Source organism: Theropithecus gelada, chromosome 8 (genome assembly GCF_003255815.1).
Source record: "Theropithecus gelada isolate Dixy chromosome 8, Tgel_1.0, whole genome shotgun sequence".
NCBI lineage: Eukaryota > Metazoa > Chordata > Mammalia > Primates > Cercopithecidae > Theropithecus > Theropithecus gelada.
Genome location: NC_037676.1, coordinates 58,361,069 through 58,505,247, shown reverse-complemented (window position 1 = coordinate 58,505,247; position 144,179 = coordinate 58,361,069). Strand labels below are relative to the sequence as shown.

The 144,179-nt window shown below is 39.2% G+C and overlaps 2 protein-coding genes across 16 annotated transcripts; one reads left to right on the top strand and one right to left on the bottom strand.

Annotated features, from left to right (window-relative positions):
- Nucleotides 1-54,909: 54,909 nt before the first annotated feature.
- Nucleotides 54,910-62,140, bottom strand: CHCHD7 (coiled-coil-helix-coiled-coil-helix domain containing 7). 11 transcript variants are annotated; one of them, XM_025395053.1, is made up of 6 exons: nt 61,941-61,983; nt 60,873-61,020; nt 58,804-58,873; nt 56,973-57,071; nt 56,754-56,828; nt 56,080-56,190 (listed from the first exon to the last, which is right to left on the bottom strand). In XM_025395053.1, the coding sequence occupies exons 2-5, from the start codon at nt 60,929-60,931 to the stop codon at nt 56,823-56,825; spliced, it is 234 nt and encodes a 77-aa protein (XP_025250838.1). In that variant the 5' UTR covers nt 60,932-61,020; nt 61,941-61,983; the 3' UTR covers nt 56,080-56,190; nt 56,754-56,822. The 11 variants fall into 11 exon arrangements, 10 of the variants coding, with proteins under 10 accessions (XP_025250835.1, XP_025250841.1, XP_025250832.1 ...); XM_025395052.1 differs by having other exon boundaries at nt 56,093-56,190; nt 56,998-57,115; XM_025395051.1 differs by having other exon boundaries at nt 56,109-56,190; nt 56,973-57,115.
- A 325-nt stretch (nt 62,141-62,465) lies between these two features.
- PLAG1 (PLAG1 zinc finger) lies at nt 62,466-111,796 on the top strand. Of its 5 annotated transcripts, none has more exons than XM_025394382.1 (5): nt 62,466-62,659; nt 93,288-93,392; nt 101,409-101,507; nt 104,313-104,462; nt 105,195-106,614. In XM_025394382.1, the coding sequence occupies exon 5, from the start codon at nt 105,199-105,201 to the stop codon at nt 106,453-106,455; it is 1,257 nt and encodes a 418-aa protein (XP_025250167.1). In that variant the 5' UTR covers nt 62,466-62,659; nt 93,288-93,392; nt 101,409-101,507; nt 104,313-104,462; nt 105,195-105,198; the 3' UTR covers nt 106,456-106,614. The 5 variants fall into 5 exon arrangements, with proteins under 5 accessions (XP_025250167.1, XP_025250166.1, XP_025250163.1 ...); XM_025394378.1 differs by having other exon boundaries at nt 62,480-62,659; nt 104,313-104,671; nt 105,195-111,796; XM_025394379.1 differs by lacking the exon at nt 93,288-93,392 and having other exon boundaries at nt 62,480-62,659; nt 104,313-104,671; nt 105,195-111,796.
- The last annotated feature ends 32,383 nt before the right edge of the window (nt 111,797-144,179 follow it).

The window sequence follows — 144,179 nt, the reverse complement described above, 5'->3', positions numbered from 1 at the left end:
TGCAATCCCTGCTTTTTTTTTTTTTTTCTTTTCTTTCCATTTGCTTGGTAAATATTCCTCCATCCCTTTATTTTGAGCCTATGTGTGTCTTTGCACATGAGATGGGTCTCCTGAATACAGCACACCAATGGGTCTTGATTCTTTATCCAATTTGCCAATCTGTGTCTTTTAATCAGGGCATTTAGCCCATTTAGATTTAAGGTTAATATTGTTATGTTTGAATTTGATCCTGTCATCGTGACACTAGCTGGTTATTTTGCACATTCATTGATGCAGTTTCTTCAGTGTCAATAGTCATTATATTTTGGTGTGTTTTTGCAGTGGCTGGTACCAGTTTTTCTTTCCATATTTAGTGCTTCCTTTAGGAGTTCTTGTAAGGTAGGCCTGGTGGTAACAAAATCCCTCAGCATTTGCTTGTCTGTAAAGGATTTTATTTCTCCTTCGTTTATGAAACTTAGTTTGGCTGGATATGAAATTCTGCATTGAAAATTCTTTTCTTTAAGAATGTTGAATACTTGTCCGCCTTCTCTTCTGGCTTGCAGGGTGTCTGCAGAGAGATCTGCTGTTAGTCTGATGGGCTTCCATTGTGGGTAACCTGACCTTTCTCTCTGGCTGCCCTTAACATTTTTTCCTCCATTTTAACCTTGGTGAACCTGATGATTATGTGTCTTGGGGTTTCTCTTCTCGAGGAGTATCTTTGTGTTCTCTGTATTTCCTGAATTTGAATGTTGGCCTGTCTTGCTAGGTTGAGGAAGTTCTCCTGGATAAAATCCTGATGTGTGTTTTCCAACTTGGTTCCATTCTCCCCATCACTTTCAAGGATCCCAATCAATTGTAGGTTTGGTCTTTTCACATAGTCCCATATTTCTTGGACGCTTTGTTCATTCCTTTTCATTCTCTTTTCTCTAGTCTTGTCTTCACACCTTATTTCAGTAAGCTGGTCTTCAAACTCTGATATCCTTTCTTCTTTTTGATCAATTCATCTGTTGATACTGTGTATGCTTCACGAAGTTCTTGTGCTGTGTTTTTCAGCTCCATCAGGTCATTTATGTTCTTCTCTAAACTGGTTATTCTAGTTAGCAGTTCCTGTAACCTATTGTCAAAGTTCTTAGCTTCCCCGCAGTGGGTTAGAACATGCTTCTTTAGCTCAGAGGAGTTTGTTATTACCTGCCTTCTGAAATCTACTTCTGTCAATTCGTCAAACTCATTCTCTGTACAGTTTTGTGCCCTTGCTGGAGAAGAGTTGCAATCATTTGAAGAAGAGGCATTTTGGTTTTAGGAATTTTCAGCCTTTTTGCACTAGTTTTTCCTCATCTTCCTGGATTTATCCACCTTTGATTTTTGAGGCTGATGACCTTTGGATGGGGTTTCTGTGTGGGGGTCCTTTGTGTTGATGTTAATATTATTGCTTTCTGTTTGTTAGTTTTTCTTGCAGCAGTCAGGCCCTTCTTCTGCAGTTTGCTGGAGGTCCACTCCAGACACTATTTGCCTAGGTATCACCAGCAGAGGCTACAGAACAGCAAAGATTGCTGCCTGCTCCTTCCTCAGGAAGCTTCATCCCAGAGGGGCACTGACCTGATGCCAGCCAGAGCTCTCCTCTGTGATGTGTCTGTCAACTCCTGTTGGGAGGTCTCTCCCAGTCAGGAGGCAGCGGGGTCAGGGACCCACTTGAAGAGGCAGTCTGTTCCTTAGCAGTGCTCAAGCACTGTGCTGGGAGAACCCTCCTTGTTAGGATCCACTGTTCTTTTCAAAGCAGGAAGGCAGGAATGTTTACTGCAACCACAGCTGCCCCTTCCCCAAGGCGCTCTGTCCCAGGGAGATGAGTTTTATCTATAAGCCCCTGACTGGGTCTGCTGCTTTCTTTCAGAGATGCCTTGCCTGGTGAGGAGGAATCTAGAGAGGCAGTCTGGCCACAGCCACTTTGACGCACTGTGTTGAGTTCCGCCCAGTCCGAACTTCGAGGCCTCCTTAGTGCTGTCAGGGGAAAACTGCCTACTCAAGCTTCAGTAATGGTGGATGACCCCCCCTCCGCCCCCCGCCCACCAAGCTAGGTTGTACCAGGTCAACTTCAGACTTCTGTGCTGGCAGTCAGAATTTCAAGCCAGTAGTTCTTAGTTTGGTCAGCTCCATGGGAGTGGGACCCACTCAGCAAGACCATTTGGCTCACTGGCTTCAGTCCCCTTTCCAGGGGAGTGAATGGCTCTGTCTTGCTGGGGTTCCAGGCACCACTGGAAACCCTTGCAGCTAGCTCGGTGTCTGCCTGAACAGTTGCCCAGTTTTATGCTTGAAACCAGGGCCCTGGTGGTGTAGGCACACGAGGGAATCTCCTGGTCTGTGGATTGCAAAAGTCACGGGAAAAGTATAGTATCTGGGCTGGATAGCACAGTCCCTCACAGCTTCCCTTGCCTGGGAATGGGAGACCCCCCACCAACCCCGCTCCTTGCACTTCCCGGGCAAGGTGATGCCTCAACCTGCTTTTGCTCACCCTCCGTGGGCTGCACCCCCTGCCTAACCAGTCCCAATGAGATGAACAGGGTACCTCAGTTGGAAATACAGAAATCACCTGCCTTCTTCATTGGTCTCGCTGGGAGCTACAGGCTGGAGCTGTTCCTATTCAACCATCTTGCCCAGCAATTCAAGAATGTATTAAGTGTGAGCTGGGTGCAATGGCGTGAGCCTGTAATCCTAGCTATTTGGGAGCCTGAGGTGGAAGGATCACACTTAAGCCCAGGAGTTTCAGTTCAGGCTCACAACATAACAAGACCCCATCTCAAACCAATAAAATCATATCATATATTAAATGTGAAAAGCAAGGAATACTATATTCACTTTTTTAAAGGTAACAATTTGGGATTTCTCAGGCATCTTTATTATAGTTAGAACAAGTTTCAGATTAAAAGACAACTCTTCTGGCCAGGTGTGGTGGCTCACGCCTGTAATCCCAGCACTTTGGGAGGCTTAGGTGGGCGGATCACGAGGTCAGGAGATCAAGACCATCCTGGCTAACACGGTGAAACCCCATCTCTATTTTATTGAGGATTTTTGCATCAATGTTCATCAGGGATATTGGTCTAAAATTCTCTTTTTTTGTTGTGTCTTTGCCAGGCTTTGGTATCAGGATGATGTTGGCCTCATAAAATGAGTTAGGGAGGATTCCCTCTTTTTCTATTGATTGGAATAGTTTCAGAAGGAATGGTACCAACTCCTCCTTGTACCTCTGGTAGAATTCAGCTGTGAATCCATCTGGTCCTGGACTTTTTTTGGTTGGTAGGCTATTAATTATTGCCTCAATTTCAGAGCCTGTTATTGGTCTATTCAGGGATTCAGCTTCTTCCTGGTTTAGTCTTGGGAGAGTGTAAGTGTCCAGGAAATTATCCATTTCATCTAGATTTTCTAGTTTATTTGCGTAGAGGTGTTTATAGTATTCTCTGATGGTAGTTTGTATTTCTATGGGGTCGGTGGTGATATCCCCTTTATCATTTTTTATTGCATGTATTTGATTCTTCTCTCTTTTCTTCTTTATTAATCTTGCTAGCGATCTATCAATTTTGTTGATCTTTTCAAAAAACCAACTCCTGGATTCATTGATTTTTTGGAAGGTTTTTTGTGTCTCTATCTCCTTCAGTTCTGCTCTGATCTTAGTTATTTCTTGCCTTCTGCTAGCTTTTGAATGTGTTTGCTCTTGCTTCTCTAGTTCTTTTAATTGTGATGTTAGAGTGTCAATTTTAGATCTTTCCAGCTTTCTCTTGTGGGCATTTAGTGCTATAAATTTCCCTCTACACACTGCTTTAAAGGTGTCCCAGAGATTCTGGTATGTTGTGTCTTTGTTCTCATTGGTTTCAAAGAACATCTTTATTTCTACCTTCATTTCTTTGTGTACCCAGTAGTCATTCAGGAGCAGGTTATTCAGTTTCCATGTAGTTGAGCGGTTTTGATTGAGTTTCTTAGTCCTGAGTTCTAGTTTGATTGCACTGTGGTCTGAGAGACAGTTTGCTATAAATTCTGTTCTTATACATTTGCTGAGGAGTGCTTTACTTCCAATAATGTGGTCAATTTTGGAATAAGTGTGATGTGGTGCTGAGAAGAATGTATATTCTGTTGATTTGGGGTGGAGAGTTCTATAGATGTCTATTAGGTCTGCTTGCTGCAGAGATGAGTTCAATTCCTGGATATCCTTGTTAACTTTCTGTCTCGTTGATCTGTCTAATGTTGACAGTGGGGTGTTGAGTCTCCCATTATTATTGTATGGGAGTCTAAGTCTCTTTGTAAGTCTCTAAGGACTTGCTTTATGAATCTGGGTGCTCCTGTATTGGGTGCATATATATTTAGGATAGTTAGCTCTTCCTGTTGAATTGATCCCTTTACCATTATGTAATGGCCTCAATAAAATACCGGCAAACCGGATCCAGCAGCACATCAAAAAGCGTATCCACCATGATCAAGTTGGCTTCATCCCTGGGATGCAAGGCTGGTTCAACATACGCAAATCAATAAACGTAATCCAGCATTTAAACAGAACCAAAGACAAAAACCACATGATTATCTCAATAGATGCAGAAAAGGCCTTCAACAAAATTCAACAGCCCTTCATGCTAAAATCTCTCAATAAATTCAGTATTGATGGAACGTATCTCAAAATCATAAGAACTATTTATGACAAACCCACAACCAATATCATACTGAATGGGAAAAAACTGGAAAAATTCCCTTTGAAAACTGGCACAAGACAGGGATGCCCTCTCTCACCACTCCTATTCAACATAGTGTTGGAAGTTCTGGCTAGGGCAATCAGGCAAGAGAAAGAAATCAAGGGTATTCAGTTAGGAAAAGAAGAAGTCAAATTGTCCCTGTTTGCAGATGACATGACTGTATATTTAGAAAACCCCATCGTCTCAGCCCAAAATCTCCTTAAGCTGATAAGCAACTTCAGCAAAGTCTCAGGATACAAAAATAATGTGCAAAAATCACAGGCATTCTTATACACCAGTAACAGACAATCAGAGAGCCAAATCATGAATGAACTTCCATTCACAATTGCTTCAAAGAGAATAAAATACCTAGGAATCCAACTTACAAGGGATGTAAAAGACCTTTTCAAGGAGAACTACAAACCACTGCTCAGTGAAATAAAAGAGGACATAAACAAATAGAAGAACATACCATGCTCATGGATAGGAAGAATCAATATCGTGAAAATGGCCATACTGCCCAAGGTAATTTATGGATTCAATGCCATCCCCGTCAAGCTACCAATGACTTTCTTCACAGAATTGGAAAAAACTGCTTTAAAGTTCATATGGAACCAAAAAAGAGCCCGCATCTCCAAGACAATCCTAAGTGAAAAGAACAAAGCTGGAGGCATCACGCTACCTGACTTCAAACTATACTACAAGGCTACAGTAACTAAAACAGCATGGTACTGGTACCAAAACAGAGATATAAACCAATGGAATAGAACAGAGTCCTCAGAAATAATACCACACATCTACAGCCATCTGATCTTTGATAAACCTGAGAAAAACAAGAAATGGGGAAAGGATTCCCTATTTAATAAATGGTGCTGGGAAAATTGGCTAGCCATAAGTAGAAAGCTGAAACTAGATCCTTTTCTTACTCCTTATACGAAAATTAATTCAAGATGGATTAGAGACTTAAATGTTAGACCTAATACCATAAAAACCCTAGAAGAAAACCCAGGTAATACCATTCAGGACATAGGCATGGGCAAGGACTTCATGTCTAAAACACCAAAAGCAATGGCAACAAAAGCCAAAATTGACAAATGGGATCTAATTAAACTAAAGAGCTTCTGCACAGCAAAAGAAACTACCACCAGAGTGAACAGGCAACCTACAGAATGGGAGAAAATTTTTGCAATCTACTCATCAGACAAAGGGCTAATATCCAGAACCTACAAAGAACTCAAACAAATTTACAAGAAAAAAACAAACAACCCCATTTAAAAAGTGGGCAAAGGATATGAACAGACATTTCTCAAAGAGGACATTCATACAGCCAACAGACACATGAAAAAAATGCTCATCATCACTGGCCATCAGAGAAATGCAATCAAAACCACAATGAGATACCATCTCACACCAGTTAGAATGGCAATCATTAAAAAGTCAGGAAACAACAGGTGCTGGAGAGGATGTGGAGAAATAGGAACACTTTTACACTGTTGGTGGGATTGTAAACTAGTTCAACCATTATGGAAAACAGTATGGCGATTCCTCAAGGATCTAGAACTAGAAGTACCATATGACCCAGCCATCCCATTACTGGGTATATACCCAAAGGATTATAAATCATGCTGCTATAAAGACACATGCACACGTATGTTTATAGCGGCACTATTCACAATAGCAAAGACTTGGAATCAACCCAAATGTCCATCAGTGAGAGGCTGGATTAAGAAAATGTGGCACATATACACCATGGAATACTATGCAGCCATAAAAAAGGATGAGTTTGTGTCCTTTGTAGGGACATGGATGCAGCTGGAAACCATCATTCTCAGCAAACTATCGCAAAAATGGAAAACCAAACACCGCATGTTCTCACTCATAGCTGGGAACTGAACAATGAGATCACTTGGACTCGGGAAGGGGAACATCACACACCGGGGCCTATCACGGGGAGGGGGGAGGGGGGAAGGATTGCATTGGGAGCTATACCTGATGTAAATGATGAGTTGATGGGTGCTGACGAGTTGATGGGTGCAGCACACCAACATGGCCCAAGTATACATATGTAACAAACCTGCACGTTATGCACCTGTACCCTAGAACTTAAAGTATAAAAAAAAAAAAAAGAAACCCCGTCTCTACTAAAAAGTACAAAAAAAAATTAGCTGAGCATGGTGGCCAGCACCTGTAGTCCCAGCTACCTGGGAGGCGGAGGCAGGAGAATGGTGTGAACCCAGAAGGCGGAGCTTGCAGTGAGCCGAGATTGTGCCACTGCACTCCAGCCTGGGAGACAGAATGAGACTCCATTAAAAAAAAAAAAAAAAAAGACAACTGTTCTCAATTGCGCCGTTGAAATGTTCTCCACTCTGAACTTCAGCGCTGTGAAGTTACTACTATTCTGCAAATATTCATTCCCTTTTTCTTCGAGGTTCGGGCAGAGTATAATTCCATGCTCCACTGACCTTGGACTTGGTTAGGTAAGGTGTCTTGCTTTTGCTTTGGACAGAGGAGTTTCAGTGTAACTTACGTAAGCAGATGTCTTAAGGGGCATGGCATTAGGCTGACTCACAGCCGAAAGCAAAGTCTCCTCCTGTAAGCAAAAAAATGAATACATAAACAAATGCTTATCTTTGTGATCCCTAGAGTTTGGGGTGGTTCCTTGTGCAACATTATTGGGCAATAGCTGGCAATTACAAATATTATTTACATTGTCTAAGTATGATTCTAGGTAAAGACCATTCACCTGAAAGTAGCTGAGCTGTCAAACCAGAAGATGTGGAACTCCACCTTGAAAAGACTTGGATGAGATTATTCACCTAGAGAATGACCTGTTTTGTAAGCCTGGAATTATATAGGTTACACTGAATCTTATGAAACTGAAGCCTCCATAGATTACTATTGACTTAGCTTGATTTTATCAATGTGCCATGTACATCACACCTGGGAACCCTAACAGATGCCTTTGCCCTTGTTCTGTATCTTATAGAGAATCTACAGTCACTTTCTAGCTCACACCACACAAATCCTATCTTCAAATGTCCCGCAGCCATATTCTGCCCTTAACCCAAATACCATGTCCAAGGTTTATCTGTAACTGACACTTGACACTAGTTGTGAAAGAATTAGGAAAGGAAGACAAATGCAAAATAAATAAAATCAGCCACAGGGAAATGAAGGGAGTTTCCAATCAATTATTTCCCAAATGGGAAAGATGACCTTGAGCAAATGTTGCTGCTCTCTATAGCAAGCACATGACAGTTGAGAGCAGGCTGAGGTAATTGGACAGTTACATATAATATATATGTATATTATATATGTTTACATATATCAACATATGTATATATCAGTGGTATATACTGTGGTACATGTATCAGTGGTATCAGTATATATATATACACACTGATATATACATAAGTATATTTAAAATACATATATAGATATGTATATATATCAGTATATATGTGTGTATATATGTATATGTATATATGTATATTTTATATATATGTATATATATCAATGCCCAGAATTACACTTAGCAACTGTGGTATAATAAATAATATTTGATCTTTGTTTGATCTTTGTTTCTGGGGACTCCTAGATAGCTTCAAGATGGGACTGGTTGCCCAAGGAACCAACCATGTGATTAGAGGGTTGGAACTTTCAGCCCTGCCTCCCAACCTCCTGGGAGAAAAGGAAGAGGCACTGGAGACTAAGTCAGTCATCAATAGTCAATGATTTAGTCAATCATGCCTACATAATAAAACCTCCATAAAAACCCCTCAACAGTAGGGTCCAGAGAGCATCTGAGTTGGTATACACATTGAGGTACAGAGAGGGTGGGGTACCCCAGTTCCATGGGGACAGAAGCTCCTATGCTAGAGACCCTTCTGGACCTTGCCCCATATACCTTGTTATCTGGCTGTTCACTTTATATATATCCTTTATAGCAAGCCCGTAAACATAAGACAAGTGCCTTCCTGAGTTCTGTGAGCCATTCCAGCAAATTATCACACCCGCGGAGTGGGTCGAGGGAGTTTCCAATTTATAGCTGATCAGTCAGAAGTACATATGGCCAAAAAATTGCAATTGGCATCTGAAGTGGGGGCAATCTTTTGGGACCAAGCCCTTTACTTTGTGTGATCTGATGCTAATTCTAGGCAGATAGTGTCAGGATTGAATTCAATCGTAGGATACCTCATTGGTGCCAGAAATGTAAAGAAGTGGACTTTGGAAAGACACTGCACATTTGGTGTCAGAAGGAGAGAAACATTTCATCTGGTGTCAGAAGTGGTGTAAGAAAAAAATCACTTAGCAACCATCCAAAATACATTCTGAGAGAGGTGTAGTCAAGGGGTACACAAGTCTGAAGCACATGTAGAGTGCCGCTGAAAACGGCAGACTGATGGGTTATATACAAACATAGTCAAGGAAACTTTCGTTTACCAGAGTCTAAAACATTTTTTGAGGGTGTCGTCTGTCTTTTGATGGTTCTTGTGCTCCTTCTTTAGCCTAGGCTTCTCCTCTACTGGGTGTGAAGTGTTTCTTCTGTAGCCTGCGTAAGTGCCCAGTGCTTGACTGCTCACCTGATTCAGCCGTCTCTTGATAGCTCCTTAACACATCGCTCTCTTGACTCAACTCCCACCTTTCTGGCAGCTCCTCCTATCTTCTGTGCCAGTTCCCTTCTTCCACTATAGGTTGCAGTTTTCTGTGTTCCATCTTCAACCCCCTCACTAAACACACTATTTCTGGGTGATCTCATGACCGCAATCATGATTTAATTGGTAACGAGCCCAAAATATATGTCTTTTATTTAACTCTACATCCACATATTTAATTGCCTTCTTAAACAGACTCACCTATTTCTCAGATACTTCAATCTCAACAAGTCCAAAACTGAACTCATTATTTTCCTCTGGTGTTGACCACCCCATCCTCCATCCCCTACCCTCTCGGTAATGCACACACGAAAAGGGAAGAAGCCATTAAGTTGCAAGTCATCACTGACTCCCCCTATCCTGCAACACCCCCATACCCCATATGAGAAGTCTCTTTTTAGAGATGGGGTCTTGCTGTATTGCCCAGGCTGGATTCAAACTGCTAGGCTTAAGTGATCTTCTCACCTCAGCCTCCCAAGTAGCTGGGATTACAGGCACATACCACTGCATCCAGCATCCAATCTAAGAAGTCTTGACTTAAGCTTTTTTTTTTGAGACAGAGTGTTGCTCTTTCGCCCAGGATGGAGTGCAGTGGTGTGATCTTAGCTCACTGCAATTTCCACCTCATAGGTTCAAATGATTATCTGGCCTCAGCCTCCCAAGTAGCTGGGATTACAGGTGTGCACCACCACACCTGGCTAATTTTTGTATTTTTAGTAGAGACCAGGTTTCACCATGTTGGCCAGGCTGGTCTCAAACTCCTGACCTCACGTAATCTGCTCGCCTTGGCCTCCCAAAGTGCTGAGATTACAGGTGTGAGCCACCATGCCCAGTAATTTAAGCTTTTAACTAGGAATGGGAAACAAGGTATTCTGTGACTCAAAGAGAGATGGAGCCATTAATGAAAACAGAAGAATCAGAAAAGAGAACTGCTTATATTAGAAGTGGTTTTTAGAAATACAAAGTTGAGGTGTTTACTATTATAACATCCATGCATGGTTACTTAACAATCAGTGGGAAATTTAAAATTAAATATATGAACTTGAGGGTTTTCTGGGTGGATGCAATCATTGAAATCATAGAAATTTTAAAATACAAAAAAGAACAAGGTTAGAGAACAGAACTTTGAAAAATGCCTAGATTTCTACACCGAGTAGAAGAAAGGAATTTAGTGAGAAAGTTTATTAAGAAACAGTTAGACCTAAAGGAAGGACTAAAGTAGTAAAATATATTGAAAGCAACAAAGGAAAGAGTTATAAGAATAAGGCAGAGGTCAACTTTCTCCATTATAAGAAAAATGTCAAGAAAAATTTGAATAAGATTCTACTTTCACCTATCAGATAAGTAGAGATAGAAACATTTTATATTATTCTGTGTTAATGAAAGTCTACGGGAAAAGGCACTCGTGCATTTTTAGTGGAGTGTAACTTGGTTCAATATCATTGGAGACAATTTGGCAGGAACAATTGTTATGATAATTTGTGATAGTCATTTGACCCAAAATTTCCTTAGAGAAAAAATTCAGCCCACAGACATATTTACATACTCAAACAATTATTGTAGAAGACAATTTATTGTAGGATTATTTATTATAAATAAAGGCAAGAAACAAGTAACCCTTAATAAGGGCAAGTTAAAGAAATTATAGTACATACATAAAATGAAACAATATGCATTTGTTAAAAAGAATGACTCGTGTCTGTATGCACTGATATGGACAATTCTCAAGACGTATTATTAATGAAAAAAACAGGTGCACACAGGATGCTGCCGCTTCTCCTACAAAAGGCTGTCTTGTGGAAGAGCGGGTGGGTGCAAATAGGCATGCTTTTATACACACAGACTACCTCTGGAAATCTTCACACGTGCACAAAATAGTAACAGAGGGATTTGGAGGACTGGAGAAAAAGACTTTCCTTTTTTACATTTGTATTATTTAATATTTTTAATATAAGCAAATTTTTTTAAAAATGAGAAACTTTGTTTTTTTTTTCTTGGCAAATTGGCTTCCCTGCCTTGGCCAACCAATTAACAACCACTAGAAGTGCTCAAAGTTTGTATTCAAAATATCTTTTCAAATGTGTAGGTAAACTGACCAAAAAGGAGGATTCCTAATCAGCCAAAAAGAGGAATTCAAAGAGGAAAACAGGGATTCAAAGAGATAAGTTGGCATTTTCTCTGAACATTTGTTGAACTCAAAGAACTAGAGTTTGGGTTTTCAAGTATAAAGTCTTTAGGGTCTTCCCAAGTTGGGGAGTCAAATAAGAGACACTCCTCTTAAAGACACATTCTCGGGATAAAGGTGACCTTCAAGTAACTCTTGCTCCTTCTTCCCACCCTTGACCCCATCAGAGAACAGAAAGGATATTTTCCTATTGTGAAGCTTGGTTTACGGAAAAGAAGGAAAAATTACAAACTAACCTTCACATGATTTTGTTGTCCAAATACATCCAGTATGAGAGAGCTTAAAATATATTAAGCCAAGAATTTAGCTGAAAATACTCAAAGTTTCAAGTGCTGAGAAGTCCACCATATAAGTCCCACTGACAAACCTGCAAGGAGCTGGACTTCACAATTAGAAATTATGAACACACGAGGGAACAAAACACTATGAATAAGATAAACAGAAGAAAGAGACCCACAAATACTTGTGATTTTTAGAATGTTCAGATACAAAATATAAAATAAGAATGGGTTGAAAATATTCTTGTAAGAAACAAGAAGAATTGTTCCTTACATGAATTGTTCCTAAAATATGATAATTTTTTACAACAAGCTTATTTATGAAATAAGTAAATATAACTTCTAGACATTTTACAACATAATAAAAATTAAAATATTAATAAATGAATTTATTAGAATCCAGATTTAATGACTTACAGAACAGAATTAGAGAAGTGTTTCCTAATGTAGCACAAGAAAAGCAAAAGAGAAATGAGGAGAATGGAGTTCAGATGTCACGTTCCAATAGAAATGTCCTGTGAGAATTTCAGCGGAACAAAAGGGAGAAAATGGAAGAAATATAATATTTGAGCAGATAATGACTGAGAATCTTTGAGAATTGATGAACTGGGTAAAGAACAACAGTCCTCCGATTCAGATTTGAATATTCTCAAGCACAATAAATAAAATAAATCCACACTTAGATATGTCATGGTAAATGTACTGAAAACCAATGACAAAAGTAATCTGCATCGTAACTTGAAAAAAGATACCTAAATAGAAATGACAATTAGGCTGGACAATTGAACTCTCAAAAGCAATAACTGAAGTTCAAAAGAGTGAAATAGGATCTTCAACATGAGAAAAATTAACAATATAAAACTATACAAAATATCTTTGTAGGAAATAAAAATTTCTTTTAGAAATATCTTTTCTAAAGTTCCCTTAGAAAAATCTTTTAGAAGATTTTTTAGAAATAAAATGAGCCAAAATGTCTTTTTATCTTAAGAATGCCCTTTAAACAAAATATCTTTTGGATATGAAAATTAAAAAACAAAACAAAACAAAACAGTTTCAGACAAATAGAAACTGAGAGTATTGCCACCAGCAAACCTGGTAAGTAAAATGGTCCCAGAAAGAATGATGAGCAAAGAAAGTCGTAAAATGTGAATAATAAATCTAAACAAACACTAGCTACATACAACAATAATGAATGTGTTGTTTTAAAGGGTTAAGATAAGATTGACACATCCAAAACCATCACAGATAGAGATGAGCAGAATTGAAGTGGTCTGAGGTTCTTGTACTGCTTGAGAGGAGATTTTAGATTTTAAAGAAGTAAGTAAATGTATATGCTAACATTGCTAGGGTTATTTAAATAAAGTAGAAATGCAGTATATAACTGATAAACAAAACTGAGAAATGATCTATCTTATTCTATCCTTCCAAAAGAAGGAACAGAAGTCACAGGAGAGAGAGTAAAAGAACCACAGAAAGGGCAGAACCAGGGCATCATGGGGAGATGCAGAGGTTGAGCCCTGGCTCTCCAGTATATCCAAATCCTCACAAGAGATTTAAAAAACCAGACAGAGTCTCCATAGCAAAGACAAGAACCCACAGATAACATTCCAACAAAATTAGGTGACAAATGAGAACCAACCAGCAAGACCTTCGTGGTATCCAGCTTCCACAGAGGGAGAGGAGGGAAGCAACAGAGGGCAGACAGATCAAGGGCTAGGGAACCCAAAACAGCCAACAAGTAGCACCGTAAAGTGTGTTGGGCCAATCTGAGAACAGCAGCAGAAATAGAAGGAGTCGACCCACTCCTACAGAAGGTGAGTACAGTGTATCCATGGTAGGAACTGACTGTGCTACCGCAGCCTAATCCCTAGCAAGTCCACCCACTCAGCCACCCAGGCTCCCGTTCAGGAGAGGGCCCAACAATGAGGAGACATTTCTAACAGAGGAATTAAAATTATACAGGAGAAAAACAGTAGAAAATAAGAGATGAAAAAGGTCCAGGTGAAAGAGATGAGAGGAAGAAAAAGTCAGGAAATCTCAGAAAGCAAGCCACTAATTTTTGAACACTCCAAAAAAAAAAAAAAAAAAAACCATGAAAAGGAGAGTTTGGGATTTAGAAGAGCTACCCTGAACATCACCACCTTCTAATATGCAAGAAATATACTTTCTCATAAAAAAAAAATACAGGAGAAAACTCTCAAAGTTAAATCTCATGCAAAGTGATTTTAAGGAAAAAAAAGGGAACAAAACAACACCTTTAAACAACACCTTTAACACAATAAATAGAAGCATGACAAGAGAATTCCCATAGAACAGGTCAAACCATAACTTTCTATTTTAAAATTACTCGAAAACAACCAGGCACGGTGGCTCATGCCTGTAATCCCAGCACTTTGGGAGGCTGAGGCAGGAAGATAACCTGAGGTCAAGAGTTTGAGACCAGCCTGACCAACATGGCGAAACCCTGCTCTACTAAAAATATAAAAATTAGCCGGGTGTGGTGGTGCATGCCTGTAATCCCAGCTACTCGGGAGGCTGAGGCAGGAGGATTGCTTGAAGCCGGGAGGCAGAGGTTGCAGTGAACCAAGATCATGCCACTGTACTCTAACCTGGGTGACAGTGTGAGACTCTTATCTCAAAAAAAAAAAGAAGAAGAAAATAATACAAGAAGGAACATGATCCAGAAACTAGAACAAGAAAAAGTCAGAAATAAGTTGATATAACTAAGGAAAGAATCCAATATAAAAGGAAAACTGATTTCAGAAGTGAAGATTAAGCTAGAAGTAACACAAGAGCACAGCAGGTAACACCTTAAAAGAAGTAGATAGTTAAAAAGGGGAAATGATAAAAATCAAAGCTAAATGAAAAATTTTACAGAAGTATTTGTAACAGCATATTCATCATAATCAAAAAGTGGAAACATCATAAATGTCTATCAACTGATGGATGGATAAATAAAAAATAGCATACCCAATGAAACATTATTCAGCAATAAAAATAAATAAGTGCATGGTCATGATATGAATGTATCTTGAAAACATACTAGGTGCAAGAAGCCAGTCACAAATGCCCACATATTGTATTATTCCACTTACATTAAATGGTCAGACTAGGCAAACTCACAGAGAGAAAAGTTACTGATTGCTGGGGACTAAGAGAGTTGGGGGGAAATGGGTATGATTACTTACGGGTATGGATACCTATGGTATGGGGCTATTAAAATGTTCTAAAATTGATTGTGGTGATGGTAGCACAACTCTGAATATAGTAAAAACCATTGACCTGTCTACTTTAAGTGGGTTAGTTATATTACGTAAAAGTTATATATCAATTTTAAAAGTAAATAAATGAAAAAAGAGATTTGAGAGAAATTGAGACTAATATTGAAGATAGGCGAAGAAGATTCAACATAGTACATGAAAGGAGATTGTGAAGAAAACCAGAACAAAGGAGCAGAATATTTAAACTAAAATTCTAGAAAACTTTCCTGAAATATAAATTAGATTTGAAAATGTATGTTGAAATAGCATGCCTGTACATACCTGATAATATTTACCCAGAAGACTTGACACCAATAATTATTCCAGAAAAAAATTGCTGGGCTTTCAGAAAACAAAAAAATATATTTGAATATCTAGACAAAAATATCAAGTAACTTACACAGGAACAAAAATGAATTATCTCTAGATTCTTCTACAGCAACATTTATGCAGGAAGTAATTATGTAACATATTCAAGATACTGAAGGAAAGAAAGTGTGAGCGAAGGATTTTTATATTGAGAAGAATATTAAGTATATAAAGCACAGATAAACATGTAATCAGCATTCTCAGGGAATACTGTTCCTAGGAATCTTCCTTGTGGAATCTACTAGAGCACAAGCTTCAGTCCAGGTGTGGTGGCTCACACCTGTAATCCCAGCACTTTGGGAGGCCGAGGCAGGTGGATCACTTGAAGTCAGGAGTTCAAGACCAGCCTGGCCAACATGGAGAAACCCTGTCTCTACTAAAAATACAAAACTTAGACAGTTGTGGCGGCATGCACCTGTAGTCCTAGCTACTCAGGAGGCTGAGGCACTGGAATCGCTTGAACCCAGGAGGCAGAGGCTGCAGTGAACTGAGATCGCACCACTGCACTCCAGCCTGGGCAATACAGCAAGACTCGGTCTTGAAAAAAAAAAAAAAGAAAAAGAAAAGAACACAAGCTTCAGACAAGCAAAAAAAAATGGTTATTAAAAACTGTGTAGTAAAGAATTTAGTCTTGCCCAAAAAGAGATCTGCTCCTTGCCCTCACATTCTAGGAAGTAATCTCTAGGCCGTTGGCTATCATGCCTGATGGTAGTATCTCTGTTTGCCTGGGGGGATGGGGTCACACTGGATTGTCTAGCAATAAGACTTAGAGGGTGGGTCAGCCCTAAACTTAGGGTAGGAGCTGGCCACTCTAGAAAGAACAACAATGTGATTTAAGGTAAGGGCTTTGAGTCATCTGATATCAGTTGAACTGGAGATCAATCACATGGGCAATCAATCAGTGATACCCTCGTGGTGGAGCGCTGGTAAGTTCTCTGAACACCAAGGTTGGGTGAGCCTTCCTGGCTGACAAAACCACATCTTGTCACACATCAATGCCAGAAAAGTAACACATCCTGACACCATGAAGAGAGACCAATGGGAGCTCCATTTTTTTTACTTCCACAGATTCCACCCCATGTGCTTCTTCTCTTGGGTGACTTTAATCTATATTATTTCCCTATAATAAATGGTAATTGTGAGTATAATAGCTTTAGTGAGTTTTATGGGCCCTTATACCAAATCATTGAACATGAGTGTGGTTTGGGAAACTCTTCCACACTTGCAGTTGGTATCAGAAGTGAGGGAGGTCTTGTGTGAACCAAGTACCCTCTAACAATCGTAGTTGGCCAAGCCCTTGCAAACAACAACATAAGGATTTGTCAGGCCAGGCACAGTGACTCACTCCTATAATCCTAGCACTTTGGGAGGCCGAGATGGGAGGATCAGTCGAGGCTAGGAGTTCGAGACCAGCATGGCCAACATTGTGAGACCCCGCCTCTACTAAAAATACAAAAATTAGCCAGGCATGGTGGCATGCGCCTGTGGTCCTAGCTACTTGGGAGGCTGAGATACAAGATGGTGCCACTGTACTCCAGCCTGGGTGACAGAGCGACACTCTGTCTCAAGAAAAAAAAAAGGATTGGTGGTAAGCATTAGAAGTATAATTACTATTAGAACTAAGATTAAGTAGGAGTTAAAAGGGAAAAAGTCTGGCTTGTAATGTCTGTTTTCTCAATTTACATATTGTATAATTATAAAAATAAGGGGAAATGGGAAGAGCATACACCAAAAATGTTCACTCTTGTCAGTAGGTATATTGAGACTGGTAATATTATTATTACTCTAAAACTTGTGTGTGTGACATGTGATTTGAAAAGAATGAGTAATTATCATTTCAATTCTATAATCTTCTGTGTCCCTTAGAACTGGGATTCTGAGTGTGAAGAAAGGACATGCAGATATAACAAAGAAGAAATTTCTAGAAATATTATCTAGTCCTATTTGAATGTGTGTGTGAGGCCTAGAAAAAGTAGCCCAATAGCAATGAATATCCCAGGTCCCCAGAATGTGGTCTTAAAATACCATTCACCTAGTTACTAAATGAAACAAGGGTTTCTTGGAGCTGATTGCAAGACTGGGATATGAAATACACAAGATGTGCTTGGAAAAGTTAATACCAGATAGCAGGGAAGCTATTTATTAAAGACTGCTAGAGTTGTGTCAAAGGACTTGGGAGACAACTTGAAGAGGCTCCCACTGGCCAGATTTTATCAATTAATAATTCATCAATAGTTTAAATCTATGAGTTCATGAAACATTGTTTTGAACAGATGTGTTATCCTCTGAAGAATGATATAGAAGAAATTATTATCTTGAAAACTAGTTTAGAAAGAGAAAGAATCAATAATTTCTCCTGCCTTTTCAATATGAACTATACCACTGGGAAACCACAGAGTAAATGGAGAAATTGCTAGGCTAATCCTTGTATTTACTTAGTGATGTATTCTCAAAATAGGTAAAGCTAATAAAGTTATAATTAACAGAGCTAAACAGAGCAATATACAAATTTATAATCATAATAGATTTTAACACACCCCATTCAATAATTAATTCCTTAAGGAAACAAAAATCAATGAGTAGTAATCAGTAGGCCTGAAGAAAAAATAAATAAGCTTAATCTACTGGTTGTTTCTAAAGCATTGCAACCAACAAGTGGTATATTAGTTATCTATTGCTGTGTAACAAATTATCCCCAAATTTAGCAGCTTAAAATAACAAACATTTCTTATCTCACAGTTTGTATGGGTCAAGAATCCAGAAGCAACTTAACTGGGTGAGTAATTTCATCTGAAGGCTCAACTGGGGAGGATCTGCTCATTCACAGGGTTGTTATATCTTTGGTAGGCCAGAGACTTCACTTCCTCACCATATGGGCCTCTCATAGCCTAGCAGCTTGCTTCCCCCAGACCAAGCAGTCTAAAAAAGGCAGGAAGTGGGTGAGAACAAGTGAGAGCATCCAAGATGGAAGCCACAGACTTTTTTTTTCTTTTCTTGGTAATAGCTTTAGTGATATATAATTCACATACCATTCCAGTCACCCATTTAAGTGTACCATTTAATGGTTTTTAGTATATTCACTATTCACAGAGTTGTGCAATAATTACCACAATCAATGTCAGAACATTTTCATTACCCCAGAAAGGTATCCCACACATACCCTTTCATTGCCATCCCGTTAGCCCCTCCCTCTTCCTCATTCCTAGACAATAACCAATCTACTTTCTGTCTCTGTAGATTTTCCTATTCTGGACATTTTCATATAAATGGAATCATACAATGCTCAGTCATTTGTGACTGGCTTCTTTCCCTTAGTATAATGTTTTTAAGGTTCATATATGTTGTAGTATGTATCAACACTTCATTTCATTTTAAGGCTACACAATATTCCACGTTTTGATTATCCATTCATCAACTGATGGACTTTCAGTTGTTTCCACTTTTTAGCTATTATGAATACTGCTGCTATGAACATTCAAGTACAAGCTTTTATGTGAACATATGTTATTTTTTCTCTATCCGGGTATGTAGATATAATAGAATTTCTGTGTTGAATTGTAACTCTATGTTTAATCATTTGAGGAAATGCCAGACTCTTTTTCAAAGCAGCTGTATCATTTTACATTTCCATCAACAATGTATTAGTGTTTCAATTTCTCCACATCCTAACCAACACTTATTATCTGACTTTTTTATTATAGCTACCTTAGTGGGTGTGAAGTGGTATTTCATTGTGGTTTTTATTTGCATTTTCATGATGGCTAATAATGTTGAACATGTTTTCACATGCCTATGGCCATTTGTGTAGTCTTCTTTGGAAAAATAGACATTTTTCAGATCCTTTACCATGTTTTAATTGGATTATTATTTTTCTTGTTATTATTGAATTATAAGAGATTTTTTTCAGAGCTAGTCCATAAAGAGGAAGAAGTTCTCTATATAGTCTAAATGGAAGTTCCTTATCAGATACATGATTTGCAAATACTTTCTCCCATTTTGTGAGTTGTTTTCTCACTTTATTAATAATGTCCTTTGAAATGCAAAAGCTTTTAAATTTTGGTGAAGTTTAATTAGTTTTTCTTTTGTTGTTTGTGTTTTATGTCATATATAAAAATACTTTGCCTACTCCAAGGACACAAAGATTTACCCCTATGTTTTCTTTTAAGGGTTTTATACTTTTAGCTCTTACATTTAAGTCTTTCATCCATTTTGAGTTAGTTTTTGTATTTGGTATGAGATAAAGGTCCAACTTCATTTTTTTGCATTTGGATATCCAGTTGTCACAACATTTATTGAAATGATTATTTCCCCCATTGTATGGTCTTAGCATCCTTGTCCAAAATTAATTGACCATAAGTATATGGGTTTATTTCTGGACTCCCAATTATTTCAGTAATAGATATGTCTATCCTTGTACTATTACCACATTGTCTTGATTAGCTTTTTAGTAGATTTTGGAATTGGAAATTGTGCATCTTCCAAATTTGTTCCACCTTTTAGGATTGTTTTGGCAATTCTGGATCCATTGCGTTTTCATATGGATTTTAGTATCAGCTTGTCAATTTCTACAAAGAATGCAAGTAAAGAGCCGGAATTAGTGGCGGACTACTGTAATCCTAGCTACTCGGGGGGTTAAGGTGAGAGGATCACTTGAGTCCAGGAGTTCAAGACTAGCCCAGGCAACATAGCAAGATCTCCGTCTCTACAAAAAAAAAAAAAAAAAAAAAAAAAAAAAAAAAAGCAAGTGGGTTTCTGACAGGCATTGCATTGAATCTATAGATCAAATTGAGATGTATTTCCATCTTAACTATATTACATTGTTAACATAAGATAGAGAAATTATAAGAAAATAAAGAAGTTTAATTCTTTTCTACAATATTTTGCAGCTTTCCTAGTACAAGTGTGGCACTCTTTTATTAACTCTGTTCCTAAGTATTTATTTTTATGTTACTGTAAATTTTTTCTTAAATTCATTTTTAGATTGTTCATTGCTAGTGTATAGAAATACAATTGATTTTTATATGCTCAGCTTCTATACCGCAACCTTGCTGAGCTCATTTATAAATTAGTTCTGATCGTTTTTTAGTGACTTTTATTCCATTTTCTTGCCTAATTGTCCATGATAGAACCTTTAGTACAATACTTAACAGAAGCAGTAAGAGTGTGCATCCTTGTCTTGTTCCTAATCTCAGAGGAAACCATCTATTCTTTTGCCATTAAGTACAATGTTAACAGTGAGATGTTTGTAGATGCCCTTTATCAGGTTAAGAAAATTTCCATCTTTTCTGAGTTTGTTGAGCATTTTATCATAAAATGTTGTAGGTTCATCTATGCCGCAAGGCAGCACTGTCCTTCACACAGTTCTTTGCGCTGTTGCTGCGGAGCCAAAGGAAGTTGGGGAGGCTGGGGTGCCACCACAGAAGCCTGGAGAGGCATCCCTTCAAACTGGAAGGAAAAGCTGCCAACAGCAGCCTGGCATGCTTCAGAAGGGATACAGGTGTCAAATATGGCTTGACGGGACTGGAGTCCACCAAGGTGGCCCTGGATATGGAGTGCTTCTGGGAGTGGGCAGTGGTGCTGACGGACACTGTGGTCTCCAGTGGCAGATGCTAGCGGGAGGTGGCAGTTCTGGTGCATGGGAGCCGGGACTCTGTGGTCCACATGCTACAGATTTCCAGGGTCCAATGGTGTCTGCCTTTGCTCTTTAGGATGGAGAGCTGCTGACCCATTCAGGTCTCAAGGCACCCGAGGACCTCTAGTATATCCATGACAGGAGTCCCTAATCATGCTCTTGGCCAGCCACCTTTTGAAAGGGTCGGAAGCCTTTTTACTTTGCCCCAAGCAACCTCTAGCTCCCACAATTCAGTGTCGGGTCCTCTGTGCAATATCCTAGTCATCTTCCTCTTTCCCGCCCTGTGAAATTAGGGATGCGGTCAGGCCCTCCTCCCCTCGTTTCCCAACTACTACAAACTTCCTAGGCTGTAATGAGTGTATCTTCCCTGACGTGCTTCCTTCGGTGCCTCTGCCCAGGCCTTTCTCAGAGCGTATTCAGTCCTGGGGTGTTATCCTCCAGCTTTGTTTGAATTTATTCATTACTGTGATATCTCTTCCTCCTTTTGTCCGCATGTAACTTGCTTGTTCTTGGAGCTCTACCAAATCTCTCCAGAGTAAATTCTTTCTACCTCTGGGTCAAGGAGTGGTGCACTCAATGCCTTGGCCCTTTCTCTACAGTACAGAGTCAGGGCTCTGGCTTCCTCCATGAGCACTTTATTGACTGTAGGTCAGGATGAAAACAGAGCCCCCCTTCCCCAGTACCTCAATGCCACAGACCCTCAGCCCACACAGCTTCAGCTATCCTCACCCCAAGTCCACCTACCTTACTCTATACCTCTGACAGACACCTAGCCGGTCTGTCATGATTATTATCCCAGCTGTAATCATGACCAAAGGGGAAGGGATACTTGGGGGATATCCAGGGGATTCGTGCTAGAAGCTGTTGATTCTTGAGAAGTTCTATCTTCATTTCTTCCACAGTTGGAACTTCCAGAGGAAGGAGGGAGGCCTGAGGTTTTGCACAATCCATTTTGGAGTCTGCTCAGGCTCAAACCTTCACTTCCCTTGGCAGCCGAATACCTAAAGCAGTATTTGGGGTTGAGAAAAAGCTGATGCAGTAAGTGAACATGTATGTGAAGTATGTATTATTGAGGCTCACTCTGGCTCTGTGATTCCATCTTATTCTACCTTATATGCTGAGACTGGATGCCCCTAGGGGAGAAAGAGAAAGACTGCATTTAGCAAAAATGATTTGTGTTGTTAAATTTTATTTGAGCATATGCACACACATAAAGCTGTCATATACTGTAATATTGTAACATGCTTTTCAGTATTCTATTGAAATGCTTATATGGGTTTTTTGTTTTTTATTCTATTGATAAGGGACATATACTTGCTGATGTTCATGTTTAAACAATCATGCATTTCTGGCATAAACTCCACTTGGTCATGGTGTGTAATTCTTTTTATATGTTTCTGTATTTAGTTTGCTAGTATTTTACTAAGTATTTTTGCATTTATATTCATAAGAGATATTGGTTTATAGTTTTCTTTTCTTACGGTATTTTTGGTTTGAGTATCAAGAAATATTGGTCCCATAAAATGAGTTGGGAAGTACTTTCTTCCCCTCTATTTTTTGGAAGAATATATGAATAATTCATATTAATTCTTCTTTAAGTGTTTATTAGAATCCACCAGTAAAGCTATCTGGGCCTGGGCTTTTTTTCATGGGAGTTCTTGACTACTAATTCAATTTTATTATTTTGTATAAGTCTATTCACTATTTCTTCTTGATTCAGTTTCAGTAGTTTGTGTCTTTCTAGGAATGTATTCATTTCAACTAAGCTGTCTACTTTATGGGCATGCAATTGTTTATAGCATTTCTTTATAAATCTTTCAATTTCTATAAAGTTGGTAGTAATGTCCCCTGTTTCCTCTCTAATTTTATTATTTGAGGCTTCTCTCTTTTTTTCCTGGTTAATTTAGCTAACAGTTTGTCAATTTTGTTGATAGTTTCAAAGATCCAATTTTTGGTCTCATTATTTGTCTCTGTTTTCCATTCTCTATTTTATCTCCTCTATAGGCTGGAGAGAGACCCGCTGAGCTGTGGTGGCAGATGCAGGGGGGGCAGGAGAGGTCATGCTTCAAATGCTACAGACTCTCACTGTTCTCAGCACGTTTTAGTGATTTTTACTGGATAAATGTTTCTTCAGTTGTAGTATACCCTTAGGATCATTTTTAGAGACTTTAGTTAGAGTTTTTCTTATAATTTCCATTCGTTTCACTGAGAAGTTGCTCTACAGAGCTCCTCACATTGTCTTGCCAGAAGCAGAAGTCCCTCAGTCTATTCATGACCTAATATTGAAATGATGTGCTGTTTTGCCATATTGCCATACTCATACTCATAGAAGTGAGTCGCTAAGTCCAGCTCACACTTAAGGGGAAGGGATTACACAAGGGTATGAACACAGGAGTTGGGGATTATTGGGACTTACCTTAGAGGCTGGGGAACATAGATTCATTTTGAGTATCATGAGACATTTCTGAAAATTTTCCACTAGACCATAAATTTAAGATTCAATGTATTTCAAAAGACTGGGTCTGATACAACTCATATTCTCAAACCCAAGGTAATTAAGTTAGGGATAATAACAAAAAGATGGCAAGGAAAACTTTGTTTGAAAATTACAAAACATATTTATAAATAATATGTTGGTCAAAGACAATTATAATAGGAATAGTAAACCACCTATACCTGAACATTAATGGAAATATAAAGATTGCAATCTATATATGTATCCAAAGAAAGTCCTGGATGGAAATGCATAGATATCTGTAATTATAATAGAAAAGAGAAGGTTAAATAAAAATTAATAAGATAATCTAACTTACCAAGTTAGATAATAATTTATAGAATAAACATAAAAACAGCAAAAGGGAGAAAATTATAAGGATAAGAGCAGAAATTCAAGAAATAGAAAACAAATAAAATTGAGAGGATAAAAAATATCAGGAGTTGGTTATTCAGAAAGTCTAATAAAAAGTGGAATGTAACTGCCAGATCCTGCAAAGACTTAAAAATTACTCAGAGAATATTTTGAGCAACCTTATGTCAATAAACTTGAAAACTTAGATGAGAGAGCCAAACGATTAGGAAAATATAACCTGCCAAACAGTACTTCAAGATGAAATAGAAACCTTAAATGTACCTATAACCCTTAAGGAAAATAAACTAGCTAAAAATTTTCCCATAAAGCAAACATTAGGCACACGTGGTTTTACAGGTGAGTTTGACTAATCATTTAAGAAATAGAAAAGAAGATTGCACAACTCATTTCTTGAGGTTAATATGACTTTCATAACAAAACTGACAAGTGCATTCTGAAAAAGGAAAATTATAGGCCATTATCACTGATTAGCATAGATGCAAAAATCCTAAATAAAATGATGGTAAACTGCAACTAGCAACACATTAAAAAAGAAGAAGAAGAAGAAGAAGAGGAAGAGGAAGAAGAAGAAGAAGAAGAAGGAGGAGGAGGAGGAGGAGGAGGAGGAGGAGGAGGAGGAGGAGAAGAAGAAGAAGAAGAAGAAGAAGAAGAAGAAGAAGAAGAAGAAGAAGAAGAAGAAGAAGAAGAAGAAGAATCAGAAGAATCAATCAAAACTAACTTAAAGTTTCTAGGAAAGCAAATTTAAAGGAATTATGGTTGTCTCAATATATGCAGAAAAAGTATTTAATTATAATAAAATATCAAAGAAACTCAGCAAACTATGGACAGAATGGTATCTTCTTCTTTTTTTTTTTTTTTTTTTTTAGATGAAGTCTTGCTCTGTCGAACAAGCTGGAGTTCAGTGGCCCTATCTCGGCTCACTGCAACCTCCACCTCCTGGGTTCAAGTGATTCTCCTGCCTCAGCCTCCTGAGTGCTGGGATTAGAGGCGTGCGCCACCACATCCGGCTAATTTTTTGAATTTTTCGTATTTTTAGTAGAGATGGGGTTTCACCGTGTTGGTCAGGCTGGTCTTGAACTCTTGACCTTGTAATCCACCCGCCTCAGCCTCCCAAAGTGCTGGGATTACAGATGTTAGTCACCACGCCTGGCCGAGAATGGTGTCTTCTTAATAATCTACTAGTTATGTTTCTGTTTCCTCCAAACAAGTTCAGAGCTCTTTAAAGGCAAAGACCATAACTCATGCATCTTTACATCCTTGGAGCTTAACAGAGCCTAGCATACAGTAGGTACTGACTGAATGATTGTTGATTTATTATTATTGTTATTCTGCCTTTACTTTTAATAGCAAAAACTGCAATTACTTTTGCACCAACCTAATGAATGAATGAATGAATGAAAAAGTGAAGGCTTGATCTTCTTGATAAAATAGTAGATGGGTCATCTGCCTAGAGTAAGAGATCTAGTAAGTCAGCATGTTGGAAAGAAGAGAATGTTTAGGAATGTGGCTGCAAGTCACCAAGGGATAGAAGAAAGAATCAAATTTTGCAAACACTAAAGTAAAATACTGTAGTTGAAATACTGATCTGCCCATGCAATTCGTTGTTTGTGCAAGGTACTGTAGGTGCTGTATAGGGCTGCAATTAATTAGCTAATTCCCAAAGAGAATTTAGTAACTGTTGTAATGGATTATCAGCCCTTTACACCTTAGTGTAAATAAAAGCTCTGAAGGTAGGGGAAGGGTGCCATCTACTGAGAATATTGGAGCATAACAGAGCAGTGAAAGCTGAAATTTCCCGTTTTTAAATTGTTTCTAGGAGTTGCCATATCTAGTTTCTTCCTCTGTCCACCACATATTTTATTAAGTATTTTTTCCAGATTATTTTAAAGCATTAATGTTTAAGAAAACTTTACATCTCTTCAATAAATATTTCATGCCCATTTGCAAATACATCACACTTCATTCATATCTTCCTTAAAAATTGTAAGGTGCTTTGTCTAAATATCTTTAATTAAAAATTTAAAAATAAAAACTAGTGAATAATACATCTCCAAAGTTCAGACTATTATTTATTAACAAACAAAACTACCACTTGTTTTGTTAATCAATTCAGGAAAAGTTTTGTTAATGAGAGGAAAACATTTTCACACAAAGTGAGGACAAGGTATGTTCACATTATTTAACGCAAAATGCAAACAAAGTGCAATTATTAACAAATGCAGAGGTGGAGGCTTTGGCATAAAGGCACGATCGGCACTGCCGTAGACACAGGAAAGCAGATGAAATCACCAGATCAGACAAATGAGTTGTCAGTCTGAACCGACAAATAAGAATGCCACTTAAAATACACTTTAGTTCCTAAGGGCACAGCATGGACAATACTCTCTTTAAGTGGCATGAGATATTTTCTCAAGATCCTTCCTTGTACACAGAGACTCAGTTATTATTCACCTAGGGGCTGAGCCAAACACACAGACTTTGGCTCCATGGCATTCAAGCTGAGCTCCCCTGAAAGTCCAAACTAGCAGAAATGACATTTATTGAGCACTTTCTGTATGCCAGACACTCAGCTTTCCACCTTATATATGGTGTATCATTTATTCAAGTAACCATATGAGGCAGGTTTTACACTGAATTTAATGACGAAGTAAGAGACTCAAAGAAACTGAAGAAACTTACCCAAGTTCTTACGTTTAGTGAATGGTTGAAATTCTGAGGCTAACCTCTTTGATTCTTAAACCTCTAATATTGTTTTGCACTTGTCCAGGCTGCTTAATAAGGAAAAAGTAGACAATCTAGCCAAGAAAAGTACAGTAGGCAACATCAAAGTAGACACTCTAATTCTTACATTGAGGAGATAGAGTTGAGTGAATCCCCATTAATTGGAACTCTTTGCAATATATACAAGGTAGTGTTTCTCAAAGAGTTTGCATTGAAATGCTAATCCCTCACAGTGCCCCATGAAAAAGGAATTCTGCATGTTCAGTTGGGTTTGAGAAATGCTGCATCTGGTATCCTCTCTTAAAGAGCCAAAATGGGGCTACTCTGGGCACACTGCCTGTGGGGTAGCTCTACTCCGTGAGGAGCGGGGGGAAAAAAAAAAAAAGCAGCCAAAATGTACATTCATGTGTTAAGAGGTCCGAGAGGTAAAGAACTCTGTCTAAATATGTTTATCCAAAGTTTCATGCAGAATTTTCCTGTGGCACATCTAACATCTCAGTGATCACCAGGTAGAAAAATGCTGCCCTGGCCAGAAAGGAGTCATTGATGGGTTGAAAGTAGGGGAGTGCCAAGGTTAGATTTCCGTATTTTTTTAAGAGACAGGGTCTTGCTCTGTCACCCAAGCTGGAGTGCAGAGGCACAACCATAGCTCACTGCAGCCTCAAATTCCCGGGCTCAAGCAATCCTCTCACCTCAGCCACTCAAGTAGCTGCCACCATAGGTGCTCACTATCATGCCCAGCCTAGATTTTCATGTTTGACACAGGATTCTGGCAGCTTGGGTTTGAGGATAGAAAAGATTGAATGTGAAGGGAAGCCAGAATCTGAAATAGGGATACTTAGGGGAATAGGGATGGAGAGAGAGGGACAAATGAAGAAATGCTTAAGAGATAGAATCAATAGCACTTGGAGGTGAATCAAACATAAGAGAGAAATAAATAAACTCACAAATTTCTAGATTGGGCAACTGAATAAATGTTGTAACATATGATATAGAGAGATAGACAAATTGGTTTAACTATTTTTTTTTTTAGATGGAGTCTTGCTCTGTTGCCCAGGCTGAAGTGAAGTGGCACAATCTCAGCTCACTGCAACCTCCGTCTCCCAGGTTCAAATGATTCTTCTGTCTCAGCCTCCCAAGTAGCTGGGATTACAGGCATGCACCACACATCTAGCTAATTTTTGTAATATTAGTAGAGACGGGGTTTCACCACTTTGGACATGCTGGTCTTGAACCCTTGACCTCATGATCTGCCCACCTTGGCCTCCCAAAGTGCTGGGATTACAGGCGTAAGCCACTGTACCTGGCCTAATTTAACATTTTAAACCCATTGTTTTCCAAATGTGCTTACCCTTTTTTTTTTTTTTTTTTTCCCCATGAGATATCCCATGGAACTCGTGTTCTATAGAACACACTTCTGGAAACACTGCTGTGGGAGGATCTTGCATCAGAAAGCCAACTGCACCATATCATCCAACTCCTACTGGGAAAATCCTAAGAAAAACTGTGTGGCGACAAAGGAATTTTGCTGTGAAAGGAACAATGTAAACATGATTTAAAGAGATATACACAGCCGTCCCTTAGTATTCATAAAGGATTGGTTCCAGAACTGCCCAAAGATACCAAAATATGCACATACTCAAGTCCCAAGGTGGGACTTAAGTACATAAAGTATCTATACGCAGATTTCAGATCCCACAAATACCGTATTTTCCATCCACAATGTTTGGTTGTGGATGTGGAACTCACTGATAAGGAGGGCCAACTTTATTTATTGAAAAAAATCCATATATAAGTAGGCCCTTGTGGTTAAAACCCATGTTGTTCAAGAGTCAACTGTACACCCAACTTGAAACAAAAACCTAACTTTTTTTTTTTTTTGAGAGAGTCTCACTCTGTTACTCAAACCGAAATGCAGTGGTGTGATCATAGTTCTCAAATCTTTTGCCAGCCTCTTGAGTAGCTGGGTCTGCAGGTGAGCACCACCACACCCAGCTAATGTTTTATTTTTATTTTTTAGAGATGAGGTCTCACTATGTTGCCCAGGCTGGTCTCAAACTTCTAGTCTCAAGCAATATTCCTACCTCAGCTTCCCAAAGTGCTGAGATTACAGGTGTGAGCCACCACACTCAACCCTAACTTCTTTGTTGTTGGTGGTGGTGCCACTATAAGATCTGGAGCAAAGGGTTGGCAAATAGTTCTCACACCAAATCCAGGCTGCGGACTGTTTTTGTAACCTTTTATTGGAACACAGCCATCCTTCTTTCTGTAGATATTGTCTGTGGTTGCCTTCATGCAACAATGACAGCGTTGAGTGGTTGAGGCAGAGACTGAATGGCCAGCAGAGCCCAAAACATTTACTATCTAGTCTTTTATAGAAAAAGTTTGCCAAACCCTGATCTAGTGAACTGTTAAGCACATAGTGGATTCTTGTAAAGAAATGAGCTGGCCGGATGCGGTGGCTCACAACTATAATCCCAGCACTTTGGGAGGCTGAGGTGGGCAGATCACCTGAGGTCAGGAGTTTGAGACCAACCTGGCCAACATGGTGAAACTCTTTCTCCACTAAAAATACAAATTTGCCAGGCATGGTGGCACATGCCTACAGTCCCAGCTACTTGGGAGGCTGAAGCAGGAGAATCGCTTGACCCCGGGAGGCAGAGGTTGCAGTGAGCTGGGATTGTGCCACTGCACTACAGCCTGGTCGACAGAGCGAGACTCCATCTGAAAAAAAAAAAAAAAAAAAGCTAATTGATACATTAAAATTCATAAATGTGAACACTAAAAACTTTGCAACCCAAGTTTCCTCAGGCTATATCAGCTGATGAGCACAAATGAATCCCAACAACAAGAAAAACCCAGTGTGTAAATCTCTGGTTCAGCCTCCCACTCCACTTGCCGAAATTAGGAACTCCATCCCTCCTAAACCCACTAAAGTTTCTAATTATGGCCCTTCTGCTGGCTACCACTTGGCCTCCTTCAGTTCTCCCCTCTATGACTCCTAGTGTTTCCTCCTGAATCTCTGGCTCCCACTCCCCAAAGTGGGCTAGTCCAGCTAGTACCAACACCACACCAGTGCTCATCAGCAAACACTTAGGTTTCTCAGAGCTTTCATGAGTTAGAAACGCATTCAGTGGCAAATAGCAGAAAATCATACTAAAGAGGCTTAAACAAAATAGGTGTTTGTTTATCCATTCAAAAAGAAGTCTAGACATAGGTGTCCAGGGCTGATTCTGAGAAGGAAGGAAAAAGAACGAAGGGCAAAGTGCTGAAGGAAGCATTCCAGCTAAAGTTGTCTTTTTCCAAAAACTTCACTGATAGCCCCATCTAATGGCTTCCACTTCTATCTCGTTGTCCAGACTAGCTCACCCAGCAACCTCTGTCTGTAAGAGCATCTGGAAAAGTGAGTGTGTGAGTTTTCCAGCCCCCAGTAGAGGATGGGAAAGGACATTGGAAATGACTTTTGGAGCAGCCAAACTCCAGTATGTGACACAGGGCCTTTACTGTGTTCTCCATAGTGCCCTCACCGTTGTTTGGCCAAGTGAAGACAGCGCCCCCAACTCTTGTTGGTGACCCACTTGGATATGGACCCCACCCAACCCTGTTGGCTGTGTTCAGTGGCTCACTGAGATGTGGAGGCTGTGGCCTCATGTGTGTCACAGCTTCAATTCAACCCAGAGCTAGCATGCTATGGCATACTTGGAGCAATGCCACCTTACCAGACCAGCTTTGCCATGATCTCTCTCCCATCTTATTCTGAAGCTGGTCATTGAAATAAAGTTTGTAGTTATGCCAGGCATCTTAAAGAAAATTACTTCCCATGCCCTCTCTAGCATTTTGTGTTAGTTCATCTTTGGGAGGTCTTCTATATCTCTCCAGACATGACTGCATCTGTAGAGGGCATGCAGCTTGGGATCCGACTCTGGAATCTTCGCAAATCTAAAAGGGGGAATGAAAGAAAGTGGAAGGAAATGGAGTTTCAGGAATGCCACTGCTCAGGGCTTAGGTGGGGCCACAGAAGGAATTATTGGTGGAATACCTACCACTTGCCACAAGCTTAAAGTCTACATTTTAATTATAAATGTGTTGTCTATTTAAGTCTTGGAAATACAGTGACTAGTACAACATTATATTCATAAGTTTCATAAGAATTTGTATTTGATTGGTTGGATAGTGGTTTGTTGGTTGACTATTACTTTTAGTTACATTATATGCTAAGAAATAAAATATGTAATTTTTATTGCGTATTCTAGAAATAGCCTCACTTTAAAATCAATCATACAGAGTTCTAAATTTTTCAAATCAGAGAAGTTGTACCCAACTCAAATGCATCATGAAAAGAATACTTACCCCTCTACTGAATATATTAAGTTGGTCATGTGTGAACATTAACTAGGAATATGGCTAACATTATTGCATAGTAACAATTAATTTTGGTACGGAACATCCAAATCTAATTCATGTGCATTCTCATTTGACTTTTACATTTACTAAGTCACTCCAATTTTTCTAGATTTGTCAGCCACCTCAGAAAAGTGACTGCCTTTATAGGCAGATTTTAAGGGGCACTGGTTGAGGGCCCCAGATATCCCAAAATATTTTTGCAACCTGCTCACTAAAGCTTGGCATAAGAGATAAATTTTCATTCCACAATTAGAAGTGAGACCAAACAAAATTTCCACGGGATCAACCATATATTATTCAGTGTCACACGGAGGTACAAAGGCAATGTGGTGATTAGGAATTCAAGCTCTGGACAGACCAGCCAGTGATCAACATTGGCTCAACTATTACTAACTACGTAAAATGGAAAAATAATTCTCTCCTCCCCCGTGTGTTTGTTTCCAGGATTGAAGAAAATAATATTTAGAAAGCACTCAGTGAGTCTGGCAGCTAGGAGGATTCAATAAATGTTAGTCATTTTCTTGTTTCACTTTTTGTTTTTTATTTTTGTTGTTGCTGTTGTTGTTTGATGGGGAAAGACAATACAAAAGGCACCAAGTTATCTGAAGGGAAGGCGATACATATTCCACAAAGGAGGAGAGAAAAGGACACCAAAAGAAGAGGGAAACTCCCGTGGCACATAATGAACAAACAATCCAAACTTTCCAGTTTTTCTCTTTGGTCCACAGGGGCCAGCCAAGAGCCCAGGGGCTAGAGACCAGGACTTACTGGGGGAGGCAATGCAGCAGTATACCACCAGATGGCAGCATGGAGCCACTGCTGTTTTCATCCTTCGGCAGCATTGCGGCTTCATCACGCTGAACTCCGCAAGGTTCCAAAGAACTGGTTCACAGCAATGGAAATAGCAAATGTCCCAGCCAAACTCCCCACCCCCTTGCACCATCTAAGCCCTGAACATTGGTGTTCCTGAAATACTATTTCCATCCACTTTCCCTCACTCAATCTTGTTGTTCTTGGGAATGTAAAATGACTAGAAAATCTGATTTACTGCAAATTCTCTTAAAAGAGAATCTTTTCACACCCAAAGGAAAGAATTGCAAGGCCCACTCTGCAGCAAGTATTTGGCCTGTTTCTTTCAAACCCACAGTGGCTCAGCTACAGCTAAAATGTTGTTAAAACAAAACAGCTCACATGCTTATAGACAAATCACATTTTGACATGATTAGTTCAAAAGCAAAGATGCCAGAGAGATCCAATGGCTTTTTTTGTAGAAAAGTCAAACATTAGTTTATCAACATCTTTGAAGAAAAATTTTCAGATACTGAGTAGCTTATAAATGGATTCATACAAATAAAGTATATTTCTTCCAAAAACCCAAAAGATTTTGTAAAATTTCAGCATGGATCTAAAGAAATGGGTCATTTTCCTTTATAGCTACCAATAGGAATGACTATAAAGTGATCCATCATAGATTAAAGTATATATTATCATTTACAACAGTGGTACAGAACACTAGAGTTTATTCCTTCTATCTAGCTGTAATTTTATAACCTTTAGCAAATCTCTCCCTATCCTTCCCTTCCCTCTACCTTTCCCAGCCTCTAGTATCCTCTGATCTACTTTTGAATATATTATTTTTTAATTTTTAACATTTTAAATTGATAAATAATAATTGTACATATTCTAGGGTACCTAATGATGTTTTGAGACATATATGGTGCTCAGATCAGGGGATTTTGCATATCCATCACCTCAAAGATTCATCATTTCTTTGTGTTAAGAACACTCAGTATCTTCTTTCTAGCTCTTGAAACTATATAACTAATACACTACTGTTTACAACAGTCATCCTACAGTGGTACAGAACACTAGAATGTATTCCTCCTATCTAGCTGTGATTTTATAACGTTTAACAAATCTCTCCCTATCCCTCCCTTCCCTCTACTCTTCCCAGCCTCTAGTATCCTCTGTTCTGCTTTTTACTTCTGTGGCATCAACAATTTTTTAGTTTCCACATATAAATGAGAACATGTGGTGTTCAACTTTCCATTCTTGGCTTATTTCACTTAACATAATGTTATCCAGGCTCATCTTTATTGCTGCAAAAGACAGGATTTCATTCTTTGTATGACTGAATAGTATTCCATGGCATATATATTCATATTTTCTTTATCCATTTATGTGTTGTTGGACACCTAGGTTGATTCCCTATCTTGGCTATTGTGAATAGTGCTGCAATAAACATAAAGGTGCAGATGTTTCTTCAATATACTGGTTTCCTTTCCTTTGGATAAGTTTCCAGTAGTGAGATGGCTGGATCATATGGTAGTCCCATTTGTAGTTTTTTGAGGGACCTTCATATTGTTCTTCATGGTGGCTGTACTGGTTTGCATTCCCACCAACAGTGGATAAGAGTTCCCTTTTCTTTGCATCCTTGCCAAAGTTTGTTATTTTTGGTCTTTTTGATAAGGAGAAGGTCAAAAGTGTACATAATATCCCCAAATGCTACAACTTACATTTGGCTCATAGATTTAGTCAACGGATGAGAAAAACATCCAAACAACTCCCTAGAAAATAAGCATATCCAGAATCTGAAAACAAGTTATCCCTGCTTATGTCAGGATTGACTTATACTTGACCTGCTTTTGTATTGTAATAACCTAGCCTGACATAGCAATTATGTGCACATCCCTTTTCTCTGGAGGTATGTGTAACTTACTGTGTAGTAAATATGAGCCCATATTAATTCAAATAGGTAATTTTAAAACACTGTTTAATAGTGACACTACTTTGAGCCAAAGAAAACAAAAGAATCTACCATTTAAAATGTGTAGTTTTACCTTAAAATTAGTACCACCAGTAATTAACTTTATCAGTGATATTAACACACCACATCATGTGCCTCTAGATACAGTGCACTGGGAAGGACACAACAGCATTTAGATAGTACTATGGTCAAAAAACTCCAGGTTAAATAACTCCAGGTTATTTAAACCTAGATCCAATGATGACAAAATCACAGATAAACCCAAATTAACATAAATTCTACAAATAAATGACCTGTATGCTACAAAATTGCCAAACACGAAAGCCCCCCCCCCCCAAAAAAAGAGAAAAGATGAGAAACTGATCCAGAATAAAAGAAATGAAAGAGACATGAAAACTAAATGTAAAATGTCATCCTGGACTGGCTCTTTCACCAGAAGAAAAAAAAAAAAAAGGCTATACATGACATTACTGAGACAGTTGGCAAAATTCTCCTAAAAACTATGTATTAGACAATACTGATGTATCAATATAAAACTTCCTGATTTTGATAATTGTACATAGTTACATAAGCGAAGTGTCCCTGTTCCTAGGAAATATACACTTCAAGTATTTAGGAGTAAAGGGCGATGTACTCTCAAGTGGTCCAGAAAAAATATAGAATTATATGTGTAGGAGGAGAGGAAAAAAAGAAAAAGAATGTGCAAATGTAGCAAAATGTTAACAACTGGTGGATCAGAGCAGAGCGTATTTGAAAGTCCTCTGCACTATTCTTGCAACCCCTCTATAAATTTAAAATTGTTTCAAAACAAAAAATAATCCATTTTAAAAAATCGTAGCAAGATCATCATTCCAGGCCAAAATCCTGTTATTACTTTATTAATAAAGCACCATTGTGCACCAAAAAAATGGAAATTTTTAAAAGAAAATAAAATCAGCCATAAACCTCCTCCCTGTTATCCAGGTAACACCTGTCTACAGGTTTTCTTCCCCTGTCTCTAAGTCACGTGTCTCTTGCACCCTCTGTTCCAAGCCTCCATCATCTCTTGACTGGAGACTGGGTTCCCCACTTTTTCTTGTGCCCTCCCCATCTGATCTCGGCAGATGTGCGCCCCTCGTGCTTGGCACTTGGTAGGGGCTCAACAAACATTTGCTGAATTAATTAGTAAATGAATCATAGTAAATGAATCATAGTAAAATGAATCATAGTAAAAACATTCTGTAATTTGCTTTTTTAGGTAAAGCAAATTGAAACGATGTTGTACACATTCACATTTTTTTAAATAATAGAAGGAGAGATTTGAGCTAAATGCATTCGAAAGTGCCTGCCTGAATATTTTAGCATTTGCAAAACATCCAAATGCTTAATCTCAGTTAAATTCCTTCTACTGTAGCTCATCCCTAGAGTAACGATGTGCCCCTGACTTTACCTTTATGCTCCCTTTTCCACACCATCTTTACCTGGCTGCCCACATTCTATTGTACACTGTGGTTCTCCACCTGGGCATTATAAATCCAGATGGCTATATCCAAATCTCTCAAATCAGATTAGATTGGGTTCTGCCTTCTGGTTGAACTAGAGCCTCCTGGGCCTCACTGAAATTGTGGGCCTCACTGAAATGGAAATCCGTAGGTATTTCCATAACCTGCAAGGGTTGGGCTCCTGATAGTAAGCATGACTCCATCACTAACCAGCTGTAGGCCTTTCTAAATTTTTAAATCTTTCCTGTTCTCAATTTTCAATAGAGTAAAAGGGAGGTGAGATTAAATAATATCTAAAATCACCTTTAGTTCTGAAACACTATGATTCTATTATTCTAACACCAGGAAAAAAGTAGAAATCAGGTAACAGAAAATCAGGAGTGGAAAATTTTTTAAACTCAACAGAATGTAAGTATGATGATCATGCTTTATTTTAGGGTTTAGATGCAGAGGACAAAAGAATAGGACTCCCTTCACACAAACTGGTGGAATAGAATTAAGGTAATTACAGACTGGTAGTTTCTGAAGACGATAAATGACTTAATAAAACAGTTGACCATGACTCCTAACAACTATAGTTGAATGACACATCCCCAAATGCTATAATTAAATTCCTCTGTAACCAAATTCTGGCACTGAGTAAGCTTTTCTTCCTTTATACTTTCAAAGGCTTGGGAAATTAATTCCAGTCAGTTTTTTAGATTACTATATCAATGGTTCTCAAAGCATGGTCTACAAATCTATTTGACAGATTAGAACAGAGATCAGAGCACTTCAGAGTGAGACAGGAAGAGTTGATGAACAAGTCCCACTTGAGAAAAGTAAGGGCCAGACTAGTTAAGTGGCTTGTCAAAGGTCACACGAAATGACACAACAGACTCACTTCCTGAATGTCTGATTGGGTATATCACCACCATGCATCTCATCCATAAAACACTTCTAACCAGTCATTCATGAGTTGGTATCTGGTGCTGTTATTGAAGTCATGGGTATATTTCACTTCTGACATTGATTCACACACTTCATCCTTGTTCACACTTCTGGAACTGCCTGTCAGCTTAGGTAGGTCTTGTACAATGAAACTCTTTGCCGTCCTGGAGTCATTGCAACACCCTGGAACGGGGGCCAAAATGGATATCTCCTGCCTCCCTGATGTGCGTCCTTCTCTAAACAGCCAGGTGAATACAATCTCAGACAACTCTTCAGGCACAACCATTCCAGTCAACTGTTTTTCAATGGTAGTAGGAGAACAAGGCTACGTATTCTTCTGGGGGCTTATATCTCCAGCAGAGTGCCTTCTGGAAATGTGGAGTTAGAAAGCCATTGCATCACAGCACCTTGTACATGTTTTGAATTCAAATTTATATGTTAAATTTAAAAGCCAGTTCTTTTCTATAGACACTTAGCATGTCTCTTCTCTAGATTTGCCCAGATAGATAAGGTGGAATTAAGGGGTACTCTCATGATGGAAGATAATTTTCTTCATTGTAACTATTGGCAAGAATAAAGATCACCTTTGCTATCTGACATGGTGATAGTAGTTTCTACTTTACCATGTGATGGAGAAGAATGAGCACATGATCGTGCCTGTGCCAGCCTTGCAGTGAGCCACCTTCAGCACCTGGCTAATCCCTTTACCCTGCCAAAGCTAGATGAGAGCTAAGCTTTTGCAGGTCCCCCCTGCTCTGTGTAGAGACTCCTCTCTTCATAGTCTTGGGATCCAGAGAGACAGCCGCAGAATCAGTCACAGAGACCCTTGCAATATTTTCTCACAAAAACAATATGAGGTTTTTAAAATCAGGTCCGAAGCATCCTTAGGACAAACAAGAAGGTGATTTTCTGAATTTTGTGCTCTCAGGCTTCCGCACCGTCAGTAAGCCTTTCATAATCATTGGGAAGTTTCCGTATATGTGGCTCCAGCCTTTCCAGGTCTCTCAAGTTCTTCTGTCATTCATAACAGTCCCATGAAACGAAAGTGATTCCTTGTCAATTCAAAAGTTTGAGCATTCCTGACGGGAAATTTGGATTTGGCAGGATATAATATCTAAGTCCCTTTTTCTAGAGAATTGAGACCTGTAACTTAATTTGTGAGATCATTCACAGGAGGGAAGTGATCAAATCATGGGGTTCCACTCCCCTTTTTTGGGAATTAGACTGTATGAATCTGTATCCCTGTTCATTGTTGTTGGTTTTATTCACATAAAGAAAATGTTGTTTTCTTCATCTTTCTGGTGGATGGAGAAGAAAAAGAATTTCCAAAACATGTAAAATTACCAATAGGCCCTCTTATAAGTGTGTTTCTGAAGTTCCTACTATCAACGTTTCCCTAAAAATTAATAGCCAATAATTCATATTAAATGTTCCCAAATTATTGAAAAGCATATCCTCTCTAGAGAAATGTATTTACAAAGAAGTCTTACAGATAAAGTTCTAAAGAACATATTCATAATCAAAAAACACCAAACACAAACTAGAACAGGACACTACTGCATGCAAACCACATGAAACAACAGGCAAGATAATAAGATCTGCAGAAATATTAGATACTGGCACCTTCATACATGGAATCACATATATATGTGTGATTAATAGATTTAAATTAAAGATCTACATGATGTTCTATGTACAACAGCAATCCCCAACCTTTTTGGCATCAGGAATTGGTTTCATGGAAGACAATTTTTCCATGGACCAGGGTAGGGGATGGTTTCAGGATGATCCAAGCACATTATATTTACTGTGAACTTTATTTATATTATTATTACATTGTAATATATAATGAAATAATTATACAACTCACCATTACATAGAATCAGTGGGAGCCCTGACCTTGTTTTCCTGCAACTAGACGGTCCCATCTGGGGATGATGGGAGACAGTGACAGATCATCAGCCATTAGATTTTTATAAGGAGCATGCAACCTAGATCCCTCGCATACACAGCACTCCTGTGAAAATCTAATGCCGCCTCTGATCTGACAGGAGGCGGAGCTCAGGCGGTAATGCGAGTGATGGAGAACAGCTGTAAATACAGATGAAGCTTCGCTCATTCGCCCTCTGCTCACCTCCTGCTGTGTGGCCCAGTTTCCAACAAGCCACGGACCGGTACCAGTTCATGGCACAGGAATTGAGGACCCCTGATCTACAGGACTGAACATATGAATAAAGAATGGGAGATTATGAAATAATCAAGAATATCAAGCAAAGAATCAAAGAAAACTTCTAGTAGTTAAAATGCGGAATAATTATAAGTAATAATTAAATGGACAACTTAAAAAGCAGATTAGCCACAGATGAAGAAAGAAGCAAATTGGAAGGTAGAGTTGAAGAAATACCAAAACTGCATCTGTTGAAGAAATGCCAAGACTGTATCTGAGAGACATAAGGAATAGGGAAATATGAGAGGTTAAAACACTTGAGAATAGAGAACTTTCTACATTTCTAGAAGTGAAATAAAGACTGAATGAGGAATAGACAATATGTTAAAGGATAACAATGAAGTTGGATTTTTAAAAATTAATGTAAGATATAAATTTTCAAATTCAAGAAGCTTAAAGAAATACATACCTAGACAAATCAACAAGAAATTAAAAACACAAAATACAAAAAAAAAAAAAAGAGAGCCTAAATATATCCCAAGAAATAATACAGGCTACCTATAAAGGAATAACAGCTAGACAGACAGATTTCTCCTAAACAAGAAAAGCAAACTTCTGAAACTATTGTATAACAACTTCACAGTACCAAAATAATAACAAAAACAAAAAGACCCTCAACCTAGAATGATTTATCCAGAATAAGTGGCTTATAAAGAGGATGACCCCAAAAAACAATAATTTTATCTAGGTAAAAATGAAGATAATTTCTGAAAATTATATTATAACTAAAGAAAATTATAATTAAAATCTTTAGAAATATGAAAGATACAAGAAGAAATTTTCATGTTTAAGTACATTCATTTTGTTTTTAAAAAGTAGCTATTAATGTCTTATTAAAATATAGAGTTAACAAGATGAATTAAAAACTTAAACATAAGACCTAAAATTATAAAATCCTAGAAGAAAACCTAGGAAAAACTTTCTGGACATTAGCCCAAGCAAAGAAGGTATGATGAAGACCCCAAAAGCAAATGCAACAAAGACAAAAATAGAGAAATGGATGTAATTAAGGACTCTGCACGGCATAAGAAATAATCAACAGAGTAAACAGACGTCCTACAGAATGGGAGAAAATATTTGCAAGTTGGGTGCGATGGCTCATGTCTGAAATCCCAGAACTTTGGGAGGCCAAGACAGGTGGGTCGCTTGAGGTCAGGAGTTTGAGACCAACCTGGCCAACATGGTGAAACCCCATATCTACTAAAAATGCAAAAATTAGCTGGGCCTAGTGGCATGCGCCTGGAATCCCAGCTACTCTGGGGGCTGAGGCAGGAGAATCGCTTGAACTTGGGAGGAGGAGTTTGCAGTGAGCCAACATCGCACCACTGACCTCCAGCCTGGGTGACATAGTGAGACTCCATCTCAAAAAAAAAAAAAAAAAAGAAAAGAAAATATTTGCAAATCATGCCTGTGACAAAGGACTAATATCCAGACTGTACAAGGTACTTAAACAACTCAACAAGAAAAAAACAACTCCATTAAAAGCTAGGCAAAGGACATGAACAGACATTTCTCACGAGAAGAAATTCATGCAACCAACAATCATGTGAAAAACTGCTCAATATCATCACAGAAATGCAAATTAAAACCACAATGAAATACCATCTTACACCAGTCAGAATGACTATTATTAAAAAGTCAAAACACAACAGATGTTGGTGTGGATGCAGAGAAAAGGGAACACTTACACATTGTTGGTGGAAATATAAATTACTTCAACCTTTATGGAAAACAGTATGGAGATTTCTCAAATAACTAAAAATAGAACTACCATTCAACCCAGGAATCCCACTACCAGGTATCTACCCAAAGGAAAATAAATCACTGTACAAAAGACATCTGTACTCGTATGTTCATCACAGCACTATTCACAATAACAAAGTCATGGAACCAACCTTACTTAGTGTCTATCAAAGTTGGCTGGATAAAGAAAAATGGGGTATATACATATCATGGAATGCTATGCAGTCATAAAAAAGAATCAAATAATGTCCTTTGCAGCAACATGGATGGAGCTGGAGGCCGTTATCCTAAATGAAGTAACTCAGAAATAGCCAAATACTGTATGTTCTCACTTGTAAGTGGGGTCTAAACAATGGGCATGAAGATGGAAATAATAGACACTGGGGACTCCAAAAGTGGGGAGGATGGGAGGAAGTTGAGGGTTGAAAAATTACCTACTGGGTACAATGTTCCCTATTTGAGTAATGGGTACACTAGAAGCCATTTCTGCAATATACTTATGTAACAAACATACACACATACTCTCAAATCTAAATTTTTTTAAATAAAGTATAGAGTTAAGATACCATATAACAATCATTAAAATTGAATGGTGGATAAAGTATTCTAAATGGATCCCTATTTTCTAACTTACTAGCCATGTGAACTTGAGCAAGTCACTTCACCTCTTCAAGTCTCCTTCAGTTTATTTGTGAAAACAAGTTTGGTAATCAGTTTGATGACAAACAATTAATACATTTCAGCTCTTATTATAAATTCTGCTGGGAAGGTAATGTCACATTACATTTATGCTCGTGGGTTCTGGAATTATATTGCTTGAGTTCAAATCCTGGCTCCATCCCATACTACTTTTGTGACTATGGACAAATTATTTAACCTCAAGTCACAGGTTTTTCTCCTGTAATATGAGAATGAGAGTTGTCATGAAGAATAAATGAGAAGGAAAAGCAATGTATCCACAGAAAGTGCATGGCATGGTGCTTGGTGCATACTAAGCATTTTTAAAATATTGGTAATTGTTAGCCGGGCGTAGTGGCTCATGCCTGTAATCCCAGCACTTTGGGAGGCCGAGGCCGGTGGATCACTTCAGGCCAACATGGTGAAAAACTGACCAACATGGTGAAATCCCATCTCTACCAAAAATACAAAATTAGCCAGGTGTGGTGGTACGCACCTGTAATCCAAGCTACTTGGGAGGCTGAGGCAGGAGAATTGCTTGAACCTCGGGGGCGGAGGTTGCAGTGAGCTGAGATTGCACCATTGCACTCCAGCCTGAGCAACAAGAGCAAAACTCCATCTCAAAAAAAAAAAAGTATATGTGTGTGTGTGTGTATATATATATATGAAATTGTTATCATTAATATTAATGTAGTAGCAGCAGCAACAGTCGTGGTAGCAATATTGCTCTATTTGGGAGAAAACTTATAATTATAACTGTGGAATATCTTTGAAAAATGTTTTTGTCAGAAGTAATGTTCCCATTCCTGACTGGAGCTCATTATAAATACCCATCTTCTCTGAACAGGGCAAGGGCCTTTGAAAAACTGTTCTGAGTAAACTACAAGTGCTCAGCATCCAGGAACATTCTAGATGGGGAAACAATTTTTCCCCCTTGAGGTTCCATTTAATTCATTTAAAACCTTTCTTGTGCTATTTTAACTGACAATTGGCATAATTAAAAACAACAAACAACAATTCCTGCCAATATTTCTAACATAAAAATTTTAACTGGCCTAACATTATGAATGTTATTTTTTTTGAAGTGTACTTACTTTCCTTTTTTTTTTTTTTTTTTTTTTTTTTTGAGATGGAGTCTCACTCTCTCCCCCAGGCTGGAGTGCAGTGGCGTGATCTTAACTTACTGCAACCTCTGCCTCCCGGGTTCAACCGATTCGCCTGCCTCAGCCTCCCGAGTAGCTGGGACTACAGGCGCCCGCCAAAACACCCGGCTAACTTTTTTTCTTTTTTCTGAGACACAGTCTTGCTCTGTCGCCCAGACTGGAGTGCAGTGGTGCGATCTCAGCTCACTGCAACCTCTGCCTCCCGGGTTCAAGAAATTCTCTTGCCTCAGCCTCCCAAGTAGCTGATATTACAGGCGCCCGCCACCACACCCAGCTAATTTTTGTATTCTTAGTAGAGACAGGAGTTTCACAATGTTGGCCAGGCTGGTCTCAAACTCTTGACCTCATGATCTGCCTGCCTCGGCCTCCCAAAGTGCTGGGATTATAGGCATGACCCACCATGCCTGGTCATGAATTTACTTTTGAGAGGCTTTCTATTATATAATGGATGTGCACTGTATTTGAAGTTAAAACAAAACCAAACATGCATATTTAAATGATCCTTCATCTACTGTATTAGGAAGAATATTGTGGCCCTGGACTGATTAATATTTAATCTCAATTTTCCTCAACTGTGAAAACAGAGACTTTAGAATCTGGCTTGTTTTACAAAGTTGTTATTGGATATTAGCTGAGAAAAACTTGGATTAAGTTGTAATTGATGTCATTGTATAAATTTAAGTTATTCTTATTTCAGAATGTGAGCTCATTCACCCACACAGATGCTGATTCTTGAATTTTGTTTGTACTAACTGAAAAACAACTTATTTGGTTGGTTGACACATTTACCACTGGGGCCTGAATTCAGCTCCCTTTTAGGAGGGACAGTTTCAGAATATGCCATGAGGTGTCTGCGATGTAGATCCACACTCTCTGCAAGTAGGGGGCTGCGCCTCTGTAGCTGAGTCCTTTCACAGACTTCTGTAAGGAATTTCAACAGGCTTTTGCAGAGCTGTGCACGCTCCAAAATATACATTGACATGATAAACCACAATGGATTTAAGTGTTTAAAGTCAGAAATACACTTTTCAAAATAAGGACTTCAGTTAGCCGGTGGAGCAGTAATACCTGGATGCTGAATTGAATTTGTTTAGAATAAACCACAGAGTAAACTTTTTCATTTTAACGTTTTGCAATGAAGCAAGGAAAACCAAAGGGGAAAATACAATTCCATGAAACGCTTCCTTCTTTCTACAATATGAAACAATTGCAACTTGTGGCCGACTTATGAAGCCAAGCCAGAAACTCTGAAGTCTCCATAAAAATGTTTAGATTTGAATTAAAATTAAATATGCTTTCTATGCCTCTGGCTCTGTCTGCTTCTTTCTGTCTTTCACTTGTTTCTTACATATCCTGTAATCCGTTTCTGGTGCCCAGAAAATCTGCTGCAAAAGAATCCCCCAAGCTTGCAAAAAAATTGTGAAAACATTCAAGTGCCTATTTTTCACTTATTTATCCTGTATTTAACTGTCAGTGTTAAAAACCTTTCTCTTCATTTGTTTATGTATAGTTCCTATATCACTGTCTAGTTGTCTCCATTGTTTTAATTTGGGTGGAATATTGTGAAATATTTTGATGTACGCAGCGTCTTGTGTGGCTGGGCTACCCAGGGTGAACTCCAGTGTTCTATAGTGTGGAGGTGATTTTGTCTCATTCATTTCATTCATTCAGACGTCACTGCCCCCAGCATATCCTGAGAAGTGATATATTGTTGTTATTATTTTGTAAGCATTCAAGCCCCAACTTGGAGTGTTAGAGGCTAAAATCCCTGTTTAACTAGATAGGTGGTTCAGCGAACGCTTACTCCATATCGTGTCTTCCAGTCTGTGTGGTGTTCAGACGAAACGCTGAGCTCATCCTGGGGGTAGCCCTGGGAAGGTCTGAGAACTTGGCACAAGAGCCTTTGCTCCTCTGTTTCTCCTGAATTGGTTCTCTAGTCAAGAGGTGGGAACTGGAAAACAGTACTCGCACTGTGGCATCAATTTATAACAGAGTAGAGGTTGACAAATTCTCCCTGTGGCTTAGAGGGACCCTCCACATTTTGAAACATGGACTCACTGTGCTTGCCTCTGTCAGAATTAAAGGTCCACCACTAAACAATGTGTTTAGGATAGCATGGCCTCCAGCAACCAGGACAAAATAACGGAACATTTTCTAAAAGAGGGGAAAATGTTTCTTCCTTCTACCTAAGATTGCCCTGCCCCAATCTCACACTGGTATCTTATACCAGCCCCCTGATCACAGCTCTAGGCCTGACCCTGGGTACACAGTCCAATGTCCTGGAGAAGAAGTAAGAAATTGAGGCAATCGTCTAGGAGCTTGGCATTATCATAGCAAACAACTAACTGAATTTTCCACCTAGGCCCTTAGAATCCCCTATGCTAAGGGATTTTTCTTCAAAGATGTTTCGCATATGTTTTTTTAGCCTTGCAAGGATGCAACAGACAGCACAGCAGAAAAGGAGCTGTCTGACAAAGATGTTTGGCATTCTATGCATTCAAACTTGGAAGTATTTTTGAACTTCATGCACAGCCTTCATTTATTTTTTATACAACAATACACAAACTCACTCCCTGCTGTCTGTGGATTCAAAGTTCATTGCACTGTCTTTGTCCTGGCACCCCTAGAGTCCTTTGCTGCCTGAACCCTAGAAAGCTTTGACACTACAATTCACTGCTGCATTTTCATTACCTCGATAAACATTATTTCCAAGTTCCTTAAATGCCTACTCCTACTCTCATAGGGACACTCATATGATCTCTTTTATTTGCACATTCTAAAACCCAGGAGAGGTTCAGTAGAAAAACAGTCAGATAGGATAGCAAGAAGCTAAGTCACCCATTTGGGTGGTGGCCAGGAAGGAGCAAGCTTTGCTGCCCCTGCCCATTGTCATGTTCAGTACAGTCACACTCCCTCCTCCCCAGCATCCCTTTATTCCCCACCCCTAACCCTCTAGGCACACACCTCCAGCTCCTCTTATCTTGCCTTATGGATCCTTTTGTTCACAGCGTTTATAATTTCCTGATATTGTAATCTGGTTCATTTATCGCGCTTCTTGCAAATTGTCCTTCTCTCTCCACTATCATATAGGTTCCATGAGGGTAGGGATCTGGCCTATTTTGTTCAGTAATGAACTTCCAGTTCCAAAGACAGTGTAACACACGGCAAGTACTCAATATTTGTTGTACAAATGAACGAATGCTGAAAGATAGCTACGTCTCTAATGCTCAAGTCATTAAGCATACCCTGCTCATCTCTAAATCTTTTCTTTGCTTGCTTTCCTCATTTCTAGGTTCAAAGCCTTGGCAAAATTTCAAATTAAATTTTGTCCGTGTCATTCCTCTCTCTTTTTTTTTTTTTTTTTTTTTTGAGATAGAATCTCCCTTTGTCACCCAGGCTAGTGTGCGATGGCATGATCTTGGCTCCCTGCAACCTCTGCCTCCCAGGTTCAAGTGATTCTCCTGCCTCAGCCTCCTGAGTAGCTGGGATTACAGGTGCCCGCCACCATGCCCAGCTAATTTTTATATTTTTAGTAGAGACAGGGTTTCACTATGTTGGTCAGGCTGGGGTCTCGAACTCCTGACCTTGTGATCCACCTGCCTCGGCCTCCCAAAGTGCTGGTATTACAGGTGTGAGCCACTGTACCCGGTCTCTTCTCTCTTTTGTTACCTTCTTCCCACATTCCCCATTGCCCAGAACTTTTATTTAATCTAAACACATCCTTTCCTTGTCCCACCCTAGCCTATATTCTTCAAAGTGCCCAATGCATTCCCTCTCTTGGTTACTCACTTCTTCTAAGAAAATCCATCTCATCATTTATTGTATAGTTTAGAGAAGAACCTCAGAGCCATAAACATTTCAGGAGGAAAGTCTCTATTCCAATTAATTGTTATAATATGCTCTGGCTATCTTTGGAAATATGTTACTGTCTTCTTGAAGATTAATGACTTGCCAAATCATGCAATTTTATCGAGCTCGCCCTCTCCCTTAGAGATATCCAGATACTAAAACGACTATAATTAGTTTTGAAATCATTCAGCAATAATGAATTCTTACTCAAGACTAGGATGCAATTTTGAAAACATGAGGAGCTCAACAGCATGGCGATTAGGGAATATTGATCTATTATTTCAGCAGATAAAAACTAAACTAGAACCTCATTGTTTCAACAGAGATTTTATAAGAGTCTTTTGACTTTCCCTTCTCTTCAAAAGGTAACAAGAGAGAATAATAAAAGTAGCCAATATTTATTGGTGCTTCCTATGAACAAGTCACGATGCTAAGTTTTTTACAGACATTGTCTTAATCAATATCCACAGGTCACTCTTTGAGGTTGGCATTTTACAGTTACAGAACTTGAGACTTTTAAATCTAAGAATGTATCCAAAGCTCCCAGTTAAAAATAAGTAAGGAGAATTATAAATCCAGCGAGTGAAAGAGCAGAGACCATGCCTCTAATCACCAGTGACACACCTCCCATTGTATACCCTCTCTCCTTACTTTTTCGTATCTTCTCTTCCATCCCCATACAACAATTAAAAATAAATAAGCAAATAAGTCATGAGATTTAAGAAGGAGACATAGAAACTGACCCAAACACTAGTCTAACACCCTCGTACTAGGCATGGGAAGTCATAACGCTGAGAATGCTGGAAATGTACAGCCTCAGCTTAGCAGGACTGCAGGAATATTCACCAGTCTGAGTTTTCTGTTGCAGTGGTGGTCCTTTGGTTTTGTTTTCCAGAGAGGGAGACAAATGCAATCTATTAAAGTTATGAAAGACATTCTTCAAAAGTAGGAATTATATACAGAAGCTGTCAAGGGTTTGGAATTCTGTTCTACGAGATGACATATATGTATAAATGAAGTGAAAGAAACAGGGAGATGAGATGACACTCTGGTTGCCCAGGGTGTGTACCATAAACTCAAAACACCCCATGCCAGTCCACAACTCCCAAGTCTTTAAGGAGTCCATGTATGTGTCAGGAAACTCCAGTACAAGAAAATGACAACACCAGCCCACTTATCCAGGGGGGAGAAGCCCACTTTGCAGATGATCAAGGCTTTTTGCCTTATTCTTCCTTTAGACTTTATGACAAAGGGCATGTTGTCATCTCTCACCAATGTCATCTCTCACTGTTATCAGAGGATAGCAGTGGATGGGATGAGGATGCGATGAAGTTGACAGGATACACAGAATCAAACATTTTGAAAGACTTCTTAGAGTTCATGAGAAGGTTTAGTAGAGAATCAGTTATCCAATCAATGGTATTTGTTAATTTGTAATTTTCTTCTACAGTATAAACATCCTCATTCACTTTTACATCTTCTACAGAAGCATTTTTGTGTGTGTGTTTGTACCACTCAGTAAGTATGAAATGGTGAAATGAATAGTAATTTGAATAATAGTCAGAGTCAGGAGCTGCAAAGGAAATGAAGGACACTGAGCGAGTGGAGTTCACCACAGGAGAAACTGGGGAGTGGGGGCAACATAGAACCCCATTCAGTAGGCAGGTCACTTAAACTTTGTGAGTTTCCATCTTGCACCTACAAAGCAGGACAAATACTGACTTCATGGGGTTGTAGTGCATCTTAAAGGTGAGCATGTTTCTGACAACATCTTATAAACTGCAAAGGGCTGTGCAAATATGAAGTACCCCACTGGTCTCTGCTTCTGCATTTTCATGCAGGATGTGACAGATAAAACCTATGTGTACAATGTGGGATAAAATGATAGACACCAACATATAACCATGTACAGAGCCACCTAGAGCCGTACTTAGCGCTACAGCACAGGGAAGGTGGAAAGCGAGGAAGCTGCAGGTGAGGTTGAAGAGGTGCTTCAGGAGCAGGACTAGGAGAGGCAGAATTAGCACACAGATTTCAGTGGAAGTGAGAAAAGACTGGAGCAGTTCTTGAAGGAAATGAAGCACAGCTTTGGAAGGAAGAGAAAGGAAAGGACTTCTAGTTATGGTCAGTGGGACAATCTAGCCGACAGTCAGGTTTTCCTATATATGTTGTGCTCTAAATGTTGATGGATGCTATTAAGTTTCTTCTCAATGATTTGGTATATAGGTCCAATTCCTTTTATAATCTCCCCACCTCCCCCCAATAAAATGTTTTTGTATGCCTTGCTTATTGGAGACTCCAGATATATATTAAGGAACTAGGATCATGGTAGGATGTGAAGGAGAAGAAAATTATCAAGAGAGGACATTCTGGACCAAGTCGTATAATGAAACTAAAAGTAAAGGAGTGAAATAAAAGAACACACAATTTGATTTTTTGTAACTTTTCATAGGAGAGGTGGAGTTTTTTAAATTGTCATTTTGGATTTTTGGGGGGTGGGTGGGAGAGAGGTTTAAGAGGTGGCTGAGTAAGAAGGTTGTAGTAGTTGATATTATGGCTTTACCAGAGTCAACCAAGAATTAGCTGAGGCTTTTACTTATTACAAATGCATCCAGTATCTATGTAGATGCATTTCAAATATTAATAATGTCTACTTGCACAACACATGGGAAGCTTCTTTGGGTTTCACAACATCCTACGGATTATTTTTTAAATATATATTTCACAGAAGGAAAGGTGCTGAAGATGAAGCAATCTACTCAAGACCATCCAGGTGATAAGAGGCAAGGCCAGAACCCACACCCAGGTATTTGGACTCTGAATGCAACGTTCTTTCCACACCCTGCTGTGTTTTACTTGTGTGTGTGCAGCAGGATTTGTGGTTGAGATTCTAGCATGAGGATCTTCATGTGTATGGTAGATGATCATTTATTCTCAGGACCTACTGCAATCCACAGCCCCCATCCTGCACTCAGTGAACCATACTCTTCTTCTTGCTAGTGCCTCACGAGTCTCTATCATTTCCTCTCTTCCTGCTTAAACTTCCTCATATTATAACTGGCCCTGTTTCCCTCAACCCACCAATACTGAAGTACAAGGCTTTGCAATGAAACTGATTTTCCTTTAGTTTCTTACCAGGACTGGTGGGAGGAATCTGAGTCTATCTCAAGCCTATTCATTTGTGGTGACTAAACAATGACAAAAGAAGCACAAAAATAGAGTGTACAGTCACCTAAAGTTTTTGTAGGTGAAGTTTTTAAAATGTAATTTAAGAATTTTCCTGGAAAAAAAGCATGTGTTCTGAAACAGACTTTGCATTTCGTTGCACAATAGCACCATCCAGTTGTCAGAGGAAAAGCCCAGCCGCTCTGAAACCGCGGGCTCTGAACAGGGCAGGAGGCCTGGCTTCAGACCTCACCAACACCATACTTGACACTTGCAGGACTGTCACGTGCTAATGGACACAAGCAATGACAGACACCACTCATAATATGGAAGATTATCAGTGAAAATTGTTCTTGTGTTTATAACTGAAAAGCAAAACAAATCTGTCTCTTTGAGTCTCCTTTTTGGAATAAAGCAACTGATGCTTAAACTACATTTTATTTTTTTTATGTTTCCTTTGCAAAATAAAAACTGAAGGTGAAAAAATTAGAGTGCATTAGATGACTTGATTTGCCTAATTTTACCACGTTCAGTAACATACCCAGCTATCCAGAGTACACAAAGTGAATATCACAGTAGAGATGAGGGGGAATTAAGAGGAGGTGGGAAGAATTCTGACCAGGCATACGAGGAAGGCCTTAGAGAGATTACACATGAGCTGAGCCTGAACAGACTGGTGAAATTTTAACTAGAGCAGTCAAGAGATGGCCATTCAAGTTCAGAAAATAGGATACATTGGGAATGGTGAGTGTGCATGGAAGGAATGGACAGGTTGAGCATCCCAAATTTGAAAATCTGAAATCTAAAATGTGCTGAAATCCCAAATTTGACGCTCATAGAAAATGCTTATTAGAGCATGCCAATTTCGGATTTTCAGATTTGGGATGCTCAACTAAGTATAATGCAAATATTCCAAAATTTAAAAAATAAAAATCAGAATAAAAAGCTTTTCCAGTCCTAAGTATTTCAGATAAGGGATGCTCAGCCTATAGTTAGATATTTTTATGTGTCTCTCTCTCTAACTAAAATCTAAGGTCATTGAGGACATGGGCTGGGTCTTATGTGTCCAAAACCAAATCCCTTTTCAGCTTCCTCGAGCTGCTCCCCTCATAAATGTGCCAGCTCTCAGAGGATTTTGTAAACCAAGGGAAGAAATATGAACATGTGCCTGAGGTGGTGAGCAGGTCTTGGGAATTTTTTCCCAAGGAGAGGAATTATTTCATTTGTGTTTTAGAAAGATTTGCCTGGCCATAGTATAGAGAAGGAATGGTGGTGGGAGGTCGGGGTAAGATTCAATGGGAGAAAAGTTAAGACAGCTGCAGTGTGATTCAGAGTCACTGTAATAAACTGCCTGCCTCAATGCCTCTAGATTTTTCTAAACACAAATTAGATTTGATCCTCTCCATTTCAAAATCCTTCATAGCTTTCTCTTGCATACAGAATGAGGTCTAAAATACCAAGCACAGCATTCAAGGCCCTTCATAATCTACACCCATTTTACCTTTCTAGACTTTTTCTCTTGCTACCTCCCTTCACATACCCTGGCTCCCATAAGAACTTCTCCAACATGCTATGTTTATTGCCCCCTTTGTGTTTATTGAGGTTCCCCTCTTAAAAGTTTGCTCTTATTCCTATTACGGTGTTCGTTTCATTTTCCCTTACAGCAGAATGGAATTCTTTGAGGGCCAGGATGGTGTTATTCATCCATGCTCCTCCACAATGTTAGCCTAGCATTTTGCACATTATAGACACCTGGCAAATATCTGTTGAACAGAATTGAACGGTAACAGCAGAACTGGTACGTGGATTCACTGAGTATTTATTGAGCTCCAGAAATCATAAATTAAAAAATGGATCCACTTAATTACATTGAAATGTAAAACACTGTACAGAAATATCTTTACAAGCAAAAAATAAAGTTAAAAGACAAACTAGGGAAAACACATAGAAGACATATGACAAAAAGGTAATTTCTTTGATAGACCAAAGGTCCCCAAATCATTCACACCAACATGTTTTAAATGGGCAAGGGAAAACCAATAACCTGCAGTTCCATTTTTCACTGATTAGACTGGTAAGGATGAAAGAGTTTTCAAGTATCCAATGGGACTGAGGGTGTCAGGAAAGAAACACTCACAGGCTTTGTTTATGAGCGTATAAATTGGTGTGGTCCTTCTTGAAGGGCAATTGATTTGCAGTATCTACACATTTTTAAATGCAGAAAGCTTTAACCTAGAAATTCCACTCTTAGAAATTTTACAGATAAAAACATGCACAGACAAAGATCCCAGAACAAAGATGTTGCAACCTTGTTTGTAGCATACTCATCAACAGGAGATTGCTTCAATAATGGTATGCCATAAAACAGAAACTGAAGCCACTGAAAGAAATAAAGTAAATCTATAATCACATATAGAAAATTATTCCAACCTTAATATCACTTAATATCAAGTGAAAAAAGCAAGGTATCCTATATCTCATGTACTATGATGTTCTTATTATGTAATAGGTAAACTTTTAAATGCAGGGAAAATCTTGAAAATTCTTGACACTGGCTGCTTCTGGGACAGATTTATTGTACTGAAAATCCGAAATTGGCATGCTCTAATAAGCATTTTCTATGAGCATCAAATTTGGGATTTCAGCACATTTTAGATTTCAGATTTTCAAATTTGGGATGCTCAACCTGTCCATTCCTTCCATGCACACTCACCATTCCCAATGTATCCTATTTTCTGAACTTGAATGGCCATCTCTTGACTGCTCCAGTTAAAATTTCACCAGTCTGTTCAGGCTCAGCTCATGTGTAATCTCTCTAAGGCCTTCCTCGCATGCCTGGTCAGAATTCTTCTCACCTCCTCTTAATTCCCCCTCATCTCTACTGTGATATTCACTTTGTGTACTCTGGATAGCTGGGTATGTTACTGAACGTGGTAAAATTAGGCAAATCAAATCACCTAATGCACTCTAATTTTTTCACCTTCAGTTTTTATTTTGCAAAGAAAAAATAAAAAATAAAATGTAGTTTAAGCAGTAAAATGCCTTCTCCACATTTTGTTAGTTGATAATTGATATCAAAAGCTTGCCCGACGCCAAAATTTCTCATGGCGCCCACTGACACAATTTATCAAATTAATTAGCTTCACCTCTCCCAAAGCAGAATCTTGGAAAGGGAAATAAATACAATAGAGGCAAATTTAACAGTGGTGATAAGAAAAACTCCTGAGACTGCCACTAAAAAGTGGTGCCATGAGATCTTGAACAACCAGGTTATAAGAAGAGTATACTGAAGTTTTCAGGGTAGGTGTAAAGAGGCAAACTAGGAATTAGGGAATTACCAAAGACAAATTTTAAACTGAACAGTTTTGCCTGGACGGAGTCATTACATATATGTTAAGGATTTACTGATTAAAAATCCCCAATTAGTTTGTCATTGAAAGCACTTTATAAAAAACACACTTACAGAAACCAATCATCAAAGAGCTGTGCCATTACTACAAAGCTACAATAATCAAGACAGTGTGGTGCTGGCATAAGGACAGACCTATACAGATCAATGGAATAGAATTTCAGGCCAGAAATAAACTCTCACATGTACAGTCAACAAATTTGCAACAACGGTGCCAAGACAATTCAACAAAGAATAGTTCTTTGTCAATAAATGGTGCCGGGAACACTGAATAGCCATATGCAAAAGAATGAAGCCTAACTCCCATCTCATAATGTACAAAAATTAACTCGAAATATACAAAGACCTAAATGTAAGAGCTAAAACCATAACACTCTACGAAAAAAGGTGGAAATCTTTGTTACCTTGGATTAGGCAATGCTTTCTTACATATGATACCAAAAGCAACGAAAGAAAAAAATAAATTGGAGTTCATCAAAATCAAACACTTTTGTGCTTCAAAGTACACCATAAAGTGAAAATACAACCCACGGAATGGGAGAAAAAAATTGCAAACCATATATCTGATAAGGAATTTTTATCTGTTATATATAAAGAATTCTTAAAACTCAGTAATTAAGACAACCCAATTTAAAAATTTAAAAATGGGCAAAGGATCCAAATAAACATTTCTCCAAATAAGAGATACAAACTGCCAATATACACATTAAAATTTGGTTGACATCATTAGCCATCAAGGAAATGCAAATCAAAGCCATAAGGAGATATCAGTTCACACCCACTACGATGGCTGTAATCCAAAGCAGATAACAAGTGTTAATGAGGAAGTTGAGAAATTTGGAACTCTCATACACTGTTGATGGGATTGTAAAACAGTGCAGCGACTTTGAAAAACTGTTTGTGCCTCAAAAGGTTAAACAGTTACCACCTGACCCAGCAATTCAACTCCTAGGTATGTATCTTAAGGAGAAATTAATGTCCACATAAAAACTTGTACAAAATGTTCAAAAAACAGCATGACTCATAATAGGCAAGAAGTGGAAATCCAAATGCCCATCAGCTGATTCATGGATAAATAAAATGTGGTATAGCCATATAATGGAATGCTAAAGTACTGATACATGTAACAACATAAACGAACCTTGAAAACATGAGGTTGTCAAAGAGGCCAGTCATAAAAGACCACATATTATATGATTCCATTTATATAAATGTCCATAAATAGGCAATAAGATAAACAGAAAGTAGATTACCAGTTGCCTAAGTGTTGGAGGTTGGCTTTAGGAGAAAATGGGAGCCAGGCAGGCAGATACAACTCCAGCTACTCAGGAGGCTGAGAGAGGAGGAGGGCTTGAGGCCAGGAGCTGAAGGCTGCAGTGAGCTATGATGATGCCAATGCACTGAAGCCTGGGCAACAGAGTGAGACCTTGTCTCTAAAAAACAAAATGAGCCGTGCGCAGTGGCTCACGCCTATAATCCCAGCACTTTGGAAGGCTGAGGAAGGTGGATTACCTGAGGTCAGCAGTTCAAGACAGCCTGGCCAACATGGTGAAACCCCATCACTACTAAAAACACAAAAATTAGCCGGGCGTGGTGGCTCATGCCTGTAATCCCAGGTACTTGGGAGTCTGAGGCACGTGAATCACTTAAGCCTGGCAGGCAGAGGTTCCAGTGAGCCAAGATCACACCACTGCACTCCAGCCTGGGCAACAGAGCGGCACTCATCTCAAAAAAAAAAAAAAAGTTTCTTCCCCAATCTCCAGAACTATAGCTCCCTACAGAGTGCCACTGGTGACCAACTGGTTCTTCTTCTTCATTTTTGAGACAGTCTCACTGTTGCCCAGTGGGCTGGAGTGCAGTGGCACGATTGTGGCTCACTGCAAGCTCTGCCTCCCAGGTTCACACCATTCTCCTGCCTCAGCCTCCGGAGTAGCTGTGACTACAGGCACCCGCCACCAAGCCCAGCTAATTTTTTGTATTTTTAGTAGAGACGGGGTTTCACCACGTTAGCCAGGATGGTCTTGATCTTCTGACCTCGTGATCCACCTGCCTCAGCCTCCCAAAGTGCTGGGATTACAGGCGTGAGCCACCACGCCGAGCCGCCAACTGCAGTTCTTGAACCTACATCAACCTCAACCCAGAGGCCCAGCGGGCAGGAGGGCCTGGTGGGAAGGCGGGTATCCATGTCTTTACCTGAAGTGCTCAGCAATAAGGCAAAGGTACTGAAAAGACTCAACAAGAGTGGCATCAGGACAACTAGTTACAGGATGAATGTTGATATTGGTATGTAAATTCAAAGAAGTGACATTAAAATTCCAAGCCCTTTAACAAGTGTGCTTAAAAAAGTACTAAAATACTTCTTACACAGGTATGCATTCATTCTTTTCTGGTCCTGTTTTAATCCATCATTTTTATACCAGTCCATACAAATGAAAAGAATTTTGGAAATAATTCATTTTTTATTCAAATATAACTACATTTAACAATCAAGGTCATGTGGCTTAGAAACCCGAGCTTGGTTTTAGACTCAGACAGATGGTTCATTGTCAGCAGCCATTAAAACAATGTTCTTGAATTAGACCAGATGAAGAGAAGGGACAAAAGCATGTTTTCAAGTACATATTAAATTTCATTCAATAATAGTATGTCTTCATACAACTACCGTGAATTAAACAAATGATTCTAAAAGGCAGTGGGCATAAGGAGGGTTGCTTCACAATCTACCCCAGTCACCACACTGAATAAGTATTGTGTTTATATCATAATAAAGTGAGGTTCTAGTCTCATCACAGTGTTGAGTTCACCTGATGAACCCCGATCCCTTTCCCTACCCAACTCATCCTGCAAATAGAAATTCTACTTCTAAAGGAATCCATTTGTCTTTCTTCCCATTACTGTGGTTCAAAAACTGATACTACAGCTACCCAATATTTAAGGATTTTAATCACAGAATCCTGTAACTAAGCCTTTCTTTAAAGAAAGACAACCAGTTCTTTTTTATGCCATTTATTTAGAAAAACCCCTTTGTCCCTAGTGAATGTACTAACCTTATTTAAACAAAGATAAGTGAGGGAAGTAAGAACTGATTTGAGGAATGAGCCTGGGATCTGAGGCCCACCACACATTCCTTACCTTCAACTTACCTTTCCAGTCTTCTCCCACCACTGCTCCACCCACCTGAGATTTTAGGTGGAACAGGCTACAGGATACTCTCTGAATGTGGTTCCAGCTTCCCTTGCCTCACACTCTTGCTCATAACATTTCCTTTACTTGGAAACATTGCCTTCATCTCAGCCCCACTCAGTCTTTACTTGTTCACATCATACTCTTCTTTCAAAACTCAGTGGAAAAGTTCGATTTCTCATGTAGCCTTACCTAACTCCATGCCTCGAGAAAATCATGCAAACTCATGCCACAGCACAGCCAGCAGCAACATACCATCGGCATGGCACTGACAGCAAGCAAAAAGGACACGGGGTGACTTCACTGTCTCCACTTGAAGAACTTAAGATCTGTCTGGGTGAGGGGTGTACAGTCTTAAATATTACAGCGATCATTTATTAGAAATATTCATCTGCTTCTAAGTTATATAAATACTTTTAATGCAAACATTCAATAAGGCATCTTTCCCATTGCTCTCAAGATTTCATCTCTTTCTGCTGCCGTAGGCATACATGGCTTCACTCCGGTCCGTCTTCTCTGTATCATGATAGAATGCTGTGTACAGGCATTAAAATAAAAAAGAAGAAACCAAAATCAGTCATGTATTAAATGCTAATCATTTGCCAGTAATTTGCTATTGCTTCCTCAAACAGGAAATTCTAAAAACCAAGTTTAAAAAAAAAACCCAAAACCTAATTATAGGACTCCAGATAAACGTTTTTAAATTATTAACAATTAAATAGAAGTAGTCATTCCCACAGGAATACATTAACAGCAATTGGGATGGGAATATACAAAGTACAAAAGTATATACAGTCCATCAAGAAGAGCTACTGAATAATCGTGAAATAAAACCAACAGTGCGTTTAGCAAAGGGAAAGGAAATAGCTGGATCCAGTGGTTCAAGGAAACAGAAATTATATACAAATGTTTTCAGAAAAATGGAGCATTTTAACTACCATGGATGGCAGTGAGAAAGAAAAAGGCAGAAATGGAAGTCTAACATGATGTGTTATGACAAGGGAAGTGAAACATTCTGTTCATCTCCAGGAAAACTAAATTTATAACAAAGACATTGTTTTAGGGCTGCAGATACTTAAATGCCTAGGAAGACCCACCTATATTAAAACTGCATTCTTATAGCTTAGAGGATGAGGAGGCAGCTAACGAGAGCTCTCAAGGATCTTTCAGGGCTAAAGCAGCAGAGGATAAAGTTGAAAAGTTAAGTTTCCCTACAGCCATCAGTGGGAAAGGATTGTCGGTACTGACTAATTTTAGGCTTCAGTTTCAAGCCTAGGAGATGGGTTTTAACACAAAGTTAACCAATCTAGGCTTACCCAGAATTTCCGGCAGTTTTTATACTTCAAGAAGTAAGTGGAACACCTTTCCTTGTCATAGTTATTTTCATCCAGACATCTGGTGGAAGCATCAGATTCCTTACAGACATAAGAGAGGCATCATTTAAAAGGTAGAATAGGATCTAAAAGCAAACAGACAAAAAAATAAACAAGCTGCTTCCCTAGAAGCAAATAACGTGAAATAGTTCATTTGTGTTCATTTTGACGGGTAGACTCTAATAAAAACTGGACAATCTCGCCAACTATCCCAGTATGCACTCTGCTTAGGCTAACACCTTCCTTTTTATAATCTGGGCCTGTTTTCTGAATATGTGATCACAGGAATTTGAGCCAAATAACTGTGATTAATTAATCCAGTAACCATTTTAGTAAGAAACTGAGGCAAGGTGCAATGTGTTAAATGACTACTGCACAGCTAGAATCAGAATCCATCTCCTGACTCACAGTACATCTCTCCTGCTTTTCCAGATTTTCATTTTGGCTTGAATGTTTGATCATAACGTTGGTTTCAAGATTCCAAGTAAATCACTAATAACTGGTCTACATCAAGACAACCTAAATTAACACCATTTATCCCAATGCATTTTTGGCTACCATTTACTCCATTATACGAATACACTATTATATAAGCAATTTTAATAGATATTACTTCAAAACCAAAGTCAACAACACAGGCTATAAATTCAAAGGAAAGTAGGTGCCACATGGGGATTAAATTTAAGCTGTGTGAACTGGAAGTACATTGAATAACTTAAAAGTGAAAGGTATGATTCTGTGAAGTCATCTAAAGCAGGGGTCCCCAAACCCCGGGCCACAAAGTGGTACTGGTCTGTGGTCTGTTAGGAATCCCGCCAGACAGCAGGAGATGAGCAGTGGGCGAGTGAGCCTTACCACCTGAGCTCCCCTTCCTGTCACGTCAGTGGGAGCATTAGATTCTCACAGGAGCATGAACTCTATTGTGAACTGCACGTCTGTGAGGGATCTAGGTTGCAAGCTCCTTATGAGAATCTAACGCCTGTTGATGCCCACCCCCTTCCCGGTCTGTGGAAAAAATTGTCTTCCACAAAACCAGTCCTTGGTGCCCAAAAGGTTGGGGACCACAGATCTAAAGGAAAGCTTTAGCTATATGGGTAGATAGTTTGCAACACATATCTAAGAAACATGTTCTACCTAAACAGAAAAAAGCTGAATTTCTATGCCAAATATTTAATGAATGTATATATTTGGAAAATGCATATCACTAAAGAGTATAATTTTCATGGGACCAGTATGATAACTACATTATTCAAAGGCAGCAAAACCACAAGTAAGTATTGCAAATCATACCAAATAAATGCCAATAAAAGCCTACTCTTAAGACATTTTGTTTATGAGATACCTTTGTGAAAACCTTTAAGCTTTAAATAGGCTAATTCTATTATCAGCCCATTACTCTCAGCCAGGTTGTCAAGGACATGATGCTATTATTACTAGTGAAACAATAAATGTCAGTGACAGTTTAAAAATATCATACCTTCCAGTTTTCCATGTTTGGACTAAACATTCTCAGTGTTACATTTTCCTGTGTAGTTTTACAGTGACAACCAAATGCTTGCATATTATACAAATAAGGAAAACTAAAGAAAACATGAATGTTACAGAAATTATAAACATCTAAAAATGCTCTAGTTAAATAGGATATGCTGGCCAGCAATATTTTTTGTAGAGAAATAACTTTATTCAACAACTGCAGAAAACAAAGGCCCACAAAACTAAAAGCAGCCTGTTTTTCCAACTTAACACTCATGAAAATTAAAGCAAACCATCCTACCGACAAGCAAGGATTTATGTCAGGATCTCTCAGCCTCCCTGTTACCACGGGCATCCTGACAGTCTTCTTACTGAGGGTAGACACAAAAAAATAATTATGCAGATGACAGAAAATAAATCAATACATCTCAACAGCCCTAAAAGTACCTGAAATTTTGATTTTGGCATAATGATCACCTAGTGAGGAACTTCGTGTATTCTCTGTATTTTGTGAATAAAAACTTGAACGTGGCCGGGTGCGGTGGCTCATGCCTGTAATCCCAGCACTTTGGGAGGCTGAGGCGGGTGGATCACGAGGTCAGGAGATCGAGACCATCCTGGCTAACACGGTGAAACCCCGTCTCTACTAAACATACAAAAAATGAGCCAGGCATGGTGGTGGGCGCCTGTAGTCCCAGCTACTCGGGAGGCTGAGGCAGGAGAATGGTGTGAACCCAGGAGGGAGAGCTTGCAGTGAGCCGCAATCGCGCCACTGCACTCCAGCCTGGGTGAGAGCGAGACTCCATCTCAAAAAAAAAAAAAAAAAAAAAAACTTGAACGTGTTTTTCCTTTGTATGGCCATGCCTCAACACAAAGGCCATATATTGGACTGAAATGCATCTATGGCCTGGGTGTGGTGTCTCCTGCCTGTAATTCCTGCACTTTGGGAGGCTAGGGCTGGAGGGCTGCTTAAGCTCAGCAGTTCGAGATCAACCTAGGCGACACAGAGAAACCCCATTTCTACCAAAAATACAAAATTAGCCTGGTGGTGTGCCATGTGCCTGTGGTCCCAGCTACTTGGAAGGCTAAGGTGGAAGGATCACTATAGCCCACGAAGTCAAAGCTGCAGTCAACTGTGATTGCATCAGGGCACTCCAGCCTGGGTGACAGAGAGAGACTGTCTCAAAAAAACAAAAAAGAAAGATAGTTCAATTATAATTCAGTTGTGGTTTACTCTTATTCTTAAGCAACCAAATGCACTAATAAAACCTAAGAATACAGTATGCATTCCAACAATTACTCCCTTATTTTACAGCAATTAGCATACAAAATAAGAATGGAATTCAGCACAGTCCAACTTTAGCACAAACATTCATCAACTGAAGTACTAGAGTGCCTATTTTATGGCCAATAGTAGGGTAACCAACACACCAAAAAGCCAAGTTATTGCTTAGTTGACATTATGAAAAGTTATACTGTTTAAAAAACAAAAGAGTAGAAATTTTACTTCCAGTGGCATCTTCTTTTTAACTGATTACTTCCCTGGGTTGCAGGAAGTCAGGGAATGCTACTGTGCTTCTGTAATCTTCCAATTCAATTCCTAAAGAAACAGCTTTGCAAAAGTTGGGGAGGCCGAGTCGGGCGGATCACAAGATCAGGAGTTCAAGACCAGCCTGATCAACATGGTGAAACCCTGTCTCTACTAAAAATACAAAAATTAGCTGAGCTTGGTGGCACGTGCCTGTAATCCCAGCTACTCAGGAGGCCGAGGCAGGAGAATCGCTTGAACCTGGGAAGCAGAGGTTGCAGTGAATCGAGATCGTGCCACTGCACTCCAGCCCAAGCGACAGTGGGAGACTCCGTCTTAAAAAAAAAAAAAAAAAAAAAAGACTCACCCAGCCCGGTTCTACTATGGGAAAGACCAGGATGTCCAGGCCAAAGGAGACCAGGCTTTGCAAAAAAATCAATGGAAAAGGGTTTGGTTATTCTGATGTCCATTAAGTAATCACTGAATAATAATTTTATGATTTTCATTGAACAATACAAGAAAATATCCTGCAAACAGTAACATCTTGGCAAAAAAGAAATCGATGCTGTTCAATTATATCTACAAGCTTCTTCCTCTCCTGAAGATAATTTTTATTTCACGCTTGACTTCTTCCTGAGAGATGACAGTAAATAAATTCACAGCTTTCTTTTTTACATCTATCCTATGATGTGAGAACACAGAATTCTTCTTAGCTGTTCATACACTTTAGATTTAATCATCTCAACGAGGATCAGACAACTTTGCATTAAAGTTTCGTGCCTTACGTGAAAGTATCCTACTCTATATTTTATTGTCAGTCAGAAATTCTTTAAAAATAATACCTAGGTAACATGACATATAACCAGTTCGAGTTTGGTGCATGAGTTTCTTCACATTTCATTTCCTTTTCCTTCCGGATTCTAAACACAAGGCACTCTAAATTTGGATTTCCGAAAGTCCCCTCCTTTGCATGAGTTCCTCGTGTATTAACTGGAATTGAAGAGGAAATGTCAATTTACAGTGAGAAGCGGGGCTGAAGTGCCACATCGAGTGCTTGGCTGAAGGGGCCTTATCTATTACTTTTTGAATATACTAAACAAATGTTACAAGGCTCTACTACTTGCAGAGGATAGCCAGAAAGAAAAACCAAGCAAAGATTTGAAGGAGGGGCCACAAAACCATAGCACATTCGGATAATAACTCTAAAATCCACTCCAAAGGGCAAACTGCTTAATAAGGCAGTTCTTGATTTCCCATCCAGTGGTTCACGTCCCCCCTCTCTAAGTAGCTTTGAAAGGGCAGGGGGATGGGAACGTTTCTGAACACGTTCATGACCACACGCCCCGGGGTCGGAGCCCGGGCAGGGTCCGCGGTTCTGCTAAACCCGGAAGCTGCACACGCCGTGCCGTTAACCCACTGCCAGGTGCAGAGGGTAAGAAGTCAAGGGTGGCCCGCTGGAGGTGGGCGGGCAGGGCGAGGAGAAACATGGGGCGAACCCGAGGCCTCGCCGCCTTCCGCGGTGTAGCCCGCCAGCGTCTGATCCTGGACAGTGCGCACAGGTGAACACACCTTGCTGTGCCCTGAGACCGTGCCGAGAGAGGCAAGGGGCGAGGAAAACGCAGGGAACTGGGGGTGGGGCCGGCAACTGCGCTTCAGAGGCTACAGAGAAGGAGAGTGGAAGAAGAGCTGGGGCTGCCCGGACTAGGCAGGGGTCATCTTCCTCGCCCCCGGAGCGAACAGACCGCTGTGGCAGGAGGAAGAGCAACGGGAAGAGGTTCGCGCTGCGGCGAAACCTGGCGGCAGCGCCTCCGCGCCGCAGAAGTGGATTCGGGCCCCGCTGCGGCCCAAGGGCACCCCTCTCTTCCCGCTTTTCTGCGGCCGCCGGGGAGGTAGGGCGGGGGACCACTCACCTCGGGCCTCCGCTTCGCCAGCACCCAGGCCGTCTCCAGCTCCAAACACGTCAATGGCTCACGCAGCAGGACCTTAAGTAGTGCGCATCCGAACTTGCTGCCCCCGCTCCCCGGCGGCAGCCCGCCCAATCGGCGCGCGCCGCCGCCAGACTGACAGCCGCGCGGGGCCCTGGGCCGCAGGGGCAGGCGGGCCTCGCCCCGCCCCCGCCTGGCGAAAGGAGGGCCGAGGCGGGAGGAGTGGGCGGGGCGGGGCGCGCGACCCCGCCCCCTCTCCCCCGCCCCACCGCGCCTCCCAGCCGCGGCCCGTCTCTTAACACTTCGCCTTGACGGGCGGCGCCGCGGCCCAATGGGTGGGTCGGCTCCCGCCAGCGGCGGCGCCGAGTGGACGGCTCCCAGGCGGAGCGCGCGCGGGGGGCGGGCGCAGTGGCGGGCGGGGGTTGGGGGCGGTCCGATGGGAGGCGGGGGCGGCGGCCGAACAGGCAGGGGGAGGCGACGGTGGGCGCGACGTCGGCGGCGGCGGCGGCGGCGGCGGCGGCGGCAGCTGCAAGTTGGGCTGCAGGGGCAGCGCATACACTACAATGGCTGCTGGAAAGAGGCGTAAGGAAACAATTTCCAGGCCCGCCGCGTCCAGCCCGAAATATGAGAAAAAAATTATTAGAAATTCCGCGGGCGGTGTAGAGGCGGCGGACGGGCCGGAGGGAGGATGTTAAAGCCCCGCGGTGAGTTCTCCGGGGGTCCGGGGCGGCGGCGAGGCGTTTAGCGGGAGAAATATCAGGGTTATTTAAATTATGGGACTAGCCGAGGGGGCAGAGGAGCAGCGGCGGCGGCAGGAGGAGGAAAAGTTTGTGCTACTCTCAGCCCCTGCTCAGGACCCCAGAGAGAAAAATAATAATAAAAAATAAAATAAAATAATTACGCGGGGCTGCGAGGACTCCCGAAGTCGCTTCTGACAGGGCAGGGGGCGATGCGGCTGGGGACCCGAAGGTGAGGTCGGTGGGAAAAAAAAAAAACCCTTTATTCAGGGTCTGGAAAGTTTGAAAAGTTTTCCTCCTCCTCCTCCTCCTCCTCTCTGGTGCTGTGAATATTGTGACAGCGGCAGCGGCAGCAGCGAGAGCGGAAGACATTAGAGACCCGAAAAATAAGGGAAAAATTAATATAAATTCAGTTTTGAGAGTAAACTCTCCGCATTTTCCACCAAAACATCCCGGGGGAAGGTCGCTTCCCAAAGGGCCTGGCGGAAACCCGCAGTCGGCAATATTTGGGGGGCACTTTGAGTGACTTGGGGTAACTTTGCCCCTTTTTCAAAAGAGGTTTTTCTTTTCTGGAGAAATGAATTTGTTTTTGCCCTTTCCTCAGGTGGGCAAGCCGGGGTCGGGGTGCGGGGTCTGCAGGGAGGTGTGAGCCCGGGGTGTGTGGCTGCGAGGGGGGATAGGGGGAGGGGGTGCTAAATGAAAGCAGGAGATCGGCACAGAGCAGGGACAGCTTGTTGTCAGTATCATAAACAACCAAAATGGAGGGAGAACTCAGGCATATAACCAAATAAAAATTTTTAAAAAATCGCAAAAAATCCCTAAAAATCCGGGATGCTCCCCCTTTTCTCGCTAAAGGTAAAAGTATGTACCGCCTTTCCCCTGAAGTCCATTTTGACTTTGCAGGGACCAAGGAGTTAATATTTATTTATTTTTTAAAACTTTCGAAGGGCAAAAGCCTTTTATAACTCAACCGACAATGAGAAAACGTGAAAATCCGATGCAAGAGAAGCAGGGGGAGCGAGGGGGGAGGTGGTAGTGCAGAAACTGCTAAACTTATTGGTAATGTGGACTGATCTGAGATAAGATAAACACTATATTTGCTATTTTATAACTCTCTTTTAATGATCTTTGCGGGGTTTTTTTGGGTGGAAAAAAAAGTGATGCCATTTTCTTAATAGAGTTAATATGTGTGATTGGAAGAATAAACCTTTCCGGCTTTAGATTGCATTTTCGTCGCATTTATGCTTCAGGTTTTGTTAGTGGCTCCCTCCTTTCTTTAAACTGGGCTCTGCAAAGGAGGGATAGAGAGGTGATGGTGCTCAGAGAGGCTGGAGTGCAAGGCTGGAGTACCTTTTGGGGAGGGGTGTGGAGTTGCTTGGTTTCCCCCTTCCTGACACGTTTGCTTCACCTGTTCATCCTTCCTGAAGAATGTTAAGCTGAGGTTTTCTGGTTTTATGTATATAAAAGGATGATGTCTCTTGCATCACATTGATGTTAATGGGAAAGTGCTGCTGATGTTGGTTCCACGTGGGATATGGGACAGAGCAGGGCATTTTAAAGGGACAGCTTCTCTTTTCCTATGGTTTTCATCACCTACACAGAATCACTGTCTGAGGACCAAAAGCAGAGGTGCTAGGAGGGTGTGGTGATGGAAGATCCTTCCCTTTCTGTTACTCCAGTGCACCCACCCATAGGAGTGATGGAGGGACAGGAGGGATAAACAGCCTCAACTGAAGATGAATATGTGTATAGTTTGTATCCAAGCTGTTCTTTTGTGTAACAAGCCCTCCCAGGAACTTTTCATGTTACATTGCTTTGCTTTGGAAGCTGATTTTGGAAGGAATTGTGGAAAAATGGAAATAGTTTAAGGTGTGTGGTGTAATGGTATAGCATTATTGAACAGTTATGAATTCTGTGCAGTGAGATCAAAGAGCTGTGTATGCCCATAATGTGATTTTACAGCCATTTTGTAAAAGCTGTAAAATACCTAATATTCAATTTTGCTTAAGGTACATTGAGGACTTCTGGTTGAAAATTACAGAGTGGTGAAGATTCTTTTAATATTGTAAGCAGTAGGCATTTCTTTAGGGGGAAGGAAGGTACACACACCAACACCATGGAAAAGTTTACACATCCATATTTAAAGTCCATCCTATACATGGGCTGTAACTTTGCGCCTTTGAAATGAAAAGATTTAAAAAATCCTGAGCCCTATGAGTTTTCATCTTCTGCGTTGAATTTATTTGTGTTATTTAACAGAAAGTGTTTACTGACCATAAACTACTATCGGCTCTTAGGTTTTAGATTTCCACGATATTTTCCAAATTTAAAATATGTAAATTGTTAGCTGTACTATAATGGGGATTAAGGTTAATCTTCAGTAGAAATTACTTGTGTTCCATTTTCCACAGGTATATGGAGTTTCTGAAATAAATCCTTATTTCCTCTTGTTTTTATGATTTATAGACATGGATTAAAGTTAGAGCTGAATTTTTAGACTTCTTATATAGAATGTTTTTTCTTGCCATACTGTATAAACAAGTTATTATTTTTGTAGTCCATTATATGTTAACTTGTGTTTACAACTGAGTTCTTCCAACTTTCTGTAAATACCTCCATAACAACATCACATCGGTAACGTGTTTGAGTACATCATCTTGTGGTTTCTGATTTTGGAAGCAATTACAACTTTCTAAGAACTCATTAAAAAATTAATCTCATCACCCACAGTTAAATCAAAATTGATTGGAAAAGGATTAAGCTATCAATAGAGAAGGGAAACTCCTCCCTGCCCAATGATCTTCTGTCCGGAGGTTTCAGAATGCCATTAAGACTTACAAAGCCTTTTCAGTTTATCTTACGTTTTCTTTGTATTTTGGCTCAAGATAGTTACATCGACTATAAGTAGTCAGAATTATGCTGTGCATTTAAAGTAAATGAGACTTAGATCTTGAATAATTGCCACTTTGACAAACCAGATGCTAATATCAATAAATTCAATCTCTATAAAAAAATGAAGGAATTCAAGTTATATTAGATCATCGTATTATTCAGGTTGTTTGGACACTTTGTGATTGGTTTATTGTCAATCTAAATAAAAGTGCTAGTATTATGATTTTTTTTCTTCCTCTCATATAGGGTGGTGTAAAACTTTCTTCATGTTTGTATTTGATGCAACTAGCTACTTGTCTGATTTAGAAAATGCACTCAGAGTGCACAAATCTAAAATCTGTAATCGCTTAGAGAGTCTTATTTAGATGGGGCACAGCACAATGTTTAATTTGAAGTGATTGTACTGAGCTTTTGTGATGCCTTAGAAATACTACCTGTTGAACATCCTTTTCTGAAGCTACTGTTAAATTATACCAACATACAGAAATAATGTAATGATGTTGTGTACTCAAAATCTTTATTTCAGTTGGAATCGGAGAATTCTCATATATTGATAGTCTTATTTGAAATTTATATGCCTAATTTTGCTACTTGAAATCCTACAAAGAATTTAGCTGCTGTAGAAGATTTATAAGTGTGGGCTAATATTGACACATTCTGTATCTGTATATTATTACCAAAATATTTTAGTAAATAGTAAGTAGATATTTATAACAAAATAAATTAGTGAATTTGTTTTATCAGTATAGTTTTAAAATTTGAAGGGTACTATTTGTGTTTTAATAGCATGCACAGGTGGGGGTTATTCCTTCATTTTTAATGTAATCCTGATTGTCAGTATGTACATTTTGGTTTGATATTCTGCAAATTTTCCTTTCTAAGGATTAAATTTGTTGTTTCCTAAATTAAATGTAATGCTCCTGTCTTAAGTGAGATTTGAAAAGCCAGATGACTAAAATATATATCTATAGCTATCTTTGAAGTTTTGTTTCAGTAATCATTTGCCTCTTGAGCTGTGTAGTCCAAATAATTTTATCTAAGAATGTTTTAATATTTTTTCTTTAGAATCCTGTTCTTTGGAAAATTAAGATATATAAAAAATTACCAGTTACACCCATCCCCAAGGAAAAAAAAGTTTTACTGAAGAAATTTACTTACATTGCTTGGAATACATATTCTTTTTGGTGTGTTTGCAAGTGTATAAGAAATAAGTATTAATTTTTTCTCTTTATATTGATAACATCTTAGATTCTTTAATTATTTGAGTAAGGGAAGAGTTTCAAAAGGAGAAAACTGAATCTGTTCAACAAAATCCAAGGTAGTGAATATGATCAAGGTAAAAGGGCTATAAATCATCCCTTGAGCCATTTTTAAATGTCTTAAGAACCTGATAAACACCTTTTCTGAAACATTGAATACTTTGAAAGTATATAAGTCACTTCTGAAAAACAAAGGTAGACCTTTAGTTTTAGCAGGAATTAATATAGGTAGCATATTTAACCAATTAGTAAGTGTTTAGGTAGTCATGGAAAAGTATTTACAAATATGTAAAATATAAGTGCAGGGTAAATCAGGTTGATTAGCTGTAAAGTTAACCTGATTTTAGAATTCATGCATGGGAATTCTTTTATATTTTACCATAAGAATACTTTGGAGGTAACTAATTTTTGCTTTTTGTATTTATTTTATTGCCTAAATGTTTTGAAATGCTCAAACCTGAAATCCACTGTTACTACTTTTCATTTATATTAGGTTAACTTTTATATCTTATTTGCAAATTTCATTGTAAAATATCATTTGAAAAATTAAGATTTTTAGATTGTAAAATTTTATAAAAGTATTGAGCTATTAACATTTGAAGTTATAAGAAATGTATGTGTGTGATAGCCTAGTAGAAATTATTACAGGGACATAATTTGATTTTTACTTTTAAATTGATTAGTCTGCTGCCCAGAGGTTTGCATTATACTCACTGTTTATAGCTATCCCTGCCTCCTCTTTACAGGGTGGTATTGACAAGGATATGGTGGTGTGGAACTTCCAAGGGCACTTGGGTATTTTTGTTGTCTGATTTTGCATATGTATTGGTGTTTGTTGTTAAGAATTTTGCTCTTTAAAAAAAAAATGCTTATCAGAACAGTTAAAAATTTTATAAAACAGAAATATCTTATTTTTTTTAAAAGGTGGTGTGATACTGCATTAAAATTGTTAGTATTTAAAAGTCCCTGGATGTCCTGTAAACAGAGTTACTACAGGATCATGGTATTAAAACTAACCACAGTGTGTGTTGAGAATTTGAGATGACTACCTAAAAAATGTGTGTGCATGTGTAGAATGAATGAACTTATGCAGTATGTCTTAGCTTAATAGGACAAGAAATTTGCTTAAAATATTTCCTTGCATTTAAAAGTGGAATCTTCTTAATCTAAAAACATAGAAAACCTAGCAGTGTGAAGATGTTAGGAAGCAAAAATGTTTTTTTGGTGCCTTTTAAAAATAATAATTTTAAACAATGAAAGTATATAACAATAAGTATGGACTAAAATGTCCAAAATTCATGGTAAAGAATTTGGTAGATAAGAATTTCAGAGAAAAATAACAATTGTGGTAAATTAAAAATTCATCTTATGTGAATAAATAATAACCAACTACAAGGCAAAAGTTATAATTTTGCCTTAAAAATTAGATAATTGGGGAGATCTGCCAAGAATATTTTTAATACCAATTGTTGGTTTTATAATGACCTTTTTAAAATAGATCCCCAAAGCTTTCCTTCCTTATCTTCTTAGATTTGAATTAAACTAAATTAAATTCTAAGAATAATTTGTAGTGGTTATTCAGAATTTTTTTTAAATAAGAAAAATTACTTTCTCCTATTTTTATAAAAGATTTTAAAGATTATTTTAAATGTGTGTCTTCGTGAAGTGTCCTGAGAAAGTTAGAAATTATTTTTAAATCATTTTCTTCATTGTTCATCAGAAAGCTTAAAACTTTAAGTTAATGAAATAAATTTTAAAACCTCAGTCTAAGAATAGTTTGCTTCATGGACTTTTTTAGAGCAATTTAAATAATTTGTTACAGACTTAGTCACATTTAAAAAGCCTTTCACAAGATAATGATAACATTTCACCAACAAAGTTCTTAATTTCTGGTATGTTTTTAGGTCTATACTGCCGATTAAAGGAATTTTTTCTTTCCCATTTATTATTTAGCAATTACTTTTCTGAAAGAGAATCTAAACTTTTGATATTATCTTCTGGGATAGAAGTTGCCTTTAGTATTAGAAAATATTTTGAGAGTGGAGGGGGCATGTTTTCTTAAAAGGCAACAGAATCCTTTACAGATTGTGAAGGATGTGCCATTAGAGAGTCTTGAACTCTTCTGTTTTGAAAATGAGAGCCCTATTTTAGCCTTTCAGTCATTAAATATTTGAATTATTATTGCAGACCAATATTGGAATTGCACATATACATATTGATTATGATTTCCTATCTTTTTGTTTCTGAATGTGATAATATTCTCAGAATAAATACTACATGTAGAGGACTGCCGTATCAATTTTTTAAAAAGTGTATCTCTTTAACCAATGGTTAGACATTAGAGCCCTTTAACTTTAAAATACATTTTTGGAGACTTTTAAACTAGAAATCAATTAGCAAATGAGGAATTTAGCCCCTTTGGCTCAAAGGCAAAATTGGAAAGTGTCATAATCACTTTTATTCCTTTGAAGATACATTAGTAAATATTTATTGAATTCCTCTTGATCATGAGAATTTTAAGAAATTAAACCTGGAAACTTAAGATAGTTCAAGTGTATAGGTTCAAAATAGCACCGGTTGGATTTTAGTCTACCAGATTTTCTCAGTAACTTGATTTTTTCTTGTGTTGTCTTAATGCTGGAATTACATAGAGCTCACATCACTTTTCATCATACCCTAAAAGAGTTATAATGACTAGTTTTCATTTTTATCAACTTTGGGCAATGAAGGAAAAATGCTGTTTTATTATATATGAGCACTTTCCTTTTCTTAAGCTATTTTCTGTATTTCCTAAACATAATTTATTTAAGCACTGCATTCCATTGAAGAGAAATTTGCTCGATTATTCTATGTTATTATACATTTGCAACTTATAGAACAGTTGTCACTTTATATATTTGGATTCTTATGACCTTATAACCTATTATAAACTTAAAAACAAATATTAACATGACCAGCATATCCTATTATAAATAAGCTACACCTCAAACGTGAATTTGTTTTCCTTGCACCTTTAAAATTCTTTCTAAATAAATCTAAGAAAATGTTCTTCATGTGTTTTGCTAATTTGTCATAGACTGAGGTAATTTAATTGTATAAATTTCAATCTAGATTTTTCTCTTCTAATATTGGTAGCATTTTACTTGATATTTACTATTCAATTTCGTAGGATTTTAGCATTAAAATAGAAATAGATGTATAATAAAATAGGTTAATTACACCAAGAGTGGTGGAAGCAGCCCTACCAGTTATCTGGAAGATTTTTTAAATGTTTCAGGGAAGGAAAGTTTCTGTAATGATCAGGCACACCAAACAGGAGTTAGTGACATTTTATGTTTTTATCTTGCTTCATAAAACGTAAGCATTCTCAGGGCTACTGTCATGCAAACAAATAACTGATTTAACTGTGCTCTATGTTAAGCACATCTATCAGGTCTAGCTTTTAATGTAATTTGCTCAGTTTATTTTTAAGAAAAAGGTATCAGACATATTTTTCAGAAATAATTTGTCATATATTATGCTTTGAAAGATGCTGTATTAAAATATATTGTCATATTTGCTTACCCAAATCAAAATGAAAGTAAACTATCAAGTAATAGGCTTAATTAGACATAGAATGAAAGCTTTAAATATTTAACTGAATAACTTGACTTACTGCTGAAATACACATAATTTTAATTGAAATAGTTGTTTTTGTATCTAAATCTACTTTTTATGCCTAGAGGTTTGTAAGCAAAGTACAAAAAATACATATAAAATTCTGTAGAAGTTGCTGAGCAGCTAGCCTTTATCAGTTAATAAAAATATTTTTTTTTCAAATATATGGTCAAAATTACTTAAAGATCATGATATATTCAATTATTTTCATTATTTTTCAAAAAAAAGGAGTGACAAATAGGTCAGCACTTAGTTGAATGTCTATTGTATTTAAATTCTTAATTATCAAACATTTAATACTTTTAATAGTATTTCAATTTTTTAAGTACTGTTACAGATGTTTTTCTTACAAGCCCTTCTTTTGGGAAAGTATAAACAAGTGTCTGTACTTCCTATCTCACAATATTGCTGTTGAGAGATTGCTGATAGACAGTTATTTTAAAACTTTACTTCTATAACTGCTTTTATTTGATATGTTCTCAAGATCATGTTATTCTTAAATTCCTATCTGAGAGCACTTTTAATTATAGCCTGGGTTATCTTTTAAAATATATATCAGAGATACAGTTGCTCTACTTAAACATTGGATCTCATATGGTGCTTGAATTTAATTATTCTTAGTTCACCTTTTATCCGTCAGTGCAGAGAAAGGTAGAGAAAGCAGTTTGTTGTGGGAGAAATGCAATTGATCACATTCAGAGGCTGACTCATAATAGCTTTTGTACAATGCATGATACTCTTCCAGAATTAAAAGAAATTTCTTAATTAAAGCCAAAATATCCGTACATCTAAGTTTGTCCTAATCAGATTTCAGGCACACTTGTGTGCTTCCATTGGCCCTTCCAAGTGTTCTTGCTGTTTGCATGTGTTTGGTTCTCAGTGCTGCCACCCTGTGTATGGCAGTGCCTTACGTAGACTAGTTTTCTGTGCTTTTTAAAATCAAGCAATGACATCCAAAACCACTTCTGGAAAATGAGCATATGTATTAAAATTAATATAAAAGTCATTGTGGTATACTCTGGTTCTGTGTTTAATGCTGTACTAAAATCTAGATTTTTTTTTAAGTTGCACAGTTCAGAAGTGTGGTCTTCAACTGCTAAGTATAAAATTTAGAAAATTTTAAAGATAAGTAACTTTATATATTTCATCCATCATTTCACTGAAATAAAGTAGAATTAGATTAGTATTTTAAATCTAGCTTGAAATTGATCAAATAAGAAAGCAGAGGTTCTGATCCTTTAAAGATGAGATGTTAGAAGATTTTTTTATTTCAGCCAAGTTTTAGTTAAAAATTTTTCCTAGTAAAAACAAAACAAAGTGAGCACAAAACCTGTTTATGTTTAAAAGAAAAAGAAACTCGATTTGATTGGTTGAATTATTCCCTGAATCATTAGCAACATGACTTTTAAATTATAACTCCCAAAATATTTTGAGCATTAATGCTATGCTTCAGCCATAAAATACTTTGGCTACCTGTCAGTCTTTGCTTTTACCTATACTATCGCATTTAGTTTTCACAGCAATCTCATGAGATAGGAATTGCAAGGATAATGTGTATGCAAGAAGCAATAATAATTTCAGAAATTGGAATTCTGTTACTTTTTATAAGTAAATCTTTAGAATGGACAGACCTATAGCAGCTAATTATTATATGTTATTTGGGTAGTATAAACCTAAATTATGTCCATATTGAAGTTCATATATTTAAGAAAATGTACATTCTTACAAAAATGAAGATTTCAGGCATAGAGTTGATAGAGTAATTCAAGTTAAAAAGTGCTAAATGTCAGCTTTAAGCTGTACATAAGGAATTGGGGAAATTTATCAACTTATTAAGCTAAAGGAGATTTTTGTAAAGATATAAGCATAAACTTTGTCTCATAATAAGGATCTTAAATAGGTAGTTTTGTTAATTTTGACCTTAAATTTGTTGCAAAGCTGTCTGATTTCAGAATAATAAATAAACATTTTCCCCAAAATTTTTGAATGGTCTTAGTTCATTAAACAATGTAATTCTGCATGATGACAATTGAAAATACTGCTTAGCTTGGTTAATTTTAGATGTTAGGCTTCCAAGCTAGAAATGCCACTGATGATCTTCCCACCCAGGAGAGTTAAAAGAATTTAATACAGTATATGGTATTGTCCCAATTACTAAAGAATTTCAAGTTTCACATCTCCATTTTGTTATTCATGTAATCTCCATGGGTTTGGGGGATTTGGGGATTTCTCTCTTCCTTTGTGTCTCCCCTATAATAAACACATAAATATTCCTTAAATTTATTTTAAAATAAAAATGTAATTGATACAGGAAATGTGGCTAAATGTTGAATTGGGAGAGAAAGAAAAATTTTTTAAACTTCTCTGCTTTTATGTCTTTGGATGATGAGTTAATATATAAAGAGATCCCAGAGCATTGTATTTTAAAATGCTAAATGAACGGTAGAGACAGTAAAAACTATAGGTGCTCAAGGGAGGAAGAGATGGAACTTGAGATGGGCTTTGAAAAAGGCATGAGTTAGGAATCGGCAGAAAGAAGCAGGGCTGTTCAGGTGAGAGGAATGGGTTCAGCAGAGGTTAGGAGACAGAGAAGACCAGTCTGACTGGAGAGGATGGTTTGCAAGGGGACAGTTCAGGAGCGGCTAGAAAGGTGTGCTGAGATCTGATTGTGAAAAGCCTTTGTTACCAGCCTGAGGAACGTGCACTATGTGCTGTGGAAGGCATTGTAGCTTTTTGAGCAGAGGAGGATGAATTAGGAAAGATAAGTTGATCCAGAGTCCAGAATAAACTGACCCCACGGATGTAAGACTAGAGTTAGAGAAATGTGAACATATTCCGCATTGGAAGTGGGGCCCGCTGCATGCAGAAGTCTCAGGTCTTTACCACTAGGTCCATTCTGCTAGCAGTTAAGACTTCAGCTATTCTGTGAATGGCTCTACCATTTTTTTAGTTCCCCAGTCATGGAACCACCTTTTTCTGCATTCGGTTGGAACTTACATCATAGGTTTAATACTAGTGTTATAGAGATATTAATGAAGTGGACACAGAAGAAGTTAATACCACCTGGAGGAATTAGACTCACAGAGGAGCTGGCTGTAAAGCCGAGAATGGTGGGGGATGGCCAGGGGACCCGGGGAAGGATGCTTAGGCCCAGCATACGCAGCACGCACCCCATTCTCCTGTAGTTGAGTGTCAGGGTGTCAGGGGTGAGCAGAATGATGGTGGAGAAAGCTAGAAAGGGAGACTGGGGCCAGGAGGCATCAGGTCTTGAAGGCCACACAGAAGGGGTTCCATTCCAAGGGGTTTTATTCCATTGAGAGGGCACCCACTGAGGTTCAGAGCTGGGTCTTTCATGATGTAAACCCAGTCTTTTACCTGCGTTCCCATTCTCTCTCCTTTGCTCATTCCTCTCACCAGCGATTCTCAACATCTAATGTTCTCCTATAACCCTCTCACCAGATGTCTAGCTTAGCTCCCAGAGAAGACTGGGACTGGCAGTGCCCTCTTTACCTCTGGATTCCTCTGTAATGGTGCCCAGCCCTCCTGTAGGGGAGGATCGGGGGGTGGCAGAGATGTACTGCCTAGTGCCAGGAAGGGTTGGTCTAGTTGGGGAGGCTGGGCCCCAGGGCTGTATGCCGGGGCTTCTGGAGCCAGCGAGTTACTCCGGCCCCTCGTAGGGCCTTGTATTGTCACTCACCCCTCCCATCTTGGAATTTCCCATCTCTTCCTCTCCACTTGCAAAATAAGCTCAGATCTTCCTGAATCAAAAAAGTAAAATATACCTTTGGCTTCATCATCCCCCTTCCCTAAGTACCTTTCTCCTCATCAGGGCCAGACTTTCTGGAAGAGTGGTCCGTGTGCTGTCTGTTTCTTTCATCTCCCCTTACTCTTTAGCTATCCTGCCCCTTTATTTTGAGTCTGCCTTTGGAGGGAACATCCATCAACAGCCTCCCAGGTACCAAACCTGGTGGCATCATTTCCATTTTATCCCCACTTGGCCTTTCTGCGGGATTCCACATGTTTTGCAAACTCCTGCATCTGTGACTTTTCTGGCTTTGCTGTTCCTTCTCTGGCACCTCCTTTGCACTTTGGTTGGGTGGCACCATTTTTCCACCTGTCCCCCAACCACCAGCATTTTGGCATTCCCCAGGGTTTGCGGCATTCCCCAGTCCATTTCTCTCAGTGTACACTTTTCCTGAGCACCGGTTCCCACTCCTGTGGTACCTTTAGCTTGCAGCTTTGTGCTAATGAAGCCTCAGTCTCTACCTCTCTCTAGGGCCTCCATGTCGCTTTTCTGTTTACACTAACATCTCCACATCTATGTGCAAGACACCTTTCCTTTTATGTGTTAGTCATTCAGCAAAGTTTACAAAGTGCCTGCCACACAGGTCAAGTACCATGTTGGGTACTAAGCCAGGCCCCACCCTCATTGAGCAAAGGACACAGTAGTTAGCAGGGTTCCCTTGGGGTGCAGCAGGCAGCATGAAGGAAGGAAGAAGGAGTTCAAAGGTGAGGAGTCCTGGGGGCCGGGGAAGAGGGACTCTAAGAGACAGCGATCAGGGGACACCTCTTGATAAAAGGCCCTTTGTATAGAGGCCTGAATGATGAGAAGGGGTGGGCCAGGAGTGACCTGGAGGGATGCTCCAGACAGAGGCCCTGAGGTTGTATCGGAGGAGCCCTATGTGCTGGAGGCAGAGGGAGCGAGATAGGGGACTGGGCAGAGAGCCATCTTGCTGGACTGTCTTGTAACCTCTATGGGGACCACTGGCCTGGAGTGCAATAGAACTCTGGAGCAGAGCGGGGGTTGTCCTTTGCAGGGTGGCTGTCACCTCCAGCCTCATCCTCATCTGTGCTGCCCTCTGCACATGGCTATAGGAGGGTGCCCCGTCACCTCTTTCCTCCCCTGCCTCTTTGAGAGCCATGTTGCTGGGGCACCCACAGCCTGCCTGCCTCAGCTATGGTGATCCTTCTGTGCCTGCACAGCCAAGTCCTTCTCACCTGCCCTGGAACACCGCTCCATACCATGCGTGAGTATGCATCTTCCTCTCAGGACTGAGCTGTGGAAGGCAAGGACCGCGTGCTGTCCTCCACCCCGCTTTCTCTGTCTCAGAACCGGCGCGTGGTAAATTCCTGGAGAGGAGTGCTCTGTTTTCAGGGGCAGTCCAGAGGTTTGATTGTGGTGAAGGGAAGTTAGAGGAAGCCCTGAGCAGCAGTTAGAGGCTGTGTGATGCGGGTCGTCCATTCCAGAGGGTGTCCGGGATGACATTGAGTCCCGGGGAGAAGTCAGTAAGAGGAGGCCTGGGATCACTTCTTTGGAGTCACCCAGCCCCTTGTTAACTGTGAAGTGTGGAACAGCAAGGTTGGGGGAGAGGGGGTAGTTAAGCTTGTCTCTGCTGCTCCCTACCCACCCTGTTCCCTGCTCCTTCCATGTCTAAGCCCTGCCCAACAAGTACAGACAGACCCCCTGACCGCCACCAGGCCAGCCCTCACCTGCAGCAAGCCTTGTTACCATGGGGGTGGCAGAGACAACTACACATGCCTCAAAGACAGACAGACACAGACGCATGAGGCAAAAGGATGCACGCCCCTCAGAATACCCAGAGCAAGGGAGACCCACAATCCCAGAAAGAGAAACACACAGGGGCCTAAGCACAGTGGGCGTGGGAGGCTGTATCTGTCTGTGCAGGTATGTGTAAATTATGTTTATATTTCAGGAGAGAACCAGTGGGAGAAAGACAGGCACAGAGAAAGAAGAGAGACACACACCCAGTTCACACCCAGAGAGGGGAAAGAGATGCGCCAGCAACTCTGACTCTGTCTTTCCCTTGCTTGAGGGGAGACCTCAAAGCGCGGAAAGACACTGCATGCCCACCAGGACAGGCTGGGAAGAGACACTGAGGACAGCCGGACTGGGGGAGAGAGTGACACATCCAGAAGGTGGAGGTGGGAGAGACAGATTCCAGGATGGGCGGGAGAAAGAGGTACACTCACGCCAGGATATGAGCAGAGACACACACTCCCACGGTGGAGGGAGACACACAGCTCCAGACACGAGGACAGGACACCAGTCCCGCCAGGATTTGGGGAGAGAGGCACACATGCTCAGACGGGGTAGACACACACAAGCATGCAGAGCTGGCAGAGAGACACAGACACCTGCTCTGCAGCATGGAGAGAAAGACCCCCAGAGTTGGGGGAAGAGACAAATACACTCCAGAGTGGGAGGGCCCCAGAGATCCACAAACATACACAGCCCTGGAGGGGAGAGAGGAGCACACACACACACTAGGGAGGGAGAGGGTGCCTGTGCCCCACTTGGGAACACAAGACCACAGACAGAGCAACTCCAAAGGGAGGCGGCACATGTGTGCACACACATGCACACCCCCATGCATCTGGATGGGGTGAGGGGAGAGACACATGCATAGAGGAGGATGCACACATGTGTACGCATGCCAGGATGCAGGAGGGAGGCCCACACGCTTGCAGAGGAGTTAAGACAGGCCAGGTGAAAGATAGCGCACCAAGGGCAGTGAGAGGAGATACACGGGATCAAGAGATGTTTACACACTACTCATCCATGCCTGTGGTACTTGCACTATCCCCGAGACTCAGGGCGGGAAATGATCGCAGTGCCACCCACTTGTCCTCAAGCCCCACTGGGTGCGCCCATAGAGCCGGGTCTGTGCATGGCAGTCAGCGCTTGGCCCCTGAAAACATCTGAACTCTGCCTATCCTCCTCAGGTCACCCATATCCAGACAAAAGGTCACACCAAGGTCCTTTACCCTAATTAAAATGCTGGAAGTATGCAGCAGAGGCATCACACGCTCATATAGCCGGTTCTATCCTCCAAATGTGATGTACATGTGAATCACAACTATCTTGAGAGTACAACAGTAAAGTGAAGAACCTCTCGATTAAACCAATACAGTAAATGCTGGTGCATCACCAGATTCAACAGTTAGTGCCTCCACGGCCAGGCTTGTTTCTTCTATCCCCTACCCATGCCTGTCCCCATTCCCTCGAGCTTGTTTATTTTCCTGCAGGTGTGAAGTTATTTCATGTCATTTGTATATTTATGATCATGTATCTTTGGCTTCCCAGCATCTTCTGCTTGGGATTCTCTTTTCCCCTGCTCCCTAGACAGCACCTTTCTGGCCAACTCTGTGGTTCCATGGTACTTCTGTGCTCCCCAAATCCCCCTGTGGTGCCCGTGTTATGGCAGTGAGCATGCAGCTACCTTGCCTTGCAGTTAGGTATACACCCGCGGGACTAGGTCTGTCATCTTGATATCACTCCTTACCTGCACACAGCAAGCGCTTGGGAGGTTTTGTGAGACAAGTGCCCCGAGCTGTAACAGCTCAAAGGAGAGACTTGTGTTGCCCGTCTTGGGCCCTGTCTTCTCACCAACCCAGAGCTCCCTGGGCACTGGCCCTCTCTCGGCTTGCACTGTCTCCTGTTCTCCCACAAGAAGCCAGGCGCCTTGAGCTTCAGGACCTCCTGCCGCCTTAGAGTTGGGCTGAGGTGGCCTCAGGCAAGGGAACCTGCTTGGTGCTCTCTCCAGCCGCTGGCTATGAACTTGGAGCTTCCTCACATCTGTCTTGCCCCCTGCAGCCTTCACCAGCCCTGGATGCTGGCTTTCTGGGTCGTGGCTCCACCACCACCCTACCCCAGCCTCTCTGGCACCTGCCCTCTGCATGTTCTCCCCTGCTGGCCCAAGAAAGCTGGTTAGCTTCCGTGAAGAGTGCAGGTGGTGGACCAGCTGGCTCTGTAACAGACTCCGTGAACTGAGAAGTGACTCCCTTATCTGGAATAATAGTGCTGTCTGACTGAAGTGCTTGCCCTGTGCTGACTGTTCCGGGCACCTACACATAGTGATGCCTTTTATCCTAGTGATGGCTCCCTAACGTGGGTATTGTCCTGATTCCCACTTACGGAGGAAGAAAATGAGCAGAGAGAATTTAAGTCACTAAGTATTAAATGAGATAATACATGAAAAAAATTCTCAGCATAACACTCGGTTCCATTCAAGTGGTCAAACGGTTTTTGTTTGTTTGTTCTAAACAAACCTGTTCACTCTTTTTCATGAAATTTTGGCTAATAATGATGATAATAGTCTCTAATAGAACTAGAAATCTCTGATAGTCGTTAGGTAACTTTACCCCCCAAGTTCACGGAGAAAATTGAGTCTATCAGATGTGCACCCTCAGCAGCTTCTTCTCTCACCACCCACCTTATTCCCATTCTAACCCCTCCTTTTCTTGGCTACAGAGGAGCTCTGCTCTTCTGCCCAAGGCTCATCCACTCTTTCACTGTCCCATTAAATATGGGATCGTGTTTGGTCCCACTGACTTCTTCCCTTCAGCCAGTGGAGGTGTTCAAGACTCTCCAGATCAAAACGGTTCAGAGTCCTCACTTGTCTCTGCCATCTCCATTCTCTTTCTCCTACAGGCCTTCACATCTTTCTCAAACCACACACACCCAGCAGACTCCTGCCTCACCACTCCCCCGAAGCAACTTGGGCAAAGGTTTCATGATGGCCTCCTGCCGCATACGCATGCTGCACCCACATACACACGACACACACACACACACACACACACACACACACACCCAGTGCTGAGTCCAGCAGATGCTTTCCCGGTTGCTCCACCTGCCTGCTTCATGACCCAAGTCTCTCCCGCTATAGTGCACCCACTGCACCCATGAGCCACCATATTCTGCCACCTCAGCCTGACAGCGCCTTGATCTTGCTACGCTCATTTATTCTCCACCTTTATTAGTTAAAAAATAACTCGTCATCAGTGAAACCCCGTCTCTACTAAAATTACTAAAAAATTAGCCAGGTGTGGTGACACATGCCTGTAGTCCCAGCTACTGGGGAGGCTGAGGCAGGAGAATGGTGTGAACCCAGGGGGCGGTGCTTGCGGTGAGCGGAGATCGCGCCACTGCACTCCAGCCTGGGCAACAGAGTGAGACTCCGTCTCAGAAAAAAAAAAAAAAAAAACTAGTCATCATATGCTGAATAGTTGCTTGATAGCCTAATGGCAGTATTTCTTTTTCCGTTTTTTTTTTGTTTTTTTTTTGGTTTTTTTGAGACAGAGTTGTGCTCTCTCGCCCAGGCTGGAGTGCAGTGGCACGATCTCAGCTCACTGCAACCTCCGCATCCTGGGTTCAAGCGAGTCTCTTGCCTCAGCCTCCCGAGTAGCTGGGACTACAGGCGTGTGCCACCACACCCAGCACACTTTTTGTATTTTTTTAATAGAGGCAGGGTTTCGCCATGTTGGCCAGGCTGGTCTCAAACTACTAGCCTAAAGTGATCCAACAGCCTTAGCTTCTTAAAGTGCTGAGGTTACAGGAATATTTAATTTCTAAAAAATAGTTTACCTAATGAAGGCCAGGCACGGTGGCTATGCCTAAAATCCCAGCACTTTGGAAGGCCGAGGCGGGTGGATCACAGGGTCAGGAGATGGAGACCATCCTGGCTAACACGGTGAAATCCCATCTCTACTAAAAATACAAAAAATTACCCAGGCGTGGTGGCGGGCACCTGTAGTCCCAGCTACTCGGGATGCTGAGGCAGGAGAATGGCGTGAACCCGGGAGGCAGAGCTTGCAGTGAGCGGGGATGGCGCCACTGTACTCCAGCCTGGGTGACAGAGCAAAACTCCGTCTCATTAAAAAAAAAAAAAAAAAAAAAGAAAGGTCTGACTGTTAAACATTTGGTTACTGTGTTACTTGTACATCCATCTCAAATGCTTAAAAATAACCGTTTAGCCTCAGTAGAGTAGAATTAGCCTCAGTAGAGTAGAATTATCAGTTGATTGGTCTGTGGCCTTTGTAGCAGGGTCAAGGGTGTAAAAATGATGATGTGCATTCCTTAGTTTGGAGAAGATGTAAACATCATAAACTGTGTAAATCATTTCTGACTTTGTCATTGTCAACCAGCTTTTATTATGTACCCAGAGCTTGTGGTACATGTACGTGTAGGTTTACTGTGTAGGGTGAAGTGTAGTGCTGCCTTAGAGATTTTTTTAAAAACTTTTTATTGTAGAATATTTTAAAGATATATAGAAGTACAGAAAACAATAGAATGACTCCTCATACCCATCGCCAGTTTCAAGTTACCACACCTCAGCAGCCAGTCTTGTTTCCTTCGTCCCCTACCCATACCCGTTGCCTCTCCTGCAGACTCTTTTGATGCAGTTACTTCATATCATTTGTATATTTCTTGGTGTTTCCAAAAAGTATAGACTCTTTTTAAAGGTATAATTACAATACAATTATCACACACTAAAAGAACAATAATTCCTTAATATCTAGTGAGTTTTTTAAAATCTGCCTACCTATCTCCTGTTTTTAATGATTTCCATGATCCAAATCCAGTAAGGTCCATACCTACTATTAGCTGGTATATCTCTTTAAGTCTTTTTTGACCCACAGTTATTCTTTTTTTTTCTTCCTTAGAACGTATTTGTTAAAGAAATGGATGTTTTGTTTTGTCTTTTGTTTTTGTGTCTGTCTGTCTGCCCTGTAGTGTTTCCCCCAAGTCTGAGTTCTGCGGATTGCATCCCTCTTGTATTCTTTACACGCTCTGTAAGGTTCAGGTTCTGCTTTTTGCCTCCAAACACATTCTAGTCTCTTAAAAAGGAAAGTTGGAAAGATTGAATGTGGAAGAAATACATATTGAATTAAGTGCCATAAGCAATCATGATAACGTTGCTACCAATATAGTAAATATAGCTATTTATCATAGCTATAGTATTATGGTGTAGAATTAGCATTCCCATCGTTTTAAAAAATGCATTAAATACTAACAGATATTTCCTTCTGAAATGTTCTTTAAAACTGTGTAATACTTTAAAAAATGGAATTGGGATCTTTGTTTTGTATCTTACTTTTTAAAAACCTAATATTGTATAAAGATTGTTTCCCGCGTACTTATATTTACTTCTGTGTATTCCTCAAAAGCTAGACTGCTTGAGAATGAATGACCACAGTTTATTTAGCCTTCCCTAGTTGTTGGCGAGTAGGTAGTTTCCAGTCCAGTCTTTAAATAATGCAGTAATGAATGACCTCATGCATGAATCTTTATGGGTGTCTCAGGTTATTTCTTAAGTTAAATGCTTAGGTGTAAAATGAGTGGGCAAAAAGATAAGTGCCCATTTTTCATTGGCTTGGCAATTGCATAGCAAGTTTGACCTCCAGGGAAGACTTCCAGTTGCTGCCGCTGGTAGTACACAGGAGTGCCCATTTCCTTCACTTTCCCTACCATGGGCCACAGCCACTTAGAGCAACCTTCCCTCTCTCTACACTTGTTGATTTCTTTTGTTTTAATTTGTCCTTCGTGTTTTCTGTTCTTAGCAGTCACCTACCTGCCGTCATTGCATTTCCCTTTGATACCTGGGGCTGCTTATCTTCCCTGTACCAAAAAGCCCAGTTAACCCCAACTTGTTGTGGTTTTGCCTACAAGATTGGCACTGAGTGAGTACATGCCTCAATATGAAGTGCTTGATATGTGTAGATTTGTAGTATCTACTTTGGCTGTTCAGAACCTGTGTTCCTGTGTTCCTCCTTTCTAGGTTTTTTTTTTTTTTTTTTCCTGTGTTTTAGATCGTTGATGTTGCCAGATAAATGAAAGATCACCCTGTGTTAATACCATATGTTCTGTTAAGGTAGGGAGAAGAACACGTGCCAAACTCTGAATTATATTGGAATTTGTAAAGCAGATAATTTAAGAGAATAATTATTCACATTACCCAACAAGTTGCCTTTTTTAAAAAAAAAGGATTGAAATTGCCACCTCTTTTGGTGCCGTTAGTTATTACCTATCTGAGCAATGTCAGTTGAGAATCTAAAGTATTAGAACTCCAAAAGTCATCATCGAAGTGCTCTGAAATTACAGTGCATACTAAAAATACCTCACATTTGCATAATGCTTGTAAAGCTGCATCATTGTCTGGAACACCCCACCCCTGTGAATTTGAACCCTAAAGTGGCCCTTGCTGACCACAGGCTCGCGTCCTCTGCCTCTATATCCTTCCTTGCTCCTGCTGACTTTGTTTCTGCTACTACAGTTTATGCTACAGTTAAAGAAAGGTAAAAAATCATGTCTAATGTTACACAGGTAAATACATGAGAAAGTACATACTCAGGTCTTGGTATCATTCATTCCTTTATGATCAATGCCAGTAAAGTGTTTTAAAGCAAAAGAAAGCAAACAAGTCCAGCATTGTGAAAGGTGCCTATGGACAAATTTGGTATACACCTCCTTCTCGCTAGCTCAGGTCTCATGTGCTCTCTGCTGCCACCGCTGGCTCCTGCTAGTGCTCTAGAATGTTCTGCTTCTCCACTGCTCTCTACTTCACCTTCCTGCTCCCAGCCCTGGGAGAATCCTCTCCTCTTGCCTTTTCCAGATGACTCAGGACAGTGACATTACTGGGTGATCCAGAAGCAGCGTGTGTAAAGCAGGCCTGCAATGATGGCATGAGTCCAGGGCCTGTGGTCGTTTGGCCCTCCTCAGTCACTCTCCAGCCCTGTCATGGGAACATCCCCCCATTCCCTTTAAATTCCGTATAGTGCCGGGCTCCCACGTTCCTCCAGCATGTCAAGCCACATTTCACATGCCTGCCCTTGCACGTGCCATTTCCTCTGATGGAATGTTCTTACCCCTTTAGTTCACTGAACCAATACCTACTCATCCTTGAAAACTGCTCATGTGTCACCTACTGTATGAAGCAAAATTAATTACTGTCTGTGTCCTCCCCCTGTGCCTTGATGGTCTTTGGTTTAGCATCTGCACACACCCTGTCCTTCTCTATCTCTTCTTGTGCCCTGGGTCCCATCCCCTCTAATGCATTATCCTTTCTTTGCCTTTCCTTCTCCATCTGATCCTTCCTGTCAGCATTTAAACATGACAAATCTCTGCCATATTTTAAAAAATAAAACAGTGACAGCTCACGCTCCTCTCTGTACCTTCCCCTTCAGCTGATAGCATTTCTCCAAAGAGGGATGTGGACTTAGTGCCCCGGGTTCCTCATGCAGCACTCATTCCTCCACACCAGGCTTCCATTCTGGTTCCCCAAATATAATAGTTCTTTTCAAGATTACTAAAAACCTGCATGTCACACAACCAGGAGGAAGTAGGGTTTAGTCCTTATCTTGACTCTGCCTCCCTGCAACATTCTCTTCCCTTGGCTTCTGTGACCCTAGAGCATCCTGGCTTTCCCTGCTACTCAGTGGCATACCTTTGACCTGTTTGCTGGCTTCCCCACTCTGTCCATTCTCCAAGTAGTCCCTCCTTTCCCCCTCTCCATGCCCCTTTCCACACCTTGCGGTGCCATGGTCTCTGCCATATGCCATCTTCCCCCTAGTCCTTACCCTGCTCTTCAAAACCTTTACTGGTGTGCCACTCACTGTGTTTTGTGCCTTACATGCAGTATCATTTATTCCTCACAACAACTCTGTAGGGCTTCATTATCTCACTTTATAGCTGAGGAAACTGAAACTGAAGAAAGATAAGTCATTTACCCAAGGCTGTGAGCTAGTCCACTTGACTTGCAGTCATCAGGCAAGATTGCTTTCACACCACTGGCTGAGTGACCTGTCCCACAGCCCTTCCATCTCTAGTTATACTTGCTAAAGCAGCGGCTCTCAGCCTCCAGTAGGCTCCAGCCTTGCCTTTCTGGAACCTCCCTTCCCACTGCTTTCCTTAAGACACCATCAGCTCCAGTCACAGGAGGAATAAGCACTTCTACCCTGGTCTGCACTTTTCTTCTCCCCGGACTGGGACGCACTCCCCACCTCTCCAGCCTCACCTGTCTAGGTCCACATCTCACCTACCCCGAATCTGGGTTCAGTTGGCTCTTTCTTCCCAAATTCCCATCTCCAAAGCTTGGAAAGATCTTTTCTTTCTGTGAATTCCCACTGTACCTAATCTATACTTACCTTGTGGCATCTTCTACCTTCTGTTTTGTATTATCAATAATTATAAATTATGAGTATCCTTTTGGGATACCTCCCCTACTAGACCGCAAGCTCCTTGATGGTAGAACTGGTGACTGATTAATCTTTGTGTTCACCATGATACCTTGATAGCTAAATTAAATGATAAGGATTTATTTATCTGTAAGTTTGTTCTTATAGCCCTTTCCCAGAGCTCTCTGCAGATAGGGGGACGGTACTGGTCTGTTGGGGAAGACGAACTTTCTGGACATGACCACAAGATGGCAACAGTGACTGCAGCGTCCTGGTGTCTGTAGAGGGTGGGCCAAGTCAGGAAAGAGAACAATGTCTTCTTGATTGCAGGAGACTCAAGGGAAATCCAAGAGAATTTTCAAATTTAAAGCATTCTGTCAATTCCCAGTTATTCACAGAGGTGAGCAAATAGATTGGACAACTGTTTTCTTCTGTGGGTTCATTTGGCCAACAGCATGGAAAGCTCTCTTCCTGCCCTTCCTCCCGTCTTCCTTTTATTCATTCAGCACATACTTGAGTGTCACCTGTGTGCATCCACTGTTCTAGGTACTAGACATACAGAAATGGGCAGTAAAAGGCAGGATCCTGTTCTGATGGAACTTACATTTTGTGGCCTTCACTGGGACCCAGTGGAAGATATTGGAGATAGAACCAAGAGTTTCCTTGCTGCTTTTTGTTACTTCTGGAGTCATCTTTTCCCCTTTCCCCCAGCATGGATCGATCCATAGTTTTATATTATCTACACACGTTTCATTTCAACAAGCAAAGGGACTACTGGTCAGTGAATCACAGTGACTAATTTTGTTTTAGCCATGATTATTGGTGACCTTCTCCCCTCTTCCCAGTTACCCAGTTAATCAAGAATCGACTGTGTTCTTCTTACAGTTAAAGATATGGAAGTTAAAGGTAAAAAATCATGTCTAATGTTACACAGGTAAATACATGAGAAAGTACATATTCAGGTCTTGGTATCATTCATTCCTTTATGATCAATGCCAGTAAAGTGTTTTAAAGCAAAAGAAAGCAAACAAGTCCAACATTGTGAAAGGTGCCTATAGACAAATTTCACATACACGGTGTCAGTGCTAATGGTGAGTGATGAAGTTGACCTAATGTAAGTTTACTTGAAGTTGCGTCTAGTGTTTAGAAACAGTTCTTCTTCAAGGGGTAAACAAGAGTGTAAAAAGAATACACATGTAATAATTTAGAAGCATCAACTACCACACATTGCTTGTTTTAAAACCAAGAAGTTACTATCTGTTAGAGCAGCCTCCTTTGTGGTATGAATCTTAGTTGAGTATTCATTTTTTTTCCAGTATCAGTTCCCTGTCCCCTCCCTCCATCTTCCCCGCATACCGAATGACTCTGAAAGATGGGATTTGGTTCCACACAACCTCTTACCAAACCTTCCCTTCATTTCAGGAGGACAGGAGAAGGGGATTAATTTGAAAGGCTATGTGAAAGAGGCATCCTGTGTTGTAGAACTCACAGTATGGAATCGTGGCTCCTATGTACTTCAGTCGAGTAGATTTTTTTTATGACATGTAGCTATTTTCTCTGATTTTTAGCAATTATAATGTTTTCATACGTGCATTATCATCTGTTACCAACCAAAGTTAAGCCATAAACAGGGGTCAGTCCATTGCTGAATAGTCAGTAATTATGTATTACCCAAGTTACTTTTCAATTGAACATGCAGAATGACTGCTGACTTCCCATGGATCAGTTTTATTTTAGCTGTGATTTGGGTTTATGTATGACCATGGCCACCATAAAATTTAAGGTACACCCCGCCTATGCCACAGAGATGAGAAGATTAGAAGTATGCTACTTCACCAAATAACACTTTTAATGTGAATCTCATTTATATATGAGCCTGCTTCTCAGGAAGTATTCCCATTGTTTGTCCTTCAAAGATTCCATTGACTGTGATTCTGTATAAGAGCCTGTGCCCAAAAAAACAAAAATAAAAACAAACCTTATTTTTTAAATCCACATCAGGCCAGGGCAGCACTTACCTCTGAGTAACACTCTGAATATAATAACTTTGCATTTTGAGCCCTCAGAACTATGCTAGAGACTTTGCGTACCCCACTTTAATTCACACACTACTGCAAGGTAAGTATTTTTTTGCATCCTACAGAGAAAAATGCTGAAGAGAGACCAAATACATCACTGAAAGTAGTTACACAGATAGTGAAGGTCAGACAGGATTCAAATGTAGTTCTGATTCTTGCCTTTGCCTCTCTGCTACTATTCCCCTGCACTGCTTTAGGCTCTGAATCAGGGCAAGGATTCATGTTTTGGGGCCCTCTCTAAGTCAGAGTTTTAAAGTAGCATTGCAAAGGTGATTTCCAGAACTATACTGCCTGAGATGATGGAAAGATCTTCTCTCTGTAACACATTTCTGTATCGCAGTAGGGAAGGAGACCAGGGGAATGGGGAAAAACCGAGGAGTGTGTCGTCATGCAGTGTAGGGGCCACCCCAGATCCTGGTGCTGAAGCTTCAAGAAAGAGGAGCCTGGGACTTTGCATTGATGGGTTTGAACCCCATTTTGTTAACTGTCAGCAAACACTGCAAAGCCTTAAGTGAGTTTATAATTTAGGAAGGTCAGGCCAGGCACAGTGGCTTATGCCTGTAATCCCAACACTTTGGGAGGCTGAGGCCGATGGCTTACCTGAGGTCAGGAGTTCGAGACCAGCCTGACGAATATAGAGAAACCCCATCTCTACTAAAAATACAAAATTAACCAGGCATGGTAGTGCTTGCCTGTAATCCCAGCTACTCAGGAGGCTGAGGCAGGAGAATCGCTTGAATCTGGGAGGCGGAGGTTGCAATGAGCTAAGATCGCACCATTGCACTCCAGGCTGGGCAACAAGAGCGATACTCGGTCTCAAAAATAATGTAATAAGAGTAATTTAGGAAGGTCACCTTTTTTTTTTTTTTTTTTTTTTTTTAATGCTAACCAGCTGGGCGCGGTGGCTCACACCTATAATCCTAACTTTAGGAGGCCAGGGCTGGCAGATCGCTTGAGGTCAAGAGTTCAAGACCAGCGTGGGCAACATGGCAAAACCCCATCTCTACCAAAAATACAAAAAATTAGCTGGGCGTGGTGACATGCACCTGTGGTCCTACCTACTCAGGAGGCTGAGGTAGGAGGATCACTTGAGCCCAGGGGGCGGAGGTTGCAGTGAGCCAAGTTTGCACCACTGCACTCCAGCCTGGATGACCGAGTGAGATCCCATCTCAAAAAAATAAATAAATATAAATAAAATAACCTAATTAGAAACTGAAAGGAGAATGGCCACTTAATTGTTTCGGAGAGCAACGAAGGCACATAAAGATTGGTTGCTTTCTGAAGAATCTAACAATGGCATTGGGTATAGGAGTTGGGGAAGCAAGTTGTATAGGCATCTACACTTAAGGTAATTTGTAAATTATACAAATAATTTTTAAAGTTTAAGCCCCTGGTGACATGACACATATATGGCTCCTTCACCCTTCTTGTCTCCTGCAGAGCTCCAGTCTGCCTCTCTTGCTCTTAGCCCCAAAAACAGTGAATCTCCTGAAGTTACCTAGACCCACAGTACAGTTTGTGACTCCCTCTACCTGGAGTACCTGCCCATGCCTGGCTGATACTTGTTCTTTTGTTATCTTGGCTTCTGTATTACTTCATCTGTTTTATTGAGTTAATCAAAGGCAGGCCTGTCAATTAGCATGGCACTTATTTCTTTTAAAGCAACTGCTAGTGAACATTTTTTTAAAAGTCTATGCAGAGGCTGAATTGAAACACTTCAGTGGGTACTTCCTTTGGTATTTGATAAGTGGAACGTATCCCAGAACTATTTATCATCCATGGGTCTCAGTTCCAGTTAGATGTATTCTTGGAGCCTTTAAATCATGTAGTGTGATACGCCAGCCCATAACGCAACAGGTGAACTGAACTGGCTTCCTCCAAGTTTGACAGCTGAGAATGTGGCTCTAAAACCTGCCTAGATATATATCCTTTTCTAGTAAGAACTGAATGCAACTCACATTTAAGCCAATATTCCTTTCTTCTTTTTTTCCTCCCTCTGAATGGGAAGGAGAGATTTTTGTCATTTTGAGTCATTACCCTTAAAGGATTTTAGTTTATCAGTTTGCAGAAAGTTTTATTTTCATTACTTCTGTAAATTTATATGATAATGAGTTTCTCATCCTCATTTTGTTTTTTGTAATATGAAAACTCTGTCATTTTGTTGTTTTTTAAGAGTTTGGGGGGGTATAATTGATATTGTACAGAATGCCCACATGTAAAATGTGCTTGCAGTTTTCACATATATATGCATACATCCCTGAAACCATCACCATTATCAACATGGTGAGCATATCCATCATTCCTAAAAGTTTGTTCATGCCCTTTTGTGATGGATCCCTCCCTATCCTACCTCCTGTCCCCAGACAACCACTGATCTGCTTCCTGTCCCTGTGGATAAGCTTGCATTTCCTAGACATTTGTATAGATGCAATCATATAGTATGTACTCTTTGTTTTGCCCAAGTTCTTTCATTCAGTCTACTTATTTTGAGGTTCATCCATGTTACTGTATGTATCAATAGCTTATTCCTTTTTGCTGCTGATTAGTAGCCCATTATAGGAATATACTACAACTTGTTTTTTTGTTTTGTTTGGGGGTTTTTTTGTTTTTGTTTGTTTGTTTTTTGAGACAGAATCTCACTCTGTCACCCAGACTGGAGTACAATGGCATGATTTCGGCTCTCTGCAACCTCCGACTGCTGGGTTCAGGCCTCCCGGGTTCAAGCAATTCTCGTGCCTCAGCCTCCCGAGTAGCTGGGCTTACAGGTACATGCCACTATACCCAGGTAATTTTTGTATTTTCAGTAGAGATGGGGTTTCACCATGTTGCCCAGGCTGGTCTCGAACTCCTGACCTCAAGTGAGCCACTCACCTTGGCCTCTCAGAGTGCTGGGATTACAGACGTGAGCTACCGTGCCCGGCTAAAACTTGGTTTTATCCATTCACACAAGGATAGACCTTAGGGTTGCATCTAGTTTTGACTATTATAAACAAAGCTACTATGGATATTCATGAAGAAGGCTTTGTGAAGGCTTATGTTTTCAGATCTCTTGGTAAATAGCTAGATGTGAAATGACTGTGTCATATGGTAGACACGTGTTCAACTTTTAAATAAATTGCCAAACTGCTTTTTAAAACAATTGTACCATTTTTACCTTCCTGTCCATGGTAGATAGGAATTCTATTTGTTTCACATTCTCAGCAGCACTTGATACTGTCCAGTGTTTTTAATTTTGGTCATTCTAATGGGTAGATAGCATTATCTCACTGTGGTATTAATTTGCATTTCCCTAATGATCAATGATCTTTTCGTGTGCTCCTTTACTATTCATATATTTTCATTGGTGAAATATCTGATTAAATCTTTTGCTCATTTGTTAATTGAGTTTTTTATTGTTGAGTTTTGGAAGTTCTTTATATATTCTGGATACAAGTAATTTATGAAGTAAATGCTTTGCAGAGATGTTCTAATCTTCTCGTGGCTTGTCCTTTTTATTCTCTTAACATTGCCTTTTTATTCTCTTAACATTGCTTAATTTTGATGAAATCTGATTTATCAGTGTGTTTATTTTATGGGTTGTGCTTTTGGTGTTGTGACCAAGGACTTTTTGACTAAATGAATGCCACAGAGATTTTTTTGTTTTCTTCCAGAAGTTTTATAGTTTTAGGCTTTACATTTAGGTTCATGATCCATTTAGAGTTAATTTTTCTATACGATGTGAGATGTGATACCAAGTTCATTTTCTTGATATGTAGATACCAAACTTTTCCAGCAGCATTTGTTTAAAAAAATATATTTTTGGTGAAATAATTTTTTCTGATTATAAAGACGTGTAAAGATTGTAAAGACATTGTAAAGATTAGGAAGACATTTGTATAATGTAGAAAAGTGTAAAGCTTATGTCTTCCTAATCTTCTGTTTGTAATTTACCTAGGTACATTTAACAGTATTGGGAGAGGGAGAGCAAGTTTTAAGTGCATAGTTTTAAAAAATTGGTATCATAGTGTATATATTTACTGTGTGTCCTGCTTTTTACAATTTTAACATTATAACTTTCCCCACGTAACTTAGTATTCTTTAATTGCTCTTTCCCATGGGATTTAATATTCTTTAACTGCATGGTTTTTAATGGCTGCATAGCTGTTCTATCACATGCATATCACACTTCACCTCTTTTATTTGACATTATCAATTTTTAATCTTAAAATATACTTTGAGCATCTTTAAACTTAAAATATTTTTATTTTTGCTTAAATTTTTCTAAATGAATTATCAGGTCAACATATATTAACTTTTAAATGGCTTTGATTACATAGTTGCACAATATATTCCAGAAAGGTTTCAACAATTTACACTCCCATCAGCAATAACAAAGCAATTTAATCCTTTATTGCAAGTTTTGTTTGTTTGTTTTTGTAAAAACCTCAAGGATACCCTGGACACTCCTCTGCTTCTCTCAAAGGCAAGTATTTTCCGCTAGCCAAGTGCCATTCTCCTTTCTCATTCTTCCCAGACATAGGACCCTTCTACTCAGCACTGGCCAAGGTGAGCAAACTCCATGCATTTCTTGCCTTTGCTACCAAAAAAATTAGCAGGATGAACATACCTCCCTCCTAAGTCTAGTTTGATAAAGAAGCCCCTTTTCTTATCCAGGGCAAAATCTTCTCCCTCTTCTCTAGATCCCGTTCTACCTGGTACCATATCCATGTATGGTACCAGGATGGACAACTCCCACTTATGAGTGAGAACATGTGGTATTTTGTTTTCTGTTCTTGTGGTAGTTTGCTGAGAATGATGGTTTCCAGCTTCATCCATGTCTCTGCAAAGGACATGAACTCATCCTTTTTTATGGCAGCATGGTATTCCATGGTGTATATGTGCCACATTTTCGTTATCCAGTCTATCACTGATGGGCATTTGGGTTGGTTCCAAGTCTTTGCTATTGTGAACAGTACCGCAATAAACATAACGTGTGCATGTGCCTTTATAGTAGCATGATTTCTAATCCTTTGGGTGTATACCCAGTAATGGGATTGCTGGGTCAAATGGTATTTCTGGTTCTAGATCCTTGAGAAATCGCCACACTGTCTTCCACAATGGTTGAACTAATGTACACTCTCACCAACAGTGTAAAAGCATTCCTATTTCACCACCTCCTCTCCAGCATCTGCTGTTTCTTGATTTTTTGATGATTGCCATTCTAACTGGTGTGAGATGGTATCTCATTGTGGTTTTGATTTGCATTTCTCTAATGACCAGTGATGATGAGCTTTTTGTCATATGTTTGTTGGCCACATAAATGTCTTCTTTTGAGAAGTGACTGTTCATATCCTTCGCCCACTTTTTGATTGGGTTTTTTTTTTCTTGTAAATTTGTTTAAGTTCCTTGTAGTTCGGAATATTAGCCCTTTGTCAGATGGATAGATTGCAAAAACTTTCTCCTGTTCTATAGGTTGCCTGTTCAGTCTTTGACAAACCTGACAAAAACAAGCAATGGGGAAAGGATTCCCTATTTAATAAATGGTGTTGGGAAAACTGGCTAGCCTTATGCAGAAAACTGGAACTAGACCTTTCCTTACACCTTATGCAAAAATTAACTCAAGACGGATTTAAGACTTAAATGTAAGACCTAAAACCATAAAAACCTTAGAAGAAAACCTAGGCAATACCATTCAGGACACAGGCATGGGCAAAGACTTCATGACTAAAACACCAAAAGCAATGGCAACAAAAGCCATAATTGGCAGATGGGATCTAATTAAACTAAAGAGCTTCTGCACGACAAAACGTATATATTCTCCAGCCACAACTGACTTGTCTGCTCCTACAGAACAGGAATCATGTCTGTCTGTACCCATAGTAATTCAGATTGGTACCATACATAATAGGTGTTGGTAATGTTTATTCCATCAGTGTCACATATTCGTCTTAGTAGAGTGTTAACCATGTATAATTGAGCCTTGACCCTCTGGTGTAGGGAAATGAAGCAAGTGATTTTCTGCATAGAACTTGTGGCTTCCTTTTCTCTCCTAGTTAATATCCCTAGAGATTGGTCTTCATAACCTGCACCAACAGACGGATGCTGAAGATAACCCAAAACATTGAATACTTCAGAATACATTTTGCATTTTCTTTGTATGTCGTTGAGGATGGACATGACCTGGGAATTTAACTGAAAACAAGCAATAATCACATCATAAAGACTAATTCAAGAGCTCAGAAATTATCCCTGGCTCCTTATTCTGCCTCTGCCTGAGGGCGCTCAGTGGCTTGCACCCTTCTCTGTGGACAGATGGCCTGGTCTCAGACTGAGGAAAGCACTCATGGGGCAAGATTTCTCCCATAGCGATTGTTAAGGACAAGATAGACACCACAAAAGGTTTTTCTGAAAACTGTGTTGTAGAGAAGATAATGGGTGTGTTTAGAACATAAATAAAGTAAGCAGCAGTTTTGAGAAATGACAGTAAACTTGAAGTAATTTATCAAAATAAAAATGTGAGTAATCTAGATAACTGTGATTCAGGGGAAAATATATAAATCTAGGGATATTAATTTGTGTACTTTTCATTTTTCCATGTACTATATGTTTTTAACAGGATTTAAGATACATTTTTCAATAAAGTGCAAAGAATGTGAATAAATGATAATGAATTAAAAGCAGTTTAGTACATATGCCATTAACCAGATTAGCCTGACTTTTGGAATTTAAAACTAACTCTTCTTTTCTTTTTAGGTTGCCTCTTGGTGCTGCCTTGGCCGTATTTGGCACCCAGAATGCTTCATTCTGTGACGGTCTATTAATAAGGTTGCCTTGCTAGAGTTTGGAGCAGGGCCTCAGGTAGGTGGCTTTTATCATTATATGGCATGACTTTCAAAGTGATTAATTATTCCAGTTCCTAAATACTATAAGATATAATATTAAAAGCTTTGAAAAGCATGCCACATAATAAGCATGCCACTTACGATCTTAGGGTCTATCAGTATGTACTGTGATCAGGACTTTAGTAATAATTATGGTTGAATGGGAGACCTAAAATACTAGCAAGGAACAATCTTCCTCACTCTTTCCACAAAACACATAGCTGCTGTAAAAACTTAATATTTGTTCCTGTTCCCCAGATAGCCCACAGATGTACTTTTAAGCTCTTCTTTCTCTAAATCTTGCTCAGTGATAACACTATCTCATGTTGCCCTTATATCTATTTTTTTTTTCTTTTTTCTTTTTGTCCTGGGAAGGATCCTGTTACCTATGGGCAGGTGGAGAGGGGGATTAGACTTGCTCACAGGGATGGGGCAGATGCTAGAATAAGGAACCCAATGCAACAAGAGCAATTTGCCAGCATTGTTGGGAAGAGGACACACACAAGCATCTAGATTTCCTAACCTGTAGGCGCAGCTCAGTGTCACAGAATCAAGGTGTAGCAATACTTGGAAATCCAGGCATACATGGATATGGTACCAGGTAAGTCTGTCAGTACGACCTTCAAGATAGGGTAGAGGGTGAGAGGCCAGGACCCCCAGCCCTAGGATGGGGAGACTGGAAAAAAAGCCAATGGTGACTGTGCCAGATACCAGGGGATGGGCTCCTAAACTCTTCACTGATGGCAGATGGGGGAAAGGAGGCCTTGGACAGGGTTTCACAAGATACATGAACAGAGCTTGACAATCAAATTAAAGGTACATGAATTGATCTGGCTAAAATTTTCTATAAGAACAACATTCTATGGGTTTAAGCATCAACGCCATTAACATTAAAATTTTAGCTATCTGTATACTATAAAAATCTTTTGTGTTAGGGATTATGGATTTTTTTTCTTTTTCTTCTTTACTATAGTTTTTAAACTTGTTTTTAATGAAGTTGTTTTTTAGTAGCTAGAAAAAGGAAAAATGATTAGTTTTACTTAGCCAAACCACATTTATGCAGGTTTTCTCCTTTTTTATTCTCCTGTATCTATAATCAGTTGAAAATTTTCTCTGATATTTTAAACATGATCCTCACATTTTATTTTCACATGAAGGATGTCCTTTTTTAGAGATTTTAAATTTTACTTTGTTCCTTTTTCCTTCCCATAGAAATTCACTCACTATTTCTAAATCATAAATCATGATCAATACAGGTTCCATGTGCTTAAGGAGCTATGGAACAGGACATTTAAAGCAGAAGTGTTCTAAACGTCCAGGCTGGCTGAGTGCTACCCAGGTTTGTATCCATGCTTGGCGGGCTCTGGGTAGCACGAGCCTGAGACTCCCTGGCTTTTGAGGTCTGCCAAAGCAGGTGACACCTCTCCTGGGGACACAGAAGCAGTACGGACTCCCAGGTGGCGGTGGTGCTTTCCCTAAGTTCCTACCTCTCTGCCAAAACAAACTAACCATGTATTTCTCTGGGGCTTGTCTTCTGAGCTTGCTTTATAACCAATGTGAAATTTCAGGAGACCTGAAACATATTTACCTGCTAGGTTTGATTCCTGAAATTCCCTTAAAGGGACCACAGTTCTGTTCAGCAAATGTCTGCTACATGCTAGGGTGCTGACCAGGTGCTAGGGATATGAAGATGAATAGTAGCATCCCTGCTGATGAATTTACTATCACTGGGGGAAAGACATATCAGGTCATTTCAAGAAGAGCTTTCCAGTCCATATTAAGGGTAAAAGGTTCAGAGAGGTAAGGTTTTAAAGGTCATTCTTGATCAAATAGAATTAGTCAAGGAATATAGATAACAAATCTCTTCTAATTGTTCCAGCCAAGAGAGTACATGGCGTCCTCTAGAGGGAGGCAGAGGAGAGAGCAGCTACCCTTGATATGACGGTTTTGCCTAGAACTGATCCTGTTTAACCTTAACTATGTGGGAATAAATAGAAATGGTTGTTTCTAGAAGTGATTTTATCCTGGACATCCACATGGGCATAACTTAGGGAGGACAGATGGATGGTATGTGCAGACCTGAACCAGGCCACAAATTCTGTTTTCATTACATTTTTTAGTGCTACTCAAGCATTAGCACATATACAACATTTATGCCATAGCACAAGCCCATCTTTAAAGTACACTTTACTTTGCGATGGCTTAAAACTAATTCTCTGCTTGAGCTTTTATAGCTAAGTAAAACTTAAATTTATAGCTAAGTAAAATTTTCTTTCCTTAGCACTTTTATAAAGTGTCTGATGTCTGCCTTTTTGTTTGAATTTATAGACAGATTCAGTATGAGTGCTTGACAGTTCAGACATGAAATTTGGATTATTCTGTATTTGCGATTTTAATAGCATTAGGCAATTAACTATACATGAATGGAGGCATGTTCTCCAGACATTTAGCGTCCTTCATTGTGAACATTTTTATAGTTGGTGTCAAACATTTTTGTTGTACCCCCAGAAACTTAAGCAGTTACTGGTAATAAGATCAATAACTTACCACAATTTGGGATACATGCAGTTTTCAGATTGAGCTGACCTGTGGGCTACCTACTTTGTAATCAGACCCAGATCACCAACATTTTGGGACTGTTTTATAGAAAAAAAAAAAAAAGCACAAGAAATTATCTGAAAATAGAGTACTGATTAATCTTACTTTGCATTCAGATATAATTGCCGTTCTTTGCTCTCTGAAGCATCATTGCTTCCCTTTTGCACAATTTCTTTTTCATTTCCTCTTTGAAAATACTAATGGCCCTGTGTGAAGAAAATGAAAATATCTCAGTATTGTACCACCCATTGTATTTTTAAGTCTTTTTATTTTGATAAAAATACACAATTGTAGGGAACCCCTCCCCACCCCCCACCCCCCACCCCACATAGCAGTTAAAATGAAGTGCTTCTAAGTTATGGATCACTAGAAGGGAGCTTTCGGTCGGGCAGGCATGGTGGCTCACGCCCGTAATCCCAGCACTTTGGGAGGCCAAGGCGGGTAGATCACTTGAGGCCAGCAGTTCGAGACCAGTCTAACATAGCAAAACCCCCATCTCTACTAAAGATACAAAAAATTAGCCAGTATGATGGTACATGCCTGTAATCCCAGCTGCTGCAGAGGCTGAGGCATGAGAATCGCTTACACCTGGGAGTTGGAGGTTTCAGTGAGCCAAGACTGCACCACTGCACTCCAGCCTGGGTGACAGAGTGAGACCCTGTCTGGAAAAAAAAAAAAAAAAAAGGAGTTTTCAAAAGAGAAAAACAGTTTTTAACTTAACATGGCATTTTTGCTCTATAAAATAAATAACCAAGGAAAATATGTCTGAAATCGGAGATATTTACTTGATACTCCTTCTTCATTGGGTTATCAATTCATTCTCTCTGGGTACTCTAGAAAATGAGTGGCCTGAAAAGGAACATCCTACTTGTAGAGATAAGAGAACTGATATTGGGGTTTCCTGATTCCACTTTGGAATTCATTGACTTTTTCCTGTTGGTTCTTACACAAAAAGTTATGCCATTTTTCTCCTCACTTCTCAAATAGTTGTATGCTAAATATAAGACATTTCTAAACATCAGTAAGGCTAATTTTTATGGTAAATTTCAAAAAGATGAACTATATTTTAATGAATTGCTCAAAATGAGTTAAAAATATAAAACAATAATTCAAAAAGGGCATCCTTATTTTTTATTAACTTTAGTTAACTATGACATCTAATTTAGGAAAGTAAATACTGAGTTTTCCACATTCCAGTTATAAAATGCATTTTTGGGGACCTGCTGTAACTCAGGCGAGTTAGGTACATGTCTTGGCTATGTCTCCTGCTTCTCAGTAGTTGCTCCAGCTCCTTTCTGTTCCCCTCTGTAGGGACCAGCAGCCCCAACTGAGGGTCTCGTTTTCCTTCCTGCCCCATACCAAGGACTAATGCAAGCATGAGGCATGTTTTCACTTTGGAAATTTTTATTAGGAATGGGAGCCAAATTGATGTTATCTACTGGTATTAGTTGATTTCTTGGTATTAAGGTTAGAGAATGCTTGTTTTCTGAGGCAAAATAAGTATTTTTAGATAACCTTTTATTACAATTGCTGTTGTTTTAATCTAAGACTTTTCAAATAGCTGCTTAGTTTCAAAAAAAATACTGTTCTATTAGCTTATTCAATTTGTTGGACCAAATTTTGTTCATACTACATTATCTTTGACTTGAATATAGATATATACAGTTGTCGCTTGATATTCGTGAGGGATTTAGTTTCAGGACTTCCCTAGGATACCAGAATTCACAGATGCTCAAGTCCCTGAAATAAAATGGCATAGTATTTTCATATAACTTATGCACATCCTCTCATGAACTCTTCACATCATCTCTAAATTACTTATAATACTTAACGCAATGTAAATATTATGTAAATAGTTGTTATACTGTACTGTGTAAGGAATAATGACCAAAAAAGTCTGTACATGTTCAATACAAATGCAGTTTTTAAAAAATATTTTCAATCCATGGTTGGCTGAGTCCATGGATGCAAAACCCACAAATACAGAGGGCCAACTGTAAATTCTGTCTTATGTCTATTACGATGACTGAGCAAGCCTGTAGGTCATTGTGGTGCTGGTAAGCACTTGGCCCCGCTTTAATTTTTTTTCATTCATTCAACAGTTATTTTAACTGCCTTTTATGGGAAACAACAGTGAATAAAACTGGCACAACCTCTCTGCCCCTGTACTGTCTGCAGTTGATTTTTCATTCTTAGGTTTTTATAAGATAGTTTTTTTCCTGTTATTTTTCACTAATAAGTGATTTTACAGACCTATGGAAAGTGAATGCTATACAAATTTACAAATTATACAGAAACACCGAAGCTGTTTCTTAAAAATGTTCTAAGTATACTGTTGCTCTTACTTCCAAACTGACTGCCTTCAGTTATTATCTTAGCAATAGATTATTTCACATTATTCAAAACTCTCTTGTGTTTCATACATGTAAATTACAATATTAAAAACTGGTAAGTTTCCTTTTGCAACCTACTTTATTTACTCTATATGAAAAACCTGTTTTAAGGAAATTTTTTTAATTTTTCTGAATTACTTACTAAAGGCATCTTGTAAGCATAAAGGAGGATAAAGCTTTGATGCTTGATGGTATTTGCCCTTAATTAGCAAAATCTATGTTTGACTTTTAAATATGAAATAATTATTGATGCAGGTAAGTGAAAAAATTCACAGCTCTTAGCAAAATGATTATCAGAACTATGGAATTTAAAATATAGATGCAGTTTTAATACAGGCCTATTCTTTTGCTGGCATCTCATAGGAACTGATTTTAGTAGACCCTCTGCTGTATGACTCATTTTTGCTTGTTAGTTTTCTGTATGAGTCACTGTTTTAGAATAATGTAAAACATCAGAAAATAAACCTGGGTGTGTGTGCACAAACACTCCATACTGTATTGTTTCTGTATGCAAAGTTGCCCTAGAAAAAAATGCTTCTTCTGGTACCAATAAAAACTAGAAGGGTACTCTGAACTGCTGTTCATCACAGAGTGATTTGAAATGGGTGTATGTATTTTCTACTTTGATTCACAGTTCGTCAGACCAAGGCAAAGAAGAATTTTCATCACTTGAAAAGCACAGTAACCAATCTATCTAACTTTTCAGTTAGGATTACATAAATACAAACTGTTCAATTTTTATTATATCAATCCAAAGAATAATTTCTAACCAGTCCTGCTTTCTTTTTTGGGGGGAAATATTTAGCAGAACTTTGAAATTATCTGGCAACTCATAAGAACTCAAAATAGGTTTCAATTTAGGGAAATTAAGAAATTTGAGATTATATTTTGGGATAAAATAAAGTAAAATGATTGGCTGTGTTGTTTTAGACTGTAAAATATACAGCATGGGTAATTTCTAAACTATTGGAATATGTCACAATATACATAATTTTAAACTGTTGAAATACTTAGATGCTGAAGTTTTTTATTGTAAAATGCCATTGAACAATAAGCACAAATAAAGATTTTATGAATGTATTTGAGAATGCAATAAAATTTATATGGATTGGAGAATAAAGGAAAAAATACATAAACTTATTGTTTACTAGTTAACTTGGGTTTTCAATTTGTTTCTACCCAAATCGTTATCCACTCAGACAGATGTATTAGCTATGACTTTACATTAACAGTTGTTTAAATTATTTAAAACTGACTTTATAAACTGTCTTTTAAACTTTTTAAGTCTTAAATTTATTTCCTTTTGGATATTTGGCATATTTGGCAGCTCTAAAAGAGAAAATAGGCACTATCCCCTCTTTTGATCTCTTAAGTGTAGTGACAGGATTTATCCACTTGCAAATTGGTTTGCTAACCTGCCTTGTCGTAGAAAATAGTAGAATAAAAGTGAAGTCGTGGTTTTAGGGCATTCATCCCTTCTTTATCACACATATGCTGTCAAGTTGTTCATCTTCTGTGGGCCTCTCACCTTAAAATGGCAATGATGGTAAACACATCCACCTCTCAGATTCATTGAATTCCAGGGAGATAATAGAGATGAAAACACTCCACACGTGTCAGGTATTTATATTCTTAAAATAACATAATGACACAAAATGGTCTTTCATATTCTTAATTACCCTACAAAAAACTCAATATGTGCCCTGGGCAAGTAAGTATTTACAAAGTTAATGTTGTTATTTTGTAATTTTGATGTGCAGAATTCCGTTCTTCCATTTATGCATGTCCTGTGCTTTACAAAAGAATGGAGCTTTTGCTTTAATGTTTAAAATATCTTTTATAGGTCTAAATTTTTGCTTTTCTTGTCTTTTAAACTATAAAAAACTGCTGCTTTCAGATATACCCTTGGCATTTTTATGATGATGCTTGAATGCCTTCTATTAAATACTTGATTTAGATATCATCAAATTCTTCAAGAATGAAAGTTTTATCACAGGGGACATTTTTAGATTTGTGTTAAGAATTTGAAAGTTATTTTTATTTAACCTGTCATTAACATATCTGTTTGTTATTATATTTTAACTGTTTGATTTAATTATCCCTTTGTAATCATGATTTCTGAATGTTCATCTTTAAAATACTCTGAGTTTACTGATCTCTTATGCCTTGTGCTCTCTACAATAGATGATTCTAGATTATTCTGACTTTTGACCATTATTCTTTTCATGTTTACTTGTACAATCAAGAATTAACAGATTTTTTTCTGTGTGTGATCTCAGTCTACTAATGATCATACTACTGATAGACATTATAAGCTACTTTAAGAGTTTTCAACAATGACCTCTTAAACCAAATGATGCTTTCTTCCTAACACCCCCTTCTTCTGTAGCAAATCTATATTTAACTTCTCTTGCATGCTTTTGAAATCTAAAGAGTGCAGAGTTGTTGCTACATTTCAGCCATCCTTGCAGCATCCTGAAAAATAAATTGGCAGGTGTTGCAGATAGCAAAGGTGTAGCTCTGAGAGGCCCCAGTTGTGCTAGTGTGCACAGTATGGGCGTGAGTGCTTTCACCGGGAGCCTGTTGTTCTTTGGGTGGCTCCAGATACATCCTCCGAAAGGGGCCTAAGATTGTCACTTCCATAATATTAATAAACAATAAAATTTTGATCATTTGGTTTATAAACAGTAGGCCTAATATCCATTTCAGTAGGTAAGTCAGATTTTAGAAATAATAAATTTGGGAAAGAAGTGGGGAGTCATTCAGCATCACAAATTGCTATTTATCTAGGTAATACTTTTTATTTATGCATTTATTTGGTCATGTAAATGTGCTTAGACCTAATAAACATATGTAGTTGGTGAAAATTAATGCATGACTCATAAGCAGAGTATGGAATGTAAGCATGTGCCATGAAACTGCAATTCTTTTATCCTGTATTTTCCATCATTTACACACCGATTCCATTTAGAGGATAGTCCATTTTCACTTTTTTTTCATAGATTGGCCAAAATGGGAAGGATTGGATTCCACTCTCTTCCACGAAGAGTCAATGGGACTGGCTAAGATCAAAGTCTGAGGCTTTTTCCATCTATAATCAGGTATGCATTGAACTGAAAATCACTGTAATTCTGTGCATGCACCTTTAAAGTATTTGACTGATATGCATATTATGAATGTGGTCTTTTATTAGATTTTGAGCTCACAACCTTATCCTATAGTTTGAAATGCACCTATGATAATTAATTTGAGTTTTGTAATATACTAAAATAAAAAGGTGTTAATCAGCCATGAAAAAATTTCAGCTGGTCTTAGAAAAGTGTAATATTTGAAATCAGTGCAATCTTCATTGCTCAGTATGTACATCCAAAGATAACAGAATTCATTTGTTACTCCATATTCATTATCACCAATTTTAGTACAATCAAATGTTTGTATATTGCATATTGGTGCACTTCTAATAATTTTTTTAATAACTTAGAAGTTGTTTTTCTTAACTGGAATTCTCTGCCTGTTATGGTTGGATTTTATAACACAATGGCAAATATGACCAGTCTTTGAAGTATTTTCAGATATTAGTTATATACAGGGATTCAGATACTTTGCATTCCTTGTAGATTTTGCAATTGTGAAATGATCAACTTGTTCCCCATGATGTTCTAAATAGGTGCATAGAAGTATCAGATTAGGAAATCAAATAATGAAAATTAAGGTTTGTTTCCTGCCTTGGTAGAATGCTTTATGCCAGTTTATAGTGTCATTACTGGTCACAGCAGAATAGCTGTTTAGATATTTCCGAGGGAGGCAGAGGACCTAGCTTTTGAATGAGAATATAACAGAAAAAGAGCAAGAAGTCCTTGAGATCCAGAAAATCTAAAACAAAAAGAACGTATGTTACCATTGGTAATGTCAGTTGCATTGTGTTAATGTCACTTTTAAACAGCAAGGCGGATTTTTAGACCATTTGAATAGCACAAAGGTCTTGCCTTTATCTACCCAATAAAGAAAGATACTTGAAGCAAGTACTGATGAACTTACCCATATGCCTTACCATTTTAATCAAGCGAGTGGATAATTGCTGTATTTTGCCTGTTTAGAAACAGCCTTTACATTAAAATACAGTAAGACCTATTGTAACATACAGTTAATTTTACAAAAATGTAGATAGTTAGAGTTCCTGTGAAAGTATAACTGGAATCCGTGAAAGTCAGTCTAATAGTAGCTTGGTAGTAGCTTGGGACAGCAAGTGTCAGTGTCAGTCTGGTGCCAAAACAAAGTGATATAAGGAAGTTGGTTTTCTTTTTTTAAACATGTAGTAGGGTGAAAAAATCAATTGATTAGTAGTTAATAACAGTCATTTAGTCATATTCAAGTTTTCAATTTAAAAATCAGATATTTTTAAAAGAGGTTGCAGGTATTATTTCTATGGTCTCTTAAAAGTACATCAGAGGCCAGGTGTGGTGGCTCACGCCTGTAATCCCAGCATGTTGGGAGGCTGAGACTGGAGGACTGCTTGAGCCCTGGAGTTCAAGACCAGCCTGGGCAACATAGTGAGACCCTGTGTCTACAAAAAATAAAAAATAATTAGCCAGGCATAATGGCATGTGCCTGTAGTCCCAGCTACTCGGGAGGCTGAGGCACTTGAAGATAGCTTGAGCCCGGGGAAGTCAAGGCTGCAGTGAGCCATGCTTGCCCCACTACACTCCAGCCTGGGTGACAGAGTGAGACTCTGTCTTTTAAAAAAAAGAAAAAAAGTACATCACTCTATTAGCCTTTACAAACGTTGAAGAATTGGATCTTTGAGGAGTTGGTTTTCTTACCCTAGAAACAGAGTCAATAATATTCACTGCGTTTTGTCGATGAATTTTTAAAGGTTTTAATTGATTTTTAAATTTTTTGTTTAAAAAGATATACTCCTTGCTGTACAATATGTACATTTCATTCTTTTTTGCAGCACCAATAACAAATTGAAACTCTGACATACCTTTTTGCCAACCTTAAACACCTCTTTGATGATGTGTTGTGTGCCATGTCAGAAGTCCACACAGGTCTGCTGCACAGGGGTTGCAGGTGTGTCCAAAGGCCAGTGCCCTCAGCTCTCGGGGATGCCTGCTGACTCATTTACCTACTAACCTCAGTGTGCCTAAAATTTTTGTGATGTGAAAAACGATGAGGAAAATTACATTAACCATGTCTTTCTCCCAAAATGACAAAGAACCATGCGCTTCACCTAATAAAACATCAAAAGGTTTTACTATTTGAAGAATTAGTATTTGTTGGGAAGATGAATCATTTCTACTCTTGACTCAGGAATCCCTCAGAGTATGATGACACTGGTATAATGCATCACTTTGGGTGGTGCATTCAACTCTTTCAGGCCTCTAGTGTCTCTGCGTGAAGTACCTCTTCCACAGACTTGCTGGTTCACAAGGTGCCTAAAAGAGTTTACAGTTGCTTATCTCTGTTTTCCTATAATGCAGTCTGACTAGAGCTGACATGCACAAATCGAACTGATTTTTAGAGACTGAAATATTTGCTGAAACGTTTTTAGTCAGATTTTTGTTCTCTCATCCTTTGTAAAAACTGAAGCTTAATAATGCCACTTTTTAGAGTCATGTTTTGATGCTTCATGAGAGTTCCTGAAATCACTACTGCTATGCCTAAGTAAAACATGTGTCAAGTGGAATTTCAGGGTATGTATGAACTGTTCATTCTGAGCAATGCATTTCTATGTATTTTGACAAATATAAAGAAACCTATGGGGTTTCTAATGTAATGATATTACATTAGACCAGCTGAATCCATTTTATTGGTTTCTTTTTTAATTCGAAAGCATCACATAGCAAATAAAATTTTTAAAAATTGAGTTTAGTTACAAACTAGTTGTTTCTTATTTTTTTTTCCAGTCCCTTTTTGCTTTCTTTTACGACCACATGAAACTTGAGAAGCCACCTAAAGCTATATCATTTAGTGGAGTTGGGCAGTTCCCAAGTGTCCAACAAGAAGGCCTGGTTTAGGCTGCGATGGCCACTGTCATTCCTGGTGATTTGTCAGAAGTAAGAGATACCCAGAAAGTCCCTTCAGGGAAACGTAAGCGTGGTGAAACCAAACCAAGAAAAAACTTTCCTTGCCAACTGTGTGACAAGGCCTTTAACAGTGTTGAGAAATTAAAGGTTCACTCCTACTCTCACACAGGAGAGAGGCCCTACAAGTGCATACAACAAGACTGCACCAAGGCCTTTGTTTCTAAGTACAAATTACAAAGGTATTAAACTCTATTTGTCTTTCAGATTATATTTTCTCTTATGTTGGCTGTTTGAAGCCATTGTAAACGTATGTATTTGTATACACATTTTTCAGCTAATTTGCAGAGAGGAAATGTTAAGTAGATTAGACATTGGTTAGTTTTTAGTATTCTGAATCACATACTTTTATGTGTTAGTGTCTTTGGACTTTTTAAAATAAAATGCTTAATGGGTAGAATTTCCATTTGTAGAATGAAATTACAACAAGAAAAGGGTAAGGACGTTTACGTGAGTATATTCAGTCTTGCTCATTTGCTTTTGTAATGATAGCTGGAAACCAGCAAAAACTAAAGTGGCAACTTAAATGGCTCAAGTTTTGCAGTAATTAGGTATATTAACTATCCTTGTGGTATATATTAAGTTAAACAGTTTCCATTACTAAGGGAATTCTGTGTTAGCATAGTAGTTTAGCTTCCATTTGAAAAGTGAATACATGCCATTTTTGTCATGATAACTACTTATAGATTATATCTGTGTTTAAAGGCACATGGCTACTCATTCTCCTGAGAAAACCCACAAGTGTAATTATTGTGAGAAAATGTTTCACCGGAAAGATCATCTGAAGAATCACCTCCATACGCATGACCCTAACAAAGAGACGTTTAAGTGTGAAGAGTGTGGCAAGAACTACAATACCAAGCTTGGATTTAAACGTCACTTGGCCTTGCATGCCGCAACGAGTGGTGACCTCACCTGTAAGGTATGTTTGCAAACTTTTGAAAGCACGGGAGTGCTTCTGGAGCACCTTAAATCTCATGCAGGCAAGTCGTCTGGTGGGGTTAAAGAAAAAAAGCACCAGTGCGAACATTGTGATCGCCGGTTCTACACCCGAAAGGATGTCCGGAGACACATGGTGGTGCACACTGGAAGAAAGGACTTCCTCTGTCAGTATTGTGCACAGAGATTTGGGCGAAAGGATCACCTGACTCGACATATGAAGAAGAGTCACAATCAAGAGCTTCTGAAGGTCAAAACAGAACCAGTGGATTTCCTTGACCCATTTACCTGCAATGTGTCTGTGCCTATAAAAGACGAGCTCCTTCCGGTGATGTCCTTACCTTCCAGTGAACTGTTATCAAAGCCATTCACAAACACTTTGCAGTTAAACCTCTACAACACTCCATTTCAGTCCATGCAGAGCTCGGGATCTGCCCACCAAATGATCACAACTTTACCTTTGGGAATGACATGCCCAATAGATATGGACACTGTTCATCCCTCTCACCACCTTTCTTTCAAATATCCGTTCAGTTCTACCTCATATGCAATTTCTATTCCTGAAAAAGAACAGCCATTAAAGGGGGAAATTGAGAGTTACCTGATGGAGTTACAAAGTGGCGTGCCCTCTTCATCCCAAGATTCTCAAGCATCGTCATCATCTAAGCTAGGGTTGGATCCTCAGATTGGGTCCCTAGATGATGGTGCAGGGGACCTCTCCCTATCCAAAAGCTCTATCTCCATCAGTGACCCCCTAAACACACCAGCATTGGATTTTTCTCAGTTGTTTAATTTCATACCTTTAAATGGTCCTCCCTATAATCCTCTATCAGTGGGGAGCCTTGGAATGAGCTATTCCCAGGAAGAAGCACATTCTTCTGTTTCCCAGCTCCCCCCACAAACACAGGATCTTCAGGATCCTGCAAACACTATAGGGCTTGGGTCTCTGCACTCACTGTCAGCAGCTTTCACCAGCAGTTTAAGCACAAGTACCACCCTCCCACGTTTCCATCAAGCTTTTCAGTAGGATTCTGGGACATGGATTTATTACAGAAATGTATGTGTAGCCGTGCCCTAGATGACCATTTTTATTTTAGTGCCTACTTTAAAACAGTATAAAAATTTCTGCTTTTGTATAATACAAATTTTCATTAAGCCAGTATAAAATAGAAACTAGCTTTTAAAACGAGCTTTGGAACCATTTGTGTTCAGTTATGTTTACCTGGGTATTTTGTCCTGATTCACTGCCAATTGTCATATTTTAAGAGGTTGGTTTTGTTTTGTTTTTTTTCCATATAGGAAAGCCATTATTAGTAGTAAACCTTTATAAATCCCATTTTCAAATTACTTTTAGATCTTAAAATTTTCATTTTTGTCTAATAACAATGGCTCTACTTTTTGACATCTGGCTCATTAAAAGTTTAGCAATAGAATGTAAATTGTATAAAATGTTTTTGAATAACTAAAGGGTTTAAATTTTGTTACTAGCATCTAAATGGATTAATAATCAAGTACTTCAAATGAATTAAGAGTCCAGTTTGGGAAGATAACAGATGTTTGTTAGATACACCATAATTTCAGAGCAGTATATTCTGAAGACTCGCTATTGTCTGGCTAAAATATTTGCCATCTTTATTATGAGCCTTTAAGAAAAATAAACCCTAAACACAAAGCATCAGTATTTATAGCAAAAATAAACTCTTTGTTAGGTGACATGGCATTTCGTGCCACTTAATAGTTGGCCCTAAATTATTACACAGGATATTTTGTCATGTTTCATCCTTCTTAACATGCTACCTTTTCATTTAATAATAGTAATAATGTATGGCATTGGGGTCTTCAGAGTCAATACATAGGTAGATCTCTTTAGTCTTTTCCACCTTTCACATACAAGGGGTGGGTCAAGTACAGCCAGCAATTTATTTTGATTGTTGGTCCATGGTTAGTCCATAATCTAGAGCCATTGTGGAACTGCAGCCATGAGGTGTGTTTATCCCAGAGTGGACTGACTCAGCCTCTGTGGGTGACAGACTTCTAAGCAGGAAGATAGATGTGAAGAACATGGTTACATTTGGGAACTTGGCTAGGGATCATGGTCCCTGTAGCCACAGTTAAAAACTGGACTTTTTAGAAGTGAAGTGAAAGCATATCGCTTATATCATTTCTTGTTGAATTTGATATGTTTTTCTTTCCCTTAAGAACCAAAAGCAGAAAACAAAAACAACAGTCCTACCCCCATGTTATCTTTCTGATTCAACGTGAATCCATCTTTCCTTGCAATTTTTTGGATGGAGAATTTGAAGTTAAATGCATTAGAAAACTACCTGAGGAACTACCACAAAGTTTTAAGTGACTAGAAATATATACAGTAAAATCCCACTTTCATGCTTCTCTGGGAAATGATAGGAGTGTTGCAAATAAGTTGAGTTTGTAGAGGGGAACAAAGTAAAGTAAAACAAGCCTATCTTAGTTAACATGAAAGTAACAATCGAGAATATATTATATTCACTGAATAATTATAGGCTTTTCCTCACCTTAGACAACCAACATAATCTTCTTAAAGGTCTAATTAATATATTTTTCTAAGGGTCAGTTGGGACATTAACCTAAGAAACATATCTATTAAGCACTTGTTAACACCTTATTTTGGGACCCTCTCCGTTGGGGACGGGGGCAAGGGTGGGAGGTTTTTAGAAGAGTATATATCTCTTTAAAAAAAAAAAAAAAGAAAAATATTTCTGAGCACTCATTAGCCCTATATGGAAACTTCTTTCCTTTTTGTAGGGCCAGTTATCACTGCAGATTGCAATGTTTACCAAGAATTTCTAAAAATGAGTGCAGATTACTGAATATAATACGTTATTTAAAATATTTGGGAGTAGTATAATTTGTGGAGAAATGTAAATTGTAATAATGTAAATGGGGGCTTCAATATATATATATATAATACACACACACACACACACACATATCGCACTTCATAGAATCAAAGTTGCTCTCTGAAGGAGCTTTGGCTCCTGATATTTTATCATGCTCCTATATTTTTTTAATCCTAGGAGCAGTAGTTTTTATACTTATGTATTTAAATTTTATTATGAAAAATTACATTTATTAAAAAAGTGTGTTCCAAAGGCATTAAAATTATATATGTTAATAAGGAAGTACATTTTTAAATTTTTCAAACTGCTCCTAGCTTTTGGTTAGGAGAATATTTGTTCTGAAAGTAGGCTTTTCGCTCTGCTTCATTACTGCTTCCTTTAGTTTCTATGAAACAGATTGCTTACCTAAATCTTTAGTTGAATGATTAGTGTTCAATATTGCTTTAATCACCATATAAAAGGAAAAAAATTGGTGACAGAGCACAAATAGAAAACCTATTTTTAAATAGAAATCACAAATAGCAAGTATGGAAGCACTACTTTATTCTGTTTAAAATTTACTTAAGAAGGCATCAAATTAGTGAACTGAGACATTGGCCTTAGTAGGCTGTATTCACTGCTAATTTTAAAAAGGGAGTACCAGGATTTATTAAGTAAAGCATTTTGGAAATGGGGAATAGCGCCATATATGTGTGTATCTGTGTATATATATATAAATATATATATACACATACACACACACACACTTAAATCTTGCCCTGCATGAAATTCAAATATATAGAGGCACATCTTTCAGGGCACCAGTGTTAAAATTGTGGAGTCTTAATTTTCATATGTACACCTCTTTGCCTGTTCCCGCCCCCACAGACTTGAAATAACACTTCAGAGTAAGAGGGAATTCAGCTAATTTGTTTTGAAAATTGACTGTAGTGGTCACTAAACCCTTTTTGAGAGAATTTCTATTAAAGATGAGGCAGACTCGCTTATTTGAATTGCACAACATTCTAATAAGGATGTAACACAGAATTGGCTTTTTTTTTCCCCTAGAAAAAGATTGTTTGTTTCTATGTCAACTAGATATGATTAAAAATAAGTATTGCCAATGCTGTTTTCATTCTCCAGTGGCCAGAATCATTATCCTTGAAATTTCTGGTAGTGCCTTAGCTTGGTTTAAAAAAAAAAAAAAAAAAAAAGGGATTAACATTAAATAAAAGTAGTTTAGAATTTGGACCTCAGACAAGATATTGAACCTCATTCAGTTTCACTTCCACATGTGTGTACAAATTAGGTCACCAAACAGAATTGTGAGTGTGGAAGGATCTTGGCACTGTAAGCAATGCTATCCATTGATGTATACAAGTACCTTTATAGTTATCGATCACTGTTAAAACTTTCATTTTAAAATCCTATTACCAAGTTCAGTTTTTTAAAACTTCAGTTGTCCTGGCTGATTATGCATCACTCTGTGTGCAGCTTTTTTATTTCATTTAGTGTTTCTTTCAAGCTGTGTATTTTTGCCTATTTGTTGCTTGTGCTTTATTTTTCTTAGTTATTTGTGGAATATAGTGATATATTGTGTTAATTTGGACAGTAGCGGTTTTTAAAAACCATATACTGACTGAAACATGAGCCAGAGCTGATTGCTTTATTAAGCTAATAATGAATGTTAAAGAGTACATATTTTCAGGATCGTTCATCTAGTGAGCAATACACATATTATAGGCCAATATTTTTTTTAAAAATAGAGCTTGGTCAACCTCTATACTACACATATTACAAGATATAGCACTTTCAAAATGAATCTAAACCTTTACAGAAACTTGCTTATAGGTTATGCCTTTTAAGACTTATTATAATTCATTTCAAGTGCCATTAGATGATATATATGTAGGCCTTTGATATATAATGCTTTGTGTACAAAAATGGTAGATGGTATTTTAAACAGGTACATTTTTACAGTGTTTTCTTATCAATTTGCTATATTGCACAGAATCAGTGTGTGTCTTTTCATAAGGTTTTACAATGGTTTATTTTTTTACAAGGTTTACGTGTCTCAAAGCACACTGTCTTCCCAGTACGTAAGTTGAAAAATACCAGTTCACCCAAGTTGCTTCTAGCCTACTGAGATCCATGTGACATTGGAGGAGATCTTTTCAATGTTTAGTATTCGTCATTAGCAATGGCTGGCTGTTAGTTCTGGTAAATGTGTGCCTAAGTTGAACGTGCCTTGTTTTTCTCACACTGTCAGCAGCCATGTCTACAACACACAGAGTCTGTTGTGATCACATAGATCTACATAAGTTGTGCAGTTTTGTGCTAAAAACCCATAGGGAGCTCCTTTGGGATCATAGAAAAGAAGATCATGTGACCAGCATTGGTGAAGGCACACTCAGATTGCACTTAGGCCCTTTCCATGATGTTGTCAACCCTCTGAGGATGGAAGGCAGTGTCTTTTGATGTTATCTAGCCTAGAAGTGACACAGAACTATTGCTAATGTATAAAACACTTCATTGTATAAGCTTCAGTGGTACAGATGAACCAGAATGAATGTTTATCTTCTCAGAAACACTCCTTCAATATTATGTTGGATCATGCTGCTAATGTAACTTGGGCTACAACTCTTCATGGTGCTACAAACTTCTCTGTCTCATTCAGTCGTATTTTTTTATCCATAGAAAAAGGACTACATTAGGTGTAAAAGTGTACAATATATTTTTATACTGTGACTTAATTTGTCATTAACAAACTTTTACACCACCACAATGTATTCATGTGCACTTGCAAAAGGAGATCTCGGACATGCAAATATTACCAGAACAAACCCAGCTTTTGTCCACAAGGTGACTGTAACTCAGAATGGAAAGTGGGCTTTATAATAGGGTGTGGAGTGAAGAACATGCTGTATGTTACTAACAGCCCTTTGAATTTAACAAAAACTGGGAATCCATTAGGAAACGGATCGCATCATACCTGAACATAAGCTGGACTGCTGAAATTGTATTTTTAGCTAATGAAAAAGTATTTGGACTAGTACTCTAAAAATGTTCTAATGATAAAGTTTTGAGTCAAAATAGAAAAGAAAAAATCTGCATTCCAGGCCGAATTTTGTATATTTTTATTGCATTTAAAATTGCTATTCTGTAATATTGGGAAATCAAGTGGCTTATCATGTATATCATGTACTTAAAATGTATTCACAAACTACTGTTGTATTTGTATAAAATATAGACAAAGATCATATTTTTTGTGTGTGTATAAGCTCTGTAAAATAGCAATCACATTATGAAGCTGCAGTGATACTACATTTTAAACATTCACATCCAAAGAAGCAGGCTATTTATTGTCCATATACCGGATTTAAAATATTAATTTGCTGCTAATTAAACAATAGTACTGCAGCTTCTTGTGGCCTACAGTGTTATGTTTGCTGTAAGAATAAGATATGTGAATTCCACAAAATATATGAATAAAATTATAGAATGGCTTTAGATAATGTAGATCTTCCTGAAATTTTAATAGATGATACTTTTCTATTTGCTATCACATTTTTTCTTCAAATTATAAATATTTTCTCCTTTGATTAATATTCTAATAGCTGGCTCTAGGACAATATTGTTGAAATGAAATGTAAAAGCTAGGTTTTTGGTTTGTTTTAAAACTTTTGTATCTTTAGAGGAAGGATAGAAATTGTAAATAAAAAAAGTCAAAAGATGATGCATCAAAACTTTAATCCAGGTGAGTTTAGAATTCAAAAAATGATATTAGTTGCTTGTTTCTGTGAGATAAAATTGGCATTTAGCATTTATTTAACACTTATTATTTGTCAGTACTAAAATTATTCTTTCAGAATATTTTTATGTGTTTTTCAGAATAATTTTTAGCTTTGGGCTGTTTGCCTAAAATTTTGCTGAAGAAAGCTCCCTTGACAATTTGTGTGGACCAAAATGGCTATCACACACATATTTCAGCTAAAACTCATCTGCTAAATGGTCAGCAACACAGCTTCTGAGACAGGTATTAATTCTAAAAATTTGGTTAATACCTTTCTAGGAACCAACTGTAAAAATAATTTGTTATGTATCTCATAGCACCTCTTTGAGTATAATAGGAAAAATTCTTCCCTTACCTTTTCCGACTTCCAGAGAGGTAAAGAAAATGAACATAATTCCAGTGTGGCAATTCCCGCCTCTTTTCACTTGTTTAATTTCTGCAAATTAATGCGATATTTCTATGTTCTTAGAATTAACACTAAATATGTTTTAAATTCATATGAAATAGTTCAAGGACTTCACAGAAGGAAAATACTTGTGCTCTTTTGCCTTTTGCAGAATATGTCACTGCCATTCTTTCGAGGAGATAGTTTTACCTTAAAGGAAACGAAAATACTTTTCTCCCTGATACACTGTTAACAGCATAGCACATAAATTCCCAGGTTCTGTCTGCTTGAGAAAAGGAATGGGAAAAGAGCATGGTGCTTGATGGAGACTGTATCCATGAAGGAGTACACAGAGTATCTTCTTTACTGTAGTATTTGGCTGCCATTATTGCAGATGAAAATGAACAATTTTTTTTTTATGTAAACAGGCTAACTTTGCTTTACTCAATAGATAGATACTTTAAATGTAAACCAATGTGTATTATAAATGCACAAGTGGAAAATTCTATAAATTTGAATCTTTTTTTTTTTTTAAACAGGCAGATAGTCCATTTAAAATAACACCTCCATCAAGGTCTTAGGGTTTTGAGGGAATGAGAGTGGGAAGAGTAAAGGCCCCTCACATAAGGTTTTCTGCTTTATGGTATTATAATTTTTGGAAAGGTATTACTTCTGGTTTACTCTATTTGTCATTAGAGAACTTTAATAATTTATTGAGGCTCCTTTCAATGTGTTCCTAGTGCAACTAGTAGTCTTACTGGAATAATGTTAGTAAACTGCTGTTTCAAAATAATTGATCTATTATTAGGATTCACACACACCTGATATTTTTAAGCAGGTTCCTGTAAACAGATTCTCATGACCTAGGAATGTTCATTGTGTAAGGAAGTTAATAACCCAAGCCATGATGCCCTGTTTAAAGATTTTTAAGTTTTGTCGGCTTTTCCCATCCCAGAATTAATGGTGATCAGTGGCTATAACAAATATAAACCCTGTGTCTTGAAGACCATGCTGTCTAATAACTTCCAGCCAGTAAGTTCAACTCATCCCCAGCTTTCTCAGTTAAATTATTATTATTATTTTTTTTTTTTGCAGTGGTAAAGTGCTACTTTTGTATTTTGTCATAAATTCTTTTATATGATATGTCCATATTTATTCCTATATGCTAGCTTTATTGAGTCAGTCAGTGACCCTGAAATGTTCCTCCATCCTTAACAGCACCTGCCCATTTCCTCCTCTGCCTTTTTCCATCATTTTCATAAGCAGTTACTCACTGTTCCTTATACTGGAGCCTGTGCTTATCTGTCCCTTTGCCTCCAGTTGTCCACCATCCCTGGAATGCTGGATTTCTCCTCCTGCACAGGAATTCCACATGCCAAAATCTTACCCATTATCCATCCTCCACCCCTTTTTTAATTCTCTCTCTTCCACAAAGCCTTCTGGTCTCATTAACTGAACAGTAATTTATTTTCCCTCTGAACATATATTACAGTTGATAACAATAATATATTTTCTAGTACTTGAGGGCAAAACCCTATCCACATACATTGATTAGATCATCTCAATAATATTTTTTCTAGTACTTGAGGGCAAAGCCCTATCCACATACACTTGATTAAATCGTCTCAGAATAATATATATATATATGTGTGTGTGTGTATATATATATATGTGTGTGTGTGTGTGTATATATATATATATATATTTTTTTTTTTTTTTGTTTTTTTTTTTCTTTTTTTTTTTTGAGACAGAGTCTGGCTCTGTAGCCCAGGCTGGAGTGCAGTGGCCGGATCTCAGCTCACTGCAAGCTCCGCCTCCCGGGTTCACGCCAGAATAATATATTTTCTAGAACTTGAGGGTAAAACCCTATCCACATAGTTCCAAGCACAGGGCAGATAATCAAGTATTTGTTGGAAGAATGACAAACAGTGCTTCCCTGAAAGACTCAGCCATTTTAATACTTAGGAGACTTTTAAAAAACCTTTTCAAAATTTGACACTAGAAATTAATAAAATAATTTTGACATGGGGCATCTCTATTCTGTGGAAAAGTATATTTTATACTCTGAAGAGTGTATAGTTATCCTTAAACTTCCTTTTGTTCTGGTTTTCTGCATCAACGTGAGGAGATGCTACACGTGTACTGTCTCTTCACAGGTACATCATCACTAAATGCGTTCCCTACAGTGAACCAAAACTAGGGAGCCATCGAAGATTCTAATCCTCCTTTGTACTTCAAAGGCTCGTTAAGCTCTGAATTAGACGGATAAAAAGAAAAAATACACAGGTCCCAGAGACCTACAATTTGAAAGAGAATGAGACAGACTTGAAACACTGAAAGAAGTCAGTGGAACCAGGTGTGGAAGTTGTCAACCAGGTGTTGAAACAAAAGACGAGTTCTGACACAGTTCTGATACTTAAGGACTCAGAAAGCATACTTTGTATTTTTTTTAATTACAAATAACCTAGAGAAGCAAAAATCGAATCAATATGGACATCTCCAGAAAGCAGAAGATAAATGTGGTTATAAACAGGGAGTTACCAATAACTTGGTTAAATCTAAGTTATTGATAATTTGCTAGTGAATAAGTATTTTTGAAAGCGATTGATGCTAATGTAATATAAATGTTTTCAATGGCTATTTGATAATCATACAAGTGGCTAGGATTGACATATCAAGTTTCTATCTCCCCCTCCCTCTCCCTGCTCTCCCCCTCCCTCTCCCTGCTCTCCCCCGCACTCTCCCTGCTCTCTCCCCCACCCCACCCCCCACCCACCCCCACACATACACAAAGGAATAAAAGATCCCTGCTAACCCTTGGAGACATACATGGAACCACAGAACAAGGTGCTATGGAGTTCGAGTTGGAAAATCCAGTTTGGGGAGCAATTTAAAGCAAAAGTAATACAGTATTTTTCTAGTGTCCATGCCAGTTATTTCATATTCTTATTACCTTTACTAAAACCTCCAAAAAATAATAATGGCGATAGGCATTGGTGTCTCATTCCTGAGGTTAACTGAAATGATTTTTTTTTTAATAAGATACTCTCTGATAGTTTGGGGACAATCCAAGCGTTTCTCCTGTAACATCGTTTCCTGAAGTACCTTTTCTTCTCTAAACACTGCGCACAAAATAACGGGGCTTACCAGAGAGGAATGCCAGGACCTGCCCGGCGCCGGGCCAGGGGCTCTGAGTCTGCGGCACCTGGACCCTCCTCCTTCGGGGGAGTTGGGCCGGGGCGCCCCGCTCAGGCGCGGAGCAAGGCGGTCTGGCGACCCCACCGCAGTTCTCTGCGGTGTGCAGCTCGCCCTGCGTGGGCGCTCCGGCCCAGGGGCAGCCTGTACCCACCAACCTTCTCCGCCATCCGGGGCGCCGCTTCCTCGGGCGCGCGGGTCTCGGCCGCAGCTGGCTGCGGGCTCCGCGCCGAGGACGCGGATGGTGCGGGGCCTGCGGCTCTGGGACAACCCAGACGGCCGAGATGTGCGACCTGGGGCGGCGTTGATGTGACGCCTGCATCCGGCCCCTCCTGTTAAGAAACCCCCTCCAAGCAGAACAGACGGTCGCCTTTATCACATGCAAGAATTACCAAGTTTGGCTGCCGACTTCTAGGAAATGCCTTTTCAGCATCTGTTGATGCGTCCATGTAGGTTTTTCTACTTTCGTTTATTGGTGTTTTCATCTTTGTTGAAACAGGTTGGCATTCCGGGAACTATCTGCTTGTTGTTGACACATTACTGGATTCTCTATGCTAATACTTTGAACTTTTGACTCCATATCAATATGTAAAATCGGCACCTAGTTTCCTTTTTGCTGAATTTATTAGCCTTTGGAACTCAAGTTATTCTGGCTTCAGAAAGACTGGTTGGGTAGGGAGGAGGGTGGAGGATGGGGTTCATTTTCTTGCCGTTTTGAAAGAGCTTAACTATGGGAAATTCAGCCTGCTCTCTAAAAGGCGGATGGTGCTTGAGGCTCCCCTTCCTCTGGGCAGTTCCTCCTTCCCATCTTTACTCAGGCAATTGCTCACTTCAAATGCTCCTGTTGTTCTTGGATCCATCTGGGGACTTGGAATTGCCAGGAAATCACCCATTCCCTGCAGAATCTCACCTGTGCTGCCACAGGATTTGCATGCTGGGAGTCTTTCATCTCCACTGAAAGGAGACTCCCTTATGTCTGTAGCCGTTCTAGTCTGACTTCACCAAGCTGGCACTCAAAAAATCTCACCATCTATTTGTGATGTGGTCACCCTTTGTTTGCTTTAATTTTGTGTGCGTGATAGTTTACTATTGGTTTTCAATTTTTCACCTAGTCTAACAGTCTTTGTCTTTAATGAGTTTATTCAGTTCATTCATAGTTAAGACTGATTTTATTCTCTTACTCTGTGCTTATTACTTTAAGGATGGTTTCTCTTTTTCATTTACCTTATTTTTCTCAGTTTAATAGAGTTGTTAATCATTCCACTTCTTCCCCTTTTAACTTTGATGTTCCTTTGTATGTTTTCGTCTCTTTAATCACTACAGTCCCTTTTCCCCTGCTTTTTATTTTTTGTTTGTTTTGTTTTTGTGTTTTTGCGATGAAGTCTCCCTCTGTTGCCCAGGCTGGAGTGCAGTGGCGCGATCTCACTCACTGCAACCTTCCCCTCCCGGGTTCAAGCAATTCTCCTGTCTCAGCCTCCCAAGTAACTGGTATTACAGGTGAGTGCCATCACACCTGGCTAATTTTTTGTATTTTTAGTAGAGATGGGGTTTCGCCATGTTGGCTGGCCGGTCTTGAACTCCTGACCTCAGGTGATCAGTCCGCCTCTGCCTCCCAAAGTGCTAGGATTACAGGTGTGAGCCACCATGCCCGGCCTTCCCCTGCTTTTTAAGTCTTATCACACATGACTCTTGTTTTATTTGTAGACGAAAATACCAACTATTTTCCTCCATTGAGAACGCCCCATAACACACTAATTCTTCGCTATTCCTTTTCTCTACCCTGTTCTTCACAAATGGACCCATTTATCACCCCCACCTACACACACCCCCATGGCACTTCTCGGACAACCCCAATACTTTGCAAGCAAACTTTAGCGTTATTATTTTCCATAACTCTGGATGACCATCCATTTAAATGTATTCTGATGGTGGATTAAGTGCTATAATCTTTATTTGGTTCTTTATTACCGTTTCTCTTTCTCTACTGAGATTTCCTATGTGTTCATTCAGTGAGCACGTACTTTTATGTCATTCAGTATCATCTTCAAATCCTTTTCTGCTGATCCCAGCCATTGCTCCTTCTCAGGGTCTTCCCACGGATCACCTTTTCTCTTGTCTGTGGCTCACATGTTCCTGTTTGTTGTTGTTGTTGTTTTGTTTTGAGACGGAGTCTTGCTGCATCACCCAGGCTGGAGTGCAGTGATGCTATCTTGGCTCACTGCAACCTCTGCCTCCCAGGTTTAAGTGATTCTCCTGCCTCAGCCTCCCGAGTAGCTGCAATTACAGGTGTGTGCCACCACGCCCAGCTAATTTTTGTATTTTTAGTAGAGACGGGGTTTCAACATGTTGGCCAGGCTGGTCTCGAACTCCTGACCTCAGGTGATCCACCTGCCTGGGCCTCCCAAAGTGCTTGGGATTACAGGCATGAGCCACCTCGCCCAGCCTCTGATATAGAGATTCTTTTAGCCTAAATTTGGCCCCTTGGGGTCTGCCCATTGTATGGGTACAAGAGTCAGAAATGTGGGCAAAGTTTGTACACAGAATTTGCCTCCTGTTCTGAGTCTCTCTGCTTTCCAGGATTCCCACCTCCTCCTTTACTTCCCAGCTGCTGTTTTCCCTCCAAACTGTATTGCCTGATTTTTCAAGTCAATAAGACTACAAAGTTCTATCTGCGATTTAGTTGCCCTGGGAGTGTGTGATACACTTGGAAAATGAATTTTATTTGCCTTGGTTTATAATACTGCATCTGAAAAAGCTATGAAATCTGTTAATTCTCAGAAAAAGTTCCCAACTTTTATGGGTTTATGGTCTTTACATACAATAGGAATGAAGGATTACGTGTGTGTGTGTGTGTGTGTGTGTGTAATCTTTGTAGGTAGCAAAGATTCTGTGTGATGCCTAGGTCATACAAATCTATGATTAACTTTATAACAACTTTTCATACTGTCTTCCAAAATGACTGTACCAGTTTTTTTATTTCCATGAATAATGAGTGAGAATTTCTGTTGCCCCACATTCTTAAGCTATTTTGATATTGGTCTCAGGCGGTTTTAGCTAGTTGTTGTTTTAATTTACATTTCCCAATAACAAATGATGTTGAGAACCTTTATATTTTATTTTCCAACTTCATAAAACATTTTTAGCAAAATATCTGTTCAGATCCTTTGTCTATTTGGTATTGGATTAATTTTGTATTAGGTTGATTTTTTTGTCATTGAGTTTTAAGAATTCCTTATGCATTCTAGATATGAATGCTTTATCAGATAAATGATTTGCAAACATTTTCTCCCAGTCTGTTGCTGGTCTTTTCATTGTTTCAACAGTATCGAAAAAAGCAAAAGTTTTCCATTTTTGTAAAGTCCAATTTATATATTTTTTTTCTTTTGTGGATTGGGCTTTTGAAATTGTATCTAAAAATTTATAACCAAAACTAAGGTCATGAAGATATTCTAGATGTTTTTCTGTAGGTTGTGTAGTATTATGTTTTACATGTAGGCCTATGATCCATTTTGATTTAATTTTTGTATAAGATGTAAAGTATATGAGGTTTGAGGTTTATGTGATTTGGGTTTTTGTTTTGTTTTGTTTTTTTCAAATGGATGGTCATTTGTTTTAGGACAACTTTTTCATTTCTGACTTTTCTATTCTGTTCTATTGATGTGTGTATTTATCATTTCACCAGTCTCACACTATCATAATTACTGTAATAGTCTTGAAATCAGGACACATGCATCTTCCAAGTATATTTTCCTTTTTAAGAGTTGCCTTGGCTATTCCTTTGGTTCTGTGTACATTACATAGATTGTATATATTTTATAATCTACATATTGATACCTATTAAAAAGTTTGTTTGGATTTTTATTTGTGTTGTGTTGCATATATAATTTGGGAAACATGGACACCTTTCAAATATTAAGTCTTTCAATCCATGAACTTAGTATCTTTCTTCAGTCATCTAGATCTTTGTTGCATTGGTATTGTATAGTCTTCTACATACAAATCTTCCACATATATTATAAGACTTATACCTAAGTACTCTTTTAGTGTTATTGTAAATAGTAGTTTTTTAAATTTTAGATTCTAGTTTTTATTGGTGATGTAGAAGATTAAAATTGACTTTTGTATGTTAACCTTATATCCTGTGACCTTGCTAAACCCACTTATTAGTTCCAGGTAGGGGTGTGTGTGTGTGTGTTTCTTTTCTCCTTTCCACTGTATATGCCTTTTATTCCTTTTTCTTGCCTCATTGAACTAGCTACAACTTCCAAGATGATGTTAAGTAAAGGTGTTAATTGAAAACACCTTTGCCTTTTTCTGTATTTTTATAGGGAAAGTATTCAGTATCTTGCCATGAAGTATGATGTTAGTTGGAAGTTTTTCATAATCATCTTTTATTAAGTTAAGGAAATTCCTTTCAACTTCCAGTTTGTATGAGTTTTTTAAAATTATGAGTAGATGTTGAATTTTCTTGAGTGTTTTTTCTTCATTTACTGATAGGTTTTTTCTTATCTAGTCTACTCATATAGTGAGGTACATTGATTAATTTTGAATGCTGAACCAGCCCTATATTCCTGAGATAAGCCTGACTTCTTTGTACAGTATTATCCTTTTTTATGGACTACTGGATTTTACTTGCTAATATTTTGTTAAGGCTTTTCATATCTGTGTTCATGAGAGATGTTGATCTGAAGTTTTCTTGTGAATATATGAGAAAACGTGTGTATGTATGTGTGTGTTTATCTCTCTATAGATATAGAGATATATATACATACAGGTAGATACATCTCTACCAGTGCATAGTTATGCATAGGCAAATTTTAATACAACAACTCAGAGTCCATTCTAACCTTCCCCCTTTTCATATATTAACTCTCTTCTCCTGGTTCTTATTATCTACAATATATTTACTTACTTACCCAATTTTATAATATACATAAAAGTGCTTCATAATTGCTAACCCATATCTACTCACAAGAGCATAATATTTGTTTACAGTTCTTTTGGTCTTTAACCTGAGGGCATGTAGTCAAAATACTGTGTTGACTATTACTCCCGTCCTCTTTCAGTGTGGTCATGTTATCCATTTAAAATAGAGCTGGGTTTGGGAGAGGTTCCAAGATGGCCAAATAGGAACAGCTCTAGTCGACAGCTCCCAGCATGAGCAATGCAGAAGATGGGTGATTTCTGCATTTCCAACTGAGGTACCGGGTTCATGTCACTGGGGCTTGTCAGAAAGTGGGTGCAGCCCACAGAGCCTGAGCCAAAGCAGAGCAGGGCATCACCTCACCTGGGAAGCGCAAGGGGTCAGGGAATTCCCTATCCTAGCCAAGGGAAGCCGTGACAGATGGTACCTGGAAAATCGGGACACTCCCACCCTAATACTGTGCTTTTCCAGTGGTCTTCGCAAACGGCACACCAGGAAATTATATCCCGTGCCTGGCTCAGAGGGTCCTATGCCCAGGGAGCCTCACTCACTGCTAGCACAGCAGTCTGAGATCGAACTGCAAGGCGGCAGCGAGGCTGGGGGAGAGGGGTCCGCCACTGCTGAGGCGGTAAACAAAATGGCCAGGAAGTTCAAACTGGGTGGAGCCCACTACAGCTCAAGGAGGCCTGCCTGCCTCTGTGGACTCCATCTCTGAGGGCAGGGCATAGCTGAACAAACAGCAGCAGAAACTTTTGCAGGCTTAGACGTCCCTGTCTGACAGCTTTGAAGAGAGTAGTGTTTCTCCCAGCATGGAGTTTGAGATCTGAGAACGAACAGACTGCCTCCTCAAGTGCATCCCTGACCTCTGAGTAGCCTAACTGGGAGGCACCTCCCAGTAGGGACCGACTGACACCTCATATGGCCAGGTGCCTTTCTGAGACAAAGGCTCTAGAGGAAGAGGAAGGATCAGGCAGAAACATTTGCCATCCTGCAATATTTGCTGTTCTGCAACCTCCACTGGTGATACCCAGGCAAACAGGGTCTGGAGTGGACCTCCAGCAAACTCCAACAGACCTGCAGCTGAGGGTCCTGACTGTTAGAAGGAAAACTAACAAACAGAAAGGACATCCACACCAAAACTGCATCTGTATGTCACCATCATCAAAGACCAAAGGTAGATAAAACCACAAAGATGGGGAGAAACCAGAGCAGAAAAGCTGAAAATTCTAAAAATCAGAGCACCTCTTCACCTCCAAAGAAACGCAGCTCTTCGCCAGTGACAGAACAAAGCTCGATGGAGAATGACTGAGGATTTGAGAGAAGAAGACTTCAGACAATTGATAATAACAAACTTCTCTGAACTAAAGGAGGATGTTCGAACCCATTGCAAAGAAGATAAAAACCTTGAAAAAAGATAAGACGAATGGCTAACTAGAATGAACAGCATAGAGAAGACCTTAAATGACCTGATGGAGCTGAAAACCATGACACGAGAACTACATGACACATGGACAAGCTTCAGTAGCCAATTCTATCAAGTGGAAGAAAGGATATCAGTGATTAAAGATCGAATGAATGAAATGAAGTGAGAAGAGAAGTTTAGAGAAAAAAGAGTGAAAAGAAATGAACAAAGCCTCCATGAAATATGGGACTATGTGAAAAGTCTGATTGGTGTACCTGAAAGTGACAGGGAGAATGGAAGCAAGTTGGAAAACACTCTGCAGGATATTATCCAGGAGAACTTCCTTAAGCTAGCAAGGCAGGCCAGCATTCAACTTCAGGAAATAGAGACAACACCACAAAGATACTCCTCGAGAAGAGCAACTCCAAGACACATAATTGTCAGATTCACCAAAGTTGAAATGAAGGAAAAAATGTTAAGGGCAGTCAGAGAGAAAGGTCGGGTTACCCACAAAGGGAAGCCCATCAGATTAACGGGGGATCTCTCGGCAGAAACTCTACAAGACAGAAGAGAGTGGGGGCCAATATTCAACATTCTTAAAGAAAAGAATTTTCAACCCAGAATTTCATGTCCAGCCAAACTAAGCTTCATAAGTGAAGGAGAAATAATATCCTTTACAGACAAGCAAATGCTGAGAGATTTTGTCACCACCGGGCCTGCCTTACAAGAGCTCCTGAAGGAAGCACTAAACATGGAAAGGAACAACCAGTACCAGCCACTGCAAAAACATGCCAAATTGTAAAGACCATTGATGCTAGGAAGAAACTGCATCAACTAACGAGCAAAATAACCAGCTAACATCATAATGACAGTATCAAATTCACACATACCAATATTAACCTTAAATGTAAATGGGCTAAATGCTCCAATTAAAAGACACAGACTGGCAAATTGGATAAAGAGTCAAGACCCATCAGTGTGCTTTAATCAGAAGACCCATCTCATGTGCAGAGACACAGATAGGCTCAAATTAAAGGGATGGAGGAAGATCTACCAAGCAAATGGAAAACAAAAAAAAGCAGGGGTTGCAATCCTAGTCTCTGATAAAACAGACTTTAAACCAACAAAGATCAAAAGAGACAAAGAAGGCCATTATATAATGGTAAAGGGATCCATTCAACAAGAACAGCTAATTATCGTAAATATATATGCACCCAATACGGGAGCACCCAGATTCATGAAGCAAGTCCTTAGAGACCTACAAAGAGACTTAGACTCCCATACAATAATAATGGGAGACTTTAACACCCCACTATCAACATTAGACAGATCAATGAGACAGAAAGTTAACAAGGATATCCAGGAATTGAACTCAGCTTTGCACCAAGCGGACCTAATAGACATATACAGAACTCTCCACCCCTAATCAACAGAATATACAGTCTTCTCAGCACCACATCACACTTATTCCAAAACTGACCACATAGTTGGAAGTAAAGCACTCCTCAGCAAATGTAAAACAAGAGAAATTATAACAAACTGTCTCTCAGACCACAGTACAATCAAAATAGAACTCAGGATTAAGAAACTCACTCAAAATCGCTCAACTATATAAAAACTGAAGAACCTGCTCCTGAATGACTACTGGGTACATAACCAAATGAAGGCAAAATAAAGATGTTCTTTGAAACCTATAAGAACAAAGACACAACATACCAGAATCTCTGGGACACATTTGAAGCAGTGTGTAGAGGGAAATTTATAGCACTAAATACCCACAAGAGAAAGCAGGAAGGATCTGAAATTGACACCCTGACATCACAATTAAAAGAACTAGAGAAGCAAGAGCAAACACATTTGAAAACTAGCAGAAGGCAAAAAATAACTAAGATCAGAGCAGAACTGAAGGAGATAGAGACACAAAAAAAACCTTCAAAAAATCAATGAATCCAGGAGTTGGTTTTTTGAAAAGATCAACAAAATTGATAGACTGCTAGCAAGACTAATAAAGAAGAAAAGAGAGAAGAATCAAAGAGATGCAATAAAAAATGATAAAGGGGATATCACCACCGATCCCACAGACATACAAACTACCATCAGAGAATACTATAAACACCTCTATGCAAATAAACTAGAAAATCTAGGAGAAATGGATAAATTCCTGGACATACACACCCTCCCAAGACTAAACCAGGAAGAAGTTGAATCCCTGAATAGAGCAATAACAGGCTCTGAAATTGAGGAAATAACTAATAGGCTACCAACCAAAAAAAGTCCAGGACCAAATGGATTCACAGCCGAATTCTACCAGAGGTACAAAGAGGAGCTGGTACCATTCCTTCAGAAACTATTCCGATCATTAGAAACAGAGGGAATCCTCCCTGACTCTTTTACTGAGGTCAGCATCATCCTGATACCAGAGCCTGGCAGAGACACAACAAAAAAAGAATTTTAGACCAATATCCCTGATGAACATCAATGCAAAAATCTTCAGTAAAATACTGGCAAACCGAATCCAGCAGCACATCAAAAAGTTTATCTACCATGATCACATTGACTTCATCCCTGGGATGCAAGACTGGTTCAACATATGCAAATCAATAAACGTCATATAAACAGAACCAAAGACAAAAACCACATGATTATCTCAACAGATGCAGAAAAGACCTTTGACAAAATTCAACAGCCCTTCATGCGAAAAACTCTCAATAAAGTAGGTATTGATGGGACGTATCTCAAAATCATAAGAGCTATTTATGACAAACCCACAGCCAATATCATATTGAATGGGCAAAAACTGGAAGCATTCCCTTTGAAAACTGGCACAAGACACGGATGCCCTCTCTCACCACTCCTATTCAACATAATGTTGGAAGTTCTGGCCAGGGCAGTCAGGCAGGAGAAAGAAATAAAGGGTATTCAATTAGGAAAAGAGGAAGTCAAATTGTCCCTGTTTGCAGATGACATGATTGTATATTTAGAAAACCCCATTGTCTCAGCCCAAAATCTCCTTAAGATGATAAGCAACTTCAGCAAAGTCTCAAGATACAAAATCAATGTGCAAAAATCACAAGCATTCCTATACACCAACAACAGAAAAACAGCCAAATCATGAGTGAACTCTCATTCACAATTGCTTCAAAGAGAATAAAATACCTAGGAATCCAACTTACAAGGGATGTGAAGGACCTCTTCAAGGAGAACTACAAACCACTGCTCAACGAAATAAGAGAGGACACAAACAAATGGAAGAACATTCCATGCTCATGGATTGGAAGAATCAATATCGTGAAAATGGCCATACTGCCCAAGGTAATTTGTGGATTCAATGCCATCCCCATCAAGCTACCAATGACTTTCTTCACAGAATTGGGAAAAAACTACTTTAAAGTTCATATGGAACCAAAAAAGAGCCCGCATTGCCATGACAATTCTAAGCCCAAAGAGCAAAGCTGGAGGCATCATGCTACCTGACTTCAAACTATACTACAAGGCTACAGTAACCAAAACTCCATGGTACTGGTACCAAAACAGAGATATAGACCAATGGAACAGAACAGAGCCCTCAGAAAGAATGCCACACATCTACAACCATCTGATCTTTGACAAACCTGACAAAAACAAGAAATGGGGAAAGGATTCCCTATTTAATAAATGGTGCTGGGAAAACTGGCTAGCCATGTGTAGAAAGCTGAAACTGGATCCCTTCCTTACACCTTATACAAAAATTAATTCAACATGGATTAAAGACTTAAATGTTAGACCTAAAACCATAAAAACCCTAGAAGAAAACCTAGGCAATACCATTCAGGACATAGGCATGGGCAAGGACTTCATGACTAAAACACCAAAAGCAATGGCAACAAAAGCCAAAATTGACAAATGGGATCAAGTTAAACAAAGGAGCTTCTGCACAGCAAAAGAAACTACCATCAGAGTGAACAGGCAACCTACAGAATGGGAGAAAAATTTTACAATCTACCCATCTGACAAAGGGTTAATATCCAGAATCTACAAAGAACTTAAACAAATTTACAAGAAAAAATTCAACAGCCCCATCAAAAAGTGAGTGAAGGATATGAACAGACACTTCTCAAAAGAAGACATTCATGCAACCAATAGACACATGAAAAAATGCTTATCATCACTTGCCATCAGAGAAATGCAAATCGAAACCACAATGAGATACCATCTCACACCAGTTAGAATGGCAATCATTAAAAAGTCAGGAAACAACAGGTGCTGGAGAGGATGTGGAGAAATAGGAACACTTTTACACTGTTGGTGGGACTGTAAACTAGTTCAACCATTGTGGAAGACAGCGTGGCGATTCCTCAAGGATCTAGAACTAGAAATACCATTTGACCCAGCCATCCCATTACTGGGGATATACCCAAAGGATTATAAATCATGCTACGATAAAGACACATGTGCACGTATGTTTATTGTGGCACTATTCACAATAGCAAAGACTTGGAACCAACCCAAGTGTCCATCAATGATAGACTGGATTAAGAAAATGTGGCATATATACACCATGGAATACTATGCAGCCATTAAAAAGGATGAGTTCATGTCCTTTGTAGGGAAATGGATGAAGCTGAAAGCCATCATTCTGAGCAAACTATTGCAAGGACAGAAAACCAAACACCACATGTTCTCACTCATAGGTGAGAACTGAACAATGAGAACACTTGGACACAGGAAGGGGAACATCACACACTGGGGCCTGTCGTGGGGTGGGGGAAGGGGGAAGGATAGCCTTAGGAGATATACCTAATGTAAATGATGAGTTAATGGGTGCAGCACACCAACATGGCACAGGTATACATATGTAACAAACCTGCACATTGTGCACAGATACCCTAGAACTTAAAGTACAATTAAAAAATAAATAAATAAATAAAATAAAGTATAGCTGGGTTCATTTGTTTTTGTGTTCTACTTTTTTTAATTCCCTGTCCTTGTTGATGTTTTCTTTGAGTATATTTTCTTTAATTAAGTATGTGAAACATTAACATGGTTCTAACATTCAGAATATATTTTTAAACTATGTCAAAGAAATACCACTTCTTCATCATTTTTATCTTATTCTCATACTCTCACATTTTCTACCCACATCTTACCGATCGGCTTTGGTAAGCAATCTCATTAGTTTCCAGTCTATTCTTCCTAAATTTCTTTCTTTTTTTTTCCCACAAATAAGCAAAACATATATATTTTCTTATTCCCCTCCCCCACTTTTTACACAAAAGATGTATTATGGAATATATATTGTTCTATGTTTTGCTTTTTCATGTAACAATATATCCTGGAAATCACTTCAAGTCAGTCCATAGAACTCTTCCTTGTTATTTATTATACTGCATAATTTTATCTTCTGTGGATGTAGCATAGCTTATTTAACCACTCTCCTATGTATGGATACTTAGATTGTTTCACATATTTTGCAGTTGCAAATAATGCTGCAATTAATAACTGCATATGCATTTTCACATTGTTAGCAGTGTATCTTCAGGGTAAACTCTAGATGTTCGATTGCTGAGTCAAAAGGTAAGTGCATAGGTAGTTTTGTTGATTCTCCAAGTTTCCCTCCAAAATGGTTATATGAATATGTTTTCCCATTTATGTTGCTTTTAACAAGTTATTTTTCTCTTTGTACATTCCCCCAACATCTGTAGTTGTTTTCATGGAAAGGTGGGTCTGAATAAACTATTTCAGCATTATACAGAATAATCCCTTGTGCATCACCCTTTTTTTTTTTTTTTTTTTTTTTTGAGATGGAATCTTGCTCTATCACCAGGCTGGAGTGCAGTGGCACGATCTCAGCTCACTCCTACCTCTGCCTCCTGGGGTTTAAGCAATTCTCCTGCCTCAGACTCGTGAGTAGCTGGGACTACAGGCACATGCCATTACACCCAGCTAATTTTTGTATTTTTAGTAGAGACTGGGTTTCACCATGTTGGCCAGGATGGTCTTGATCTCTTGACATCATGAACCGCCCGTCTCGGTCTCCCAAAGTGGTGGTATTACAGGCATAGGCCATCATGCCCGGCTGCGCATCACTCTTAAATATGAAATCAATCAGTGACCACTGGATGTTTCAGGCAACATTCCACATGAAGGAGACAGAGACCTAAATGACAAAAAAGAAAAGTGGAAGCACAGATGAAACAAAGGCAATGAGGAATAGAAAATAATTTTTAAACCTTGTCGTTAATATTCTGTATAAGAAAGACTATTTTGTCCACAAAGAAAAAAAAAACTTATTTTTTCTTTAAAAAAGCAATGTGTGTATATATGTGACATAGAGATATATGTATATATACACACAAGCATGCATATGTGTATTTCCTAACTCTGCCATCTGAGCTGGCTTAGAAGCAGTGATAGCTAGTAGTAATGAGCACACTAAATACCCAAATCTTGGTTTCCAAGTACCATTCTCCACTAAAACATTCAGGGCTGCTTCTAGGGGTGTGTCAAGTAAAGTACAAAACAATCCTCCAACATATTGTTATACTAGACAGTAAGGAAATCCTTAAAGAATGATGGGAGAACATGTGAAAAAGGACACAGAAGCCAACTTCAAGGGGCACCCACTGGCTTCACTTGGGCAAAAATACATAAATAGTGATGGTAATGGATTATAACCCACAGAATAAGATAAGAATATATGAAGCTTATGAAGCCATGGTGATAAAAATAAAATGAAAAATTAGCTGGGCATGGTGGCATGGGCATGTAATCCCAGCTACTCAGGAGGCTGAGACATGAGAATCACTTGAACCTGGGAGGTGGAGGTTGCAGGGAACTGAGATCACGCCACTGCCCTTCAGCCAGGGCGACAGAGTGAGACTGTGTCTCACTAAATAAACAAACAAACAAATATGTATATAAGTAGAGAAGTAGAATTCCATCTAATAATTGTAGAAAGAATGATGAAATTGCCAAGCCAGGAACTGGCAACTATGAATCATCAGTGGATACCTACTAATGGGCAAAACTATGTTGTTGAGAATCAGGTTATTTACCTAAGATTAAACTATTTCCCCACGAAAGCTAGAAGTGAAATAGGAAGCCTATTCTCATCTGATAGCAAAAAAGTTATAGGTCACCTGAATAAAAGTCTAACCTGAATTATAAAAGCAGACTGTCACAACCCCTCAGTCAGTTCCCAGACTTACAGAGCCAGTTTACAGGCCCAGAACCCCTTGAAGGAAGAGGCTGAGTCTCCTTAAAGAAGGACCCCAGACACTGCCAAGAATTTATATTGTTAATCTTTTTTCCCAGACTTCCCTAAAAAGACCTATGGCCTTCTATCAGGGTAACTGTGCATGGGGGAAAGGAAATAATCAGACTTTCCAGAGACTACTAGACACTGGCCTTGAGTTGACACTAATTTCAGGTAACTCACTATGTCACTATACTCCACCAGTCAGAGTATAGGTTTAGGTCCAGTGATCAACTGAGTTTTAGCTCAAGTCCAACTCACAGTTGGCTCAGTGTGTCACTGAACCCATGCTGTGGGTTGTGTCGCAGAATCCTTGGGGTGTCGCTTTGCCAGCCGGAAACCTCTGTGGCTGGTGGCGCCTTTGCCCAAGTTTGGCTCGGGCCCACTGGGCTCATTCCACCCACCCAGCCAGGCAGGCTGCACTTGGCTTCTGCTACCAGCCCAGATCTCATGCCTCCCAAAGGTGAGCCAGGCGCAGAGTGGCAAGGGGCGTGTGAGTGAGCATGGGGTCTGGCCACTGCACACAGCCAGGCATGCTGGCTGCAGTGAGACAGGCAGGTCCAGGCACTGGCACAGGTGCCAGCTCCATGCGAGGCTGCAGCTGGACCAAGCACACTGCAAGTGGCTTCCACTATGGGCACCGGGGAACATGGTACCCAGAAGCTTGGAGATGCCAGGAACTGCAGAGCCCCAAAGAAGGTATCACAATCCTGACCCAAGGAGCTCCTAGGTCTGGGCTCCTCAACATCTCGCAGCTCTTCTTTCCTTCTTGTCACCTGCAACATGGCGAGTGATGGGGTATGTTTCAGCCCTGTTTGTGTTACAGCTTTTTCAGTCCTGTCATTTGGCACCTCCCAAGTTCTTATCCTGCGTCCAGGAAGAATGAGGTATGCAGACAACTGGAGGGTAAGCAAGGCAAAGAGGTTCTTTATTGAGCAACATTACAGCTCTTGGGAGACCTGGAGTGCATAGCTCCTATCTGCAGGCAAGTCATCCCAACGAGTGTCAGCTCTCAACAGAGAGGAGACCCAGAGTGGGTAGCTCCTATCCACAGGGAGGTTGTCCTGACCAATGTGCAGCCCTCAGCAGAGAGGAGACCCGGAGTGGGTAGCTCCTATCTGCAGGCAGGTCATCAGGTTGTCTCTGTGAGTATGACTGAGTCTAGGGTTTTTATGCAGTTCAGAAGGGAGGAAGTGCATGCTGATTTGTCCACAGGCAGCCATGGGTGGGCCCAGAAGAAGGACCATAAGTTCTCACTCCAGGCTGCAGACTCCACTCAGCACTGACAGCCCAACCCCCATGATTCAGGTGGCCCCTGGCTTGAAGGGACTTCACCAGGGACCTGTCTCCTTCCGCCCAGGAGCCTGCCTGCCTCCTGCCACCATCTACATGTCATCCATGACACCTACGCTGTTTGGACCAAAGAGCACCTGCAAGCCTGTGCCCACCCACCCTCAGCACTCCCTTGGCCTCCCTCCTGAGCTCATCAGTAACCAATGTCTGGAGAAGGCTAAGGCAGCAGGGGGCTGACATGTCAGCACCACCCCGAGTGTGTGCACACCCAGCCAGGTCAGACAGCATCCAGGACTCAGCCAGAACTTTGCTCCAAAATCAGAGCTGGCACTGGGAGCAGGGAGAGGCCAAGCAGCAGGACCAGGCACTTCTAAGCCTGTGGGTAATGGGGGTTTCCTGGGCCCCAGAGAGTACAGGGATGCCCAGTATGCAGCCATGGCTGAGCAGCTGCAGCTGCACCCAGGAGGGCAGTGCTCTCACCTGCCAACTTGGAAGGGGACGGGGCTTCCACCTGTTCCTGGGTCCCTGTGGCTCTATGGAGCACGCAGCCCTAGCTGGGCCTCCCCTGCTGCAGCCAGTGTCATGGCAGCAGCTGCTCCAGACAGGCTGCTGCTGCTATCAGGTGTACCTCTGTTCTGGAATGCATAGTTGAAATAGATATACTCAGCAGTCGGCAGAATCCCCACATTAGTTCCCTAACCTGTGTAGTGAGGGTTATTATTGTGGGAAAGACCAAATGGAAGCCATTAGAGCTGACTCCACCTAGGAAAATAGTAAATCAGAAACAATACCACATCTCTGGTGGGACTGCGGAGACGGTGCCACCATCAAGGACTCGAAAACCGCAGAGTGAAAGACTGCCGCCTGGCCACTGGGGATCTCCATGCCTCTGAACCAATAGACAAAAAAGGGGAGTTACTGATCTGGCTAGAGTGATTTATCCTGACTACCAAAGGGAATTGGGACTACTACTCCACAATAGAGTTAAGGGAGAGAGTGTCTGGAATACAGGAGATACCTTAGGGCTTCTTTTAGTATGACCATGCCCTGTGATTAAGGTCAGTGTAAAATTACAACAACCCAATATAGGCAGCACTGCTAATGGTCCAGACACTTCAGGAATGAAGGCTTGGTTCACCCCACCAGGTAAAGAATCACAACCAGCTAAAGTGCTTGCTGAAGGCAAAGGGAATGCAGAATGGGTAATGGTATTTGTCAGTAGTTACAAATACCAGCTACAATCATGTGATCAGTTACAGAAATGAGATTGTAATTATGAGTTATCTTGCTATGAATATGTTTGTGTGCATTAATATACATATACACATATATGCAAATACTTTTGCTTTATTCCCTTTCTAATTCCCTTATGTAACATAACATGAATTAACTTTATATCATAATATTTAAATGTAGTTAAGTATTTCAATTATAGTATTTAAGTTATGAGATATCAGAAGGGTAAACATCATTCTAGGATTTTACCTCCTCTTCTGGGGGAGGGGTTAGTGTGTTTCTGCTGGTATGCAGGATAGCTGTACCCTGTTAGGCAGAATTATCACTTTGTTATTATATTTATTTGGAAATAAGCATGGTTTGAGGAGGTGTCCACGTTGACAAGGGGCACACTTGTGATGGTTAATTTTATATATCCACTTGACTGGACCATGAGATGCCCAGTTATTTGGTTAAACATTTCTGGATGTGTCTGTGAGGATGTTTTTGGGTAAGATTAACATTTGAATTGATAGACTGAAGAAAACAGATTGTCCTCCCAATCGTGGGTGAGCCTCATCCAATCCATTGAAGACCTGAATAGAATAAAAGGATGAGTAAGAAAGAATTCTTTCTCTCTGCCTGTCTTTGAGCTGGGACATTGGGCTTCTTCTCCCTTTGGACTCAGCCAGACTCAGGCTGGAACTTACACCATTGACTCTCCTGGGTCTCCAGGAGCATATCTCCAGCTGCAGATCTTGCAATTCTCAGCTTCCATAATCAATTCTTGCAATTCTCAGCTTCTATAATCACATCAGTCAATTCCTTATGGCAGAGGTGTGTGTGTGTGTGTGTGTGAGAGAGAGAGAGAGTGTGTGTGTATTCCTGCTGGTTCTATCTGGAGAACCCAGACTAATATGTATATATATTAAACATAAAGCTTAAGTACCAGTGTGAATGCAAATGTAATGAATGAATTGCATTCCCCTATAAAAAGACATACACTGTCATAATGGATTTTTTTAACTTACACAAGTTGTTTACAAGAACCACACTTAAAGCCAAGGGACAAAATAAGATTTAAAATAAATGGATATTTCTGTTCTAGTATCCAGAAGATTGTTCAGAAACAAAGAAGGAATTAGATTATGGACATAAAAAGAAGTGACCACTGACAAGGTAGAAACATGTTGGAGAAAAAAACAAGCTTTCAAGTCTGTAATTTCACGTTTTTTTAACCACATGGGAATGAGTGGAAGTTGTGCTAGAGGCATTTTGTCATGTGACTGCTTGCAACTATAATTTTATTGTGATTTAAGAACAATTTTAAAATCCTGGCTCCCCTCCTATTCAACATAGTATTGGAAGTTCTGGCCAGGGTTATCAGGCAAGAGAAAGAAAAAAAGGGTATTCGGATAGAAAGAGAAGAACTCAAATTATGTTTGTTTGCTGATGACATGATCCTATATCTAGAAAACCCCATTGTCTCAGCCCAAAAGCTTCTTAAGCTGATAAGTAACTTCAGCAAAGTCTCAGGATACAAAAATCAATGTACAAAAATCGCTAGCATTGCTATACATCAACAACAGACAGGCAGAGAGCCAAATCATGAATGAACTCCCATTTATAATTGCTACAAACAGAGTAAAATACTTAGGAATACACCTAACAAAGGGAAGTGAAGGACCTCTTCAAGGAGAATGACAAACCACTGCTCAAGGAAATCAGAGAGGACCCACAAAAAAAAAAATGGAAAAACATTCCATGTTCATGGATAGGAAGAATTAATATTGTGAAAATGGCCATAGTGCCCAAAGTAATTTACAGATTCAATGCTATTCCCATTGAACTACCATTGACATTCTTCACAGAGTTAGAAAAAAACTATTTTAAAATTCATATGGAACCAAAAAGGAGCCCGTATAGCCAGGTCAATCCTAAACAAAAAGAACAAAGCTGGGGGCATCACCCTACCTGACTTCAAACTATACTACAAGGCTACAGTAACCAAAACAGCATGATACTGGTATAAAAACAGACAAATAGACCAAGGGAACAGAATAAAACACTCAGAAATAAGACTGCATACCTACAACCATCTGACCTTCAACAAACCTGACAAAAACAAGCAATGGGGAAATGATTCCCTCTTTAATAAATATTGCCTCACAAACTGTCTAGCCATATGCAGAAAATAGAAACTAGAATCCCTCCTTATACCTTATACAAAAATTCACCCAAGATGGATTAAAGACTTAAATGTAAAACCCAAAGCAATAAAAACCCTAGAAGAAACTCTAGGCAATACCATTCAGGACATAGTCACGGGCAAAGATTTCATGACAAACACACCAAAAAAAATGGCAACAAAAGCAAAAACTGACAAATGAGATCTAATTAAACTAAAGAGCTTCTTCACAGCAAAAGAAACTATCGTCAGAGTAAACAAACAACCTATAGAATGGGAGAAAATTTTTGCAATCTATCAATCTGACAAAGGTCTAACATCCAGAGTCTACTAGGAACTTAAACAAATTTACAAGAAAAAAAAATCCCATTAAAAAGTGGACAAAGGACATGAACAGACACTTCTCAAAAGAAGACATTCATGCAGCCAACAAACATGAAAAAAAGTTCAATTAGAGAAATTTCTCATTAGGGATATGCAAATCAAAACCATAATGAGATACCATCTCACACCAGGCAGAATGATGATTGTTAAAAAGTCAAGAAACAACAGATGCTGGTGAGGTGTGGAGAAAAAGGAAATATTTTATACTATTAGTGGGGATGTAAATTACTCCAACCATTGTGGAAGACAGTATGATGATTCCTCAAAGATCTAGAAGCAGAAATACCATTTGACCCAGCAATCCCATTACTAGATATATACCTAAAGGAATATAAATCGTTCTATTATAAAAATACATGCACATGTATGTTTATTGTAGCACTATTCACAATACCAAAGACATGAAATCAATCCAAATGCCCATCAATGATAGACTGGATAAAGAAACTGTGATACATATATATACCATGGAATACTATGCAGCAATAAAAAGGAATGAGATCATGTCCTTTGCAGGGACATGAATGGAGCTGGAAGTCATTATCCTCAGGAAATTAGCAAAGGAGCAGAAAACCAAACACTGCATGTTCTCATTTATAAGTGGGAGCTGAACGATGAGAACACATGGACATATGAGGAGGGAAGAGCCCATACTGGGCCCTGTCAGGGGTGCAGGGCAAGGAACAGCATCAGGAAGAATAGTTAATGGATGCTTGGCGTCAGGGGTGCAGGGCAAGGAACAGCATCAGGAAGAATAGTTAATGGATGCTTGGCTTAATACCTAGGTGATGGGTTGATCTGTGCAGCAAATCACCATGGCACGTGTTTACCTATGTAACAAACCTGTACATCCCACACACGTACCCTGGAACTTAAAATAAACATTGATGTTAAAAAAAAAAAAAAAAAAAAGTGCTGGCTCTCCACCTCAGCCCCCAACCAGAGTATTTCTTATTTGATGCTTCACAGTAGCTTGTTTTCTTGAAACACTGTATATGTTTTTAGATAACAATAGTAGGAAAATAAAAATAAACATACTTTTCACTCAATACTTTATGGGTTCCAAAATAGTAATGGCATAAATATTCTATCTGGTATTGTCAATGAAAATGAGCAGGTGTGTGATATAGTTATGTTGGAATAGTAGACACAGCCCACTGCTAATGATTAAATTGGTTAGAATCATAATCTAGATAGAAGAGATAGATAGATAGAAAATGGATAGATTATAGATAGATAGATAATTAATAGATAATAGATCTGGTCTGCCCAGAATGTATAATTGAAGTCAGAGAGCAACAACGTAGGCAGGTCCACAGACCCAGTAGCAGAATGAACAATATTTGTTATATGTGTAGTTCTTTATGATTTACAAAACTCTCCCAGCCATTATCTTCTTTCAGCCTTATAAAAGAGCATATATTATTATCCTCATTTACCTTCTCTAGTAAGGCTATTTTTCTTTTTTTCTTACTAGAGATATAAGGCTTAGGAAAAAAGTGAATACTACAATAAATGAATACTACAATAAATGAATACTAGCAAAAAGATATCACAATCACAAATTATTAATATCTGAAAACATAGATTTAAGATTAAATATCCAAAAAGAAACACATAGATACAAATAACATTAAATGAACAATGTTTAAAGAAAATATAATAAACTTGGCAAGGTGCAATGGCTCATGCCTATAATCCTAGCACTTTGGGAGGCTGAGGCAGGTGAATCACTGTGCTTAGGAGTTGGAGACCAACCTGAGCAACATGGTAAAACCCTGTCTCTACAAAAAACACAAAAATTAGCTGGGCATGTGCCTATAGTCCCAGCTACTTGGGGAGCTGAGGCAGGAGGATCCCTTGAATACGGGAGGTCAAGGTTAAAATGAGCCGAGATTGTGCCACTGTCCAGCCTGGGGGATGAGGTGAGGCCCTGTCTCAATAAATAAATAAATAAATAAATAGGAAAATACAGTAAACTTAAATTTAAAAATGTGACAGGTAAATATATAAATGGAAATTATTAGAAATGCAAAAAATTCTAAAAATTATATTAGAATGAGGGAATTTAATAAATCTTTCAGAATTAGATATAAAAGACAAAAAGGAGAAAGGACATAATGTAATCAAACGTGTGTAGTTATTAGATAAATCTTTGTCATTTGAAAAAGGAATATATACACACACACATGTGTGTCCAAGTATTACAAAATTCCTTATTCATTTGGTCATAAACACATTTGTCTAAGTATACATTTTAGGGACACATTCTCTTAACAAATAGAAATAAATAATCAAAATGTGACTTTAAAAAATACGTAAGTATTTGAAAACTAAGAAACATCCTCCAAAATATTCCTTCAAGAAGAATTCCAAACTGAAACTACAAACTACCTAAAAGAAATACGCAATGAAGGCCGGGCGTGGTGGCTCAAGCCTGTAATCCCAGCACTTTGGGAGGCCGAGACGGGCGGATCATGAGGTCAGGAAATCGAGACCATCCTGGCTAACACGATGAAACCCCTTCTCTACTAAAAGATACAAAAAATTAGCCAGGCGAGGTGGCGGGCGTCTGTAGTCCCAAGCTACTCCGGAGGCTGAGGCAGGAGAATGGCGTGAACCCGGGAGGCGGAGCTTGCAGTGAGCCGAGATCCGGCCACTGCACTCCAGCCTGGGCGACAGAGCGAGACTCCGTCTCAAAATAAAAAAAAAAAAAAAAATACACAATGAAAAGGAGGCTGTGTCATACCAGAACCTCTGAGTCAAAGAAGTTGTTCTGGAAAAAAAATCATTGTTTGACATTTCTTCATTATTAAAGAAGAAAGACAGAAAATATAGGCACTTCGTGTTTATCCAAGGAGGAAATGGTAGCAATCCTCCAAACTCCATTCTCTCCTTTTACCACAGTGAAAGATTAGTAGGTGGGCCGTGGTGTGTGTAGCTGATGCCCAACTAAACTGCAGTCCCCAGACTCCCTTGCAGCTAGATGTGGCCATGTGACAGTTTCACCAGTAAAATGTGAGTGGAAGACTGTGTACCACTTCTTGGTACAGTGGACATGACTTCTCCACATTTCCTTTTCTCTCCCCACAAGCTGAAAACAGCCAGGACGTGTTGGTGACCCAGTTTTGATTATGCAGACTGGACACTGCCTTAGAGCAGCATCAGCAAGCTCTTCTGAAAAAGGCCAGAGGGAAAATAATTTCATTTTTGTGAGCCATAACTACTCAACTCTCCCATAACTCTCTGCCATAACTACTCAGCTCTGCCATTATAGATCAGAAGCAGCCACAGGCAACATGTAAACAAGTTAGCATGGTTGCATTGCAATAAAACTTTATTTGTAAAATAAACCACAGGTAGAATTTGTCTGTATGCTGTAGCATGCTAATCCCTACCTTAGAGAGTGGCAGCATCATCCTGTTTGCCTGTGTTCCTGAAATAAATTTGTAGAATAGATCACCTACTCCTCCTGGACTGTTCCATGAAAGAGAAATAAAGAGGTTTTGGGATCCTTTTGCTACAGCAATTTAGTCTTCATCATAACTAATACATACCCTTAAGAAATTAGGGAAAAAAGACAATAAAATGAATCTGAATAAGTGAATAAAAATAAGGTGAATTCAATGAGGTAAAAATACAACAAAAATAAATGCAAAATTAATTCATTAAACAAAAAAAATGATAAAGTAGAAAACTCATGTTGATCCTTATAAAAAAGAGATTTAAAAAGATAGAGTAAAAGAATTATAAGAGACTACTAAATCTATGGAAATTATTTTCGAAATGTAGAGGAAACTGATAGTTTTTGAGTGAAGTATTAATTACCCAAGGAGTAGAAAATTGAACTAAATTACTATAGACAAAAAAGGAAAAGTGATTTAAAAATCTATTATTTTAAAAAACCAGGACCCCATGGATAAAACTCACAGCTGAGTTCCTCTAAACATGCAAGGGCATGTATTCATTCATTCCACAAATATGTACTGAGTGGTTACCACCAGCCGGGCACAATTCTGATCCTGGTGAAAAAGCAGTGAACAGAACCCAGGGTTCCCACCCACATAGAGATGACATTTTACTGGAGCGGGACAGACAATAAAGAAACAAATGAATACATGATACATACTGTGATGATAAATGCTGTAGACAAAGACAAAGCAAGGTGTGAGAGAAAATAAATATTCTTAATGCAAGTGAGTTTCTCTTATAACACATCTTTGCATGTGATTGTCATCTGTACATCCTTATCCATGAAATGTCTCTTTTTGTCTTTTGCCTATTTAGATTGAGGTTTTTTTTTTTAACTGCTAAGCTTTGAGAGTTCTTAATATATTCCATAGACTAGTTCTTTGTTGGATATGTGGTTTGAAAATATGTGGTTTGTGGATATGTGTTCTCTCCCAGTCTTTTTTCATCCTCTTAACAAGGTCTTTTCTAGAGCAAAGGTTTTAAGTTTTTACGAAGTCTAATTTATTAACTTTTTCTTTTGTGGATCATGTTTTTGGTGTCCAGTCTAAGAACTTTTGGCATAACATTAGTTCTTGCAGATTCTCTTATGATTTTTTCCCTAAAAGTTTTATAGTTTTACATTTTATATTAAGTCCTTGATCCATTTTAAGTTAATTTTTGTATAAACTGTGAAACTTAGGGAAACGTTTATTTTTTTGCCTGTAGATGTCCAATTGCTCTAGAAATCATTCATTGAAAAGGTAGTCTTTCCTGGGTTTTTTTTTTTTTTTTTTTTTTGAGATGGAGTTTTGCTCTTGTTTCCCCAGTTGGAGTGCGGTGGTGGGACCTCGGCTCATTGCAACCTCTGTCTCCCGGGTTCAAGTTATTCTCCTGCCTCAGCCTCCTGAGTAGCTGGAATTACAGGCATGTGCCACCACACCCAGCTAGTTTTGTGTTTTTAGTAGAGACAGGGTTTCGCCATGTTGGTCAGGCTGGTCTAGAATTCCTGACCTCAGGGGATCAGCCCACCTCGGCCTCCCAAAGTGCTGGGATTACAGGCGTGAGCCACCGCACTCGGCCATCTTTCCTGTTTTTAATTACTTGTGAATCTTTGTCAAAAATCATTTGGGCACATTTGTGTGGATATCTTTCTGGGTTCCCTATTCTGCTTTATTCATCTATGTGTTTATCCCTCTGCCAATACTACACAATCTTAATTGGTAAAGCTATAAAATCAGTCTTGAAATGAAGTAGACAAATTCCTCTCATTCTTATTCTTGCCTTTCAGAATTGTCTTAGCTCTTCTGATTTCTTTGCAGTTCCATCTAAATTTATAATATTCTTGTCTATATCTGCAAAAAAGTCTTGCTGGAATTATGTTACACCTGAATATCCATTTGGGAATTGAAATATTTGCTATACTGAGTTTTCCAATCCATAAACTATGGTATGTCTCACCATTTACTTAGGTCTTCCTTGATTTCTTTCACCAGTGATTTCAATTTTGTAGTATACAGTATACAAGTTCTGTACTTCTTTTCAGATTTACACTTTAGTATTTTTTTAATGATTGTAAGTGAGACCATATTTTTAATTTTAGTGTGCACATGCTCATTGGTAATTACCAATGAACAATTGAAGTGCAATCGATTATTTTATATTTATCTTGTATTATGTGACCTTGCTGAACTCACTTATTAGTTCTAGGGTTTATTTTTATTTTTTGTACGTTTTGAGGGGATTTCTACATATCTAGGTATGTCATTAGCAAATAGGAACAATTTTGTTTCTTCCTGTATGATCTTTTTGACTTCTTTTCTTGCTTTACTGTGCTGGCTACAACTTCTCATGCTATGTTGAATAAGAGTGGTAAGAGCAAACATCCTTGTATTGTTCTTGATCACAAGGGGAATATATTCAGCCTTTACCATTAAGTATGCTATTCAGTGTACGTTTTTATAAACACCCTGTATCAATTTGAGAATATTCCCCCTCTATTGCTAGTTTAAAGAGTTTATCATGAATGGGTGTTGGATTTTTCAAATAGTTCTTCTATATCAATTGCTATGCTGATTATGCACTTGTACCACCTAAATCTATTTTTTAAAGCGGTCTGTTAATGATATGACATGTAAAATTGAGAGACCTTATCCATTCCCCTCACCCTGCACTGGAGTGATCAGGAAGAAATCAGGAAATCATTGTGGATAGAGCCTTGCACTCAGAACAGGGGCCTAAAATAGATGAGTGCATTGTTCCTAAGCGCACAGTGCATTGCCCAGCTTGCAGGTTCTCATACTGGACTTGATGAGTAACACAATCACATACATGGGGCTGAGGAGGGCAAAGCTAGAGCTGCCTTCATGTTTCCAGAGCTGCCTAAAAGTGTCCCCTTCATTTAAATTTCAGATGAATGTCCCAAGGTATTTCTGGGGCACCTGTCAAATTCCAGCAGTTAATGGAAAAGTGATTGGGGCTATTAGCTATCTAGAAGTATTGGTTTGTTTAGATGAAAACCAATTTTGGCACAATAAGTCCAAACACTAAGAAGCTCAATCCCTGCGGGTGGGAGAAGAGAGAGTTCAGTTGTCTCTAGAAAACAGCAGTTCTAATGTCTATGAAACACATGGGTGTTAGTGCTGCTCCATTGACTGAGAGCTGACCCTGAAAAAATGCCGTGGTTACCACTTGTTCCTGAGTTCTATTAATTACAGGAAATTTATGATTTAATAGCAATTATAAGAGATTCAAAAGGATTATTTCCCAATTCTTAAACCTCTCAGCAACTTCACTTAAATCATCACACGAAGGCTGTGAAGACTATAAACACAACAGTGCACACTCCTGGGGGCCACCTCTGCTCCCCACTGTGGCCTCTTGGACCCTCTGCAGTAAGATGGGAAAGGGACTCTGCAGACACTCAGGGCACTGTCTGTTGAGTGCAAGTCCCAAATTTAGCCTCCCTTACTCTATAAGTACTTATTCTCCATATGGACATCAGCTTTAAGGGGTTCTATAGGAGCTCTTCTGAACTGAGATGAGGAAGGAGAATGAAGAGAAACTGCATTCACTCAATTAGAATTGCGAGATTCCCAAATGAGACTTTATGTCCTTTTGTTGTTGTTGTTAAATTCAGGGTCTCACTCTGTCATCTAGGCTGCAGTGCAGTGGTGTGATCATAGCTCACTGCAACCTCAAACTGCTGGGCTCAAGCAATCCGCATGCCCGAGCCTAGGACTACAGATGCGTGCCACCATGCCTGGCTAAATTTTTTTACTTTATTTATTTATTTTGAGACGGGATCTCGCTGTGTCACGCAGGCTGGAGGGCAGTGGCACAATCTCGGCTCACTGCAACCTCTGCATTCCCAGCTCAAGCGATCCTCCCACCTCAGCCTCTTGAGTAGCTGGGACCACAGGCACATGCCACCACACTCGGCTCATTTTTGTACTTTTTTCTGTGGAGACAGGGTTTCACTATGTTGGCCAGACTGGTCTTGAACTCTTGACCTCAAGTGATCTGCCTTTCTTGGCCTATTTTATTTTATTTTATTTTTTGTAGAACCAGGGTCTCACTACACTGCTCAGGCTGGTCTGAAACTCCTGGCTTCAAGCGATCCTCCCACCTTGGCCTTCCAAGTGTTGGGATTGTAGGTGTGAGCCACCATGCCCAGCAGAATTCCTAATCTTTGGCCACCATGCCCAGCAGAATTCCTAATCTTTTGGGCGCCATTATCTATCTATTCCCAGTTGTGTGAGGTCATGTATCAGCATGGAATGTAAGTAACAGGATAGCTAACTAACTTTGACTTAAGCCATAACAGCAATCAATTATTTAATATTACAGGAAATATGGAAGTAGGCAGTCAGAGCTGTCAGAATACTTGTCACCTTAGTGTGCGACTTCCTGGTTGGAAGGTTTTCGCAGCTTCAGACAGCACATCTACATCCAGGGCAGGAAGCTAGAGGGTGCAGCTGTCCCAGAAGTGGCCTGGAAGATTATCCTACATCTCTCTCATTTGCCACAAATGGGTCCTTTGACTACCATTAGCTGCAAGGGTAGCTGCAAAATAAATAAGTAAATAAATAAAAATGGGTACATAGCCTTTTTCAGCTCCTAGACGGAGGCAGGCAAGAGGGTTGGAAATGAGTGTGTGGTTGTGCAGCTCACAGTGCCTGCCTTTGTGTACATTTTCAAGTGTGAACCTACAATTTTGTAGTTTTTAGTGTGCAGATCTTACACACATTTTGTTAAATTAATCTTTATGTTCATGCTTTCTGATGCTACTGTAAATTAATTGCTAGTACACTGCCCTTGTGTCCTGCTACCCTGCTAAACTCATTTATTATTTCTAGTAGATGTTTTGTAGATTTCGTGAGATTGTTTACATACATGATTATTTTTTCCTAGAATAAAGAAAGTTTTACTTCTTTCTTTCCAATCTCTATGACTCTTTTTTTTCTTTGCCTTATTTTGCACTGCATAGGTGCTCCAGTATTATGTTGATTTAAAGACTGAAAGCAGATATTTTTGCCTTGTTCTCAATCTTTGGGTAAAATAATAATAGTCTTTTACTATTAAGCATGATGTTAGCTCCAGGTGTTTCGCAGATGCCCTTTATCAGGTTGAGGGAGTTCCCTTTTATTACTAGTTTGCTTAGACATCTTAAATGGATTTAAATGTTATGTGCTTTTTTTTCATCTATTAAAATGACAATACAGTTTGTCCCCTTTATTCATTAACTTAGTGATTTAATTAGTTGACTTTTAATTCAACCTTGGATTTCTGGAATAAACCCTATTTGATTATAATGTAGTCGCTTTTTAAATTTAATTTGTTAATACTTTTTTTTTTTTTTTTTTGAGATGGAGTCTCGCTCTGTTGCTCAGGCCGGAGTGCAGTGGCGCAATCTCGGCTCACTGCAACCTCCGCCTCCCGGGTTCAAGTGATTCTCCTGCCTCAGCCTCCTGAGTAGCTGGGATTACAGGCATGTGCCACCATTCTCCGCTATAGAGACAGGGGTTCACCATGTTGGTCATGCTGGTCTCGAACTCCTGACCTTGTGATCCACCCGCCTCGGCCTTTCAAAGTGCTGGGATTATGGGTGTGAGCCACCAGGCCCGGCCTGTTAATACTTTTTTTAAAAATGGTGTTTATGTTCATGAGAAATATTGCTCTGTAATTGCCTTCCTTCTTCTACATCTCCCACTTCCCTTTCTCCTCCTCTTCCTTCTTCCCCTTCTTCTTTGCAATGTCCTTGTTTGCTTTTGATATTAGAATGATGCTATTTCTTAAAACGAGTTAGAAAAATGGATATGCCTCTATTTTCTGAAAGACTATGAAGAAGGTTGGTATTATTTTTTCCTTAAATATTTAATACAATTAAGCTGTGAAGCCTTATGGTCCCAGAGTACTCTTTATAAAAATAGCTTTAATTATAAATAAAAATTATTTAACATATGTAAGGCTATTCAATTTTTTATTTCTTCTTTAGTCAGTTTTGGTAATTTTTTTTTTTTTTTTTTTTTTTTTTTTGAGACAGAGTCTCACTCTGTCGCCCAGGCTGGAGTGCAGTGGTGCATTCTCAGATCACTGCACGCTCCACCTCCCGAGTTCAAGCGATTCTTCTGGCTCAGCCTCCCGCGTAGCTGGGATTACAGGCATGTGCCACCACACCTGGCTAATTGTTTTGTAATTTTTACTAGAGACGGTGTTTCACCATGTTGACCAGGCTCATCTCAAACTCCTGACTTCAGGTGATCCTCCCGCCTCAGCCTCCCAAAGTGCTGGGATTACAGGTGTGAGCCATGGCACCTGGCCCAGTTTTGGTAATTTTTTTCTAAAGGAATGTGTCCATTTTACTTAAGTTGTCAAATATATTAGCATAAAGTTGTTAATACTATTTCTTTAATATCCTTTAAAGATCTTT

Excerpts from the sequence above, each read along its gene's own strand:
- PLAG1 (XM_025394379.1), top strand. The coding sequence starts at position 104,430 with ATGGCCACTGTCATTCCTGGTGATTTGTCAGAAGTAAGAGATACCCAG. Across the intron at positions 104,672-105,194 it reads TCTAAGTACAAATTACAAAG|GCACATGGCTACTCATTCTC; the intron begins GTATTAAACTCT and ends CTGTGTTTAAAG.
- CHCHD7 (XM_025395047.1), bottom strand. The coding sequence starts at position 60,931 with ATGAAATGTGAAGAAACTCATGCACCAAACTCGAACTGGTTATATGTC. Across the intron at positions 58,874-60,872 it reads TTATATGTCATGTTACCTAG|TAAGAAGACTGTCAGGATGC; the intron begins GTATTATTTTTA and ends GTCTACCCTCAG. Across the intron at positions 57,072-58,803 it reads ACATAAATCCTTGCTTGTCG|GAATCTGATGCTTCCACCAG; the intron begins GTAGGATGGTTT and ends TATGTCTGTAAG.